The sequence below is a fragment of the Aythya fuligula genome, chromosome 4 (assembly GCF_009819795.1).
Source record: "Aythya fuligula isolate bAytFul2 chromosome 4, bAytFul2.pri, whole genome shotgun sequence".
Taxonomy (NCBI): Eukaryota; Metazoa; Chordata; class Aves; order Anseriformes; family Anatidae; genus Aythya; species Aythya fuligula.
Window position 1 is genome coordinate 43,934,354 of NC_045562.1, and position 144,179 is coordinate 44,078,532.

At 36.9% G+C, this 144,179-nt stretch overlaps 1 protein-coding gene across 5 annotated transcripts; it reads left to right on the top strand.

The window, feature by feature from the left end:
• Window positions 1-7,188: 7,188 nt before the first annotated feature.
• PRDM5 (PR/SET domain 5) lies at window positions 7,189-92,111 on the top strand. 5 transcript variants are annotated; one of them, XM_032187058.1, is made up of 17 exons: window positions 7,189-7,360; window positions 11,737-11,820; window positions 22,650-22,772; window positions 31,551-31,734; window positions 33,431-33,605; window positions 34,745-34,837; window positions 35,099-35,220; window positions 38,933-39,012; window positions 43,755-43,839; window positions 45,134-45,291; window positions 51,837-51,930; window positions 58,451-58,611; window positions 60,308-60,401; window positions 69,538-69,576; window positions 73,554-73,639; window positions 86,774-86,878; window positions 91,769-92,111. In XM_032187058.1, the coding sequence occupies exons 1-17, from the start codon at window positions 7,268-7,270 to the stop codon at window positions 91,931-91,933; spliced, it is 1,941 nt and encodes a 646-aa protein (XP_032042949.1). In that variant the 5' UTR covers window positions 7,189-7,267; the 3' UTR covers window positions 91,934-92,111. The 5 variants fall into 5 exon arrangements, with proteins under 5 accessions (XP_032042949.1, XP_032042952.1, XP_032042953.1 ...); XM_032187061.1 differs by lacking the exon at window positions 45,134-45,291 and adding an exon at window positions 50,258-50,349; XM_032187062.1 differs by lacking the exon at window positions 86,774-86,878.
• Window positions 92,112-144,179: the final 52,068 nt, after the last annotated feature.

Here is a 144,179-nt window from a genome sequence, read left to right on the forward strand (position 1 = left end):
TTCCTTGGGTGGGGGGAATATGGTACCATGCTTCTGGAATGATGTTGCAACAAGTATTAGAACTCCAGACAAGTAACTCCTGCAATTATTTTGTTTGTCACAACACATGGATTTCTTCCATGGAATTTAATTTGGGATGTAGCAGCTTCCATGACTGTGGGAGAGCTTTCTCATGAAAATACATTACAGGGAAGTTATGTAAGTGGTTCCTGACACTATCAGACTTCAAATCTGGAGGTTGTTGGATGCCCCAGTGTTCTTCCTTGATGCTGAATGTAGGTCTAAACATGTAACTACAGAGTAACATAGAAGCAGTGGCTCAACATGTTTGGTTTCTCTCTGTGCTAGACTGTGGATGAGTTGTAGGTCACTGTTTGCATTTGGGGGTAGAGTTGGGGGGTCTGTGGTGAAAGGTGTGCTTTTTCAACTGTTCAGCACTGTGTAGGCTGTGGATATGCCCTAGAATAGGCCATATGAAGCTTTATAGCACCATGTTAACCTAACCATAATTAACTTGATGAAGGGACAAGCAATTCAGGAACTAAAAAGTAGAGCAATGGGGAAGCACCAAGTACGAAGGGCATTCCCTATTTGGTCAACTCAAAGTACATGACCTACTATATAAATTGTAAGCGTACCTTTATTTAAGAACTAAGATTACAACAAATGATGGAATTTTGGGGTCCCTCGCTACAAGAAGGACATGGAGGTGCTTGAGTGAGCCCAGAGAAGGGCAATGAAGCTGGTGAGGGATCTGGAGAAGAAATCTTACGAGGAGAGGCTGAGGGAGCTGGGCTTGTTCCTCCTGGAGAAGAGGAGGCTCAGGGGCGACCTTATCGCTCTCTATAGGTACCTCAAAGGAGGCTGTAGCGAGGTGGGGGTTGGTCTGTTCTCCCATGTGCCTGGTGACAGGATGAGGGGGAATGGGCTAAAGTTGTGCCAGGGAGGTTTAGGTTGGATGTTAGGAAGAACTTCTTTACTGAAAGGGTTGTGAGGCATTGGAATGGGCTGCCCAGGGAAGTGGTGGAGTCACCATCCTTGGAGGTCTTTAAAAGGCGTTTAGATGTAGAGTTTAGTGATGTGGTTTAGTGGAGGACTTGTTAGTGTTAGGTCAGAGGTTGGACTCGGTGATCTTGGAGGTCTCTTCCAACCTAGATGATTCTGTGATTCTGTAATTTAAACTTACAAGAATTAGCATTCCTTTATGTTTATAACAGCTCAAGTTGAATATTATGCCTTTAATGTAACTTTGTGTTTCATTACTCACTCTTACAAGGTGCAGGTTAGAATCAAAAATGCTTCCTATTTTTCAATACATTACTTCAGAATGGATTGTTTTTAATTGAGGTATATTCCTCAGATTTTTTGGTCCCCAACAATTCATTTGTCTTATTCAGTTGAAATGAATACTAAAACTATCAAAGCATTCTTCTTAAAAGAATTAGGCCAATAAAAATGGAACCCAGCTGTCCCCTTGTATTTCTTTCCATATTTTTTGCAATTATATTTTGTAAATAGCAACTGAAGTGTTCAGAGCTAGTTTAAAAATGCAAAACAAAAATGGTTATGCTAATAATACTCTGAAAGAAAACAACTGTGTACATGAATTAATTAAAACTAATGAATCAAAGCAGAAACACTGCAAGTTATAATAGCAACTGGGAAAGTTGGAACTTACTTAGGGAGTAAGTCTTACTTCCCTAAGACTTTTCCAAAAGTCCTGTGCTGGCATGATAGAAGTTTGGGGGGAGAGGGGGAGGGAAGGGTAGTGAACACCCCAAAACCATCCAATCAAGCTTGTTCAGTGGCTGCTGCAAAGTCCTCTTTTCTGATCTTTAAACCTCTTAGCTCGGTTAATTGAAATGTGCTTTATTTATCTAAAATATGGAATACACTCACTACATTGCCAGGGTACTTCTGAAGATTACAATCGAATGTTACATGCAGTGGAACCAAAAACATGTGAAGTTCATCCACTTTCATGCTTGTTCATGGAGGAACGTTGAGATTGCAAGGAAGGGACTCACTGAGCTTGCCTACACCTGATTGGTATTAGGATTTCACACTGGAAGAAAGTCATTTTTAATAACTTCTATATGACTTTGTGCTGTTACTTCAGCAGTGCTTTTTAAATAAACTGGATTAATTCCAGTTCACAATACTAGGTAAAAACCTGTGTGTTTTATATTCAAACTCTAATCTCCACTGGAATCTCTTCATTGTCCTTTTCCCAGGACTCTGGCTAAAGAGAGAACTGGGATTTGAAATCTCATGGGACCCTACTGAGTATGCTTATTCTTATTATATGAACAAATAACTTCATCTTGCGTACATATCAAAGCTGCTTTCTTTCTATTCTTGGAATATCATCTACTGCTGTCTAGCCCAGCTGTGGTAGATCAACTTCCTTGAGCAATAATGGTGTTGTCATTAATACGGGCTAAGGACTTCTGCACAAATAACTTCTGTTTGCTCTGGGTGAGTGTGGTTTCTGCATGTGACTCTCGTCCGAGTTGTGCACACAAACCAATTTTCTCAGGCATTGTTCTAGAACACGAGTGCTACCCATCAGCACAGTTAAGCCACCTAGGCAGCACTGAATAGCCTTGGCAATGAAGTTGGTTATGTCCCTGAGCTCAAACATTCCTGGATTGATTGTCACCCTCAATTGCACCTGTTTTAGTGCAAATGCAAAAAAAAAATAATTTGAAAACAGTCAAGAATTGCCTTGGTAGATGTTTATGCAGGAGTTGGAAACTTGAAGATAGCAAATCATTGAGTGTGGTGATTTGTAACTGTAAATAGACAACACTTTGACATAGTGCAGCAAATATTTGGTGTCTTTCAGAAGAAATCAATAGGTCAATGTGGATTGCTGTGCATAAACGTAAACTGTTGATATGAGATTTTTAGGAGGTGCACACAAAGGCTTACTTAGCTTCTTAAAATAAAAAAAGGCCTGGACAATGGGTTGACAGAAGTTCCCCCCCCCCCCCCTATACTTTGCTCATTAGAGCCTTCACTGAGACAGTAGATAACTATCTGTTCCATGCCATCTGGCAGCTGTTTGTGTGGAGTTGGTCATTTTGGAGATGACTTTGCTATGCCAGCAAGAAAACTCCTTTTGTTGTTGTATGCTGCATCCTCAGCTGAAATACGTTCATTACAGAATGACAGCATGCACCAAGTACAAAGCAGTAATACTGAAACTTAGAGGTTCTACATGTTCCACTCTTGCCTAACAGTCAACATACACTCAGCATGATATGATGCCTTTCATCTTTGTTCTGACTGATCTGATTGCTTTGGGTCTCTGAGATACCACTCTTCTTGCAGCTGCAGATAGGATGAATTAAAAGAGCTGTTAGCATGTCTGCTTAAGTAGCATTGTCAGTTAAACCGCTGTATTGGACTTTCGGAGGGCTGACTTTGAACTGCTCAGGACACTGGTTGGTGGAGTCCCTTGGGAGGCGGTTCTGAAGGGCAGAGGGGTCCAGGAAGGCTGGGCGATCTTCAAGAGGGAAGTCTTCATGGCGCAGGAACGGTCTGTACCCACGTGCCCAAAGACGAGCTGGTGGGGAAGAAGACCGGCCTGGCTCAACAGAGAATTGTGGCTTGATCTTAGGAGGAAAAAGAGGGTTTATAAGCTTTGGAAAAGTGGGCAGGCCACTAAGGAGGACTTTAAAGAAGTAGCGAGGCTGTGCAGGGACAAAATTAGGAAGGCCAAAGCTCATCTGGAGCTCAATCTGGCTACTGCCGTTAAAGATAACAAAAAATGTTTCTATAAATACATCAACACAAAAAGGAGGACTAAGGAGAATCTCCATCCTTTACTGGATGCGGGGGGAAACTTAGTTACAAGAGATGAGGAAAAGGCGGAGGTGCTCAATGCCTTCTTTGCCTCAGTCTTTAGCGGCAATACCGGTTGTTCTCTGGATACTCAGTACCCTGAGCTGGTGGAAGGGGATGGAGAACAGGATGTGGCCCTCATTATCCATGAAGAACTGGTTGGTGACCTGCTACGGCACTTAGATGTGCACAAGTCGATGGGGCTGGATGGGATCCACCCAAGGGTACTGAGGGAACTGGCAGAGGAGCTGGCCAAGCCACTGTCCATCATTTATCAACAGTCCTGGCTATCGGGGGAGGTCCCAATCGACTGGCGGCTAGCAAACGTGACGCCCATCTACAAGAAGGGCCGGAGGGCAGACCCGGGAAACTACAGGCCTGTCAGTTTGACCTCAGTGCCAGGAAAGCTCATGGAGCAGATCCTCCTGAGAGTCATCATGCAGCACTTGCAGGGGAAGCAGGCAATCAGGCCCAGTCAGCATGGGTTTATGAAAGGCAGGTCATGCCTGACGAACCTGATCTCCTTCTATGACAGAGTGACGCGCTGGGTGGATGAGGGAAAGGCTGTGGATGTGGTCTACCTTGACTTCAGCAAGGCTTTTGACACTGTTTCCCACAGCATTCTCCTCAAGAAACTGGCTGCTCTTGGCTTGGACTGGCGCACGCTTCGTTGGGTTAGAAACTGGCTGGATAGCTGGGCCCAAAGAGTCGTGGTGAATGGAGCCAAGTCCAGTTGGAGGCCAGTCACTAGTGGCGTCCCCCAGGGCTCGGTGCTGGGGCCGGTCCTCTTTAATATCTTCATTGATGATCTGGACGAGGGCATCGAGTGCACCCTCAGTAAGTTCGCAGATGACACCAAGTTAGGTGCTTGTGTCGATCTGCTTGAGGGTAGGAAAGCTCTGCAGGAGGATCTGGATAGGCTGCACCGATGGGCTGAGGTCAACTGCATGAAGTTTAACAAGGCCAAGTGCCGGGTCCTGCACCTGGGGCGCAATAACCCCAAGCAGAGCTACAGACTGGGAGAGGAATGGTTGGAGAGCTGCCAGGCAGAGAAGGACCTGGGAGTGATGGTTGACAGTCGGCTGAATATGAGCCAGCAGTGTGCTCAGGTGGCCAAGAAGGCCAACGGCATCCTGGCTTGTATTAGGAACAGCGTGACCAGCAGGGCTAGGGAGGTGATCGTCCCCCTGTACTCAGCTCTGGTGAGGCCGCACCTCGAGTACTGTGTTCAGTTTTGGGCCCCTCGCTACAAGAAGGACATCGAGGTGCTTGAGCGGGTGCAGAGAAGGGCGACGAAGCTGGTGAGGGGCCTGGAGAACAAGTCCTACGAGGAGCGGCTGAGGGAGCTGGGCTTGTTCAGCCTGGAGAAGAGGAGGCTCAGGGGTGACCTTATCGCTCTTTTTAGGTACCTCAAGGGAGGCTGTAGTGAGGTGGGGGTTGGCCTGTTCTCCCACGTGCCTGGTGACAGGACGAGGGGGAATGGGTTTAAGTTGAGCCAGGGGAGTTTTAGGTTAGATGTTAGGAAGAACTTCTTCACTGAAAGGGTTGTGAGGCATTGGAACAGGCTGCCCAGGGAAGTGGTGGAGTCACCATCCCTGGAAGTCTTCAAAAGACGTTTAGATGTAGAGCTTAGGGATATGGTTTAGTGGAGGGCTGTTAGCGTTAGGTTGGAGGTTGGACTCGATGACCTTGAGGTCTCTTCCAACCTAGGAAATTCTGTGATTCTGTGATTCTGTTCTATGCTCAGGAAGGCTGACTCTATCCTCTGCAGTGCCCCTTGTATGAACCAGAAAAGACAAAACCAATAGCACTATTTATAACACCTTACGGTCAACATGGCTGACTAATTAAATTTAGAAAAATCTGTAATGGTGTCTGGGCAGTTGTGAACATCCAATTAATCTGACAACACCCATTATGCTATGAAAAGAGAAACTGGTGTGTGTTTTGCCCAATCTTTCCTATTCTGTTTAAACTGAAGGAGATACAACTAGCTGCATTTCATGTTAAAATAATTATGGGTGAAGTTTCTAAATGAGAATAGTCTTGCTTACTTCAAGAACTTAAATGTAAATGATGTAAATGGACTGCAAAGTCTGCTATAGTATTTCTGTGACCTTTTTAAGGTGAAATATGACGTGCTTTCAAGCTCTTTCTTTTGAGAAGAGATACTGAGGATTTCATAGAGTGAAAATTAATTTTAAAAATATTCATAGCCTTTGAAAAAGGTCTAACACAATAAAAATGATGTTAGCCTTTTAATCTTACATGTACTAAGATTGGCCTCAACTAAAGAAGGCATTTTATAAAATGTTAAGTATATTTAGCTACGCATATGGAAGCTTTGGGACTCAATCTTAAGCTTAGTTAAGTTTTGCTATTACTCTTAAAACTGAAATAGTAGGCCTAGGTAACTTATTTTGTATCTGTTCAGTATAGTTGTTTTTGAGGTATTACAGTTCTTATTTTCATGGCTGTAGAATTTGATGGCCTGGACTCTGTTAATTTAGAAAGCCTAGGTTTTAAAGTTTTGTGTTTGATTGCTGTTTTAATTCTGAATGCTATTTGGGACCGTGTTTGAGTTTCCCTTCCTGTTGAAGTTGGGGCCTCCTCTAATTTACCAAAGCAGTTGCTCATGTACTGAATGACACCATATCATACATCACTGTACGTATCTGTGTATGCAGATGTGTGGCTGAGGATACACATAACAAAGGTAGTTTTTTTTAAAGCCATATATCTACGATATGATGCTCTGTATGTACTAAACACAAAATGGCAGAGTTGTGCATGTATATAGGGAAACCAGGAAGTAATCAGAAGGAGCCTTGTATAAGGACAGCCCTGTTTCTCCTTTTTTCCACTTTTCCCTACTGTCTGCCTACGGACTGAGAAGTTTTGCTATTGCAGAAACCCACTTAATCCAGAAGGACACATGCTTCTGTACTGATGTTTATTGTCATCTTGTCATTAAAACTCTGTGCATTTTTTCATTCCTTCCTGCTGCTACCACCACAAGATTTCTGCTGTGCTTTGCTGGCGACTAGAAACTTTAACAACTGCGCCTCTGTGCATCTGATAATGTCTCTGGACGAACACCAAGCCTAACCCCGCCTGAGGAGCTCCCTCGACGGCGCGAAGCCCCCCAGGGCTGCCGCCAACGGTCCCCAACCGCCACTAACGGTCCCCAACGGCCGCTGCCCCTCGGGCGCGCGCGCCCCCTGCCGCCGCCCGGCGGGTGCGGGTGCCGGTGCCGGCTCCTCCCCTCGTCCTGCTCGGGAGCCGGGCGAGCCCCGCACCCAGCCCCTCGTCCTGCCCCCTCCCCCGGTGCGATGGAAGTCCCCGGGAGCCCTCCTTCTCCTCCTCCTCCTCCTCCTCCTCCTCGCCGCTAGCCGGCGGCGGCCCGGCCCGGTGCAAAATGCTGGGCATGTACGTGCCGGATAGGTTTGCCCTGAAGTCGTCCCAAGTGCAGGACGGGATGGGGCTCTACACGGCCCGCAGGGTCAGAAAGGTGGGTGATCGCCGGCACGGCACGGCCCGGAGCCCTGCCACGTATCGCGGCGGGGCCGTGCCGCGCTCAGCCCCGCTCCGCTTCCGCCCCGGCCCAGCCCGGCCCGCGGAAGGGGAGCAGGGCGCCCCGCGGGGGTACCCCGCTGTGTTACTCCCCTCGGGGTTTGCTCGGAGAGCCCCCGGCCCTAGGGCTCGGCGGGGCGGGCGGTGCAGGGCAGCAGTGCGGGCCCGCCGGGGGTGCGGTCCTGCTGATCCAGCCGCACCGCGCTCATCTCCCGAGCGGGCCCTGCCCCGCGGTGCCGCCTGCCTGCGGTGAAAAACTCTTCGGATTGTTTGAAACCACAATTAAAACTGCTCAGGTGGCTTGCTCCAACAACTTCTTCCAACCGCTAGAGGCATACCTAAAGTTACAAACCCTGCAGTAGCGTGCCCTCCCAGTTATGTGTGTTTCACTTTACATCTTTTTCCAGGTTTTGCTTCTCACAGGGTTGGCAGGGCTGCCTGATTTTTCTGTGCTATTGTCCACAGGGCTTAGGCACCTTGGGGAAGGAGTGCCTAATCTCTAAGCTGTTCAAAAGGATTAATAGAGGGCAGAGGGTCCAAGCTTTTTATCAGTTAACTTATTTATTTATTTATTTATTCGTTGATGTTCTGAACATTCATTTTGAAACCTTTGGGAATTCACACAGGAAGGAAAATTGTACACTGCTGTCATGTATCAATCCCTGGACTCTGAAATAGAATTAACTTTACGGTGAAACTTACTGAAATTGACACCTGTGTGTCAATATCAATGCTGAAGGTCTGAGTCCCCTTCCTTTACACTGTTGTACATTGAACCATTAGATCTACATGCCAGGGAAAACAGCTTTTCCTTGCCAGAATTGCTCCATGTTGCTTTTGAATTCTTTCTGTACGGGCAAGGTATATGCTGTCAGAGCTCTGCCTGCATAGCTGTGCCAGTGTGAGCTCCTCATAGAGGATATCCTAACAAAACTGAAATGTTGCAAGTGGGACATGTTACATGTAGAACATGGGAGGAAAAGGTGGAGGCAGTTACAGTAAGATCTGTCTGTGTTTCAGGAGTATGTCATGACAGTGTCTGTTATAGACTTGGTTTTTGTTTGGCGTTGAATTCTCTGTGCTGGTAGCACCAACAGTTGTGGTATGCGAAGCCCTGATTAAAAGTCTATGCCTGACAGACAGGCAGACTTCCTTCAGTAGGATGAGGAAACCAGCTTCTGAGTTGTCCTTTGGAAACCAGGCACTGCTTGGAACAGGTATTCTTAAAAATAGTTGAAGACCTAAGCACAGTGTGTGGCCGTAGCTGCTCACAGAACAGCAGATGTGTAAACAACACAAATGATGCATTGGATATAACCAGACCATGTGTTACCCTTTTCCCATGGAAAGAAAAATCTGAAGTGCTCTCAATGTTTCTTCCTTTCCAGTAGTGAGGCAGCATTACTACACTTTGTTTATAATACAGAGTAACTAATAGCTGTCAAATTGTTAAGTAATACCTTGGAGCTCTGGGATTGGATGGAGATGTTGAATATGGCACTAATTGTGAAATAATATCTGTGTTCCTGAGTAGCAAATACTGCATCATTTTCTTTCTGTTGTTATCACACAACTGCAGTTGTCTTAACTGGAAGTCAAATAAATTTCAGATGATCTTATAATCAGAAAATGCCATGTTTTCAATCTGTTGTCTGTAGTTACAAAAGGTCGAAACTTTCTGTTCTGTTACATTAACAAAAGCTGTAATTCTCTTGTATTTTTTTTTCTCCAACAGCTTGCCAATGGCTACAGAACCAGTGTCTTAAGACTCTTGGTATAGTCATGAGAGAGAGCTACTACCTTTCTTAGTATTCTGCTGAGTCTGGAACAAGATTAGTCACTGATGCTTGTTCAGCAGCAGCTGTTGGAAGCAGCTTTTTGACATTTGAATGATGTGCCTTTCATATCTTCAGTCATTTCTATGGTTGACTTTAGTCTGTGCTGTAAGTTTTGAATTTGAGAAGAAATCTATGTTTTTGCTCTCTCTATATTTATATGACATCATATTAATTAGCTAGGACTAATGAAAATACACAAGTGAAAAAAAATAATCTTAAAGGCTGAATTAATAATTACACTTATCTTCACAGACTTTTGTGTTACAAGACACCAGATTTTGCTGTGTCTCGTTTCTGCTTTTTGTCCAAATTTGAGAAGCTATAAAAAGTGCTTAGTAGTTTGAATCACCTCCGGTTCATGTTACATTTACTTTACATTACTGGTGGGCATCTTGCCTTTTGCTTTCTCTATTGTTTTGAGCTTCTACAAGGGCTTAAGCATATTGCAGGAGCGGTTTTATTAGTTTGGAGTAGTTGACCTAAGAATGACGTGTGGTATTTCTTGTTTTGAGTAAGCTTGCCCTATTAAGCTGTTGCTGTGTTTCACCCCAGAGGTGACGTGTTGTTCAGTGGTGGGTAAAATTAATCCTGTAGGTACTTCATATGTATGTAGGCATCCTTTGGATTGTGAGGATGAACGTATTACTGAGGTGGGGGTTGTGGAAAGTTCCAAAGTACTTAAGGAATAAATTCATCTTTTTTTGCCCACTTAAGTAGTGCTGTTCTGCTGCTGAAGAGAGTGTAGGAGACTAGCTGTTTCAGGTTCCTTATTCGTTAGGTCTTTTAATTATTTCTCTGTTAAACTTACAGAGATTTTTTCTTTTTCTTTCTATAGAACTAATCTAGGTTATAGTCAAACAAGCTTCTTTCATCTTGATCCTTGCTATGAGTGATGGGGGGTTCTGCAGCTACAACCATGTCCGACCTCAGAGTCCAGCAGCTGTAGTGAGCTAGTTTCTTGTTGCACCAAAACTACGTGGTGCTTTGTAAGTGAATGGGAAAAAGCAATTCAGCTTGGTGTGAGAAGTCTCTTGAAAGTGCCTACCTTATGTTTGCTGAGGCTAGAAAGGACCATACATCTCCAGAACAGAATTCCTCTGCCACCATCTTCCTCCTTTGTAAAATGATGAAAGTTGGTATGGAGATCAGTGAGAAGTGAAGGAGTTGAAGCCACACAGTGCTAATTTTTACTCTCACTGCCTATGTCTGTATCTCCATTGGTGCTCTGGGCTCCAGTCATTGTCTGGTGTTCTTGTCTTTTTATCTCCTTATTCTCCTGGTCCTTCAAATGGAATATTTGTTGAGCACATTTTAATATAATACTCCTCTAGTCTGTTTCCTTGTTATTATGAAATGTCAATTTTCTTTTCTGTTGTCTGTTACTTCCTCAAATTTCATTTTAAATATATTATATATATATATTTAATTTATTTACTTGGTTGAGGGAACATCCTGTAAGTTTTCCGTTCCACCTTTTCCACCTTTTTTCTCACCACTGTACCTGTAAGCAATGAAGGAGAAGGAAAAATATGTAGCAGGCTGTTCCTGGGATCATGGAATGTGTCAGGGGGAAGGGGCTTCTGGACAAGATCAATCCTTTTGTTAGCCTTAATGTTGTATTTTTAAAGAAACTCCAAAGTTACTTTTTATTGTATGATTATAACCTGTAATGCCTTAAAGTATATAACATTTTTTTTTATCTTAATATTGCATAAAGGAACATTGTGTTCTGCATTCCAATTTATATGGTTTATCAGTGCAAATAAGAACAAGGGGAAAAACGGCTAGGCCTATGCCAGGTGGAAGTCCTAGTTGCAGAATTTACCCTGCTGCTGGCATGAAATCTGTAAAGGGAGGGAGAAAAAACAACAACTTTTAGAAGAACATAGCAATGGATGGTTTCACGATGTGTATTATGACTAGCAGGTGGCATAATATTTTAATTTTTTTTGAAGGCTTGAATTAATTCATAGACACGTGCATATTCCCTCATTTTTTAGACAAGTCCCTCTGTATGTTCAAAACTTCAAAGTTATTTAGTGTTTTGATTTGTGGCACTTCAAAAAGTAGTGTTGCAAATAATCCTGCAAATAAATCTAATGTAAACTTTGTGTTTGCCAAATACTTTGGACTTAATGGGATGTATATTGCAAGGTACTTCCTGAGAATCTTATAAGAAATGTAAGAAATTTGACTTGTAAACATGACCCTTATTTAAAATCAAGAAAAATGCTGTATGCCAAATGGAAAATTAGCATGTACAGGAAAGGTATGGTTTTAAGAGATTTTCTAAGCTATAAAAAGAATGGGAATGACCTTTTTGGCCGATAGTGGGCTTCCAAAGCAAAACTGTCCTTTTCCACATGAAACTGAAATTGAGACCTCTGCTGGAGTTTGGAATTCAGATATTTTTTTTTTTTTTTTTATTATTAATATATCCCCTCCTGATTCATTATCTTTTATATTCATTCCATAGGGTGAAAAATTTGGCCCCTTTGCAGGGGAGAAGCGAATGCCTCAGGAACTGGATGAGGACACAGACTGCAGGCTTATGTGGGAAGTGAGTAGTCTACAATGAGGACATCACACCTAGCAAAAAGTGCTCCTGGGATTATATTTTCATTGTAACATTTATGTTTGTTTTTGTTAAGGCTTAAAGATACTGTAGCTAGAGTATCTTATTGATGATATTAGAGTACACTTTTTGTATAGGGATATTGACAGGGAAATTACTTCTTTTAAAGGATAAAGAAATAACAAATGATAATTTCTAATCAATGAAATATGAAACATAAAAATGTAACAGCATTGGAAAATTGTTGAAAATTGTGAGAGTTAAAAATGATGAAAGTAATTTGCATATAGGATTGTATATTACTGAGGTTCTGGCTTATGTTTGCTAACATGTCAGGTCATATAAAGCATTCACTGCTGTGATGCTTGTGCTAGCATTTGGCAATTGTAAGATAAGTGAAGTTTTTGTATTGTACTAACATTTGTAATTCAATGTGTAGTTACGAGATCTTTAGCAAAATAAAAACCTGGTGCTATGGGTAGATGAAAGTACAGGGGGTTTCAGGGCTCTTCTAAAACACACTAAATCTTGTAATGAGGTCCTTAACGTTTGTGTCATAGCTGTGTTTGCCTGTAGCAAAATTCTGTCTGGGTTTACCGGCTGAGGACTTCACACTTTGACTGAAAAATACTTGAAATAACATTTCAAACTTGCTGTAAGCACCTGCTTTTCAGTGCTTCTGTTCCATCTTTGTAATCTGTGATTTCTGCTCTAGTTCTTTGAATAGAATTCATTTATTTCTTTTTTTCACCCAAGCAATTTCCATTGAAAGCAAATTTAGTCCTCTTCTACTCTGAGAAAGGGACTCATTTTCAAGTTTCTCATATTTTTGTGGTATATTTTTTCTGTTGTGTGGCACTGTACAAAAAACACACAGGTTTGTCATCTGTATTAAAGCACTATACATACATTTATGATGTATGTTTATTCCATATATTTATATTCCAAAACAAATATTTGGAAAAAATAACCCTTTAGCATTAATATTGCTGAGCTCCTTCTAAGGAGAGCATGGTACTGATACGGTATTAGAGCTATAAATACATTCTACACAGTGGAACAATGTGTGAAAATGCTAAAAGCCAACCTTGCTAAACAATTTCTATCCAGCGGTAGAGTGGAAAAATACTCCTTGATGAGTATTAACTCAAGTCTTTGAATCTCTATGCCTTTATTTTTCCATTTCCCCTGGAATCACCCTATTTTTTTGTCTCTTTTATTGTTGTTGTCTTTTTTAATTTGGAGATGTGTCCAAAAAAACTATTTCCAAAGAGATGGTGTAGATAGTTCTTTCCCCTGAGTCCTTTGGTTATGTACTCAGAGCAGCTGTTTTCATCTTGTTTGTTCTCAGCTGAAAACAAAACAATACCAAGTACTTTTGTTATGAATGATTACCAAATACAGTACATGTTAATATACCCTGCCCTGTCTTACTTGCCTTTTCGTGATGTTTCTGCAAGATAGTTTAAATTAATAAAATACTTGAGCTAGAACAAGGTTTTTAGAAGGGATGGTGAGTGGATTATAGGTGTGAGAAGGCCTTTAATTTAGGTTGGTTAGCAAGCCATATGATTTTCCAGATGCCTCATTGCTGATGATTAAATAAGATTTATCTATTTCTATATGACAGAAAATAAAAGGGAAATGCATGTATTTATTGATGACACTAATATGACCCCTTCGACAGCAAACCAGAAAATGAGATTTTTATGAGCTGTTCTAAAACCTTTTCATAATATCTTATTGTAACCTAGTTTTGAGAACCTTGAAAAGATTCCTGCATACCAAATTTTATGACTTCCTGAATGTTTGAACCTAAGTTGTTCATGTTTACTGAAGTTGATCTGAACATGAGCTTTATAATATAATTTAAATCATGCTGAGAGTAGTCTTAAGTTGAAAATTGAGACCAGGAATGCAGAAAGTAAAAAGTAAAACAGTCCAAATAAATGGTTATTCCAGAGACTGTGGGAGGCAGTCATAGCAACCAGCCAAATTTGTGTGTAGTCAGCTGTACCAAATATATTAAAAATAATTAATATGATGACTATTGGATGAAGGCACAGTCAGCCCTGAACTCACAGTCTGACTGCAATCAAAAAAAAAAAAAAAAAAAAGCATTTTCAGGGAGGACACCTTTAGAAAGAAGGCTAAATAGTAGAAGCTTTTCAATAGGTCAAGTAAAAATGGACATCAGTGGAGAGTTTTTTTTTTTTTTTCTCTGTATGTGATGCCTATGTTCTTAGTTTCAACTTTGTGGAACAGTTTTCTGCAAGGAAGCTTACCACATGAATTTCTAGTTGCATAGACTAGTGGTCTGTAATGTGGTCTATTTTGAAGAAGCTCTTCCTATTTCTGTAAGACCAGCATTGTGAATTGGCATCTGTAAGATGTCACATTGACACAGAAATGTGCATGTGTTTAGGGACATGGTTTAGTGGTAAATTTGGCAACGATGGGTTGATGATGGGACCTGATGATCTTAGAGGTCTTTTGTAACCTAAATGATTCTCTGATTCTATGTTATGTTTTCATTTGGTCTTTGGGAAAACATGGAACCAAAAAAGAATTTATCAGGTCCAGTGATTTCGTTAAATACAGTTCTGAGAACATTGGGGTTTGTGTTTTAAATTAAATATAGCACTGTGCTACTGGTCTGCCTGCAAATTGCATAGTTCTGAAGAAATCAAAGGTTTACAGTTTCTCATTCAACAGACTCCAGGTTGGGGAGGGGTCTGAAACTCAGGAGTATTGCATCTAGATGTTTATCATTAACAACAAAAATCATGTTTTCAGCTAAACAAAAAAAAAAAATAGAATGCAGAAAAGAGAACTTTTCTTTACATGGTTATTTGAACGAACATACATTTTTTAAATTTATAAATGTTTAGAAAATGGTTTACAGAAAGCAGGCAGTGTGTTTACTGCCTTCAGCAAAGGCGACCATCTGCTTATTTTTGGTAATTTTTTTCTTCTCTTGCCAGGTGTGCATGGTAAAATGTTTGCGTTTGCAGTTGTGAACATTTTAAAGTAGTATACGTGGCACCTTGAATGTTTTTTAAAAATTTGGAGGCAATTGCAGCATAAAAAGATGGAGTGCATCATGTGGATGGGCATTACAGGCATCTTAGGTGTTACTTAGAAGTTGGTAGGACTCCATCTGGTAACTTATCCAATGATTAGGGGCTCTTTTTTTTTTTTTTTTTTTTTTTTTTTTTTTACTAATACTTGTATAGCAATGTGAAATTTGTTATTGTGGCATATTTAGTGATGTGCTGGTTGATATTGAGGTAAAACCCCCCTGTGCAGTAGCAGTGAATGTCAGGTATTTCATCTTACTGTGAAGATATTTTATAGAGTCATTGAATAACTTGAGTTGGAAGGGACCCACAAAGAGGATCACTGAGTCCAACTCCTGGGTCTGCACAGGACCACCCCAAAATCAAACCCTATGTTCAAGAGCATCGTCCAAAGGGTTCCTGAACTCTAGCAGGCTTGGTGCTGTGACCACGTCCCTGCGGAGCCTGTCCCAGTGCCCAACCACCCTCTAGGTGCAGACCCGTTCCCTAACCCCCAGCCTGACCCTTCCCTGTCCCAGCTCCATGCCGTTCCCTCGGGTCCTGTCGCTGTCCCCAGAGAGCAGAGCTCAGCGCCTGCCCCTCCGCTCCCCTCGTGAGGGAGCTGCAGGCTGCCATGAGGCCTCCCCTCAGCCTGCTCTGCTCTGGGCTGAACAAACCAAGGGATCTCAGCCACTCCTCATACATCTTCAGATCTCCAGAGCCTTCACCATCTTTGTAGCCCTCCTTTGGATGTTCTCTAATAGTTTTGTGTCCTTTTTATGCTGTGGTGCCCAAAACTGCACACATTGCTTGAAGTGAGGCCGCACCAGCACAAAGCAGAGCAGGACAATGATTTCACTTGACTGGCTAGCAGTCATGCTTGATGTAGCCCAGGAATATTTGACTTAGTTCAGTGACACCTTGTGTGTTAATTCTCAAGAAGATAATTCTGTGTGTGTGCTTTGTATATGTATAAATGTTTTAGGTGGTGGGTGACCAAATAGGTTCATGCCAAAATTCATCTAAGCTTAAATATGAAGTGAATTGCCACTTAATTATTTGGCCTGGGAAATTAAAGGTGACTGTGTTGTGGTTTGGCTCTGGCAGGCAGCTGAATGCCACCCAGCTGCTCACTCGCTCTCCCTAGGTGGGCTGGAGGAGAGAATTGGAAAGGTAACAGTGCAAGAACTCACGGGTTGAGATAAAGACAGTTCACTAGGTAAAGCAGAAGTCGTGTATGTAAGCAAAGCAAAACCAAGAATTTATTCACCCCTTCCATTCAGCCACTGACAGGAAAATAAGGCTCATCATGAGTATCAGTTTCTTGGGAAGACAAGTCCCATCACTCTGAACGTCCCCTTCTTCCTCCTTGTTTCCCCCAGCTTTTATTACTGAGCATGGTGTCATTTGGCATGGGACGTCTCTTTGGTCAGTGTAGGCTGTTTGTCCTGGCTCTGTTCCCTCTCAGCTCCCTGTGCACCCCTAACCTCCTTGCTGGCAGGGCAGCATGAGAAGCTGAAAAGTCCTTGGCTCTGTGTAAGCACTATTCTGTTGGTGTGCTATCACTACTATTTTCATCAAAAATCCAAAACACAGCATTGTGTGAGCCTCTGCAAAGACAATTAACTCTGTCTCAACCAAACTCATGACACTGCATGTGTGGTGACATCACTCCCTAAATAAATAAATAGAAACTCCAACTGATCTCCATTGGTTACAGAAACTACAGGAACGTCTTGGCCACAGTGGCCAAAAGTGCCTCAGAACCAGATAGGTGCTAGGCCAGCATGGTCTGAACTACAGCAGCAGACCTCAACTTCTGTGGATATGCCCCTTAATTTAGAGGAAGTAGGGATAATGTCCCATGTCCTGTTTAAATACAAAAACAACAACAAAAAAGTGTGATATCATCTATTGGTGACTAGGCTTTTGAGGTCTATTCGTAGCTCTTTCACTGATTTCTCTTGTTGACAGTAAGCACATCATATAATCCTTGTAAGTCTTTGTTGATTTATGAAGATGACTGAGTCCTGTATTATTTAGGGGTGGTCTCACGAGACTTAAGAGCATTTTTAGTTTGGTACTCTTAGAAAACCAATTAAAAAAAACAAAAAAACAACAATAACAACCAAACAAAACAAAACAAAAAACTACTGGGCTTGAGTTCAGGCCTTGTTAAAATAGTTTTAAAATCATTTCTGGATTGGTCACTGTAGCTTGAGGACCCTAAGGAACGCATCTCAAACTAACTGGATGTTTTTTATTATTGAAAATTTGAGTTAAAGCTAACTGTATAGAAACTGGGCAAATAACATTAAAACATGGAATTATTCATATAGGCAGGTGGCAGGTTCAAATGTTACAATTTTTTAAAGAAAAGTATGTTCACTAGTATTATAGGATTGGTCCTACTTCACTGAATTTTTCAGTCCTGTAAAAATGTTTTGCTTCTATTTTAAATGTTTTATAACTATTTATGGAAGACTAAAAATATTTAGATGTATGGGGAAAATGCAGTAAGTTGCTTGCAGATACTTTAAGAAAAGCTTCCTTAAAGCATTTTCTACTTCAGTTTGTAGTATACAAAAGTGTTTTCCATTTCCTCCCTTAGAAAGATATCCTCCATTTTCCAACGATTTCCTGCCATCAGTAGTTGTGGTAGGCAGGTTGTCCTGAAGATTCTTGGAGTGGTTCACTGACTAGAAAGGAATCCCCAGGGAGCAGACTGAAAGTTTTGTGGCAGAATGAATCCTGTGTACTTTTCCAGGTCTCATGTGGAGTAAGTGGTAAGACTGTGTGTGAATCCTTGTAAAAGAGGGTTCTGTGAGATAAAGAAGGTTAAGAAACCTTAGTTTATTCAATATGGGAGTTTGCTGGTCATGCTCCAGAAAGCTACTTTCTGAGTCCTGGTTCTGTGGGGTAAAGAGCTAAATTAGTAGTAGTATCTTTAAGTTTCTTGAGGAGCATGTAAGCAGGCTGACACTGTCTTCCGTTTTTCTTCTCTTGCTGTTTTAGCTAGTGCAACTGCCAGGGCTGGGGGGAGATACTGAAACTACACAGTAAGTTTTTCATGTTTTCCAGTGTCACCAATTGGGGATGTAGGAGGGAAAATTCCTTATTGCTGTGGCTAGTAGAACCAAGTTGGCTTTTAGTACAACATCTGTCTTAGTGACAGCCATCTTTGATCCTGTCTTCTTCGAGGTCTAAACAGATTTACAGGTAGAGCCATGTGAAAGCATTTTTGATTGCATTTGTTGATGTATCTTCTAATTAAGTTGATTTTCTTGTTTGATAATCACAACACAAGGCAGAAGTATGACTGAGCAGGCTGTTACTGGAGAGAGCATCCTTTAGGACATATTCCAAACTTCATTTCAATTCATTAATAGTTCAACTTGGGTGATATTTAGGTACTCTTTTCAGTTTGAGGAATATATTTGCAAAGCAAACAGACTAGCTCTTGTTTGTTGTTGTTCTTGTTTTTATTTTTTTTTTTAAAAAAGAAGATATTGATAAAGTTTGAAATTTCTTACCATGGTGCTCAAAGACACATCTAGGAAACTCACCCATTCACCCAACCAGTGAAAAAAGAATGGTAGATGTTTAGTCCATGTTAAGTATGGTATTTTGACTGTTTTTCTTGTCTTTTCTTCCTCACATCTGTGTATTTAATGCAGCATTATTTCTTTATGAGGTGGAAAAAAGCAATAGGAAGTATAGCAAGTTTTCAAGGAATTTATTGTATTCTTATATCAATAGTTTCCTTATGTGTTAAGTCTTTGCTTTGTGTTTGATATTTCTTCATGAATTGGCAGAGAATAAGAAAGCACAACTGAGATGATTGTGTATCACTGAAGTCAATATAAATTATCGTTACATAATTTAAGGATCAAACAAATGAAGAAAACTGGATGAAAAGGGAGGTAATGTAACGTATGTTTTTTATAATAGGGTCTTGATTCCGTTTCTAATCCAAGACAAGATATGATGGAAACCTTTACAGGATTTGCATAGTGGGCCTCTCTAACCCAGTTTTTGGGTCGCTTTAGCTAAATCACAAAGCCATTAACTTGACTTTAGTTGCTCACAGATGTTAATCTTCACTGCAAACTATTTTCACTCAGAAAATGTGAGGTTCTGCTCTGTGGTTATTTAGAACTGAGTGATTATTGCAGTATAATAGATGCAGAACTTCTGTAAGGCTTTGGGAAGGAGAGCTGTTTCGGAGGTAAATGCATCACTAACGTGTCTTTTTTGCATGAAGTTTGGTTTTGCTTTTATGATTTACAGTCATTCTGCTCAAGTTCCTGGTGGAACAACAGTTACAGCAATGAGCAGGTATTAATTCTCAGTGGAATTGTCAAAGAATCACAGAATGGCTGAGGCTGGAAGGGACCTCTGGAGTTTATCTGGTCCAACCCCCTTGCTCAGGAAGGGCTACCTAACTCTGGTTGTCAAAGACCATGTCTAGGTAGCTCTTGAGCATCTCTTTCCAAGGATGGAGACTCCACTGCCTCTCTGTGCAAAGTATTCCAGTGCTTAGTGTTATATAATATTATTTGCAAGTGCATTTAAATATATAAGTTTGACACTTTTTACTCTGGTTAATTGGTGTGTTTGAAAGTAAAACAACTTTTAAAGTTCAAAATATTGGCATCTTTTCATGATATGTCCCTTTTAAGATAAGTGTCTTTGGAAGAATAGTATTACATTTTGAAGACTTATTTGTTTGGAGAACTACAGCAGTTTTCTCGTTTTGTTTTGTTTTCTTTAATCTGAGAACAACATGCTGTCACCAGCTCTCATGCTAATGGAATACAGTTTTTGTTTCTAATGGTATCTTTAAAGTTTAGGTAATTTAATCAGTCATACTGAAGGAATATGATATTGCAACCATTAGAAATAAATACAACAAGAATGTGGGCAATTTAAATATAAAGCCACGACGACAATCTAATTTTGATCTTGCACAGCTGAAATCACCAGCTCTTAGAAAATACCTACTCTGGACACTTCTTGTTGACAGATGAAAATATGTTCCTTATTTATATAAGTCATGTGGAATTTGTGTGACTCTATGACCTTTTTTCATGTGTCTCTATCTTTTATATCAGATTTAAATGATTTAAAACAATACCAGCAAGCCTCTAGCAAAGTGGCAGCTATGTTGTTTCAGCAGTATTTCTTTCTGTTTTAAGGGCAAAGAGTGACTTAGAAATAGTAACCTAATTTTAACTATTATTTTCACGTTGTCAGCGTAAGCTGGAATTTTGTCACAGTCATAAAAATTCTATGGATCTATAATGATACCCAAAAGCCTCTGTTAAGAAGATGATGTGCAATTCTTTCTTCAAAATGGTGGCTAGCAGGGAAAAATTGCTTGATCTAGTGTTAAAACTATCAGTAAGTATTATTTGGGGAGGTGGGTTCTACTACTACTGAAGTTCTGGAGTGGAAACAATGGGATGACTCATTAGTTAAAGCTGTCACATTTACATCTGCCTTCAGTTCTGCAGGGCAGTTCTTTAAAGTGTCTTCTTCACTTAGTGAGCAAAACCTGAGCATGTTTGTTTCCCAGGCTAAACAATTTACAGCCCTTCACCTATGTAGTATGTTTATTTGTTATTACTGAAATCATCTCCTATTCTGATACAGTTTCGGCTAAGCATAATTTAAAACTGACCAACTGTTCACTGAGGCTACGTATTTATATGCCCTTTGGATGGGCATATATGAAGGATGCTCAAGTGAGCTGTAGAACAAGATATATGGGATAGATTGATGCAATTATATTGATCCTTGTTCTGAAGATAGTTCTCAGGAAGTGTTGGGAGTATGGGGGAAACACCAAAAAAAAAAAAAAAAAAACAACCAACCCTCAAACTTCCAAGACTTGAAAGGGAAGCAAGTAATACAGTTTTTAAAAAGTGCTTTATAAGTTTCTGGGACATTTAGGATTGGTGTGGGACAGATATGTTAGAAGCAAATTTAACAATAGCAAAACCATATTTGCTGGATTTGGAATTTGGAAGAAAAGATGCGTTTGGTGATAAAAGGGTAAAGAACATCTAGTGATGGAGTGGTGGGATTGGAATGGAGACAGAATTGATAATTCAAGGTTGGGCTTGTAAGTTGCTTGAACATTTGCTAATTTCATAGAAGGGGGAAGCTGCAAACAAATGAAAGTTGAGTTCAGATTTAGACATACTCTGTAATTGTTTGCAGTTAAGATTGAGATTTCTCTGGAGATGTGAGACTAGGCAGAAAGAGTTGGATTTAGGATTTAGCAGTAAAAGGTGAAAAGGATCTGCTAGAGAAAGAACATAATGAGCAAAGGACAAGGTAGTCTAGAAGAAGATCACAGAGCCATAGAATGGCTTTGGTTGGAAGGGACCTTAAATATCATCTAGTTCAAAGTCCCCTGCTGGGGCAGGGATGCCACCCACTAGACCAGGTTGCCCAAGTCCCATCCAACCTGGCCTTGAACAATTCCAGGGATGGAGCATCCACAGCTTCTCTGGGCAATCTGTTCCAGTGCCTCATCACTCTTTTAAGTGAAGAATTTCTTCCTAACGTCTAATCTAGATCTCTCCTTTTAGTTCAAAGTTCCCTGTGGTCCTATCACTATTTGCCTGTGTAAAAAGTTGTTCTCCATCTTTTTTATAAGCCCTTTCATGTATTGAAAAGACACAGTGATGTCTCCCAGAGCCTTCGCTTCTCCAGGTTGAACAGCCCCAGCTCTCACAGCCTTTCTTCACAGCAGAGGTGCTCCAGCCCTCTGATAATCCTTATGGCCCTCCTCTGGACCAGCTCTAACAGATTCACATTGGTCTTGTGCTGGGCGGTCCAGACCTAAATGCAGTGCTCCAAGTTGGGTGGAGGAGGAACAATTCCCTCCCTTGACCTGCTGGCATGCCTCTGTTGATGAAGCCCAGGATGCAGTTGGCCTTCTGGGCTGTAAGCATGCACTGCTGGCTCATATTGAGCTTTTTGTCCACCAGAACTCCCGAGTCTTTCTCTGCAGGGCTGCTCTCAATGAGTTTTTCTTCCAGTCTGTGCTCATGTCCAGTGTTGCCCCGATCCAGGTGCAGCACCTTTCACTTGGGCTTATTGAACCTCATTAGGTTCTTGTGAGCCCACTTCTCAAGCTTGTCCAGGACTTGGAGGCAGGTAAGTTTATAACCTTAATCTGTAGGAAAGTCATCAGTGACAGGCTGAATGACGGGAAGTATGAGAATAATTAGATATACTGGGGGAGTAAAATGCTGGTGTCAGAACATGTAAAGGAGAAGAACCCTGAAGGGAAATCTGGAGAAGGGATGATAGGATTTGAATGGGAAAGGACTTCTCAGATTTTCTCACTTTCTGGCAAGATAGTAAACAGAGGTGGACTTAACAAAACGAAGTGGGAAGAAAGAACATGAGCGAAGTGATCATACTGTCAGATGAGTGAGACCCAGGAGTCAGTCATAAAGCAGAGAGGTTTGTTTAGTAGAGGAAAGGCTAAGAAAAGAGACTGGGAACTCAAAGGAAACTGACCCCAGTTGCTGGATTTGAGATGCTTATGTATTTTTAGGTGGATAAATGCACTTATATAAAAAAACATGAATGTGCAGCACAGCTGTGAGTACCTGTTGAAAGCAAGATGATCTTGCTGACACCAGCATACTTTAATGTTTTACTTGTTAGTATATGTTCAGTAGATATGCTAGATGGTAAGTTTTAATTCTGTGTTGATTTTTTTGAATGTTTCAGGTTCGTGGCAGTAAAGGTGAAGTCCTTTACATCCTGGATGCAAGCAATCCACGCCATTCTAACTGGCTGCGTTTTGTCCATGAGGCTCCGTCACAAGAACAAAAGAATCTGGCAGCCATCCAGGTAGATTTGGTGAATTCCTACCATTTGCTTCCTGTGACTAATTTGTGAATTTGATCTCCTATTTGATCTTTGTCTCTTGCAATAAAATTGTAAGATCTGAGAAACATAGCCATGCTGCTTTCCTTTTCCTACATTTTTATTTTTAAAGAAGTGAGCACTCGTGCTTAAATATGGTACTATAAAAACAAGATTGAAAGACTGGCAAGACAGTTATTGGTTAGAACCTGGTGTTCTTTGAAAGATTTGTATTAATTGACTGAGATGGAATTGCACTGAGTAACTTACACAAACTATTTCTCCTGGTTTGTAGTAAAACAAACAGTTTACATTTAGAAGAAAAAATGACATCCAGTCATTCATTCACTATGCTAACAGAAGTTTAAATTTCTCACTAGACCCTTACTCAGTCAAATTAAGCTTTTGCCTGAATACAGTTTTTTGTCATGGTGGGATTTAAAAATATTAACTGTGTAGGTATATACTTGACTGAATCGAGATGACTGGTTTAGAGGCCTACTTGTGTTTCATGCTGAACTCAGGTATGGACTTAGGAAAGTAGTCATGATTTTACTTTATAGTTTAAAATTTAACAGAACAGTGTGACAAGTTTGAAAGCAAGCATGGTGCTTAAATTATTCCTGTAAAAAACAGAGAATTGAAGGATCTAATTATCTGATAGGATGATCATACAGTGCTTAATGATAAATTAATAAAAAAAGATTTTTCTTTTTCTAATCTTGGCTGCAGATCTGAATTTATCCAACTCATTTTTACACTTTTATATTTGTCATTTGCAGCATTCTGTGGTAATGAGTTCCGCTGTTTTAATTACATATTATGTGAAACATGCTTCTGTTTTTCTTTTAGCAACTTCTTAATTTCACTTGATTCCCTTTAGTCCTTGTGTGACAGTGAATAGTCACTTTGTTCAGTATTCTATGCCATTCTTGATTTTATAGAACCCTATTATATCTGTTCCTTCTTATTTGACAGCTCTTTTCTTAAGCTGAGGAGTCTTAGTTTGTTTAATCTCTCATTTTTGGAAGCATTTTGTGACTTTGCAGAATGGTAGCAAAGACAGACATATTTTTCTAGTTATAGATACTGTCCTTTTAGAGATTATAAAAGAAATGAACTATCTGCATATTTTTTCAACAGTTCAGTAAAATAATTTCTAGTCCCATATATGCAAGAATTACATAGCTGTGTTATTTTTTTCTCAAAATATGCATTTGCCAAAAAAAAAGCTGTTTCAGGTTAATGCAAGCTATTTGTTAATGTATCCAAATCTCCATTTATTTATTTATTAGTGTTATGAAGGGGAAGCATTAGGAAGATAGTAAAAGGGTAAATGCTAGTTAACATTTCTTAAAATTATTTCTCTGCTTTTTCATATTGAAATGACTTTTTTTTTCTAGGATTTTCCTGCAGATCCTTGAAAAAAAAAAAAGAACTAAACAGTTTATTTTGAGGTCTAACAAAAATATTATAAGATGTTTCTCTCTGTTGAAAAGTAGAGTTTAAACAATGTTTACTTCTCTTTGCTGAGAAGAGAAATGTTTTCTTGAAAAAAAGTAGTTAGTGAAGATCCAGCCTGTAGTTCTGTAGAAGGTGCATACTGATGGCTGTCAACACTGGTAATTTCAGTTTCTGTGTTGATGACTTGTTGGCTCCTTAAATCTCGTATTCGCCAGAGGGGCTGTTTGCTAAGTAGGATTTTAAGCAAGCACTGTCCACTGCTTTGAAATACCCTTGTATACCTCGTTTTTGCCTCCCTCTTCATGTCCAAGTTGCGCGCCTTTCTGTGACTTTCATTCTACTGTTGTACTACATCTGTTCTGCCTAGCACTTACTCCTTTATCACAGTAGTTGAATGCTACTATTATCAGTGGCATCATGTTGGTAAATCTGACTGGATATCTGCCTTCACTTGATTTGGCCTCCTACTTTCCGAAGCTCTAGTTTTACCGAATGCTGGTCTATGGTGTACATGTGCAGCTTTATTCCAGGTAATCTCATGTGAAATTGAAAATTCAAGAATGATCTCCGTAGAAACCAGAGATCTACTTCTGTCTTCCAGACCAACCAGTTTCTCTCCAAATAAAAATCTTCACCAGTCTCTGGTGCGCCATCAAATATTGATGGATGAATGTGACTGCAATTTTGCTGCTGGTGTTGTTTCTTTGGACCTTGTTGCTGATCCTGTCTTAGGTCAGTGTGGACAGCTTTATCATCAGCTTATCCTGTTGGCCTCTATTCTGTCATCTTTTTGTGATCTCTTCTGATCTTTACATCTAGGCTACAGTTTAATTTAAAGTAACATAGGAAAGAATGTTCACTATTCATCCATGCAGCAAATACTCATCAGCCTTGACCAAATGACTGTTTCGTTGTGCTTTTCCATGATGCCTGTGACAAGTCAATGGTTAATTTAGTATAACCATTGCCTGTACAACTCTCTCTTTATATTTTTCCTTCAGTTGTTGTCTTTCTGTTATATCAAGGCTTTACAGATGAAGATCTTTCAAATGATTTGTTGTCCTGCTTATAGAATTAAATTTGCAAGGTCCTCCTCATCCATGGTCGTCAGTTCTAGGCATTAGTCAAATAGATGTTATCATGAGTGAATAGGCAGTGTGATAACAAATTACAGTCAATGTTGACAAATGCAAAGTAAGGTTCACAAGAGGGAGCAGTGTGAACAAGTAATGTTCGTTATTACTTTTAAATAAAACACTCAGTAAAATGACCTGAATTTTTGAATAAAAGTCTTAATAGAATGTCACATCCAGTGCATACCAGTGGTTTTTTGTTAGTGAAAATGATTCTTTATTTAAAGAAATAAAAACAGACTATTATGTTGGATTGCATAATGCTATATCTTGTTTAGTATGTGTTTGGTGCTTTTTGCATGCCTTTTTAAAGGATCGTGCTGGAGTTACAAGATGACTTAAAAAGAAAAAATGTGCCAAGAGTATTAAAGTCCTATAAAAACTTCCACAAAAAAACATGTGGAAAAGTTGAGAGTAGGAAAAAGAATAAACATCAGTATATACAAAGTGATGAAAAGTATTGCGGAGGCAAATTTATGAATGCAAACAAAAATTTTTAAAATTATCTCATTATTTTTAAAGGACCGTCGATAATCAGCTGATAATATAACTTGTGCATTCTCTGTGGGTGACCTTGAAATTATGTGTGTGTATGTACATATGTATTTAATTACACACAATGTGAATAGGTATTACTTGTATTGAATAAAGCTAAAGATGCACATATTTCTTTTCAGGGTTTGGTTTCCCTTTAGTAGATGGAGGTGCAAATCCCAAAGCTCTGCTATTCCTTCAGGCAAGAAAAAAAAAAAAGCCAACAAATCCTTCAGAATTTTGCTTCCACATTCCTTGTCGTTATGATAGGCAGATTTAAGGCTACTTGTTTCAGTAATACTTTGCTTTATGAAATCAGTAGGCAAAATGATACTGGAGTATTTCCAGTAATAGTATCCTTTAATTTGCATTGGGAGTTGCCTGCTTGCCACAAGGATGATGAAATTATGTTTTAAAAAGAGGAAAAACTTGTAAGTTACACGTATAAAGTTGCTTTAGCTTTATTATAATTTTGTGGCTGCAAAAAAAAAGTTACATTGCTGAACAAATACCTAAGATAATTAAAAGATGAATAGAATTCAAACTACAGATCACTATATCAAACAAAATCCTAATCCTAAACCAACTGAATGATCATGCATTATATAATTAAGTAGAGTATGTCTGCATAGTTTTAGAAAACTAACTCAAAAGAGTAAATAGAATACTTAGAGATGGCTAGAGACTGTGTTCTAACCAGCACATTATAATTACCGTTACGAAACACAAAATTCTTCTGGACACTTTTATTTTGTGAAGACTTCCTATGAGCTTGTTTGGAATTTTAAAAAAAACATCTGATTTTTCACTCTCAGTTTTTCTGCTTACTCTTTAAGGTAAAGTTGTACTACTGAATCTTGCAAATTAACAGTGATTAAAAATATTTGACCAATGTTTATGATACTAACCTGTAAAACGTGGAAAATAAACGTTGTGTGCTTCACAGTTGCCCTTTTAAAATTTTCTAAGAGACTTTGTATGAACTAGGAAAAAAAAAAAAAAAGGTGAATGGAAGCCAAATGATTCCTTCATTTTTTTTTTTTTTTCTCACTGCTGCTAATTTCCACTATTTCTGTTTCTCACTATTTTTATTTCTGGTTTCCAAATACTCCAACAGGAGATTTTTGGTCGACTGTGAGAATGCTTTCTAATCTGATTGTTTCACTCCAGTAGTGATAACCATTGTAATCTCATGTCGAAAATGAAGTGATCAGCTCACTGTTTGCTGCCTAGTGCTTGGTATTTAGTTTAAAGGAAAATGAAGTGGATGCATGTGCCTCAGTAAACCACATCCTGGGGTTGACTGGAAAATATGATTAGCTCATTGTAGGTTAATTGTATACAATGATCACATTTAGACCTTGCACTAAATGCTTCCTGTGGTGAAAAGACAACATAGAGGGCCTGGGAATTATTTGAATGGTTTTTTTTTTTTTTTTTTTCCTTTCCTGTAATGCAATGCTTTCTTACTAAAACCCTAGTTCTGGTAAGAGCTTTTGGTGGTATTGTGGGGTGCATGCTGGTCTCTGAGTTCTGTCACAGCTCAAGGGTGGAGCTGTGATGTCTGGGTGTTCTTTGACTTGGAACACACAGCAAGTATTTTTAACAACTGTTGTGTAAGTAGTGCCAATGTGTGACTGCTGGAAAAGAACGGAGAGGTTGGAGGGTAGCAGCATATGTACCATTTGTTTTTCTCAGCATTTTGCAGTTGAATTGATATGTACCATTTGTTTTTCTCAGCATTTTGCGGTTGAATTGCTGCAGGGTTCTCTAACTTATTTCAAGTAGTAATTGAATGAGTTAATCCTCTGTTATGTTTAAAGTAGCTTTAGGATTACAACTTTTGCATTAAGAAAAACTGTATGAATTCTAATCTATTTTGCCCTGGGCTATTCTTACCTATTTGCTTATAAACATGACTTGTTATATGGAGTAAAAATGCATTGTAATTATCATAATCAAAGGGAAATGGTTCCTGTCAAAAATTCTGCAGTTTTCTTTTTTCAGTTTTTAGAGTGGTAGAGTATTATATTTTCAATATTCTTCTATCCAGAATGTATGCACTTATCTGTTTGTCAGTTGTAATTTTATTAAACACTCTCTGCTGGAGATTACTATGCAAAAAAGGTCCTGTTGTTGTTAACATGAAAACTGTTTTATAAACAGAATTGCAGACAGCTAGAGCTTTAAATTCAAATATTATTTCATTAGCAAGCAGGCACTGAGATGGTCTGATGTAGCTCAGAAAACCATGAGCTAGAATAATGATTAGCAAAAACTAATGCAAAGAAGGATATTTACTGTGAAGTGATAGAGTGGTTTAAATCATGTTTCACAAGTGTGACAGAGGACTATTAGTATGTGAGAGACAACGCTATAATAAGTGTAGTAAAACCAGACTATCCAAAAGCAAGAGCGAGAGAAGATGCAAGGAAAGCAAGGACAAACTGTTTTGTGAGCGCCTGAAATTCATTTTGAGTATTACAGAGGAATGATTAATTTGTTATGCAATGTAAGAAGTAAAATGAACATAGTTGTTGGCTTCCCCTATGCTCAGTGGGGAGAACTCAAAAGTCTGCTTGATTCTTAATTTTTTCTTTTTCCAACAACAACAACATTCTGATTCCAGGGTGATAGGTGTTTATCTGCTCTTGAGTACACACTATCCCTGTTCAGATACTGTTGCTGAAGTGAGATGATCCTTTCCATGTACTCCACATCTGGAGTCATGTGTCCAGTTCTGGGCCTGTTATTCTGAGAGACACCTTGCTCCTGCAGAGAGTCCAGTCAAGGGCCACAAAGGTGATGAAGGGACTTGGAGGCTCAGGGGGGATCTTATCTATGTGTGCAAATACCTGAAGGGAAGGTGCAAGGAAGATGGAGCCAGACTCTTCAGTGTTGCCTTGTGACAGGACAAGAGACAGTGGGCACAAACTGAAACACATAAGGTTTCCTCCAACCTTCAAGAAACTTTTTTTTTTTTTTTATTCTTACTGGCACAGTTTGCCTAGAGAGGTTGTGGGTTCTCCTGTCTCTCTTGGAGATCTTGAGAAGCTATGGTGCTGGCCAAGCCTCTCTAGGTGTCCCTACTTGTGCAGATGTTATTCTGATTGTGTCTTTCCTGGCACGGCATGCCCTTTTTGAACTTTCCTATGTCTGGGCTTGTGGCTTTGCCTTCCTCTGCCACCCTCCCTAAGGAATCACCTCCACACGTTTCCTGGTGTGGAGTTTCTGCCCTCACAGACCTTGCCTAGTGCTTTGGCAAGTGGGAAACCTTGGAGCTGCAGGCAAAGATCAAGGAAAAAGGAGCATGTTTGTTTGGAGAGCTACCAAAGGAGAACTGGCAGAACACGTAGGCTGAAGAGGTTCCTTGCTGCCAGAAAGTGGGGTGTGGAGAGAAGCCAGCTAATGCTGCTTTAAGAGCAGTGGTTGTGGGCATTTCGTAAAGATAATGAAGGTTTGGGTTGGAGTCAGCTGATCAAGCCCCGGAGAATGGAGAGGCTTCATTCTCACTTGGGTAGTACAAGCCTATTTACTTCCTCCTCCTCCTGTATTTTCAGTTTTCATGAGTGATTGTGATCTGCTTTGGATGAAACAGTAGGATGGGGCTGTCAGTGTTTGTTGGTCCATATTGCTTGCCAGCCTTCTCTGTTACAAAGCCCTCCTCTGTTACGAAGCATACGTATTCTTAGTAAATGTGAGGTTCATTAAAATTATTTGAAGGATGTTTTACTACTTTCACTATGTCTTCTGTGTATGTGTGCATGTAGATAAATGCACTTCATGCAGGTGCTGCTGGTGGGGAGGGAGAGATTTAAATTCCTTTGTCTGTGGTTTCTGGAGAACTCCCATTGCAGCCTGAGGAGATACTACAGTGGAGGTATATCTGTTTTAATTAGCACTAAGAATACCAGACAATTAGCATAGCTGGAAAACCTGAACAAATTAGCTTTGGAGGAGGAATGAGCTTGAGTTGTGTGTTAGATTGGGTTGGTATTAAAACTCTTTTCAGTATGAATGCAATCCAGGTTACTGAGGCATTGAAAGTCCTTAGTACTTCTTTCATTATTATTATTATTGACCAAAAGTACACAAATGGGATAGAATCAGGAGGATGCCTTTTGACATGAATAGCCCTAAAATACATCCCAGATGCACACTGGGGAGTTGTGGAAAAGGTGAGAATGCAGCAGTACTGAGGTGAGCTTGGTTGTTGGGATTCATGCACTTGGTCTAGGTGACGAGAATCGTTAGTTCTGGTTGCTGCACTCCCAGATTGTACCATCTTGTGGTGCAAGGTATGTCCTGTATGATCTAAGTGAAAGGAGCACCATTTGGTTCTTTAATTAGTAAACTTTTTACCTGGGATACATGCATTTTTTTTGTAAGCCTGTAATAGATGTGGGCTGCACAATCTGTTTTAAAAAAAAAAATGCCCAGTTTTGGTTTCAAATGCTGTTGGTGAGATTAGAAATAAAAAGAAAAGTGGTTTGTCCTAGAAGGAAGCAGCAGCTACAAGACTATTGAATTAAATAGGTTTAATTGTTGTGTGACAATAACTTTTTTAATGTCTAACAGACCTTCTAAACAGGATAAATACTAAATCCCTGTTGATAGTTTAAATTAATCTTATTATATTACAAAAATTAAAAATCATTATCTTGTCCATGCGCTATGAAGCTTGGTACAAAATATATGGCTAGAAGTACTGTTAAAAAGATTCAGTTAACTTCTCTGGATGTTAATCAGATAAGCTTTAAGATTTATGATACAACTTGGAAGTCTTTGTTACATAAACATGTGTCTCCATTTGGTGTTTTGGGGAGCAACCAAAGCAACTTGTTCAAATAGAGGAGAAAAAAAAAAAAAAAAAAAGCAGCTTCATAATAGCAGTTTAGGAGGGAGACTGCTGTTTTTGTTACAGCTTCTACTCTGACCTGCCTTGGTAACTTTCATTTAACATTATCAAAATTGTTAGCTTATGTATCTGTTTGGAAACTTCTTTAGTTATTGTGGAGAAGGTTTTGGACCTTGTTATTATGTAGTTTGATCTTCAGCAGAATCTGAGCTGGATCCTTGGCCTTCTGTGATTAAACCACTTGATCAAAACTCTGTTAGTTTAAAAGTGCTTTTAATAGACCTGCCTGCTAACTTAATAGTGAGGGTAACTGATGAGGGTTGAGTCTGTTGATGAAGAGAGCTGGGAATCCAAAAAATGTTAATAATCAGTACGAAAACCTGTTACTGAAAGCTGGATTATAACTCACGCAGCCAATAGATGAGAGAGCTGAAGCTTATTGGTTATTTAAATTTCATTGTTTTTCTAATAATCGTATGTTGCATTTTCAAACTCTGAAGTTCTTGTCAGGCAGAGTGTGGCAAGAGAAGAGGACTTTAACACCTTTACTTTGGTCTAGGCTGAAGTGCAGATTGGAAGAGCCTCCTAGGTGAGGTGAGACTTATTTCCAGAATACAAAGGCACTTTATCCATGCATTGGCTCTTCCATCTTCGTGCCTCCTGGGGAATGGAGCTAACCCTTCTATAGTTTAGGGCTAGTATCAGGGTCCGACTTGTCTCTAAATTTTACTTTTGACACAGTTGTTCATTGCTTCTACTTGTGGTTTACAACAGGAAGGGGAAAATATTTTCTATCTGGCCGTGGACGATATTGAAACAGACACAGAACTTCTGATTGGTTACTTGGACAGTGACATGGAAGAAGAGGAGGAGGAAGAGGAAGAAATAACTGTTATCCAGGAAGATGAAGACACTGGCAGCAATAAAGAAGTGCAACCAGCTGGTGAAAAGAATGCAGGTGAACAATATGTGGCAAATAGTCTAACTTGAGTGCTTAAAAGTAGAATCATAAGATCATTGAATAGTTTGGTTTGGAAGGGACCCTTAAAGATCATCTAGTCCAAGCCCCCTTCCTTGGGCAGGGAAATCTTTTGCTAGATCAGGTTGCCCAAAGCCCAACCTGGCAAAAACATGGCAATGTTTCCTGGAATGGGGCATCCACAACTTCTTTGAGCAACCTGTTCCAGTGCCTCACCACCCTCATAGTCAATAATTTCTTCCTTATATCTAATGTAAACCTGGCCTCTTTCAGTTCAAAATCACTCCCCTTGTCCTATCACTTACTTTACCCCTGTAAAAAGCCTTTTCCATGTTCCTTATAAGCCTTACTTAAGTATCAAAAGGCTGCAATGAGGTCTCCCCAGAGCCTTCTCTTCTCCAAGCTAAACAGCCCCCAGCTTTCTTAGCCTTTCTTCAAAGAAGTGCTCCTCTGACCTGTAGGCCACACTTCTTTTAATGCAGCTCAGGATACAATTAACTTTCTGAGCTGTAAGCACACGCTGCTGGCTTACAAACAAATTTTCATCCACCGGTTGTCCTGTGTTGTCTCCTCATGGCTGCTCTCAATCCATTCGTCCCCTGCAAGTAACAAGGAAGAAAGACAACACTAACTGTATGGGACTGGGGAACTGGAAGGCTCCCCAGGTTTACTCTGAACTCTTGTATGATTTTTATCTTATTTTGGGTTGGGTTGGGATTCTTTGCCTAATATGGGGAAGCCAGTCCTCTGAGTTACTGCGAGCAGTGAAAAGGTGAACACAGATTTCATGACAAGTTATGATTAATTTTTTGAACTAAAAGAGTTCATCTCACTTAACTGCAGCCTTATAAAAGGTAGGTTTACAATCTAAGCAAGAGAGAGAGGTTTCCTGTGTAATAAACCTAGAGAAATAAATCTTTCCCTAAAGGAGTTCAGCTGATCCTGCGGTAAGATGTCTAAGAAGGGGTAGGTGACTTGAGCTGCCTGTTGAATTCTCAGCATGTGTATGGATAGTAGAGACAACCTGTGTAACCTGCTTAGACTAACAGCCTAAGTCACACCTAATGCTTTGTATCTATTTTCAGTTATGTTGAGTATAGTCTTGTGAAGATAGACTGTCTATTTGGAAGGAGAAATAGTAGTACATCTGTCACCACTACTGAGATGGCAGTAAAATTCAGTAATTTCTTAGAAAAATTACTTTTCCCACACCTGTGAGAGAAGATGTAAGACCATTATCTGGAAGAGAAAGGTAGTTTATCTGAAGTCTTCCTCTTTGCTTTAAATGGTATTTGCTTATAATAGATTTTTGTCTCACATCCCTGTTCAAAGTGAGTCTAGAATCACTAAATCAGAGAAGTATGTCTGCACTTTATCTGAGCAGTCTAGAGGGATTCTAGTCTCTGCCCCGACAGCATTTCAGAACCTGCCTAACAGCAAGAGAATGAGCTGGTATTAGATCTTTATTGTGTAATATGAAGTTTGTAAACCTCGGTTGAAGAGAACAAGATTGCACGGGCATACATGTGTGAAAATTCCACATTGAGAGAAAATAACCTCTTATGAATTTCATGATGCCATTTTGCATAGTCTGTTTTTGGCAGAGTGTCTCTTAAAGTAACCAAAATATTCCCTGAAAACGATTACTTTTCTGTTTTCTCTTCCAACCATGCAGATACCCTCACCTGTAAAGAGGACCATGCATGTCCAAACTGTGAATCCAGTTTTGCAAGCCAGGAGATTCTAGCTGAACATCTCCAGACATTGCACCAAAAACCCAGTGAGGAAAAGGAATTTAAGTGCCGAAACTGTGGAAAGAAATTCCCTGTTAAACAAGCTCTACAAAGACAGTGAGTAGAAAAAAGAGTGTTTTTCAGGGATCATCTTATTCAATCATTTATAACTGTTGGCTTAATCCCAATTTAGGCTTTATTTTTTTCTACCTATTTCTGTCCTCACTCTTTTCTTATTAATTTCTTGTATTTGTTGAACACTTCAATTTGAATAAGAAGGTGTCACTAATTTTTAATCTCTCAGAATTACATACTGTAGGTCAGATTAAAGCTACTGGTTGGTGCAAAACCCATGATCTCCATCAGTGGACTCGCAGTTTAGGAGATTAAACTTTTTAACTGGGGGTGTCATTACAGAATTAGACTAAGATTTGGAAAAAGCAAATGATATTTGGAAGGACAGAGAAAGGAAAAGCAGTGCTTTGTGTTGGTTTAATTAAATAGTTGGATGGCAAAAAACAATACAAAACAAAAGAACCCGTAGCAGATGGGAGACTTAAGTGCATCTTTTTTACTCTGTCCTTGGGTAGTGTAAATATGCAAATTGTCACTGAAGTCATATTCCTCACATTATACTTTTGTACAAATATATAACCCTTTTTTCTTTTGTTATCTATATATATTTTTGCTTGTGACTAAGTAGATATATTGCTTTTTATTGTAGGTAGTACACTGGTTGCCAAAGTATCTAATTATAGATAGTACATTTAATCTAACTCTTTCATATCAGGAGACTCATATTATACAATGCGATTAATACTGCTCTTGTAAAGAACTGCTGATGTTTCTTACGTCTGAATAGTGTTAATGTATCTTAAACTGGCAGTTATGTATGAGCTCTGTGTCCTTTCATCGAAATACATAGCAGAAAAATATTTGGTGGAGGTAATCAAATATTTTCTATTGAACATTCTGTAGTGGAGTTGAATTTGTGTAGTATGGCTAGTTAAGTAAATCTTTTCATCATGCAAAGTAAAATTAATGTATCTGAGGATACAGCAGTATGACCTGAACTCTTGCTGTTCATGTATCTGATGAGTCCCACTAAATTCCAGGAGACTTCACATATTAAATAGATTACTCATATACTTAAATGTTTGTAGTTTGATCTACAAGTAGTTTGTAGTTTCTGGCTACTGCAATTCTGTAAATTGTAGAATGTCCCACTCATTTTTATTTTATTTTTTTTTCTTTAGTGTACTTCAGTGCACAGAGAACATCAACCCAGGAGACTCTTCAAGAAGCTTTCAGTGCTCTGTTTGCAATACTTCCTTCAGCTCAGAATCGAGGTTTTGTGTCTGAGTTACTGGACTGCTGTCGTATCATTGCTGGCCTCCCTTTGCATGTTAGCTTTCAAGCTTGTTAGTGTATGTGAATCCTAACAGTGAAAGAAGTCAAATGCTTTCATTCTTATTTGCTGTAAGTAATGCATGAGGTGGCCTTGGAACTCTGCAGTGCAGCATGTGTTAAGCTCAAAGTACTTGCTGTGTGTCTGGTTTCTGCAGATACTGCTTCATGTGTTGTTTTTCTTTGCTGGTTATCCCGTATAGTTACGAACAGCACAAGGAGGCATGCAGAGGGGATGCCAGATTCATATGCAAGGCAGATGGTTGCGGGAAGAGGTTCAAGAGTAAGGATGCCCTGAAAAAACATAAAGAAAATGTTCACAGTGGTAAGAAACAGTTTAATGATTTGGTGTTTGTTTGTTTGTTTTTTTCTCCAACACCTCTAACATGTTCCTAGCCTTAAATATGCAAATCAGAGTAAACATTGTCTTTTGGTTTCTTTTTTAATGGATTCATTTGTACCAAAAAGAAAATTAAGTAGTAACTAATTGCAAGGGTAAGTATTCCTCCTCCCCTAGGGAGAAATTACTGTATACCAGATGAATCATTAGTCTTTTGCAGAAAATGCAATAGGAATCTGAGGAAGTTTAAACTAGGCAAATCAGAGATAAAGCAAAACAATTCGGTAGTGAGGAAAATCAACCACTGGCACAAACGGCTGCAGGAAGTGGTGAGTTCTTGATCTTTTGGTATTTTTGGGATACAATGGGATGTCTTTCTGGAAGACATGCTTCACAAATGATTAGGCTTGATGAGGGTATTGCAGGAAATTCTATAGCCTCTGTTGTGCAGGAAGCCAGATCAGACAATTCACTAGTCCATTTAGGCCCTAGAGTTTTTATATCTGTGCACTGTGAATCAATAGTTTTCAATCAAACTTCACTCTGTTTTCATGAAAGGGCAAAATGCTTCTCTCAGGTCCACAATGCAGATCTCAGTTCTGTCATTCTGCTCTCTCTGCATGTCCCCTCTCAATGTCAATGGCAGATCAGTATGTGTGGGGACAGCAGAATACCAGAGTGCAAAGAAAACAGTCTTTAGTTGATGAGAACACTGAGATGCTTTGTAAGATTTTCAGTACATGAAATCTTTCTTCTGCCAAACTCTTACAACATACAGAAATCTTTCCATAACAATTTTTATAAAAGATTATCTTTCTTTTTTTGGTATCAGTAAGATTATTTTTTTCTCAGCCATGTACATTGTTATGTTTAGGCTCAACTTTGGTCAGTTATGTGTAGGTATACAAATTCCACACTTAGTCTCTTGTATGACCACTCCAGGCATGACTGAGGTTATATGTCTGAAGGATATTTTTGTTCTCCCTACACACTGAGCAGAGCTTTTATTTTGTCACTTGGAAGTCATAGAAATCACAACTGGTGTCAGCGCAGGAAGAGCCTTCTAATGTTGAGGGACAATTTTTCAGTTCCTTTATGCCTTGCAATACGTGGAGGCAAGGAACAGTAGAAGGGATTGCTACATGTGTAGTCCATTATGCAAAGTTATGAAAAGAGGCATAGGTATTCACTATCACCTTCCTTGCCTCTGGGAGACTCTTGTTAATGCTTTTGTAAGTTAAGGTACTAAGTTTATTCCAGTATTTATATGTGTATCAATACATGTCAATACTTACCACAAGTTTTATAATAGCAAATACAGATGTGAGATGCAGTACGTACATATTACTATAAATTTAAGTATTGAACTGATTGACAGGGTACATTGTAGTGGAAAATGTACCTTGTATTATGCTTTCACAGTCTGCTCACTACACATGGGCAGCTTTCTTCATTATCATCTTTCAGTTCTCTGATCCATTGTGATAGTATGACCTAAGCTGGGTGTACTGATTTTACATTCAAAGTCTTTGAAATCCTGTATGTTCTTAAAGCCTGCTATTAGATTCTTTTATTTCTTTGTACGAAATGTTCATTGGAAATAAAATTCTTTATTTGGAAATAAAACTGTGGGCAATAAAATGGTCTAGAAATGAATAACATTCTTTACAAATTCCTCCATTAACAGCAGGCTATGGTATATCAACATGAGATATGCTGCCTTTATTTTCTAGCTTAGTTGCTTTAGTTTTATCCTGATCAATCATCAACAGAATGGAAACACTGAAGACTAAGACACATTTTGCTAGTCCCAAAGGGCTAAGAAATGCTAGTGTTTCTAGTTACAGTCCCCATAGGTCATTTTTGATTACGTGTCATTTCAACACATTTTAGCCAAATGTTATGTATATAGCTTCATTCAATTTTTTTTAAGTCATTTTATTTTAATGATATAAATAGTAAATGTCTTGTTATCAGTCTCATTTGAAAGATGATACTTTTGCAGGAGAAATTACAGTTACTAAAGCAGCATGAAACATTCTTTCTGGAATTGCAGTGCTTGCATTTGTGCACAGTCTTGGCATCAATGGATGGAAAAAATACCAATTAGGAACATGTGTTACGATTGCAATTAATCAAAAGACCCAATTTACCTCTTATGTTAGTAAACCAAAGGAGTAAATTATCTGCTCATATCATGTGCCAACTAACAAGATGCAGTAAAACATGGCATGAGTTCTTAAGTGAACCTAGGAAGAACGGATCTGTTGTTCAGGACAATTCCTAGTATCCTGGGTGATTTTTCCTTTAGAAGTCTCAGGAACCACTCAGCAGTTTCCTTTCAATTATGTTTGTAAGTGAGAATTTGGTGCAGACTGATTTGCAGCCACAGACAGCAGGTGTGGTTGCCTTGTTTTACGTCATGCACAGAAGATATGAGGGCACCTTCTTGAGGCATCTGTTTGGTGAGGGCTCTCAAGACCAGCTGTATTAGCCATCTTTATTTGACCATTTTGTCGATGTGTATGCCTTAACGTGTAGTCTAGAGTAGCGCTTGGGATCTTACAGATCACCGGTTTAGTACTAAAATAGATAAAATAGGAGAGCGATTGTCATTATAGTTATATAAGTTCAGTATTTTGGAAGGGAAGACAAAAGTAAGGCCAGGATTAATTTTTTCTTCTTGAAGATTACTCCCAAGTAATAATCTGGAAAAACAAAGAATCAACATCATTAATTCTTTAGGACAGCAGGAACAGGAAAGATATACAATGCTGAGAGTGAAAAATTGAGCTGGAAACCATCAATAGGTTTGTTCAGGATCCATAATTTGTCTCTGAATAAACAGTGCTTGCCTCTCTTTGGTTCGGATTCCATTCTTTTTAGTGTTCAATGTAATGTGAACATTTTTTACGTAAGCTATGAAATACATGTATCTCGCATAGGCATGTAACTATAAACAAAAAATTAGGTTTGTGGTGGCTTTACCTTGTGATAGTTTTGTGGGTTATTAAAATTAATTTCAAATGACAAATAATAGACAAGTCCGATTAAATGCTTTGTCACTTCTTAAAGCAACTGCGAAAAAGGTAGAAAAATGTATCTGGTAGAGGATCTGTAGGTTGGTTTGTAATTTACATTATAGACTAGATTTGAATTTGTGATCTAATACACATTGCCTATCTTGTTCAGTTAAAGACCATTAAGGCTATGTTAGTAGAATGCTTAATGCTTTCTGAATAGAGAAAAATGGGAAATGGTTGTTTGGGATCTTTTTTGTCATTGCTGCAGTAACTTCTTTCAGGAGTGTTTCTGTTAAAGCTATAGTATAAATTTTTAGAAGATGTTGGTTGAATTGACTTCTGGAAGAATTCAAGTGTTCAGTTATAAAATGAATTATTCTTAGTTGTGAATTGTGCTCTTCATATTTGATTGGTTAACGTGTGATAATATCTATATCAAGATTTGTTTTTTTCTATATTGTTCTAGTTTTCTTGCTTTACATTCCATTAGTAACTGGCTTGTTGGACACCCACAGAGAACTCCTGATACTGAATACTTTCAAGATGGGATACAAATGTAAAAATCTTATGTCAATGAAATGACCTGTGAAAAGTCACAAACTCAGTAGAAATATTTAGGTTCTTTCTTAGCACTTCCTTTTTAAGATGTTGGCGGTATTTTGTTTTTGTTTCAGGAAATTCTAGGAAGAAGCTGATGTGTTCAGTGTGCAATAAGAAATGTTCCTCAGCAACAAATCTCCAAGAGCATCGAAAGGTCAGTGAGATGAAGGCTAACCCACAGCAGGCTTTGATTTCACTAAGATGTAAGACTGTGGTGCCTAAGTAACTTGAAAGGTGCTGTAATGCAAACCTTTGACTAATCTCTGCCATAGTTACAAAACCAATTTGTTTTGTTTTGGGTATTTATTTTTGTAATCACAATTGGTTGCACTAAAAATCTTTCTAATGTTGTAGTGGATCCTTTACCAAGTGGAAAAAAAATGGTTGTGCTTGTTTCATTTGTGCTTTCCAATGTTAAGTCAAAGATGCATGCTGTTCTTTAGCATTCTTAAACACTATAAATGTAAAAGTATGTAACCTAACTAAGGTGCACATAGGCGTTAAAAAGCAACAAAAAGCAGTCAATCTTTCTTATTACCTTGTTGACATAACAGTAAGATTGTTACTTGTAATTTAGTTCTGAGGTAGGAAAAAAAGTAAATTTGTAATGCTTTTTTGTTTTGTATATAATTTATTACTAGAACAGGAAGGGTTAACACTTCTAAAAGCATCTATTAGAAATAAGGGGTTCATACAGAAATACAGATGGACTATGAATATGAGATTCTGAATCCATTATACCCAAAGGAAGTCCCTGCAAGATTAATTTGATAAATCACTAAAACCCAGGAGATCCTGTTTTTCCAAAAAGCTACATTGTATTGTTTATCAGATTAACTGTAAGTCTTTAATAATGCCCTGGTTATAACCTGAATCCTTTGAGGATATAGATGATATCAATTAAAATATGTTGTTGCAAAGGAAATGATGGGGCCCCTCTTTTCTCCCCTTCCCCCCCCCCCCCCCCCCCCCCCCCCAACCACTTGTCTTACATTAATACACCCTGCATTTCTTGGCTAATGGGGCTGTAATTTGTTCCTCCTCAGACCAAACTGTGGTATACCTTGCCACATGCTATTACTGATTTTACACGTCAGTGCACCTTATCAAAGGTTCCTGAAAATGTAAAATATCATGGTTTTGCATGTCCATTTTATGAAAACATGTTTCTTCATAGTGTAGATGCTCTGATACAAGCTAATAAGCTTTTCAAATCGCATGGATAGTAGGCCAGTTGTGTGCTTACTCATCTTAAGAATCACCATGAAGATTTTTTGTGTAAAACTTTCTTTCCTCTTCTTGATTGGCTCCTGTTTTAAGATATACAGAAAACAGATATTCCAGATTCACACATCTCCATCACGCAGTGAAAGAAATTGCTTGTAAGACTCATGTCTTCTATTATTTGAACTACTTTGCTTTTGTACGAAGTGGGGGGAAATCCATCAGCAACATCGCCAAAGATAGTCAAGTAAGAAAACAATAATACATATAACAAGGAGGAAACAGATTTCTTTTCACTCATTTCCTGTCAGCATAAAGAACTAAAACTAGGAAATAGAAAGGTAAAGTAAAACAGAAAATAAGCCTGAAAACTGGAAGAGAGTACTGACAGAGAAAGAAGGTAAAGATGATGACTACATGAGAGATTGAGATCTGTTTACTGTGTGAAGACAGTCATTCAGATCGCTATATTTCACATCATTGTTGATTTAAACTTATTTTATCTTTCTGCATTTTCCAGATTGTTTGTCTTAAATGTCTAAAGATAAGCCCTTTCTTTGTCATTCACAATTAAAGTTCATTGTCATCATCTTCTGTCCCTTAATCATAGCTTCTTGTTTTCCAGACTGTTGCTTGTGCTGTGCTAATTTTCAGTGACTTCACTTTTTTTCTTTATCAAAATACAGTTAAGGAAATGTTGAGCTGTGAAAGAGACCCCAGGAGATTTTCATGCCCGTTTCATTCCTATTTGGTAGAGTGGAGTAAGCATGTACCTATCATCCTAGGTATGCACCATCTCAACTCCTAAAGAGTTCCCCTGAAGAAAATTCTATGACCTCCATAGGTATCTTTTTGTATTCTGATTTTGAAATGTGCTCATTAGTCTAGTGTTGTTTTTTTCTTATGTCTTACTTATATCTAATTCTTTATTGCAAATTGGGTTAATTATTCTTTGTCTTATCCCAGAGAATGCCAAGAAAAGTTCATCACCATCTTCTTTGTAGCAGATCAGCACACTGCAAAATTGTTATGAACATCCTTTGTCTTTTCTGAATTGTATAAACACAATTATCTTAACCTTTCTTCGTGCACCTGTTTTCCCAAACTATTTAATTTTTTGAAGGCATTTTCTTCCTGTTGATTTTTTCCTTTTTACCTTCATGCTTGCTGAAGTCAGCTGCCCAAACAAGCAGAGCCATGATGCTTAGTTGAGACCTTAATAGTCCCAAGTAGAGGAGAGTGATCTGGGGACCGTGTTTTTTAACAGCAGAATCAAATTTATTATTCATACTTTGTTTGGAATTCATTATTATTCTCTGTAGTGGTCCTACTAGTTTCTTTGATTTATCCATCCTAGATACAGAGTGGTTTTTGAGCTTCTTTCACTGTGTGGAAATCATTTTGCATTCTGTTTTTGTACTCGTTAGGCATTACGATTCTACCGGGAACAGTGTCATCAACTTTTTTTTTTTACTTTATATTCTGAATATATTTATATTTATACTCCCAAATTACGTATGCTAATACAGTCCTTATCCTGCACGATGCTTACAAATCTTCAACAACAGTTATGGTGTTACTATGTTCCTGCTTATTATTGTAGTCATCAGTATCTTTTTATTCTCCCATCTGTCTATATTCACCTGTTTTCTTTATCTTGTCCTCTAATTGTAAAGTGACAGCCTTCCACCTTGTAGTTATTATAGTTGGGCTGTAACATTATATGGTAATGAAAAATAAATTAAAATAAAAAATACCAGCAACCACAACTCAGCAAATGCAATACAGGTGCTTACAGAACACTGGGTGAAGGAAATGTCTTAAAACAACGGCCTGTATGAAATGCAGGATTACTTCTCTGGTAAGACTTGTTTGTGCTGTTGCCTTTCTGGATTTCTTTGCAGACTTCTTAGAAGAATCTGTAAGATTCCATTAAGAGACATGCTGCAATGTGATCTGCCAGAGAGAAAATTACAGAGCTGAGGAAGAGCATACTGATCTGCTTGAAGAGATTTTATGAAGAAAACTTGATTCATTCTTAACTTATGGTCCTTTCTGCCTTATAGAGGGGGACTTCATGCAAAATCATGCTGAGGAGAATCACTCTGATGTGTTAAATAGTAGACTTAAGAATACCTTACAAGTTATTTCAAGGAACTGTGGCAGGGGGATTCTGATATTACTCGATTGCAGAGCTTACATGTAAACTTCATTCAGCAATCTAAGTCAAAGTCCAGATCACTTTGGAAAGGGTAGAGTAGTAGATTGTTTGTGTATATAAGAGAAATTAACCTGAAATGCAGCTGGGTAAACAGGATATTTCAAATGAATGATCTTTACTTGTGCTTAACACCTGGTTCTGGCTAAGTATTTGGTTAAGCATCACTGTCCAGAGTATGCAAACTTACAGAGATTGCAGGAAATGGCATAACCGCTCTTTAGAGCAAGGTGAATGTTTTAGCAAACTAAAGTTAGTTTGGGAGTAGCAGAATAAAAAGCAGCAGAATAAAAACATGGTGAAGCAGCATTCTTACGGAGAATCTCTATTTTTTTCTTTTGTTTTAAGTGGAGGTCTTAGTTGATCTTTTTTACTATGCTGTCCACAAATGTTTTTCATTAGAGTGTTGCACTGAACCTTTAATATTTGTTATTTTTAGCTGCTAGATTCTCCTACAGAAAGTTTGTGGAGCTCCCCAGAAACGTTTCATGAAATGTGATCTGTGCCAGGAAGTTTTGCTGTCTAAGACTGTAGTTCCAAAAGGCTAAAAAGTATGTTTAGTTGTGCTGTGACCAGGTCAAGGTGAGGCTGCTGAAAGCAAGTGTAACACAGGGGAAGGTGAATGATAACCTGGACAGGGTTTGCCATTGTAAAAAGTACTTGTGCTGCGTGAGTTGCCTCTGTTCAACAGATTAAATAACAAAAATGGTGAAGTCATTTCTTTTATCAGTATAATTACTCTGACTTTGATTTTTTTTTTTTTAAATAATTTGTTTTTTTTTCTCATGTTCTATAGCTGATGGTAGATATTGCCAACAAAAAGGGTACCTGGTTGTTAGCCATGTATGCAAATATCCTTCATGCATGCCTTATGTGTATGTGCTATGTCTGAGAGTGGAAATGTACTGAATTGAATGAAACTAAGACCTGCTAAATTCTACATAAATGTGTCCTTAAATGGTTTGGTGGAGCACAATCATTTTAAAACCACACCTGTATTTAATCAGATTCTCTTTTCTATGAGTAGAGATAAATCCTAATAGAGTGATGGTATTTGTATTTTGAAATTATTACAGTAGTTATGAAGTAGTTTTGTGTTGTTATTTTTACTTGTGGCAGATTTACTAGAAGGAAATGTTCTCAAAAGGTATTCTGCATCTGATTTTTAAGCTTTCACATTAATCATTTTAAATGGATTGGTTATTATGATTTTGCATAGCCTTTGTTTCTGAATAAATTTTAGTGATTTAAAAAAAAATGATCATGAATACTATTTTTTAGAGATACTGTTGTTCATTGGGGGACTAGCAAAGGGGATATCACAATATCTGTAGGTATTAGTGTAGTTGATGGCTAAGAAATAGTTATGGTCTGTTAGAGAATTTCTGTACATGTAAGATGTGCGATCTTGTTTGAGACAGGTATTTAATTATCATTAAATGCTCATTTTGCAGGTTCATGAGACCTTTGAGTGTCAGGAATGTGACAAGAAATTTATTTCAGCTAACCAGCTAAAACGCCATATGATAACTCATTCAGGTAACATACAAAATAACACAAACCTATATATAATGTGTTACATATTTAGTGTATATTCAGTTTTACCTGAATTGCTTTCTTATAGAAGGTTTAACAAATTAGTTCTGTGTTGTCCTTGGTTGTTCAGGCAGGTCGTAGATTGCAAGGAAACCATCTAAGTTATTGTTTCGAAGGCTTTCAAAAATCCAAGTGTAATGTAGTGTTCTTACACCTGTTGCTGCTTTGTCAAGCTATTTTCTCATGCTAGTTGGCTATATGATGTCAGTTAGCTGGGATAGGGCAAAAGATTGTTGCTTGGCTTATAGAGGAGGTGAAGAACTAGTGAGTGGCATTTTATGTTGAAAAGAAGAGGATGGGAGCTGAGGTATGCTGTCAGGCAGAGATCTGTGATGAAAGGGGAAACATTCATATATATTTATTTATATATATTTAGTGGGCTCATGTATGCACAGAGCTCTCAGTCAGAGGAAAATAGCTCATACCCCACACCATTTCGTAGCCCACACACAAAAGTTTCATTGTGCCTGTTTTCTGCCAGAACAGGTCGCTGTGAGCAGGGAGCTGCCTGTCCATAGGCTTTGCAGTAGAACACAAATTGGCTCTGCCAGGATTTCTGATCACTGCAATCTAGTGAATTTATATCTTTCACCAGTGATTAGAAACATCAACCAATACAATGGAAACACAAATGTTGTTCTGTCAAATACATTAACATTTTAAAAATGCAGGTTTTTACAGCTGCAGAGGCTTGTAATTGAACTGTTTTCTTGGTATCAGTCCACACCAAAAGCTCATTTCTTGTAACATAATCTATATCTCAGAGGTTCTTAGCTTGCTTTTGACATTTTTGGATGAGCATTAATGTTGCAGTCACCAGTCAAAGCATAAAGGCCTTTTTCATAGCAATTTTTGGTTTTGAAAGCTAATATGTATATTGTTAATTAAGTTTTAAAACATTTAAACTGTCATGCCCTCTTTCACATTTGTAATCTGGAAACAGGGTTTTCCTCTTTGAAGTCATTCTCCTTTGATTTAAGCTAATTAATCAGAATTTAGTTTTAGCAATGATTATTGCAAAGAATGTGCCAATTTCTTGAGATACACCATGGCTCATCTTTTGTGAAGTGACATAACTGTCTAACATAAAGGGCATTAGTTGTCTTTCTAATTGGTTTAATCTTAATTGGGTTGACTTAATTGCAAAAATCTCTCTGAGGAGATGACTGTCTCTGCCTTTCATCTTCTCCCCCTGTATAAAACAGGAGATTAAATGTCCCCCACTCATTTTCTACAGAAAAACGCCCCTACACCTGCGAGGTTTGCAATAAGTCCTTCAAACGACTTGATCAAGTGACTGCACACAAAATAATACACAGTGAAGATAAACCTTATAAATGCAAGCTTTGTGGAAAGGGATTTGCCCACAGAAATGTTTACAAGAATCACAAGAAGGTAAAGCACTCTGCTGTTGTTGTTTACAGGTCTGCCAGCCTCAGATTTACAGATTTTTTTTTCTTTAAATGGTTGAACATTAAGCTCTGGCATGCTTATAAACATGGGATTAAAGTATTGGAAAATGTATTTTTTTAGTGATTGTTGTTATAAGCAAAATCTCAAGATAATAATTGTGTTTAGAACAAAATAAGTGAAATAAGAAGGAAATCACACTTGCTTGATTAAAAGCATCAAATAAATTCCCATTTTGACTTCTGTTTTTTGTTGGTTTTGTTTTATTATTTTTTTAACATTAGTATCTCAAGTTAAATTTTAAACTGATCTAAAATCTCTTCAATTTTATTTTTTAAAATACCACATTTGAATAAAACTGTAGTCCTGTTGCAGTCATTCCTAGTTGTTAGACTTATCAGTAGATGCTTACCAAGCTATACTGGATTTGCACTGAGTAGTGTTCGCACATTAAAACAGCATCAGAAGAAACATTACCTGAGAAATAGGCTCCTGAAGGGATGCTCTGCTTCTGTTGATTTAAACTCAAATCTACTTGACCTAATTTTCATAATGCTTGTCATTAATTTTAACATGGGTTTATATTTAATGGCAAAGCTGTATCCACAATGGCTGTATCAGAATTATAAGACAGAAGAAAATCTCTATTTTTGTGCCCAATATTTGGCAGTATTTTATTTTTATTTTTATTTTTTACTTTTCCCTTTTCTTTCCCCGTTTTGATGAAGCTGATACACCCACACTTACAAGTCTTTTGCAGTTTGGCTCATGTTATATGCCATCTGGGAATTTGGCACAGGATCTTTGCACTACCTCTTGCACTTTCAGCAATAAATCATATTAGAGTAATAATAATGCCTCTCATAGGGTAAATGGTGATGACTCTCTAAAACAGAAAACAAGCAGAAATCTGCTGAAAGACAAGATTCACTCCCATATATGTTGTGGTTACATCTTGTGTTTTAGACTTTAATGGGGCAGAATCTCACAAATTGGATATATTCTAAGAAAATATATAGAAAACTGGACAGATACTTCCGTATCTTAAGTAAATAGTTTTTATGTGTTTCCCATGTTAATTTGCAGCTGATGACTGATAGGGAATTTTGGCTGTGGGTGGACTTTGGGATAAGTATGAATAATGAGCAAACACTTTGACCCAATTCATTGTTCAAAACAGCAGCACCACTAACATAAGCAAGGATTGCATAAAAGAATGCCATAGAATTGGTTCTTGTGTCTGCCAAGGATTAGAGACTCCACATAATAGGAGAAACATTAAAATTTAGACAGTGTTAGCAAGTATCTAATTTTGACAGAATTCTTTAAAGCATGTTGGAATACTTATTTTCTGAACCTGTTTGTACATAGTCCTATAATGAGAAAAACTTATTTGTGTCTTTACATAAAGTTTACCCAAACAGTTGTGCATATTCACCCACCTACATTTAGGTTTCTAATTTCACTTGCTAAATGAAGGGATAAGACTGAGAGACAGGACTTGATGTAGATCTCCGGAATTGCTTTTCTGAAACACCTGTGTTTCTACTGAGTATAGAAGTTTTAAAGATACTGATTAGCAGAACAAGGTATCTAGGTTTGGCCTTAGCTGTCCCTAAAATCTTCAGTCCAGTAACATATCTTTAACAAAGGTAAACAAGGAGAGGTGGTAGATAATAGAGGGAAATATAAATATGTATACACAAAAAAAATTGTAAGGTGTAAGCCAAGCATACATTAGTTTGTGATGCCAAAATAGTTTTAAGTGCCATTATTTTGGCAGGGCTGTAATACTATGGAGGAAGAGAACGAGAGTTCTGTTGCTTGGTCACAGAAATAATGAACCGGTAAGAGTAGAAATGTAAACTTTTATTTCTCATACTTTTGCATATTTGTTCTACTCAGGTTTTTAATGAGTCTTCAGGTGTGTACTCCCTTAAGACCACACTCTAGGTTTCATTTTCTTCTGAAGCAAGAAAAATTGACCTCAGTTATACTTGAAATTATAAGTGCTTTTTTTGTGTTATTCCTTTATGGAAGCTACTTGATCTGTTTGTTTTCTTTTTTTTGTTGGAAATATCAGAATAAAAATGACATTTGGCTCTCACAACAGATGCTTTAAAATATTTCTCAGATGTAAGTGAATGGTCATTTCAAAGGTACAGAAGGAGATTAGTTCCTTACATTTCGCTGGAAGATAGACAGTGGTTTTGCTATGAGCACATCCACTCTGTTTAGTGTTTAGTGGAGCGCTGGGATGTGAACCCTAACTTAGTACTCATTACACCCTTGTAGGCACAGATCTGAGAGGCAGGAGCCGTTAGTCTTTTTGTGGTATCACTCTGATGGACTGCTGCTGCACACAAGCACTACGCTGCTCTGTGTAGGTGCATGTGAAGCTTGCTCTGTCACTTGCTTGGAGATAGTGTTATGCAGTGTGGAAAGAGCTCAAATGTCTTGAAAAAGCTCAGACTAAATCACTGAGTGGTCATGGGAAGAATATGATTCCATTTTTTGTGACAAAGTGTAAGGATTAAAGTTGTGTTATTGCAGTGGAAAATTCCACTAACGTTGCATATTCAAAAGTAGTTGCGCAGGCGTAACAGTGGGAGGGTATGTTAAGATAAGCAAGTAGGAGAAAGAGAATGCTATCTGAAATTAAGAGATGAGCACAGTATTATGTTGTGTTACAGATAAAAGTAGTCACTTTTCATTTAGGACAGACTGGATGAATGTGAATATTCTGTGCCATGTAATGCAGGTTACTTCTATACAGGACAATGCGAAGTTTTCACTCCATCTGCTACTTTGCTATGTATAGAGGATGAGTTTAGAGAATAAAATATGAGGAAATGACAGTGAGCAGAAGTAGGTCACCAGACATGGGATTTTAAAGGGTTTATGGTTAATCCAGTGATATTTGGTCCTGGGGAGCATAATGATTTAAAACAATTGTGTTCCTTCATCTTCTCTGCTGGGAATGGGTAGCCTTGGGCTGGGTTTGAACTTCCACAGATGCTACTGTAGGAAAGGCTGCCATGAGATATTCCTTAAAAGCCCATCCTTAGTGGCTTTGATTATATGACTGTCCAAAAAGTGCACTGAATTCTTCTGAAAATGGCCATCTGCAAATCTTAAAGGGTTGGAGGTGCAGGCTTTTTGTGGAATGATGACTTCATTTTGTATGGTTTCTGATGACAGATGCCAGTGCCCATACTGTATCCAAATGAGCCTAATCCAGCATCTATAGTTTCTGTACCTTTCAAAATACTGCAATCAGTGGTATCCAACAGAAAATAAGGAAATTAGAAAAGAATTGTTTACTTGACTGTAAAGTATTTAAGGGGATATAAACATGGAAAACAACTTAAACAAGTGTATTTAATTTTTGTAATCAAATAGAATCATAAGTTGTGTTTTTCTACATAGTGAATATGCAAGTAGAGGGAAATGTATATAATATAGAAGGAGTTTTTGGTTTTGTAGTGTTGTTTATGGTCCTACTGGCATTTTAACAGTGGAAATGTTGATTCAGCAATTTGGATCTCCTCTAGAGGAGACAACAGTAAAAACATCCGTTTTGTGTTTGTGCTTTATTTTCTGTTCTCCAGCATGCTGGGAATGTCTGGTGAAGAAGTAGCACAGCATAAAGTAATGGTATTTTTTTAGTCTAGATAGAATCTTTCTCTTTGGACTGTGATTATAAAGAGTTGCAGTACTGCATCCAAACGTTTAATGCATTTCAAGGCTTAGCTTGCTACTGATGTACAGAAAAAGCTATGGATAGTTTAGAAAACTGTCTAAAGCTTCTATTTAGTGGTAGAACATCAGGTCACTGAAGCTAATTGCAATGTTAGCAATATGTACTGCTTATATTCTACTCTATTTCAGGTTGTAAAATGAGACTATAACTTACATCGTTTAGTTTGACCACCACCTTTTTCTGAATTCTAATGCTGCAGACTTCCATACTGGATGTTTCATCATATTTGAATGGAAGGCGATTATAGAACTCTCTCTCATGAGAGCAACTGCAGTCCATTTTTCCATATGCAAATCCAGAGCAGTCTAGTGCATTTTGCAAGATGCTGCTGGGACCCCTATCCAAAAATAAAATCAGTTATTTAATTGTATGAGCATAGTCTATTGCTTTGTACTGCTGTGTACTTACATGTAGCTAAAAAACAAAGCCTAATTTATGTGTGCACTGTGTACCTGCTACCAGATATGTACATGTATCCTATTATATAACAGATTGTTTGGCTATTTAATACATTATGTCTCTTCTAGCAGCTTTTAGTAAACTTGTTAGCTATTTTTTAATATTTAATGTAAGCTTGACAAATGTACTGGCCCACTTTTGGGATTTGGAGTTCCTGTAGTATAAGTGTGCTGCTCATAGTTGATCCCAGGCTTGCATAACTAAGTGAAGAGGTTAGACAATGGCGTTGACACATGCATCTCAAAGTGCGTGTGCCTTGACAGCTGACATTTTTCTGTCCCTTCTGTGACTGAATGGAAGCTTTCTCTTTTCTGGAACCTATTAGTAGGACATAGGAGGACTGTATTAGAACTAATGTGTTTGTTTGTGGGGATACCTTTGCTCATTAAGATTTTCATGGCTTTTTGTAACACACACAGCTTGTTTCTGGGCTTTTCACAGATGGGGCAGATGAGATGGGATATCTGTGTACCCTTGCATGTGGGTATGACTAGTTAGACATTTGTAGTGAAGTTCAGAAATGTAGGTGAATTCTTGTATTTTGGTCAGAAGCGTAGAACTGGCAAGAGGATGCTAAGAAGGAATTATATGCAAGTGACTGTGCTCTTCAGAACTATCACTCAAGTGTTCTAAAACAGGGCATTTTTAAAGTAAATGACATGAAATTTGCGCTCGTGAAAGGTGCCAGATTGACAGCCCTAGAGACTGAACCCTTCTATTTATCCACAGAACAGGTACAGCACAGACAGCAGCACTGCGAGCTTCCCCACAGTGTCTCGTCAATATGTCTCAACCCTGTTCTGGAGGAACCACCTATTGAGGTGAGAGGGTAGTTCAGTCTCTTCATGTCCTGTCAATCCTTGGCCTGACTGCTGAGGTTGCCAAGCAGGTTGTCAGCTAATGCAAACTGTGATGTAAACCTCTAGCAGCTGGATTCAGCAGATTTTATATGACTTGTAATATATTCCACGTGTTTGACAGTGCTCCGCTTGCATTTTTGCTTTAAGTGACGTAGGCTTGGGGTCAAAGAACTCACTTTGAGTCCAAAACCTCCGTATAACATTGCAAGTACTCTAATGTTTGGCACTGTTATTTACATGTACATGAGAGGACGTTTGTGTTAAAAATCAGTCTTGTTTTGAGGCTGTGAATTTACATGTAAGTTACTACACTGGCTCCCCATAGTCCTTTTTTTCCTCCCCATTTTAAGGGATAGCTATAAATGTCATAGGGTATTAGGAAGTTTTCTTCCAAAAGCAGAAATGGATCATATGCACATGTACTATGCTAGTATTTACCACTACCCTACAAAATTAATTAATTCTTCTGTTTTCGTACATACTACAGAATGTTTACTGTCCATCCCTTTTTCCCCTTGGCACATGAGTTTCCATTTAAGGTTTTTGCAAGCTAATACCATGTTCAGACACTGATGCTTTAAAAATGTGCTTTCCTTTACAAAAAAAATAGTAGGAAATTGGGTAGATAAATTGTATAGATTACTTTACTATCTATAGTGGGATAGCACTCAATATCACTAGGAAATGTGGAGAGGAAAAGGGAAATTTACAACAGTAGGATGAAGCTGGATGTTTCCCAAGCTCAAGAAAAGAAACATGCTTCTGCAACTCTGCAGTTTGTGAGATTCATCCAAACTTAGCCTTTTATTTTATTTATGGTTTTGAAGGCTGTTTCTATTTTTCTCTTTTTGAAGGCTATTGAGACTGTTTCTTAGCTATGGTGAAATTTTATTACAACAAACAAAAATCTCAGTTTTGATGCTTCTGTGTGTTTTTTGGTTCTTTTAAAATATGAAGTTCAAACAAGGATATGCAAGAGTAGTCTCATGATTTGAGAAATTTTCTTTGCCAAATTTTAGACTACTATCTTCAGATAATCAGATTCATTTTAATGTTAACATTAACTGAAAAAAAATCAGGATTTTGTGCACACCTCTTTAAGGTTTTTATTTGTATTAGTGAGTATGTAAGGCCAGTGTTAGTGCTGACAAAGAAATAAACTGATCTTGTAGTTTTTCTCCTGGTTATTCTGTGTATTTGTTTCTATTTACATGCATGTGTCTTATAACACTTCTGAGGACCGGGTTGGTACACTAATTCAGTAGCTGCTATGCTGACTTCTAGGATTCAAGATGATGGCAGAATGATTGTTTTAATTCCCTGTCCCCTGATACTTTAACTTGTTATTATATCCCCTCCTGAATCCAGTCTGGAAAATTAGCTATAATTACTGTAATGACAGCTAATTGATTTCCCTGAGCCTCTAACATGTTGTCTTTCATCTGCAGACCCATTCTGAAGAGAGACCATTCCAATGTGAGGAATGCAAAGCTTTGTTCCGAACCCCATTCTCTCTACAAAGGCATCTGCTAATCCATAACAGTAAGTACTAAGTCAGAGAGGAAAAAGAACTTCCTCGCTTCTCATAGTTGACTGAGAAAAACAGATGTATGGCACCTTGCTCTAATATACAGCTTGCTATGTTAAATTAGTCTTAAAATTGAACTCTGACCCTGGGAGTTAGAAAATACAGAGCCAAATTCAAACCTTGCCTTTGAATGCACTTACATGCAAATCCAAATGCACTGTAGAAAATGTGTCCATGCTTTGAGATCTGATGATATTTCTTTCTGCGCTAAATGTCATAGTAGTACTTACATTTTAAGAAAGGAGAAATGGAAGTAAAGATAAGTAGGTGGCTTGCTCAGCTTTTGTAGGTAATCCATTTCAGAGAGACTGAGACTGAGATTGTCTCTTCTGTGCCAGTCCAGGCTTCACTATAAGGTAATGTTTCCTGCCCGTAGCATATAACTAGCAGCCCAGAAGAATTCCATGGCCGTTTTCCCTCATGAGTAATGTGTTCTTGGCAGTCTGTACTGTTTTTTAAATGACTGTTTAAAGATTTATTTTTATGGAGTTTTCTACATCTAATGTTTACAGAGCCCTAAGCTGCCACTCAACTATGTGATTGTCAGCAGTTTAGATTTTAGAAAAATATTCATGATTGAAAATTATTGTAGCTTAGATGGCAGTGCTTTGGTATGAGGAATATTTAGATTGGTATAATTTAAAAGGTAGGCTTTCCTCTCTTAATCCAGTATAACAGTGTTTATGGTAGATGAATTATTAGACTGGAGTGCTTGGCTTCTTCTTTTATAATTATCTTCTAAACCTACCACAATTTCACAAAGCACCGAATTTTGTAAAATCTTTATCCAATGTAAAACATTAGAAATGTTACAGAGGGAGGAGGGAGTTTGAAAATGTTCAGTAACATATGTATTCCTAAGTTCTATGCAGTGATAGGTGGATATGTTTGCAGGCTATCCAAAAGCAGTATTTTACAGTGTCCAGAATTTTCTGCACTGATAAAAGGTAAAAGTCCCTATAAAAACATGCTTTACCTGTCACTCCCCTTCCCCCCTCCCCCCAAGGAGTGTGGGAGCTCAGGAAATTTGAGGTCTTTGAATCGGACGTGATTTGTGGCTTTAGGTGTTTCTGAACCACCACCATTTAAGCAAATACAAGTATTTCAGCCTGTGACCTAATCAGTCCTTCCTTGGTGCAACAGCAGTCTTGTTGAGGAGCAAAGGTTTTTAAAGTTAATAACTTCTTCTGCCTTATTAGGTAAAACTGTCTCCAAAATAAGTCAAAACATTAAAGTAGTAATGTTTGGTATGTTTATTTATCACAGGGAAGATTGTCTCTTCTTGTTTTTTGCAAAACAAACAAACAAAAAAAACACAACAACAACAAAAAGCAACAGACCTTCTTACCAAGTAGTCCTTAATGCAACAGAGCATGGGCCAAAACCTTTATGGTCATACTGCATCTCTATCATCCTTTTATAAAAGAAATGTTGATAGACCAATAAGCAAAATTAAAAGTGAAAGTTATGACTAGAAGAATCTAGTTCTAGTTCAGTTCAAGGCTGTGATTAAAAAAAAAAAAAAAAAAAAAATAGGTCAGCTAGTCCAAGAACTTGTGTTCCAGGTGAAGAAATATAGAACTCTTCTCCTGATGACATAACTCTGAAATTGACAGGTTATGTTGGTATGAAATGAAGCAGATTTATAGGCATTGTCCAGCTACATTTGGGAGATAGTGCCTCTCATAGCACTGAAACATACCTTTCTTTAGAAAGGAGAGAAAAAAAAACCCTCTCTAGATGTGTTTGGCTGGCTTTACTGATCTGTGCTGTAGGAAACAAAAACTTGTTTGTGAAGCTTGAAATCTCTAGGAAAAAATGAAGTTGAGCCTGCACGATACATTCCTTTTAAATTCAGTATCCCATTGTTTTAGAAGGAGGCATGCTGAAGAATGATATGGAATGCCTTAAATGTTATTTTACAAACTTAATTTTCTATAAGTATATTTCATAAAGTTCATTTTTCAGGCATACCTGTCTTGAAATTTGCAAGACACAAGACATCACGCATATAATTTTCCAAACTCAAGATTAAATATACCGGTTCATGAGGCCATAAGAGATCTGGCTGACAGTAATGAGAAACTCAAAGCAGTTTATTGGGTCATTCGGTTTTCTGGAGCTGTGGAGGCACACATGAAGGGGAATTTATCTGTTGAGAAAGACATCATCCTTTTTATGTATTTGTTTTCTAGTGTAAAAATCTATGTGCAGAACATTTGATAGTAAGAGAAATAATAATTAGTTCATTTTACAGGGCTTGGTGGAAGTGGATATTGAACATTGCACTTTTCAAATAAAGCACAAGTAGCCCTGTTTTTCATTTTTTTGTTTTGTTTTGTTTTTTGTCATAAAGAGAGCACATCAGTGGAGTAGAAAAAAACAGTCCAAGGAAAGACATTCACGTTATGATATGTACTTCTGAGGAAAAATGCTGTAGGATATATTATGTCAGGACTCTGCTTCCATATTTAGAGGCATTTGCAGGTACTGATATCATAGTTTCATGTTAAGCACTACTTAAAAGTTTTCCTCCTTCAGTGGTTTCAAGAACTGAAGTCAATGATGTACTTTGTTGTTTGTTTCCACTTTCTAGAGTGCCTAAGTCTGAAGAGAATATGTGTATTTTTTTGTTAATGTTCTATTTTGTAACATCTTAATCTAGCACAGTGCAAACCTATTGACTGAAAATGCAGAAAGAAAATACTTTCTTCATTTCTTATACATAGATATTCAAAATTATTTGCTACCTTTAATAATATTTTTATCTACCAAAGGCAGTGGAAAGACTTTGGTTTTTGGCAGTGACAATTCTTGAGCAACCAGCATGCTCTTACGTTTACTGTACGAAATCTCTCTTTTTATCACAACATGAGATACCATGAAATAAATTGCGTAGCTCTGTTTTTTGCTGCAGTTTTTTACAAGAGGATTTTCAAAGCTGCTCAGGGAATTTTGATGCTCATGTCTTGTTGTGACTGATTTATACTTTTGCTTTATGCCATTTAGGAACCTTTTGAAACTCTTTGCAGCTAGTATTCTTTATGAAGTTTTCATGTGTCTTTGTTTATGGTTTGAAAAAGAGAAGGAAAAAGGCCAAAGACTGCTAAACGAGCCAACTGTGAGTGGGGATAGTGTTCTGATGGCTCTTCTATAGTGAGGTATATAGTTTGTGATTAAAAAAGGAAGTTGAGGAGAAACAATGATAATTTGCCTTTATCTAGTACAATGTTTGAAGAATAAATAATAATAATAATAATAAAAAAAACAACAACAACAACAAAAACACTACTTTTAGTCTTCCCATCACTTTGTTGAAAAATTTTTCAAAACTGACACCAGGATTTGGCTGACAGAGCTGTGTATAGTGGAAGATTGTTATAGTGTGTACACAGGAGAGACTAGTTAGTTCTGACTGCCTGGCTTTGGAGGACTTTTATTTGAAAAAATGGTTGATCTTTTAATACTGTATTATTTTTTGTTGTTGTTTGAAAGTTATTTTATCATAATAGAAGTGCAGTACTGAAAATTACAGGAAAGGTTACAAATAGAACTGTAAAATAAAAATGTTGAATCCTCGTGAGACTCAACAAATGTCAAATCTTGTCATAAATCATGATGGTAAGTGTATGGACATCATACAAATATTTTTTACTTTAGAAAACATGGTAATTTGTTCAAATGGTTTGGTATTGCTTCCTTTTTTTTCCCGATTTGTTTTCAGGAGCTAAGTTATTAAAAGAGAGACAAAGAAACATATAGGCAACTAAATGAATTCAATAAGTGTATAAGTTCTTATGAGAAGTAAATTTCAACAGAAGTTACTTGAATATTTTCCCTTTGTTGAAATGAAATGATGTTACTTAGTAAAAATAGCAATGACTTCACTTGGTTAGCAGGGCAGTCTCGTGTTCCCAAGACGACTCGCTTTGTTAGCAGTGTGGTCTCATGTTCCCAAGATGAGAACAGAAGAGACTCAATAGGCAGTTAGAAGCAGCATAAGTGTTAATCCTCCACATAAAGGCATATATCCTTGTTGACCTTGAATTTTTTTCTGAATAGCTAGACTGGAAGTATTTTTAGGGTAAGACAACATATACTCTTATACCTTTTTAGCATTTTCTTGCGTTATCCAAGACAAATCTGCCTTTGTTTCCAAACTGAAAAAAGAATGAGCAGTTTAGGGGCTGGGGAGAAGACAACTGTGGCTGATTTACGGGGGAGGGACGCAGCTTATCTGGGCTTTGAAATGTCTGCGGGTACTTGCGGCACCACTGTTTATAAGCTTCGCTTGTCATAGAATCATAGAATATCCGAGTTGGAAGGGACCCATGAGGATCATTAAGTCCAACTTCCTAGGTCCCCAGAAGACCACAAAAAAAAAAAAAAAAAGGCTCGTGTGTCTGAGAACGTTATATAAATGCTTCTTGAACTCTGGTAGGCTTCCATGACTGCTTCCTTGGGGAGCCTGTCCCAGTGCCCAACCACCCTCTTGTTTAAAAACTTTTTCCTGATATCCGGCCTGACCCTCCTGTCACACTTTCAAACCATTCCCTCAGGTTCTATCGATGGTCAGCAAAGAGAAGAGCTCAGCACCTGACTCTCAGCTCCCCCTTGTGAGGAAGTTGTAGACCACAATAAGGTCTTCTGTCAGTCCCCTCCAGGCTGCACAATCCAAGTGACTTCAGCCGCTCTTCATGCATCTAGGCCTTTCACCCTTTGTTGCCCACCTTTGGACACTCTAAGTTTTGTGTCTTACATGTATACTGTGGTGCCCAGAACTGCACACAGTAATCAAGGTGTGGCCACACCAACGCAGAGTAGAGCAGGACAAGCACTTCCCTTTCCCAACTAGCAATGCTGTGCTTGATGCACCCCAGGATATGTTTGGTCCTCCTGTCCACAACGCGTGGTTCATGCCCAGCTTTCTGTCAATCAAAACCCCCACATCCCTTTCTGCAGGGCTGTTCTCCATTTTCTCATCCCCCAGTCTGTATGTATAATCAGGGTTGCCCCTTCCCAGGTGCAGGATCTGGCACTTCCTCTTGTTAAACTTCATATTGTTGGTGATTGTCTAGCTCTCTAATTTGTTCAGATCTTCCTGCAAGGCCCTACCACCCTCGATGGGGTCAACAGCTCCACCCAGTTTGGTATTGTCCATGAGCTTGCTCAAAAAACCTTCAATTCCTTCATCCAAATAGTTCATGAAAACACTGAAGAGAAATGGTTCTAAAATGGAGCCCTGTATATGTATTACTTATATGTTACTTATGTGTATAATAATATGCACTCACTTATGTTATCAAGAAAAAACATTTTCCAATGCCTTGGCATCAAATGGGCTTTAATATGCAGCATACTGAAATCAATTTCCATTCATATTGGCCTTTGGACTTGCACCAAGACTAGGATTATTTTAGCCTTTTGTTGAGTCACATCAAGGAAATACATTACCTCTATATGTATATTGTTGCTACTAGAAAAAGTAGCTTTTGCATATAAAGACTGTGTCTTACTCAAATGTAACAGGAGGTTGCAGCTCAGACATTTGTCCTGAAAAATAAGAAGTGGATGATAGTCCTGAAATTATGGTGGTCTTCTTTTGTAATGCACTTGTTGCTAGGAAAACTTTTTTTTCAGATATAGGCACGTGATTTCCAGTTTAGGCTGTGGTTCTGGAAGTAACCTTAAGCACCACTGATTTCTGAATGAATGTTGCAGATGTTTATTAAGATGTATTCTTAATCAAGAATTTAACAAATAAAAAGAGGACATTCTCTTCTGCATTTACAATAGCAATAAAAAGAAGGTTTTTGCAATGATTTCTCTGCAGGATCACATATCTTGTTTCTTTTCTGAAAACATGAACATGGATTTTCACAATATGATGTTTCTTCCACTCTCTGAGATCTTTAGTTGAATTTTGAAACTCTTAGTAATATTAATTATGTCTCTGTAATAAGCTTTAACCATATTACTATAGTTCGAACAGCAACTATAACACTTAAAATTTTCATCTTTGTCATATGAGTTTCTTTTTATTGATGTGAATGAGAGGTTAGTCAAAGCATGTTTTTTTTTTTTTTGTTTGTTTGTTTTTTGAGAAGTCTCTTAAATTCAGGAAATCTTGTAATATGTAAGCTTCAAAAAATGAAATCTTGTTTTTTGTTACCATAAGAAGAGTCTGTTATTGGAGGTACTGATAAAACCTGTGGTCCTTTTCACAGATAGCCATTTTGCCTTTGGCTATAGAGCTTAATCTCACATTTCTGGCTATGTTATTGCCAAAACTACCTTCTGCTTTCTTAATTTCCCAGTGACATTATTATCTGATTTGGTATTCCTTCTTTTTCTGTTCTTAGAATCTAGCTCTTCAATTATCTTTGCTGCTTTTATTCATTTTTATGAAACAATACAATTTGTGTATTTCCATAAAAAGTTGGTATCTTTAAACCTTGTTTTCTTCTTTATAAGGTGAGAGGACCTTCAAGTGTGATCATTGTGATGCTACTTTCAAAAGAAAGGACACTTTAAATGTTCATATTCAAGTTGTACATGATGGACATAAGAAATACAAGTGTGATCTCTGTGACAAAGCTTTTGTGACGCCCTCAGTCCTGAAAAGTCATAAAAAAGTGAGTAGAATAAATTCTTTCATATTTACTCCTTGTGTATCCTTAAGATTGTGGCTAAACACAAAATGCCTAGATGCTTCTGCGTTGCTGACTTCTCAGTATAAAGCTGTGTTGATGCTTAATACCCTAAAGTGCTTAATACAGTAGTGGTGTTATTGGTGGTATCCAGAATATGCAAGAAGGCATTAATTGTTAGGAATCAATTAGTAGCTGTCTGTCTGGTATCCCCCATTGCTGCCGTTAGATATGTAAGTGTTTTCTAAAGAACCCTATCCTAATCAAGGTGGATTTAACATTCATATCACTGATGTAAGGGAATGAAAATTATGTAACTCCATCCAGTATTTTATTTACTGGATGGAGTTACATAATATAATAAATAATATATCTTATTTACTTTTTCTTCAGCTGCAGCATGATATGTATCATGTGAAATAAGGTTTTTATAATCTAATGAAGAACTTTACAGAATTAAGAATGTTCTATGTCTTTCATTAAAAGAAAAATAAAACAAACAATTATTTCCCTATCTAAAAAGAATTGTGTGCAAAGCTAGAAATCCAGATTGTTAGCTGGACATATAATTTAGTTTATTTTTGTTCCTATCCCATTTAAATTAACAATCATAAATGAAGTAATCCAAAATACTCCACTATAAGATTATTCACAGTTATAAGGAAGAATTATTCAATAACCTGAGAAATCTTCAGAACTTGGAGTTGAAAGTAGTGTGGAAAATGAGAACCCATTCATGTAACTTATTTCAAGGTGGTCTTGCTGTTGATCACACAGTGTAGATGGGAATTTTTTTTTTCCTGTTTGAAATAATATATTTTTTTAAAGGCACTCTAGCCGTAAAAGTTTGATTTCAAAAGACTATCTCAACTTTTGATTTAGTTAGTGACAATTACAATTACAATATTCTTCTCATGATCAATTCTGTAAATATAGTCTGCTTCTAATATTTATTAGGAACAAGACAAGGACCAATACACAATTTGTATTGACGGAAATCAGTGAGAACTTGTGGTTTGGAGGATTGCTGTCTCTCATATTTTGGGTAAACTGATGTCTGTGATTCATTCATATGAGACAATGTCAGAAATAATTTACACAAATCTCCATAGAAACAATTTGAAGCTCCAGTTCAAGTTCTGAGTGGGAAAATTGTACTAGTTGAGATAAAACTCTTTAACTACACTTAATAATGAAATAAAATTCTGAGACAGTATAAACTTTTAAACAGTATTTCCATTTATTTGGGTTACTCTTGCTGGGTAATCAAATTATTTTCTGCTTTAGACACCACTGTCAGAGAAATAAAACTAAAAATCGGGTGGCTTACTCTTTTAATCATGAAACTAGACAAAGGTGAATCAGGCTTTTGTAATAGTGACTATATGGGAAATTGTAAACTTGCAAACTGGAAAAAAAACAAAAAAACAGAAAAAAAAACTTTGCCATTAATATGAGATTAGTTTAGAAATTCTAGAAGAAAATTGAAAGAACACTTTAATACCTGAGAATCTCTGCCTGATGTGATGGAATAAAATACAAAACGGTTGTTGGAGAGAATAGTGGTTGTTGTCAAGTACAATTAAACTGTTCGTATTTCTCTTATTTCAAGGCTATGTTATTTCTCTTACTTTAAGGCTATGTTGAGATTTTCATTCTTGTCTTTGCTTGCCCCTTTCAGACTCACACAGGAGAAAAAGAGAAAATTTGCCCATATTGTGGACAGAAGTTTGCAAGCAATGGAACACTGAGAGTTCATATTCGAAGCCATACAGGTACCGTGATATTTCTTATAATCAACAGGGAAAAAAAATATCTAACTGTATTCCAAGGTATCTCTAAATTTGTCTACAAATGCTCTGTCTAGCTACAAAAAGAGATACAAATTTATAGGTAGGCTTAACACACTTTTCAGATGTTTTACCTGCTTAATGTATTAAACCAGATTCTATTTTGAACTGTAATTAGGTATGAATATATATGTATATGTGAGTATTTACATGAACATACACTGTGAGTTCATTCAAGTCTGTGGTTTCTAAGATGTTTTAAAACTCTAATCTCATGTTATTGTAACTTCTGACCTTATCATGGCCCAGACATTACCCAAATTAGAATGTTCTACCTTGGGTGCATTCTAATGTAAATAATTCAAAATGTATTTTCTGTTGCAACATCCAAATCATTCTGCTGTTCTCTTAGTATTTCTAGGTCTGAGTTATGTAACAGAGTCTGTATTGCCACCCTGATTGCACTACTTTTTCCCTACTATTCGTTACATATGTGCTTCTGTAAAATCACTGAAAATAAATTAGTCATGTTGTCATTTAGATAGGTTTCATTTTCTGAGCTTGTGTTTTCTTTTCAAATAAATGGCAGGTAACTGAAAGGGGTTTCTTTGTGATGATTTGTTTCCAACATAAAATGGTATCGATCTCCTTTTGGCAGCCAAAGCATCAGTTTACAAAGAGTCTTCCTGTGACGTTTCATTCACTCCACATAAGCAAATTTGGTTTGTGGGGAGATGATAGAATTGGGGTTTCTAATCATTTGGCTTTCCTCTATGTTTGGCAAGTCTTAATCACTTCAGTCTATTAGGACTGCCTGTTGAGATTACAGGTCTTTACTAGTTTGAAATATTTTACAGTTTTAGATTTGACTGCCCCAGCTAATAGCAAATTTCACAGTCCTGTTGTCAGGATAAATGGCCAAACTTTAGCTCCTCTTCTTTGCTAAGTTCCATGTTTGGAATCTTTTCTCCTCATAGCAGTTGTTTAATATGTGCATATAAGCTTGTGTATAAATGTTCTGTGCAGGTAGTTAGCATGTAGTGTGATCATAGGCACAAAAGACACTGAAGGTCCAAGCTGCTAAGACACAATCACAATACAACAGTTCTCTTCTGTGCATTCCTCCTCTTTATTTTTGTTCTTTCTCCACCTACATCTCCATCTTCTCAACCCTTTCAAACTCCTTCCTGCACAATCTCACCTGCTATGTCTTTCTCTTCAGTCTTCTGTCCCCTAAGATGGAATTTGCTCTTTTTTTGTCACTTTCTCAAGATGCAGAGGAGGGAAAAAAAACAAAACAAAAATCTCACTCATGGAGCATGTCGTATGAAGACTGAGAGAATCCTTGGGGAAATGTGCCTGTTGGAAGGACCAACCTGTTCCTAACCTGGGCTGTACTTTAAAGAAATGCATAGGTGGGAGTACAAAGAAAGCAATTTGATAGTGTTAGTTACTCAGCACAGCAATACAGACTTCTGGGTCTATGACTGCCTACTTTTTTATTGTGTTAACTTTTTTCAGAAGATTATTTTGTTTATGGATATTTCTTTACCTTCACCTTACCATCTCATGAGGATACTATGTTATTCTTTAATCTTCTATTTTTGCATACTAGACTTCCATGAAAAATTAGGATTGTTATAGATTTTCCAATGCTTAAGGGAATATCAAAATGTTACTCTAATTCTGCAATAAAATCTCTGGATTCACATTCCAATGTGTTTTGCAGGCAAGTCTGCTTTATTGCCTTTAGTAGTGGGGTGTTTTTTTTTTTTTTTTTTTTTTTTTTTTTTTTTTTTACTTCATGGGCCTTTTTCTGAAACTACATCAATTTGCACAGTGCAGAGAGGCCTTAGTTTTTCAAGCTGATAGTGCAGATGGCTTTTGGGAAAATGTTTTATAGCTGTCTGAGTGAAAATGCTTTTCACACATGTGCTGCTACCAGTTGCATTTAATGTTTCAGCTCTCTCAAGCTGGTTTTCCCAAAAATAGGAAAGGCGAATGAGGTGAGTTCTGTGAAACCACACACCAGAGACCTCTAACCTTGAGGGCAGAGACTTGCAACATTTTTAGCCATTATTATGCAAGAAATAGTACAATGGCATTTTGAATTTACTTCAAGTAGAAAGGCACTGAAGTTTTCCAGTACGTTTGTAAATTGAATATGGCTGGAGAAAGTGCCTGGCCAGGAGATGGTACAGGCTGGAGTTAACAGAATGAACAGAATGTGCACTGTGAAAAGAGCTTATGAAAGAATCTCACTGCAGAAGGAAATTTTCAAGGCTTCTTTATTCAACAATCTTGCAGTACCCTTTTTAAAGATAGTTACAAATTCGGAAAGAATGTCTTATTAAATACATTTATAATGGTCTGTGTGATAAACTTTGATCCTTCCAGTTGCTATGGTGATGTCGATGTTTTTGATGGAAGGATTTGTGATTTGCAAATCACAAATCTGCAAATTTTTTTTTTTGGGGGGGGGAATGTCATTCTCTTACAGTTCCTGACTGTTTCTTGATTATCCCAATGAAAGGTGGGAAAATGGGGACAGACAGAAGTGACTTCTTTGTGGTTAAAAAATTTGCTAAGTTACATGGTGCAATACCTTATACTAGGTTTAGAGAGAAAATGCATAATTAGATTGTTAGATTTATGTTGCATTTCAGGAGGGATGGTTTTGACTTGTGCTGTGACTACAGACTTCAGCTAAGTTGTTCAAGATCATAATACATGCAGACCAACCACCAGAGGAAATTGCTGTTCAGTGTGGAAAAGCTGAGCTGTATTCAGTGGGCCTGATTAAGAATGGGCACAACTTTCTGAGGGTTAGTTTGCATCATTTCAAGAGAAAGTAAGGGTAGTTGATGAAGGGAATCCATGTTATTTGGAAATAGTACAAAAAGCTGAGTGCTGATTTGATGCCTTTTAAAGTTCACTGTGTTGTGAAAGTCCTTAAACTTTTCAAGTGTTTTCTGAGAAATCTTGAGTTCATCAAACAGTGGAGCCACGAACTTGCATTATTTAGTGATAGATGTTTGGTTTTGAAATGTCGCAGTGTTGAATACTTCGTGCTCTTGATATTGAATAAATTCAGTGGTTTTGAATTAATCAGTTTAAAAATGTGGCCACCTTTTCTCTTTTTTTTTTTTTTTTTTGGTCAGACTTTAAAGTATCATTTCTAATTCTGAGCTAGAAGTGAACCAAGCAACAACTGTCCATTTGCAAGAGTTGATTCATGTTTTGAATAAGCCTTCAGCTGTGACCAAATTTTCAGTGCAACTAAATGGTACACCATAAGCATAAATATTGCAGGAAACTTCATGTTTTAAGAGATTAGGTTTCAGGTCCTGGTGCAGATGTTTGTGTTAGTGTATTTGCTGTGCATGTGGTCGGCTAGCCTTTATTAGCTACTTTGTATAAGAGGCTTTGCTCTGTATTTACAAAATAAGGCCCTGCAGAGTACTTTTGCAAAGAATTGTGCATCGATTTTTATCTTTTTTTTTTTATTATTATTATTATTTATATGTCCTTTATAAAAGCTAAGATTCTTGTGTATCCTATTTGTTCTGCTTTGGACATGTAATTTTGATATGCTTAATATTTCATATACAAAAAGAAGCTTTTATTCAATATGCAGCACATGTTCTTAAATACTGCTACTCACGGATGCATGCATGCTTCTTCAATAAGCAGTTTTATTCCCTCTTTTATCTTAGAATAAGACTCTGTAAATGAGCCCTAACAATACTTGGCCTTTTGCAGAAACTGAGCTGGTTTGGGGTGAGTGAACATGTCTGCATGTGCATGTATAAGAGGGAAGGGGTTGATGTTTGCATCTGAACCTAGTATATTGCTCTGTAATTCATCATCTGGGGTTCTAGCCTTAGAATGACAGAGACAGCTCTCTGTAGGTCAGCTGAAACACTATAGCACATTCTCCCTCTGCTGTATCCTGTTGGTTTACGACTTCTTAGGGTCAGAGGGAGCTGAGGTTAATTCAGCAAAAGAATCCTCTGACTGCGATATAAATTCCTTGGCTTGTTCATAAATTGTAAAAGAAGTTCTATGGACTGTTTCTTGGGATTGAAGACTGTGGGCCAAGAGGTTAATTACTTGCCTAAAGTTTCAAGCAGCTTTCAGTGTTAACGCTTACTGGCTGTGGTTTGTGCAGCTTTGCAGTTGACTTATGCATAGGTATTTAAAACTATTAATTGATGTCTTGTGTGTACGTTTGTGTGTGTGTACATATATAATTGTTTTGCCTATGTAATATGTATACATGTTTTTTTATCTGCCTGATACCGGTCTTGTTTCTTTTGTAATTATTTGTATCATAATCCCTTCCATCTTTGGTATGTATCACATCAAGTTGTGGAACAATGAATGTTGGGATGAAGTAGTTCATATTTGCACATTCTTTTATTTTTGCGAAAAGGAAAGTGAGTCTGTTTTAAATGTAACTCTGTCCTTTCCATGCAATCTTTTTCCTACTTCATTACACAGGTATTGGTGAGGTACCACTGATGCTCATGCATGTCATTCAGAAAATGCTTGTGCATACAGACATAGATTAAAACTCAAGGACATGTAACTTTGTTTTGTGTCTATCACATTTAGACAATCTGATAAAAAGACTATAAAATAACTATAACTTCACAGGTCTTAAATGTTTTCTGAAAGGGTTTATGTTTTTATTCTACGCCATTTTACAGCCATTACTTAATGTGCCATTCTTTAATGTTATGCTCTCTGTTATGTGGAAAAGAAGCTTTCCTTTTAAGGAAGAGTTGAGAATGTTCTTTGGAAATTTACTTCCATATCCATGAACTTAAGATGATACTGTGAAATTACGTTAAACAAACAAACAAAAATCATTCAGACCATCAGCTTCCATATCATTTGTGTCAACATAGCTAGGCTTACGTTTTTCAGTTTCCATTTCCACAACTAAGTACTGTTTTGTAAGCTCATGAAAATATTTTATCATACTTGTCCCCTGTAACTTTAGGTGCTGATTACCTTCTTAAAACGTGTCTTCCTCTGCATTGAGAGCCTGATATAATAGTCCTGGCTTTGCCATTGTAGTCACACTTGTGCAATTTGATTAATTAGGCATTTGAACATATTTAAAATCATATTTAAAGTACAACTGTAAAAAACCTAGTTCCAAATTTTGCACTCGTGTCAAAATTCCTGAGTAACCAAACCAAATATTAATCGTGAAGTTAAAAATCAAAATCTGTGCTTATTAACAATAGCTCAATCATCTATGAAATTAAAATACATGAAAATAGTCAAAGGAAGTAATGAATTCAAGGAAGGAATGAATTCAAGTGATTCCTGCTTATTGCTGTGTAATACATGCCTCCAAAATTGTAGTAGGTATGCAGATGACTGTTCATTAGCGTACATAAGATATGTTTACAAATAATCATTCTAGAAAATGATCTGGTCTTTTGTATGTATACATTTATTACCTCTTTATATACTTACTGCCTCTAAATAATTTATATTAAATAAAAAAGATAAAAGGGAAGCTTTGAGGAACTTCCTATCATATCACGATGAAGTATGTGAAAAAATGTATCTGTATCTAGTCAGAGAACAGCTTGCAAATGACTGCAGATAGATTGTTTCTATTTGATAACTTCTAGATGATCACTCTTTTATCTACCGAATTTAAAAAGGAGCTTGCATAAGACCTCAAAGGTGAGGATTCTGCATTTCTAAGCCTTTCAGTTTATACATCATTGTCATATTTATCTCCAGACAACAGTTAAATCTTTAAAAGTACCTGTGAAGTTTCATGCAACTGTCAGCTTCTTGTTGTCTGCTCCCATGAATGGATAAATGTTCTTATAATGGATAGATTATTTGAATGCTAGTGACATCTTTAGATAAATTACACCACATAACTGATTGATTAATATATATACTTTAAAAGATTTGGTTGACCTTAAGTCATAGATGTTAATGCTCCATTCATAGGGAAGGCAAATTGCTTAATTCCAGTGACAGATGCAAAGAATCAAATTGCTTTATTTTTTAAATTAAGCCTGTGGAGTTTTTATTTGTGACTAAAATTCTTAATATCAATATGCAACTGGTAAGACTGTATTACCTCTGTAGGTAATACAGGTATAGTTAGGAGTAAAGATAATAACTTTTGTATTTGATAAAGTTGTTTACTAGTCTTTATGATTTGTTCTGTTACGAATAGCTAAAACCTCAAGTATATGATAATCATGATAGGCCAGACAAATATTTTGACTGCAGGTCTAACTACTGCTAATCTGAATTCTGAGTAAAACTAAAACTTCTAAAGAAATCTTCTCAACTGTGAAAATATTGCTTCTCTGTCTCAAAGAATAAAAAGTACTTATGAGAGAGTATTGAAAGACAACATTTGTTAAAGCAATCTGGTTTTATTTTAAAAAGAATAGCATTAAGTTTGTTGTTGTTTTCTCCTTATTAAACGTGACCATAGCTAGTGACTGGAAAATGCATTTGGTTGAATCACATAAAAGAAATTCTAGTTCTCCCTTGTGTCTATGAAGTGCACAAGTATTGGATATTGGTTAGGAAGCATTCAGAAGTACACAGGCTTTAGTGTTATTAATCATCAGAGAAGAAAAACAGAAATATTTGATCTCATCTTCAGAGTCTGCCAAGTTTGAATGTCATTTAAAATGAAGAATGTGAAGAAATAGCTCTAATTGACCTGTACCTGAGTACTGATTTCTGTTTATCTCAGGCAATAATTGTAGTCTGCACAGGACTATTCTCATACCAATCAGAGAATCCTATCCCCTTCTTTATCTGGTTGACTTTGAGCGTAGAATTACAGGTGTATTTGGTGTTTCTGGGTCTTGTCTCAGCTGACATCCACAAGTATTTTATCTTTCAAATCGTGAAGTTATTTAGTTCTTGGCATGAGAAAGCTATGCGTGTGTAGGTGCTTTCGTACTTTTAAAAGACTTATTTTGAGTGTTAAGTTTAATGGCTGAAAGTCAGGCAGGCCAGAGTTTTGTGTAGGCCAGATCACTGTGTTTGTCTAGTCCAGATTAGTGGTTTGGCTTGTAAAGAGAACAGCTAGCTGCTGCAGTCAGCCAAACTTCTTCATTACTGCACCATTATTTTCCATTCCTAATATCTCTGGTTAAAATTATAAAAATTCCTTAAGAGAACTTAAGCATTAAAAGACCTTAATGCTTAAGGGTATTAAATACTTTTTGAAAATGCTGCTCTGTATCTAGAAAACAGCCACCTCTCTACAAGAGGAAATTTATTACTCTGAGGAAGTGTTTGTCTTCTCAAAGGTCAATTTGACATGCTGTGCAGCACAAAGGTGATTAAATTTACTGAATATTTTCTTAAAGTGTAGATATTTAATCTTCTTTCAATAACTAGTTTTCTGGCATTTTCTGCTTCAAGATCTGTCAAAGTCATTTGTTTTTTTGAGTTTGTATGTAACTTAGTCTTAATTCCTAATGAAGTTAATTTCATTTAGAAGAAATTCAGTTCTGTGTATTTTAGGTTTCTTTGTCTCTGTGCATGTACATATTTGTATAATACATTTAACTGAACTTCTATACAGTTAAGGACACAAAACTCCTTTTCTTTGATGGGAACTCCATATACAGAGCACCAGCGGCTGAGGATAGATGTGTAAAGTTGTCAAGTGCTCTATGTGAACAGATAATGTTCCAAAGCATATGTCACAGATTATAATTTTGTTATATCCGTTAACCTTTTGCCCATCCTTACTTGCTGTTGAATGCTGTCATCACCCTAGATTATCCCTGACTAAAAAAGCACTCTTGCAATTCCTTTTCGGGGCTGCCCTGTTGATCACCTGGCACGGAGTGTTGCATGTGTGATCCAGATGGCCCCTTTGCCTCCAAATTCCTCCCCAGGTGAGCTGTCTTTATTCCACCAGAGCTGTGTGGTGGTGGATTCACCTTTCTTCCTCTCTCCCCTGCCCCAATCTTGTTAGGTGTTATACTTTAGCGTAAGTGTTCTAAACACAGACTTTTTAGAATAATACAGAGATGACTTTTTAGAATAATACAGAGATGACTTTTTAGAATAATACAGAGATGACTTTTTAGAATAATACAGAGATTATTTTTTTATAAATTGTTTTGTAATCCTTACAGTTCAATGTCTGAAAAAAAGCCGTACTTAGAAGATTATAAATGGCCTGGGAAAGATTCTGAGGGACAACGATATTGCCATAATTATCTATTTGCTTTTTAAGGAAAACGATTGCTTTTAAGTTTCATACATACATGTGGTCTGATGTTCAGTGCAGTCTTTTCCTGATGTTAGTGAATGTTGACCTAGACCAGTGGTGCTGAATACCCCAACTAATTCAGCAAAGAAGTATTAGTGCTTAAAAAAAAAAAAAAGAAAAAGGAAAACATTTGATAATTTCACTGTCTAATGCAAATTCTTTATCCCTCAATACAATAGTTCCAATAAAGTCAGAAAGCAAGAAAGTGTGTACAGGAAGGGAAGTGTAAACAATTGAAAATTTCGTACGAGTGACCAAGCAAGCCATGGTCATGGGGACAGTAAATATGACTCAAAATTACAAAATTAAACAGAATGAAATAAAAGTAATGGCCATATAAGATTTGAAACAGCTCTGTGAGACTGCTTCCAAAACTCAATGTAACAGTTCATTAAATGCATACTTTTGCATGCTGTTGACTACCTTGTTTGTGCCTCTGTCTCATTCATTGGTCTCTTCTGACTTTTGTTAAACTCTCTTCAAATTAGGACTATTTCTCCATTGCATGTCTGTGAAATACAGTAACCTTTTCTCATTTGATAGGAAGGTGTTTATCTCCTGTAAAATACATATTTTGATGATCTTAGTCAAGGTCATTGTTTCAAAGTAATAACTTTTTTTTCTTCCATCAGGTTTCCACCTGATTTTATAATTAGCTTTTTTTGTGGCTAAATTAACTACAGGGACTGCAAACTGTATTGTGGAAATGGCAACATATAGGACTAATTTGCATTATTTTGTCTTAAAGTCTTTAAATGTATAGCTTTAGCTACTAAAAACTAATAATGAGTGTTTGGTTTTGTTTCTTAATTGCTTTGCTCTCAGAGGTGTCTGAGTTTGGGAAATCTGGGTGCTCAACTTACTGTAAGTATTGCCTTATTGCGCCTTTGATTACAAATGTCTCATAGGAAAGTGTCCACCTCAGGTTGAATTGGAATGGAAGAATCTGGTCTTTAGAATTAACATTTTATGCTCTATTAAGGTCCAATAAGTATTAGGATCTCAAACTAGAGATATATACACTTGAGAGAAAAAAAAGATACCAATTCTATCATGACATTTTTTCAGATCAAAATCCCATATGGTTTTCCATCATGGAATTGTTTTTCATAATCCTTGTATTAGGGTTACATTTATTTTTATTATGTTAAAAGCTTTGTTTTTAGTCATACAAAATCTGGAAGTAGAATGTCTAGACTTTGAATTACATTAAATCCACTGCAATTTATCTAAGGATTATTTATTTGGGGTTATTTGTGCAGAAGTGCCATTAATGTGTTGAGCAGTTTGTTCTTGGACAGCAGGGATGTGACAGTCAGCTGTAACTTGAGGGTAATAAAAATGTTTATTAGGACATGTTGATTGGACAAGATGCATTTAATATGTCTACTGGATTTTGATGTTGTAGTAAAGTTAGTGTTTAAATGTCTTAGTGAAGACTGTATATCATAGTCTCACTGTGGTTTTACGGCAGAGTTGTGAACAATAGCATAGAAGGTAAGCCTTTTTTAAAGATACTTTCCAAATATGAAGTGTCAGAAACAAGGCTTAGTCATGTATCTGTGAATTAAGACTTTTTTCCACATTACCCATATTTTTTAATAAGTAAAATAATAAAAAAAAAAAATCTTGGTGAAATAACACTAATTTTGAAAACTTTCATTCCAATTGTCTCCAGTAAAAAGACATAATATTCAAAAAGTGGTGCAATGGTATACTTCAGTAGGATATCCTTGGAAGGATTTATTATTGCTTCCAAACATGAAGATGTTTCTATATTTTACATATAAATATATGTAAAAATATATATGTGTATGTTACAAAAATATAGTAAGAATAGTAAAATATAGTATGCATGTATACTAGTGCAAATAGTATAACTGTTAATCAATATCTTTTAGCATCAGTAACTTCACCTTAGGTGCACCCCCTTCTTAGATGATTTCATCTGTGGAGCTGCTTGAAACTGGTCTTTTTCAGGTATAACATATTGGTATGAAGTCATACTGTTGCCATCTACTGGCATCTGCTGAAAGCTCTTAAGACTGTACTCATCAGGTATAATGATCTCCGTGGTTAATTTCTGAAGGACGCTGTTTATCTGTTTACTGAGTTTCAGACAAACTCAAAACCATCCCTTGGAAGCAAAATACTTTCTTTTTAGAGAGACTTGAGTATGGACAGAGAGAGGGAGGAAAGGTGTAACTCCTGCCTGTAAACACTCATCTACTTACAAACTGCTGAGAGCTTTAGCTTCTACATTCAAAAGCCTTAAAACATAAAAATGTCTGCTGAATTAATTAAATATTTGAGCACTGACAACTGCTGGAGTGCTTGAAGGACAAAGGTGTGGATTAAAGACATAAAGGGTCATGAGATAGAGTGTTATATTTCAAACTATTCAGTGAAAACACAGCTATGACATGGTGATTGTTCCTGTTTAAAAAAAAAAAAAAGAAAAAAAAAGATAAAAGCCAAATTCACATAATTGTGCTTACTGAGAGATGGCAGAGTACAAAGGGAAAAATATTTAAATTTTGCACATATGTTACTACTGAGTTGCTGTCATTGGGTTGTCTAAACAGTAAGAAAAAAGAATAGAATATTCTACTGAAGAGATTTTGTATCCCCTTATTACATCTTCTAATCTCTGCTGTCCTCAAGTCTCTGCACACCCTGTGACTATATGGAGATTTTATGTACTGCATTGGCTATTGGTTGATCAGCCTTAAAGTATTTGGAATTGGTCCTTCTAAAGAGCTATTACTGTATGCTGTCTTCATTACATACCTTTTGTGAACCTTTGACAACTTGTTCACAAGAAGGAAAACATCCTGTATCTTCCCTCTGAGTAATCATGTAGGAACACCTCATGCAGAGAAAAGATGAAGAAAAACAATAAAATTCTCTGAGTCAAGATTAATATCCCTGTCAGAAGGGACTGTGGGTTTTAAATGTTAATCTCTGTTGCTGCCACTCTCTTAAACTAAGATTGTTGGCTTATCAGTGAAATATTATTATTTTTTTAATTGTGAAATATAATTTATCTTACCTTTTTTTCTGGGATTGAGTGTTTGTGTTTTTAAGTGTTCACAAGATACTTGAACTATGCTAATTCTCTCTGTATATGCAAAGGTTCTCTGTGCATTGACATGTCAGATGGAGCTTTATTTCATCTGTATTTTATACAGGCTTGTTACACCTTCAGCATTATGATTTTTGGGTAAAAAATTTGAATTTGTTAGTAGAAAAGTAGTTATGGTAACTTGATCGGTTAAATTGTGTTTTTGTATTTGAAATGTCCTGCAATTTGCCCTTAAAGCTTTGTATATAGGGAAGAGGGGATGATAGAGTGAGATTCCAGTACATAAACTAAAGAGTTAAAAATTGAAACACCATTGGGGAATTACAAAGCCTGAGCACTTATTGCAAATTATCAAACTAGTTTTAATTGTGTGAATCCGAATAGTTTGTTATTTATATTACATTGGGCTTGGTAAAATTAGCCAAATAAATGCTAAATGACACCAGTTTAATGAACTGTTAAACTAAATACATTTAAGATATGGGATGCTGCAAGGGAGATGCTAAGAGCCTTCTACTTTCATTTCAATTACAAATTGTGACAGAAAAATGTCAGAAACTTTCATAGAAAAATATTAAGTAGCTTTTAATGCAGTTCAGATGTCGCATTAAAAAAGAGTGAGTTTTATGTTTAATCTGGATTCCAACCCCCAGACTGTAACGGAATCATAGATTGGGTTGGGTTGGAAGGGACCTTAAAGATCATCTAATTCCACCCCCCCCCACCCCCTGACGTGGGCAGGGACACCTTCCACTATACCAGGTTGATCAAAGCACCGTCTAATCTGACCTTAAACACTCCCAAGAATGGGGGCATCCACAACTTTTCTGGGCAACCTGTTCCAGTGCCTTACCACCCTTAGAGTCGAGAATTGCTTCTGAATATCTAATCTAAACCTATCCTCTCTTAGTTTAAAACCCTTGTCCTACCACTACACTCCCTGACAAAGAGTCTCTCCCTGTCTTTCTTGTATGCCCCCTTTATGTACTGGAAGGTCACTGTAAGGTCTCCCTGAAGCCTTCTCTTCTCTAGGCTGAACAACCCCAACTCCTTCAGCTTGTCGTCACAGGAGAGGTATTCCAGCCCTTTGATCATCCTTGTGGTCCTTATCTGGGCTCTCCCCAACAAGTCCATGTCTTTCTCATATTGTGGGCCCCAGAGCTGACTGCAGTGCTCTAGGTAGGGTTTCATGAGAGCAGAGGAAGGGAATCATCTCCCTTGACCTGTTGGCCATGGTTCTTTTGATGCAGCCCAGAATATGGTTGGCCTTCTGGGCAAGTGCACATTGCCGGCTCATGTTGAGTTTCTTGTCATCGACTATCCAGGTCTTTTCCTCAGAGCTGCTCTCAATCCATTCTCCGCCCAGCCTATGTTTGTGTTTGGGATTCCCAAAAAAAAAACAGTAGGTTTTTGCTTCTGTTTCTGTTTCTTTCTTTCCTTGTTTGTTTGTGTCATTTTTTGTTTTAAGTCTCTCCCTGAATATTCGTATCTTGCTAGGACAAAAATGAGCACGGAAAAGTAATACTTTGAACTAGTCCTGCAAAGTGCCCTCATGGGCCTTTTTTTTTTTTTTTTTTTTTTTTTTTGGGGGGGGGGTGATTTTCCAGATTCTTAGAACTCTTTTTGTTTGAAATGAGTGTGAAGACAAGAGCAGAAAAAAAAAGTACCTAATTTTGTCAAATAACCATGCTGGAAGACCATCGTGAACTGAGGACATACATGTATTTCTGGATTCTTATGCTTTTCTTGTTTTCAGGTGAGCGTCCTTACCAGTGTCCTTACTGTGACAAAGCTTTCAGCAAGAACGATGGATTGAAGATGCATATTCGCACCCACACAAGGGTAAGTGTAGCTTAATTGCTTTTGTGGATACTTTTGAATTGTCAAATGAATCACATATGAGGAAAAGTGAATACCTCCTGTTTACACAGAGATTAGGGTATACCAACTGAGTTATTTTATACTTACTGAAATAAAAAGCAAAGATTTAAGTCATTAACTATTAAATTCTGACTCCCTTCTGTATTCCGTGTTTTATGCTAAAATAATAGTAGTATGAACTTTCTTCCTGTAACCTGTGATAGTGTATAAGTACAAATGAATGTCTATGATTTGTTTCCTGAGAAAACAATAGTAACGAGGCTTCACCATGCTTTAAACTTCAATATTCAGTGCTTTGATTCTTACTGTCTCCTTAAAATCCAGTCACTGTGAGCTTTTAGAGAACTTTCCTCGTGCATGACAAACATTAAACTGGAAAGAACTTGGTGATTTAACTGAAGGAAAAATAAAAGACAAATTGCATATGTTTCTGAGATTATTCTTTAACCTCAAGTCTAATTTATCATAAAGGTTCCCTGCTTTAGGGACGACACTTGTCACTTCATTGACATTTACTAGAGGACAAAGGCGAAATCTCAGCCCCACTCAGCCTTTCATTCCTTTCTAGATGGAGAGCTACCTTCAAACAGCCAACTGTGAATTCCCTTATTAAAGGGTGATCTCCAGGTGAAATTAGACAGGTCTAAGCATTCTGTATGCAACCTGCGTTTGACCACCCCTTCCACCATAAGAAAACAAACAAAAAATTAAGAAGTAAATCCTAGCCTTTGCTGGTAATTCCCTGGGAGATGTTACTGCTTACAAAGGTTAAGGCATCATGGAGGCCAAACCCAGCAAGTTCTTCGTTAGGATATGGGGAGGGTGAAAGTGAAGTTAGTGGTCCCCATAGGCAAACCTGCACACAGAATAGCTTTTTGAGTGCATAAAGGTAAGATCAAAGTTGTTTGTTTAATTTTCTAGCCATTTTACCCAGGCCTTGAGGGCATTAGCTGGAGGTCCTGTATGAAGTGGTAGCTCATGTACCACAAACTTTAGTTCAGAAGTAATCATTACTTTGTGCAAAGCTTCATGGTGTTGTATTGGGAACAGCTTAGTCCCATGTTATTAGTTGTTTCTGCCTCTTTCCAGCTGCTAAATCACTTTAAGAAGTGCTATAATTTTTTTTTTTTCTGTTATTGCTGTCCCATATTACTGTTTCTTCACCAGGAGAAATTTCATTGCTATATATGTTCTATATGGCTGTGAATGTGAGGAAGAGTAAACAAAACCTGCTATGTAGTAATACAAAGCTTATTTTTTCCTGATTTGTCTTAGTGTGAGTAAAAACAACAAAAAATCCCATGTAGAAAGAAAATAGAGGGGGAAAAAAGCGTAAGAATAGGCCATTAGAGCCCTTAATGATGCATCTCCATTGAGTATAGTGTTTTACAACAGATGATGATTTCTTCCAAAATACGTGATTGTGAGTGAAGCTAGAGAACTTTACAAACATTATCTTCAGTGCTTAAAAATGGTAAATTAACTGAGAGAGTTTACTTAGAGCAGAAGTGCAAATCCTACTGTCTTAGGAAATACACTGCTTCTTCAGCGTGCAGTATTTCTTGATAATTCTATATTTTCCCTGATAGTTGTTTTTATCGGTTTTAGTTAACCACATGGTGCAATAATAAAGCACTCAGATGTATTACATTTACAATCAAAAATAAAGGGAGGGGGGAGTATTTCAAAGTAGAGATATTTTAATTTTGTTGAATGAAGCACTTAGAGTTGTTCTTCAGCTGAGTATAATTTTGTGGTATGTTTGTTGCTCTACATTGTGCTTGAAGCATAATTATATCTTGGAGAATTTGCTTTTTTCTTGTCGGCTTTTGGCTGCTCACTTCTACCTCTTCTATATAATTTGTTGCTTACATATATTCCCATATGTGATCAACTTTGGCCACCCTTTTATTTATATACATATTTATATACATATAAATTTTATATATATATATATATATATATATATAAAATTTATATGTATATATGTATATAAAATTTATATGTATATAAAATTTATATATATATATAAATAAACAATCTTTGAGATTTGCCACCTGGTTGCAAAATGCTTTCATCAAATTGGACAGGAAGGCAAATTGAGGACTTACGTTGATATGAGAATAGGAGGAAAAATAAAATTATTAAAGTACTACTTATGAATGATAGAAAAACAATTGAACCAATGCTTATTGTTTAGGTAATGGGAAAAGAGAAGAGTCAGGAAACCAGCTTTTATGGAGTGGATATTTGTTGTTAATTTATGTAGGTTTTATAATTAGGGACAGACATTTTATTACACAAAGGCAATAAAATCTGAGTTAAAATGTATCAGAGTGTACTGTAACAGTATTTAGTCAAAATATCTGTACAGAAAAAAAAAGTGTTTTCTGTACAGCTCAGTTCATGACAAACATGATATAAGTGTTTCCATGTACTAGAACTATAGTGGTCATCTAGGTATGAACAGTTCTTATTTCAATTTTCTTTTAATTTTTCTAAGCACTGTAAATCTTTACAGTTATGCTACGTGATTTAAAATATGGAGGCACAACATGATTTTTTTAGACCTTGGTTTGTGGTTTTGCTTCTTTTTGCTGTCATGCTGCTTATATGCTGCTCCTACATGAGTATGCTACTCCCAAATAAGCTTCTCTGTGAAGCTCATTTACATATAAATGACATTTTATATTAATTTATCCCCAAATAAATGTTTTTCACTTTGCAGTAATAAGGCCTAATATTGAGAATGTTAATATTACTAGCTCATTTTAATAACCTAAGCCTGTTGCTATAATCTTGCTTGTCCCAAATTTTCCTCTTCTTCACCCTTCAATGCCACGTTGAATATGTAAATAGAACTGGATAGCTAAAAAGATTAAAATCCTAGTAGGAGGGAAAAAAAGTTAATTAGTATTATTAACAAAAGCGATATAAGAAAAAAACAAAGCTTATTACGAACTTTCACAGATTTTGAAGTCAGAAGGAATGGCTATGTTGAGTCTGTTCTGCAAAATGTTGTCCATACTGTAGGATAATAAGCTGTGCTTTAATTGCTCAGATAAGTAAATATTAGTACAGGTACAAAGGAATAAATATACATTTTAGGTGGTGTGATTCAGACAAATGAAAGAGAGCAGAGTGTGGTGAAAGGAGGTTGGGTACTTGGAAGGAATAAGAAGGGAGAGGGGGAGAGAAATTACTGAAAGGTAAATTGTAAAGAGACCAGTACTTACAAGACTTGTTATGGCAAAAAGATGAAGATTCATTTAATGTTTGTAGTATGTTGATGGTTGTCAGGACTGCAGCTGTTGGCCTTCAAGATCTATAGAAGAAGTGCTGAAAAACTTAAATAATCGATTCTGGAGTGCTTGGTGTTGTTTATGCATAATTTTTGAGATTTGCAATGGATTGAGAAGAGGAAAAAAAAATAGAATCCAGAAAAATGTTATATACAAAGCACACACAAAAAAATAGAGCAATCCCCTTAAGTAAAAAGCTGTTTTATACGTACATTATATAGTAGTTTTGTAATAGCAAGATACGTGCCTTGAGGTTTCTCTGTATGCAGGGATTTGTTCAAAGTTCAAAACTGTGCAGTCTGAAATGCAGAGCTCTGCTATGTACTGCCTGTGTTCTCTCCTTTTTTTTTTTTTCTCTCCTTTCATTCCTTTTCATTTTTCTCTGTGGAGTATATGCTACCTGCTAGAGAAGGAGGTGGGAATTCTCCTGTAGTCTTGGCCTTTTGGTTATGTTCTCCCTTCACTCAAGTTTTGTGTATGTGATCATCAAGACGTGCAGAGATTAAGATGGCTTACTTTATTACATAAAAATATGTTAGGCTATCAACCTTGCAATGATGACCTGGACTGCCAGTTTTGAGCATTTTAGATCTTTAACTAAGAGAAATAGCTGAAATGAAAATTCTGAGCTATTGACGTGTAAGCCTTTTTTGGAGTGCACCCAGTCATACTGTAACATCTCTCAGGTTCTCAGGGTGGTTGTGGTGTAGTTCTTCATTTTGGAAATCAGAGGCTACGTCTATGGTAATGAGTAATACAGTGCAGTACTAGATGTGTACAGTGAAACAGCTGTGGCTGAAGACCTCGTGTTTGTGTTGTATGTGTCTCAAGGATTTTACTGTGGGTTACGTGTAGTCTGGTCCTGTGAACTGAATGTACAATGGCACTCCCTGGTATGCATCTTCTGGTTTATTTTTTCCCAAAATTAATTCAGGTCATGCATTCTAAAATATTTTGGAAATGTGCACCAAAGGGCAGTAAGAGAGGACATCTGGGAGATGTGCTTCAAAAGCAAACACCTGATCTGCACGTGAAGACTGAAGTAGATTTTTTTCTAACTGTACTGTGTAAGAACTTTTACAGTGAAGGATTATACTTGTGCACTAATAGCTTGAAACTCCTCAGTATGGTATTAATTCACTATAACTTGTTCCATGATCCTAAGCCATTTAAACACAGGCTAAACTAAAGATTAGGTAATTAAAAATGGACCGTGTTTGCCAATGTTTACTTCTATCAATTCTAAGAGCAAGAAACGCCATGAAGTCAGACTTGAAATTTCTCTTTAGGGGTGTTTTTTTTTGTTTGTTTGTTTGTTTTTTCAAGACAAAAGATCATACAGATAATGGCTATTCCTTTTTTTAATCCTTTTATTTTGAAATTTATTCTTGCATACCTTCTGAAAAATGTCTGAATAAAAAATAAACTTTATACATTCTGAAGGTGTTTTTGTATCAACTAAACCTAGCAATGTGAAATTAGCATGATCCATAGCATTCTTCTTCAAGAGCTATTCTTGTAGATATCTTGGAAAAAAAAAAAAAGTCTTTTGATCAGAAAAATTGTAAAGTAGCTTAAATGTAATAATATGACATTCAACAAGGAAAATGTCATTGTAGAGATTAAATCTAGATATATTTTACCAGTGGGATTAAATGCCAAACTTGATCCTGTGGATCAGGGAAGGCTGCTGGAAAAATCGTTGTAGAAAGTTGATTAAGGTCTGACAGCTGCTAAACATAGTACAGCCTGGGTGGCCACAGGTGTCAGCTCAAACTCTGGAGTAAACAGGAGGTAAGCCGAAACCCCTATTAATAATGGAAGGAGAAAATAGCAACCACTTAATATTAAAATTTCACCTGAGTGCTGATTTGCTTTTATAGAAGTAGATGTGTTTGTTTTGTTTATTGTATTCTTAAGAAGAAGAAATATTACAGCCTAAGAAAATGTAAATGAGGAACTAATTGAACTTATTAATTAAATGAATTTACAGGCCATATCAGCTTCCAACCTGTGCCCCAAGTAAACTTTAGATTTTCCCTAAGGCTTTATTCAGTGCTTGACGAAATATTTTATAGTTTGAGCTCTAACAATTACATTGCAGTATTTTCTCCATGTTTATGTTTGGAAATAATAGGTGCCCAGAATTACTGTTATGTCAAATTGATTTTTTCAGCAACTCTGAAAATGTAGCTTTATTGCATTGTTTCAGTTGAATAAATTGCAGTGATGGAAAAAAGTAGAGGCCATTCCCAAATGCTTTTTCATCACTTGGATAGGATATTTTATATTTATACTTCGAAGGTGTAAGTGATATATGCCACTTTTATAGCTTGTTTAAAAAACTGATTTTTGATGGGTGGAAGGCTACTAGCTGTAAAGCTCAAATAATACATTTCTGGGTTAATACTTCAAAATTAGAGAAATTACAATGTATTGTGCATTTATTTGATGCATAGGTACCTGCTGTTTAAAAAGTGATATTGTTCATCACTTTTGATATACGTTTAAAAAAGCTCCTACTGTTCAGAGATTATATTAGAGCAAGTCAGGTGATAAACATGTCTTTTTGTAATTCTGTAACTAACTTTACTTGGCTATACTTGTAATGCTTAGCCAGTACTCTCTGTCACTAAAGCAAACACACACATTAGATGGAACTGATCAATAGATTGCAGTTGATGCTGTGTAGCTTCTGAAGACTTAGAATCAAGAAATATCCTGAGATGGAAGTGACCCACAAGGATCATCAAGTCCAGCACCTCACTCAATCATTCTATATATATGATCCTACGATTTTGAAGTCAATTGAATTCCTAAATCCCATAGTTAATATCAGTGGTGACCGAGAGAATTAATCTGACTGAAGCTTGTACATGTATAAATATGTCTGCATAAGCTGCAGTCATGTGAGTGGCTTCAGTGTAAAAATGTCCTTTTAAACCAAGCCCTCAAGGTCTGAATACAGTATGTACAAGAGTTAGCTAACCTTGAGTTAATTTTGAGTTTTGTTAATGAATTCTATGGGAATTGGTATAAGTCATGATGAGTAAGGAAATTAGACAGCATCCTGTTGAGTTCATCTCTTCAAGTCAGTGTTTGAGCTTGCTGCTGGCATAGTACAAGAAGCAGACCCTCCTTGTACTGGTCCTGGGTTAAATGGTCTCTCGAAGGCACGTATTTTTAACTTTACACAACCTCCTCTATTCTTCTCTTAAAACAGAAGACTGTAAAAACAAAATTTAAAAAATGCAAGAAGAATATTCATGATTGTTAATTTCACTTTTGTATTTCTTAGGAGGTTTAAAGAAGTCATGTGTTCTAGACACAGCATACCATGCTATTGCCAAAAAAAAAAAAAAAAAAAGCCTTGGGTACTAAATAGTCTCCTATGAACAAGACTGTATAATGAAATAATATATGAGGTGTTGATTGCATTTTGATTTTTTTTCAATATTAGATTTTCTCTATATTTCCCCATTGGTGACACATGAGTGAGTTCCCAAACATCTGTCTGCCTGAGGATGATGACTTTGCCAGTACTGTGGTTTCCTTTGCATGTGAAATCTCTGCTTGTGTACAGAATATAGGTTTGAATCCCACTGCACATATATTTTCACACTTCTTTTTTATGTGATGTTGACTGATGATCTTCTTTTCCTGGTAGAGGGAAAACATATCATTTGTATTGATATTGTTCTTCTTCCAAGAGCAGATCAACATCTGTTCAGTTCTCATCATGGCTGATTAAATAGACCCTCCACTAAATCTTAGGGCAAAAATTATTTCTGCAGTTTAAAACAAAACAAACAAAGGAAAACTTTACAATTGATTGTAGGTAGCAAATAGGCAGAACTACTTTGGAAAGCAAGAAGTTAATGGTGTAGTAGAGTTCTACTAAATGCACATGACTAGGGCTTTTGAAGAAATGCACCTTTTTACTTCTGACAGACGTTCCAATGCAGATGCATGTTTTTATGTTCACTACAGATGTTCTTACAAGAATATCATATTTTTTGAAAACCCAAAACGGAAGTAATACAGAATTTTTTGAACAAAACCACTTCTAATAAAAGTAACTTTTTCCACTTAAATTTGCCAAAATTATTTCACTATTGTTTCAACAGGAAGATTTCTGTACTTTCTGTAGCCACTGGAAATATTTTTGAAAGGATTTTACTTTTCAGCTGAGGAAGTGTGTATTTCTAAAGTGATTTATTAAGTCTAACTTTCTCTTACTTATTGGGCTTTAAACATTATCAGATTCAAAGCCCTACTACTTCTGTAGAGTTATAAATTTTCATCAGCCTTTGTCTTCCTGTGTCAACATTACTTCAGTAATTCAATTCAATTTTGATAGTTTAAGTAGGCCTCTGTCTGTGGGAGAGCCACTTGCTTTAAGTTCCAAAACCCCTCCAATTACTAAGAGAATGTCTTGTTAGTTCTTTCACATTTTTCACACTTAAATACAAAACTAGACTACATTAACTCGCACCATCTGTGATCTTAAGTGACTTAACCTCTCTTCTCAATGGGGGTTGTGTTGCCAGTAGTGATGACCTAGCAGAAAGTGTCAGTGATGTTTTTTTCCTGACATCAATCAGCTTAATGCTTGTTTTAGGGCTGAAATGTAACTAAACGTCAGCTATATAAGCCACCCTTGCTTCAGTAGGCACTTTACTGTCTTTTGTACTGTGCTATTTCTTAATACCCTGCCCTTCAATTGAGATGAAAGCTGGTCTTTATAAAATTGAGTGATATATTACATGTCACCACTTCATTGATAGCAAAATTACCCATCACTCTTCTTCAATATAGAAAAAAAAAAAAGTGTATATTGACACTGGAATTTGCAGAGGCTCAAAGGTCTGTTAACACAGCTGCTGTCTAACAGGTCTTCTTATAAAGAACTACCCGCTTGGCCTGGCCCTCAGCATGATCTGACGCTGTGTCTTGGGGGGTTTCCAGATGAAGCAGAAGGATCCATCAGGTTCTCCGGGACTTCTACTGCTTACTTACATTGCCGTTCTGATTTACTTTTGGTACAAGTTTGCAGTTACCAAGGCTGCAAGGTAGTCTGTGGGTTGGCTACAATGCATCATGACACCTGTGTAGGCTGTCGCAGGTTGGACTCTCCTTCCAGGCCCCTGACACCATGCTTTTCAGGCTGTTGTTTTCCTTTGTCTTCAGTTCACCTTCAGGTGGGACAATCAACTGAATGGTACCTGTTCTTGTCACTATCTTTGATAAATGGCATGTCCAACTGTCCAAAGAGCTCGAGTGTAGTTTGAGGGGCACATCAACATTAATAATTAGTAATGAATAAAACAAAGGGTTACTAAAGTTAGCAAAAGTTTTAAAACATGAAAAGAAATGGGTGTATGTGAAATATACAGCTGTCAAACTTTTCAGCATGTAGAAAATTTAGATTGACTAAGTTGATAGTCATGTGACACTTAGCATTGTCAGTTTATCTTACCCTAAGATACTTGTAATTCTATGGATGCTTAGATATATGAGCATGATCTACAAGAAGAAATGAGCAATATTTGAAATTCTGACAGAAGTCAGAAATAAATCTGCTGAATTCAGGAGGATATTAAAAAAGTGGACATAGATTTAGATAGCTCTGGTATTTTAAGTATGCTCTGTACGTCAATTAAACTAAAAAAAAAAAAAGGTGCTAAAAAGGATTATTGAGTAACATTTCTGTAGTCAACAAGTTCACTTTGAGTAATATAAATCTGTGTTCACTGTAGTAAATTAATCAAAAAAGTAAAGGATGAGGTTTCCTCATTATGCGTTCAATTTTAACTTGCTCCTGTCACCTTGGAAAGAGTTATTGGAACTGTTCTTAACTCTTATTTGTCTGATCTTGAGCTATATTTTTTTTGGAAATACTACTGTCTAGATGGTGTTTTTTCTTGTCACGGCTGATGAACTCAAAAGTGGTAGTTCCAGATTGAAATTTAAAAGGTTACTTGGAGATGCTCATGCTGAAGTCATTCATGTTTTTACCTTGCAATCAGTTTTACCAGATTTACACAAACAACCACGTGCTAATGCTAAGTTAATATACGTAACATATTTATATAGCTTTAAAGGGAGATACAGTCAACTACAGCAGCAGTTAGCAGTTCAAAAATTCTGCATTTAAGTATTTCCATCTGCTGTGGTAGAAGGATACTCTGTGCACATGTTCTATCAATCTGTTAAAGGTAGCATCTAGTGGCCTTGAGAATTGGTCTTGCTCTGATTTCTTTCTAATGCAAAGCACTATTTACATAGTATTCAAGATAGTCATTTATGATTCATGTAGCTGAAGGCGGAGAAGGTGTGCACTGGAGAGAAGGCACTCTTCCCACAGTTGTTAAAATGTTGAATTTCTCCTTTTAATTTAATGAAGTAAAAATCAATGGAGATGCATACGTCCACATTAGTATGCCAGTTTTATAGTGAACCACCTTCCGGAATGGCAAGACTCATTGAGGCTCTCCTTTCCATTCTTTCCTTTCTTTGTTAAGAGGCAGAAAGGTTATAAATCCTGATCTACATATTTCTATTTGTACCTGGTATACTTAAAAATTTAATACTAAATCACTGCAGTATCAGCTACATCCTGTCTTTCTCGCTCTTCCTGCTCCCTTTCCCATTTATATCATCAATAAAAGAAAACACATGTAATCCTTTGGCTTTGCTGCCACCATAACCATGGTCTGGCAGATGCTTTTGAACACAGGGTAGATTTATAGTACTGGCAGTTGCTAACTCCTCTGAAGTCAAACTTCATATAATCTTCCCAATGACCTCCTGTTTTGTTGACAGTTAGCAGGTTTTTCCCTTTGCTCGAGGTTTTAAATTTGTCCAACTTCTAATCTCATCATTGTCCCTATTGTCCTTATGTGATGGCATTTCCATTCCTTCGGGCTTGTTGCTGTATTTAACTTTTTTTTTTTTTTTCCTGTGTAGATGTAGAGCAAAGTGGTTATGCTAAGCTAGCATCATCTTTTCCATGCTACAAATGCTGCCTTTTCCAAGCATTAGTATTGTGCATTGGAAATTTGGTGTGAAGTAAAAAAGGGGGAGGGGTGCAAAGAAGAAGTACAGAATGTTTTATTTTGAATAAACCAGTCTGAGAACGATGTCGTCTTTGAAACCAGTAAAACGTTCTCTGGAGAGAAATTTAAGGCCAAGTTTTTTCTCTGGACAGCACTGTTTTATTTTTGTTTTTGTTTTGTTTCAGTTTTTAACTGAAATGTACACAAACAGGAATGAAGAGCAGCTTAATGAAGAGGGGGGTTGATGCAAATCAGAATTGTGTCTGCTGAAATCAGTGGAATATACAGATGTAAGGGATCTAAAATTAGATCAAAGACTGCTTTGGATATGTTTCATGCACTGCATATGTGAATTTGAATGTAAATGTCAAGGGAATAGTTAGATAAGCCCTTTTTTTGCAGTAAAGAATAATACAAATCATACTACTAGATAAGTATAACGTCAGGGAAGATATTCCAGCCCAGGTTTGTGACTTTAGCTTCCCAGAGTTCATAATGGCTATCTTTCCTGAAAGGAACCTAACCATTCCTGAAGTCTGTTTAACTCTGAAATGAGTAAGATAATCATAATCGAGTTAACTCTTCATTTACCTTTAGAACAACATGATAAAAAGGAAGCAAGTATACCTGGTACCGTTTGCAATAGTGGATGTTTACATAGGTGTTTAAAGATGTGTATGTCATATACTTTACATTTTTTGCGGAACAACCTAAACAGAGACAGGCTGTTTTCAGAGAACTTGCAGAAAATGTGGTTTATGTTGACCACAATGCAAAACCAATTAAGTGTGTGTTGCGGAAACCTGCTTTTTATATGACTTGTCCATACATTTCCTTAAAAATTATGGGCCTGCTCCATGAAGTCTTTCGTCAGTCCAACAAAATTTCCCAAGACAAAGTTTTTTGTGTATATGATCTTTTTTCTTTCTTCTCTTTTCTTCTTCAAGATCAGCTCAGTTCTTTTTAAAGTAATATATTATGTTTTAGTCTATAATGAAGAGTTAAGGAAATTACTAAATTAAAATAATGATGAAAAAACACAAAGAGGATTAGCATGTAAGGAGAGTCTTAGAAAGAAAAGTTTATTAGTGGCCTCTGTTGACTATGTTGATGGTACTCAGCTGGGCATCATGTACTCAGGTTGTGTCAGCAGATATTTGTCTTCCATCATGCTGAAATGTACTTTACATGATATATATAAAATTGAAATTCTTAAAGAAGTACTTTTCCCTGTGTGCACAGCTTATGATGTGGTTTTGATGAGCTAGAGGATTCAGCCACAGCAAGTTGAGTCGTTTTGGTGATAGTGCCTTTTCTAGGAAACTTCATGGGAAGGCACTCTATCATGACTTGCAACAGGAAGAGCTGAGATCTCTGTGAAGAGCTGCCTTAATGAGAGAGCTCGGGACGTACTCAGAACAGCACTGATTGACAGTCTGGTATATTACTTGTACAGTTGATGAGTACCTGGCAAGACTAAGCAATGTATGGAGATCTGATTGTCCCCTCTATACTCAGAATAAGAATTCAATGACAAGAGAATTTCTTCACTTTGTAGCTTCAAAATCTAACCTCAGTAGCTCCTTCCCACTTACCTTTGGAAAACACAGCATCTCCCAAAAGACTATATAAGATTAATGCTTATTATTTTTTAATTCATGTAGTTAGCATTTTTATTGCCTATTGATTTTTTAGTCTTTGTTTTCAATTTAACCTAGCAAAAAATTTCTTAGTGTTTACTTTGTAGTCTAAAACACCCATCTTTAGAATACAAGCAATATATAATTAGAGAGCACAGAAAAAAAAGTATTAGGAAAGTGTAAGCAGTATAATTGTTTGACTGAAAAAAGGTGCCTCTGGAGCTTCAAAATCTTCAGTGGGACAATGTGTAGTATCATAATGGTAAACTTTACATTTAATTAATTGTTTTAAATGTTGTTTTCCATGTAACTTTAGTGGAATAAAGGAGGAATTATGCCTTATATGTAGGTTTCTATGATTAAGGAAGAACTTTGAAAAAGAAAATCTATATAAGATCTATATAAGAAATCTATAAAATCGTATTCTGTATAAGTGGTATTCTGTACATAATTCTAATTATTTATATGAGGTCAGTGAGCTTGCAACTTTTATAACATCATGTGTTACAGTAGCTGCTAACCAATAGTTCTAATAAAAATACAGATGGCTTAGTTGCCATCTGCACTTTTGAGATTCTGCAATGAATATGTGATTAACCTTCTGTCACCACTTTTCAAAATATTTTTTTTCTTCTCCACAACAAGCTTTTCTAGCTTTTCTTTTACCCCCACTCCCTCCCCTCCCCTCCCCTCCCCGTGTTTGGAAACCTGGTAACAAACATGAGGTTTTTATAGACATCTTACTTGTCTTTATGCTTTAAGCTTTTGTGGAGGATGAAGGAAAATACATTGGAATTTTATGTTTTTGTACCTTTCACATTATGAAAAACAGACTTCCAAAATGGCTGGATTTGAAAGACTGGAACAGATAATTAATTCATAAGTGGGTGTTGAAGTGGAAACTGTCAGGCCACAGCTTTCCCAGCTTTCACTTAATCATTTGAAAATCGTTTTGTGTTGTTTTCACTGACTGTAATCCCGTAGAGAGAATATAAAACTTGCACCATCCAGCATGGAATTCCACTCCTTTAATGACTTGGGCTCTGTGTTGACTCACTTTCACTCACTTTCACTTGCTGTTGTCATTTCATACAGGAAAAGCCATACCAATGTTCTGAGTGTAACAAGGCTTTCAGTCAAAAGCGAGGCCTAGATGAGCACATGAGAACCCACACCGGAGAGAAGCCATTTCAGTGTGATGTGAGTTGACCCATCCCTTTGTCTTCTTGACTTACATGCAGGAGCAAGACTTAATTTCAATGAGAAATGGCCTCGTACACATTGGCTGTGGCATAAAGTTACACCTTTGGTTGCCTACCTAATGAGAGACCACTCAGGCAATTTTATGTACCCTCTGCAGTTGCCAAGAGTATAGTGTACACTTCTATTTTATGGTTTTGGATCCCGTAAGAGTTATTTTCACCATTCTTAATGCAATTTAGATGTTGCAAGTTACAAATTCATGCTATTTGGTTCCCCCTTAATTGTATGACAGGTTAATAGTTGGAGATTAGCTTATACAGGAAAAGTTATTAAATTCATTACATGGAATCTGGATACTTTTGATGTTTTTCAATAACACAAATATGAATTCAGAATTTCTGGGTTTTGTCTAATGAATTTTGGTGTGATATTTTCAACATCTGTTCATATGTTTTCGTTACAATGAAGAAATCCTGAATGCTGTGTATGCTCGCAATGCTGAAATGCGGAATATCGTATTACAGTTCATAGATCACCATCAAGTACCTTTTGATTGGTATGCCCAATCCTGTATGTAGTGTATCTTACAGCTTTTAGAGGGGATGTTACAGCTTTTAGAGGGGATGTATGGGGAGGTGGAATGTACAGAAATCATTGTGAAAGAATCTCATTCAGAATTATCAAATTACAGTATTATCAAATTGTACTATTTGCTCAAGGATTTAGCAAGGGCACTAGCACAGGGCATAGAATTATTATAGGTGCTTCATTTTGTGATTCTAGCTCTTACTGAATTAGTCACAAGGGAACCACCAGTTTTCAGTTATATAGTAGGTGGCTCAGTTTAAAGAGTTGTAAATTTGTTCACAAATTTCTGAAATGAAATATAAAATTAGAATAACCACTTGTCATGAAAGTCACAAGGCTCTATTAATTGATCTGGCTTTCAATGAAGTACTCTGGCAACATTTCATTGAGAATAAAATTCACTTAATGAAAAATTTCAAATACAATAGTAGCAGTTTTGCTAATGTCTACAAGATGGGAGATTTTTTGCATTCTTTTGGGATAATCTCATCCTGGCTATAGTACCTTAAGGATTTCTGTAATTACAAATCATTGTTAGTCACATTTTCAGCTTTCAGATTGCTGTGATGTTTATCAACTGTTGGTTAGCTTGCAGTGTAAAAGCAACTTTTCCCACATGGAGGATCCAAGACTGTTCTTGGATTCACAATATACTTTTTGAGACCAGTCAGAGGGTGTGTGTGTGAGTGCCCGTGCTATATTTTCTTATTTTTTTTAATTTCTTTAATTTAATATAGGAACTGCATGAAAATGCACTTTCCTGCTCCAACTAACTGGATAGAACTTTTGTTTTCCCAAATCACAGTGTATCTTGAAAAAGCTGTAACCTGTGCTTAGTCCTAGTCCTCCTCTGAGAATTTTTATGTAGCTGCTATTTATTGGAGATTTTTTTATACTTTAAATTACTGTCATTTTTTGCTGAAATTACTCTTCAGCACTAAGCTTTGGCCAGTTGCACACCACAGAGATTGCTGACTTTTCAGGGCTGTGGCATACACAGCAGATGCCATTTACTATTTATACAACATTAAGTTGCCCAAAACTCTACAGTGCTCTTCTGCTTAATGCATACTTGGATAACATTGGAAAAAGTTTTTTTTCTTCAATAGTTACTCCTGTTTCATTTGGACTCTAATTCTGATAATGCTAGGGACATAGTAAATATCACCCGGAGCAGACTGTTCCTCCAGAGCTGTCTTGCACAATGCATGTTGCCAGATGTTTCTACAGAAGCTACAGGAAAACCAGTAGTGGACAGTTTTTTTTTGTTTTTTTTTTTTTGTTTTTTTTTTAAAAAAAAAAAAAAGTTACCAATGGGAGACATTTATTCCTGGCTCCCTAGCAATAAAGATTGCTCTTTACACTAGAATATTCCTCCTAACAAGACTTTTTTTATCTTGCTAAATGTAGTTGTTCTCATTATTTTATTTATCATGACTTGAGTGGTAATTTATGGCAACAAGTTCTACAAATTCTTAACTGTGTAGAGAGGTTTTGGGAAGGGAGAGCATGTCAGGTTACTGCATGGTCTCTTTGGTTCTTTAATTAACAGAAAGGTTTAATAGCTATTCCATGCATTATTTTTTGTACATCTACCATGTCCCTTCTTAGTCAACTGCTCTGGTTCAGATAGGTTAATTCTGGCCAAGTTATTTGCAGGACAACTTCCCATGTCTATAATTGTATTTGGTAGTATTTTCTGGATTTTTCCCCTTATTTCCACTGCATGTTTTAAGGGGCAAAGGCATAATACTGATGTATACTTACTCATTATAGTAATTGCAAAAGTCTGTAAGTCTAATGCTCGCCTACTCAGAATACCTCAAAGGTGAAAAACAGGCTGTTTTATTCAGTAATTAGCATATTCCTATATGTAATCATATATGTAGCCACACTGAAAAACAAAAGTCTTTCAGAGAACTGAGGTTTTTTTTGGTCTTGTTTCCCACCTGGCATTAGCAGCAGTCATAGGAAGTATTCAGTTCTTTCTTTTAAATAATGTGTTGATATTTGCTGTCAGAATTTTATGTGTTTACTACTAGTACAGTTAACATTTACAAACAGGAACTGCCTTCAGTGCCAAAGAACTGAAGAAAGAAAAGCTTTGGCTATTGAAAAAAAATATATATTCAATGGGCTCAAGAATAGGCTTCACTTGACACCCCACCTCTCCCCACCCAATAAAAACTATTACATACCAGTTTGTTTTAGACTACATTTCTGCTTTAAATAGAAATTTCTTCCAGAGTGAGAAATAACTCCTACCTTATCTTCCTCTCTCCCTCCCCTCTCTTAGGCATATGTAACAGACATTACAAAACAGAATTATGATACATGTAAAAGTAATCCATATAGCCTGCTCAATGGAAGTGCTACACTTTATTTCTGTGGCCATTTCTTATATTATCAGTCATCAAAAATATTTTTAGAGCTTACATTTAATGAATCAAAGCCCTCACATCCCACTGATAGTAGTGATAATTTAATATTCCTATTTTAATGTGAAACTTCTAGTATATTTTGCATAGGAAAATGAAATAACTGAAATGTGGAAATATGAAACGTATATTTCCCAGTATGTTTGATTTCTGTCCTCTGAAAACCAGTCTGGTTTTTAGTGGAAGGCTGGCTGAACTTCAGTTGCCTCAGAGACAAGAGATTCTCCGGGGGCAGAAGGGTCAGGTACTGCCTATCCTGGTTTATTTCCAGTATAGTATTTCCCAGCACTCTGCCTTTAGTTGACCCTACACTTACTTTCAAATGTCAGTCATCCCCTCTGCTCAGTTAAAACTGATCGTTTTGACCAGATTGATTAGAGTTCCAGTGCAAGTAAGCAGGAATGGCTGTAAATCTATAAAATGTCAGTCTTGCTTGTAAAACTTAAATGCAAAGCAAACTCCTAAAAACAAGATTGCAAGAGTACAGCACAAGGACTGGCTTCATCCTCTTGACACCTTCCCCTCAGATATTTATTCATGTTGATGAGATCAAAAATCTCTAAAGCTGATTGGCCTAATGCATCAGAAAAAAAGTTTTAGGCAATGTTTGCCCTGTTCCTCAGTCCCTTTTGCTATTGAAAACAGCTGGAGGAAGGTTAATATTGGTCTGACTGGCTCCTAGATTGGTTCTTTTTGTTTTACAGTCTTATGTTGTAACATTTCCATCCTATTCAATGTTTAAATTCTCTGTCTGCTATGGAGTGTTTCTGTAAGCTGCCTGTCCTCTCTTTATTAAAAATAATATGCAGTAATTGATGTAAGTTTTAAATTTATTGTAAGTTACCTAAGTGGAGGCTGGATTTGACATCTTGAATTCTATTTGTAATAGTAATCACATAGCTTTTTATAATTTTGAGGTGTATATAAGATGCACAGAACAAATACAACTTATATGTGTGTATATCCGTGATTGACTTCCTGACTTCCAGGAAATGTATGTTTACAAATACATGTCACTTTTACCATGTTTAAACTTGTGGGCAAGTGTGATGATAACGATTAGGTATATGAGTTCACTTGTGTGTATTTGTAGAAGAGAAATAGAAAATGGTGCTTGACAAAAGCAGTATTAAGACCCAGCCAATGAATGCTGCAAGTAACATTCACCATCATGTAACAAAAGAGTGACTGTTGCTTGGGGCTGAAAGAGGTAATTATATGTTTAGGGAAAAAACTTAGAGAGTTACAGTAGTTGTACAAAAGTTCTCAGTGTTACATCGTGTCATAAATTCAAAGTGTTCCATTGCAACAGCACATACAGTGTTCTTGTCTGGGGAAAAATTAGTTTGGGTACAAAACTTGCCTGTGGCTGTTGCCCTTTTTATGGTCATTGTATGGTTTTGCCTTAGCTGGCATAAAATACATATGCTGCAGGTCAAGACTATCCGTTTGTACAGTCAGTTGTTCTATTTGTCTGTCTTGCTTTTAAAAGGATCTGGTAGTCGCCCAGCAATTTCACTACCGTCTTAATACCCATGCAATTTTAAAACTTCATTTTCCAGCAGAGAGGTTCTGCTGGATTCTCTCAAGTTTCCTCTGCATGGGGAAACTTGAATTTGTTTTGTTTGATTCCAAACAAAAATGTGTCTGTGGTATCACTGTTAACATACAACATTGAAAATACCAGACAGAGTAAAATGTTCTTTAAAATGTTCTATGAAGGAGTATTCTTCTGAAGACTAGCTCATTTACTGTTGCAGGTACATGTGGCTGTAGGATCAGCGATGTAAAATATGGAGCATTATACATTCTTCTAAGTTTTAAGAACACTGTTGTCTTTGTCTTGTCTTCTCTGGCCTAGGTTTGTGATCTGTCCTTCAGCCTGAAGAAAATGCTGATCCGACATAAGCTGACTCACAACCCCAATCGACCGATGGCAGAATGCCAGCTTTGCCACAAGAAGTTTACAAGAAATGACTACCTCAAAGTGCACATGGAAAATGTCCATGGTGAAACTGACAGCTAATTATGGCGTGTGTGAGAAGAATGGATCTCATGTTCCAAAATGTTCCACTTGCACGTGTACAAACTCCAGACCTCTCACCTGACTACTAAGCATAGTCAGGAGAAACAACTTTAATGTGTTCACATGCTATTTTTCTCATTTTTTGTTTTTATCCTACTAGCTTACTAAAAAAAAATAATACATTCACATGCAGTAAAACATTATTTTGAAATAAATTTAAGATGCAAGAACTTCAGGAAGATTTTATCCTAGTTAAGAAAAAAAAAAAAAAAAGCTTTAAATAAACTTTACTTTCTAAGTTTCCAAGGTTGTAATTGAGATATTGGTGGCATTACCTGGAAATCCTGGACATCTGAAACTGAATCACTTTGTCTCCAACTCTTATTTCTGTATTTAAGCTTCAACACTCCATTAAAAATCTTCAACTGGAAACCATGCAGAATTTGTCATTGTGATTGATTTTTGATTGTATCCAGGCATATTTTATTCAGAACTTAATGCTACATTTTATTGTAACATGACTTTGTCTCATTTTCTTTATAGCTTTCTCATTACTAGATGAAACTGATTAACTCGAATTGGTTCCTGAGATACTGTAATGTACGGGTATGGAAACTATGGAAATCTGTCAGCTTAGGTATTTCTGTGTGAGCATTCAGGAAAATTTGCTACTTCTGGTTGCATGAAACACAACAGAAGTAGAAACTTTGAGCAATTTAGTGTAACTACTATGTTTGCATTCATCATTGTGACTGGGAAGGCAAGTGTTTCTGAAAGACAACCTGACAGACTGTCTTGAGCAGCTACAGTTGTCTAGTTATCTACAAGGACAGTAAAAGTGTAACTTCAGAGGTGATTGCATGTGAAATTCCTGAGATATCAGCACTTAATATTAAGACCATGTAATTAGTGAACGGTTCGCATTCATTTTGGATTAGCCAATGCTTTATAAAATGAATTTGTGTTGGGATATCTTGGTACCAGTTTTTATGGGAAAAGAGTTCAACTTTTCTGAACTGCAGTGGGGACAATTGAAAGGATCTGCATGACCCTTTATTTCACTTCTCAAATCTGTGTATCACAATAAATTTTCTACTCAGAAGAGCAGAAGCTTACAATAGAAAATGTTGCTTTATTTAGTCTTTAACACTTCATTCATTCCCTGCTAATAGTTTGCATTCCATCCTTCTACATGGACATCTCTATCGTCGTGTTCAGTTTTGAGACCCAACACTGGGTCCCAATAGTAATGTGTTCCCAGATGAAAACTTTTCTACAAAAAATAAGCAGAACATGTTTTGTGTTTCAGAACCCAAAGAAGACACACAACTAATAGGGACAATTCTAAATACAGGATTTATAGACTGTTCATATCCAGCGTCCTTTCATTTTGGAAGTCTGTGACACCCCATGACATCTAACAGGTTTTCCTTGTAAATGGAAAAGACACTTGTAATTGTGGAATTACAGGTTACTTTTCTTGTGAATTACAGTATCCTTTTCTTAGGGAAAACAGGTCACTTGTAGCAGTTATAATAAAATTGATCAGGAAACTGTCACTGTATTCAACAGGAGAAAAACCTTCAAAATTATGTCTTTCTGTTTATTTCAGGAGTTCTTGGCTCAAGTTATGTATGACCAGTTAGGTTTTAATGAGCCAACAGCAAGGTTTCTGCAGGTAGAGGCATATCTTGTGTTTCATGCAGTTGGAGGTAATATGATCTCAATTCATAGTGGTGAACTATTTAATTGAGTTTACATGCAATGCAGACTTACCATTAGACAATATATTTATTTCTTTTATATTTCTTTTCTTTTTTATATTTCTTTTATATTTCAATATAAAGGCCGTACCTATCTTAAATAAACAACAACAACAAAAAGCACAACCCTTTCTCCTTTGAGTAAAAATTTTCATAGGTAGCTTCCACTTGGAAAAGATAGAGAACATTCCTTTCAGGTGATTTGGAGAAATGAGAAACTGAAACCTTGGTCTAAAGGAAATTCTTGCTTTTTGTGTGTGTGTGTGTGTTAGTATGTTTGTTTTGCTTTATTGACCCCAATGGAAAAAAAAAAAAGTTAAGATATTGAGTTTTCCATGTTAAGTTGCACAATGCAGACAGACATGAAGAGCTAGAGATATTTTTGAAATAATGTGTAGTCACTGCAATTTTAGAAGGCTGTGATTTTTTTCCCGATATTGTATAATTTTATGCAGATCACAACATTCAATTTGTTCTCTTTATTTTTCCATTGCAGTTAACTGTTCTTGGAGAGAACTCCATCTATAGTGTTAGGAACAGCAGGAAACTCATGTTCCTTTTGCTTTCCATGCTGATCAGATGTACAGCCAACAGCTGATACAAATTGCTAATATGATATTATTAGCAAACACAAAAGATATTTATAATTGTCAGCCTGATTTTCAAGGATTAGATGGATCCTTTGGTTCACACTAGCAAGTTATAATTAAAAATCAGGAAAAAAAAAAGGAAATAGGTTAAGTTAACAAAGGTATACTAGGCATTTAATGTTACTATATTTGAATGTAATGACATAGTGCAGTCAAAGCATTTTGAATGTTCTGCAAGTAGATTTGTGATGTTGTTATAAGAAAGTTTCTGGTGTATGTTTTAAATTGCGATGTTTAATGTTCTGCATTTGGGTAAATATGTACCAATATTATTACTCTTCAAAGACCTCTGACTGGAATTTATTTTAACTTATAAAGAACTAGTCATATCTGGCAGAGCTGATGCTGTAACTTGCAATTATGTAAATTATTCTCACGGTCTGAAGAAATTACCTCATAAAACTATTGTGCTGTGAGTTGTTTATGACTGTTAGATTCACCAGCTGAAGCTCCATTTCAAAACAAAACAAAACAACAACAACAAAAAAAACATAACAACCACCTCCCTATTTTCTCTGCCTCCTTTCCTGCTTTTCACCAGTGGTTTTAGCAAGTGCACAAGATTAAGGGAAGAAATTACAGGAGTATTCCAAATGAGGAAAATAATTTCAATCTACTGAGAAGACATTTTTCCTTTATGAGGGCTGGGAAAAGTAAAGGAACTTTGAGTCCATACCTGAAGGTTATGTATTTATTTATTTACTTCTTTGTTTTGAGTTAAAAGAGGGCAGAAGTGTCTCTTGGTACTATCTTGTCACAGCAGCTTACAGGTCTTTCATTGTGTTGAATGATTTCAACTCTAGTTGAAATCCAGTAGCCCAGCCTGGGGTTTAAATTCTGGTTTATAAAAAATGGCTTCTGAGCAAGTGTAATCTGAGATCTGTTGATCTTTTGTGCCTGGTTTAGATACCTTTCACAAATGGACAAAGGTGTGCAGACTTCTCCGTTCACATCCTAAAGAGGTAGGAAACCTTGAAATAGCTCCCTATCTGAGACAAATACAATAAAAATACTATCATCTGTTGCTCCAACAGTGATTGGTAGTGCTGTAGATAGGTGTAATTCTCTCTAATAGAAGATGAACTTTTGACTGTGTAATGTTGATAATGGTTTGCCATGAAGCCAGTGCTAGTAGGCTAGCACTAACTCAGAATATGATAACAGTTTTGGGTGTAGAGCTGTATTCATAGAACATGCTTGAATTCCGTCAACTTATTTTTGTCTTTTGTGCATACTGTGGCACATCAAGAAGATCGAGTAATTTAAGGATACACAGTAACAGCTGGAAGGTGGTCACTGTTGAACAGTTTACTTGACTTGGAAAATTATTTGCTAAAAATTAAAGCTCAGACTGCCAGTCTTAATTTTATTTAACAATTTTCTTTGAGTGTATTTTATCTCCCATCCTCATTCCATTGTAAGCTGCTACTGGATCTGTAATAGCCTGTGAACAAGAACAGAGAGCATAGTAGCAGTCTTAGTACATACAGAGGATTCGCTGATAAGCTGCATCACTTTCATCATGCCATATTTGTTATGACCAAGTAGCATGTATCTCTGAGCTTTCTAACTTCAGCTACGTCTTGTGTTACAACAGGAGTGTGATCAGATGCTGTGCATGACAGGCAAATTGTCATCATCCTCTGGTGATGAAAGAAACCATGAGGAAATGACCACCGATGTCGCAAATGGGGGAGAGGACAGGGAGTTGAGGACCCATTTATGTCTCTGAACTCCAGTTGAGGTAGGCAAAAAAAAATATCTTGGATCTCCATCACTGCTTGTGTTCTGGACCTGGTCACCTCAGGAAAATCTAGATAGAAATATAGAGGAACAGGGACAAAAATATAACGTGTTTCACTTACTGGTAGAACTGTATGTGATTATATGTTTTGATGCTCCTTTTGAAAGTGATGGCAAGGACTTTGTAGTTTAAACAAAAAACCTCTGATCTGAGTGTGTGGCAGGAGTGGGCAAGAAGTGCGTTATCAAGAGGTATGTTCATTTTAAAGTGCAGCTTTCACCATGTTTATTGAATTTTGGTTAACTGAGTCATTCATCCTGCCCTGACTGTACAATGATCTGTTGTAACTAGAGTCAACTCAGTGCAGAGAGGGTTATCATTGCTATCAGTCTTTGTGTGTCCTAAGTGGAATTGGATTTTGAGAAACGGCTTATGCAGTATATTTTAGAAATGTACTTGGGATGTGCTGTACATGCAAACTGAAACTGTTGGAATTCAAGTAAATAATTCATATTTGTACCACTCTTCTGCTATATACTGCTGAAATGTCAGATGTGATGTTTTTGAAGGAAACACAACATCTTGATATTAGTCCACCAGATCGTGAGGTCCTTCCAACAATTAACCCAAATAAAACTTAGAATTGGACATTATCTTTCAATTTTAATAAAGAGAAAACTAGTAAGAGTTGCCACCTAGGTTGTTGAAACAGTGCTATTTCACAACTGTTTGTCACAGGCAGGTATGTATGCATACACGTAACTGTTAAATAGGGCAGATATATAAAAGACAGTCTGGCATGAAAAGGTGAGATCACAGGTTTCTAGTGCTTTGAAGCCTGATTCTGTGTGTGCTCCTTGAAGTCAGTGAAGTTTAAGTCCTGGAATTTAACTGCATTCTTAACGATTATCTTAACAGGATATCCTGCTAAGCAACAACTGAGTTCTGTAAAATACAAGTATAGATGGAAAGCAGTTGCTCTTTGAGTCAACAGAGACATTTGAGTGCATGTGAGAAATGAGTTGAAATCTCTGTCTTTAAAAATAAAGCACATTACATTTAGCTGAAAAGAAATGTAAATATAGCTATGGATTCTCAGATCTTTGCACTTTCTGGAACAATCATGAGGCCCAGAATAGTGGGTGTTTGAGGAACTCTAAAGAGTATGGCTATTATATTTTAGGATCTGCTTCTTGACTGCCGCTTGGACAAACTGATGCGTTTCTCTGTTTTCCTCTTTCTCTATTATCAAGTCTTTCTTCCTAATTTGGCTCTAAGCTCTCCAACACAAATATATCTCTTTTCTGTTTATATAGGCATTTACAGTTCCCTTTGATTAGTTACTGTACTGAAAATAGTAATAAAAGGAACACTTCTTGAAAATTACTGACAAGGTAGTAGATCATTCTGAGGAAACGGGTGTTTGAGGGCTGTGAGTTTACAGTGGCTACAAATAACCAGAAAACCTCCTGCTTTTAATTTGCCACTCCTTTAGTTTAAGAAAAAAAATATCAGAAAAACAATCAGACAAAACTGATTTGAGATCTGAGGACTAGTATGTAGTACGTGGTATCAGTTCTATGTAAGATTAGTATCGCATGAGAAATACACATGTATCACAATTGGGCTGTGGTATGACCAAATACATGTCTAGTTCTGATGGTTCAGCTGTTGAGCAATACGCTAAACTTAAGGATGTCATTGATCATTTTATTCATAAACTTTAGCTGTAAACTACGTCATAAAATGAAACTGCCTCTTGGTGTGTTTTTGCAGCAACTAGCATCAGGTAGATCTAGCAAGCAATAAACTGAATAATTGTTTCATGTTTTTCTGCTTCCATTTGTTGCATATGGTAATGCATCCATGTTGTTTGCTGAACAATAATTGAAGCAAATTTGTTTTCATTTCTGTTTTTCTTTGAGAAGAACGTTCTGATAAAAAAGGGGACCATTAATAAAAGTTGTTTTTTTTTAATCCCAGTGTAAGGAAAAGACTCTAAGCTCTTAAATCCACAAGTTCATTTCCAGTTTGACAGCTGTTCAAACAAAACTGGAAGTGTATACTACAGCAGGTAATGTTTTGCTGCTGGATTAGATAGACCTTCACTGCAGCATTATCCAAATTAAGTCTTTAGTACCAATATTTTGGTCATTTTCTGTGTCATGTCTTGCACTTCAAAATATTATTTAACAAATTATATGTGCCAAGTTCAAGGTAGGTCATAAACCCACTTAGCATTGAAGTTATTTTAAAAAAAATTCATCTCTGTTTCACAGAAGTTTCAAGACCAGGCAGTCCATTTGCTTTTATGTGTATATATATGATGTCTTTTCTAACAGGTCATTTATACTTCAATAAAACTCAGAAGGGTTATTCTCTACATCATCTACATCTGTATGCACTTCGTTCAGTTTCATAGTAAGTGGACTGGCGATTGAGTCTGTTGAGATGAAATAATAAGTGATGACTTAAAAACTGGAAAAATAGTAAAAATTTGAGATTAAATTGAAATTCAGAAAAGACACCCTTTGAGAAGAAAAATAAAATTGTGATTAGAGATTGCTTTATTACTTTTTCTTCCTTCTTCTCCATCACTTAGAACAAAATTCTAAAAGGTCCTTTGAATAATAAAACTGTTTGAAAATTTCTATTTAAATTCAATTTAGCAAATGTAAAAGGAGGATGAAATATTAATTCAAGTAAATCTTCATTAATTTTTGCAAAAAGATGAGACACATCTTTTGTTTGTTTGTTTTTTGGAGCTTGCTGTTACTAGCCAGGGCTACTTGCTTTCCTTCTAGTTTTGAGGACAGAGTTTAGTTTGTAGAAACTAAATCTCTTTAGATGACATTAGCAGTTTATGTAGAGGAAATCTGCTGTTGTTTTGATTTTACAGTAAAGAATAACTTTTTGAATTGCTCAGATGTTTTGGATAAAGAGTCCCAAGACCTGTGCTTTCATACCTTTGTGTGCAGTTTGAGCAGCCTTGAATCATGCAAGAACCCCTTCTGTGAAATGTCTTCCTATACTTTTGTTTTCCAAAATCACTGTGCATGTCTGAGGGAATAACCTGTGGTTGTTTTTAGTGATGTGATTTAAGAGTCTTTCTCAAATAGGTCCAATATAAAGTTTCTTTTGCCTGGAGGGTAGTTGTAAGTTATGCCAAGCTGGTGAGGTTATCCCTTTCTAAAACATCTCCTCGCACAAGTCCAGGATATTTGTGTAGTTTGACAAGACTAAATTTAGCTCTTTAGTACAGAGGAAGATGAACAAGCTCTTTCTTGGAGCTGTAAAGGAGGTCAGCTACACTAACCTAAAAAACAAAGCTGCTGTCCAGCCCCTTACAGCGCAGCAAGGCTGGCTGGAAAGCAGTGACTTCTTTATTTTTTCTCTTTGCTTTGAATCTTTTTATCAGGTTAGTAATAACAGTAAAATAAATAAGATCTGAATATGGCCTCAGAATTCAAATGAGGATTAGAATAGAAAAAAGCTATGAAATTCATTATTTGGAGTTTTATTTTTGTTTTTCTGATTCTACAAATAAGTCTGTGGAAAGCAGGATTTCTGTGTCACTGCAGAAGTCTGCAGGCTATTCACCTTATCACTGGAGAGGTGGCAAAGGGGTTGCCTGCTGGTTAAGAGTTAGCTGTTCTCAGTTGGAGAAATCACTGTGATTGGTATGCAGGCCTAATGGTTTATTTTTAAACTTAGAGTTAACAGCCCATTGTTTCAGAAAGAAAATTGCTGTTTCTTTCCCCAATATAAATTAGTGCATTTGTTTTTCATACCAAAATGGTAGCTTGCTGCTGCTGTGTATTACACTGACAATATAAGTTATCTAAACTTTCAACTACAGTTGTCCTTTTTTTTTTTAATTGATAAGTCTTACAAAGAATCATTCTACTTACATTTAAATCTAGTAGCTACCAGTTATGTGCATGCTTGCAATGCATTGTGAACAAGGTTCTACTTTCTGACTCATTTATTAGTGTAATGCCTTCATCCTTTAGGGTTATCTCATTGTTTTTTGCCTTTGTTTTTTTTTTTTTTTGTTTTGTTTTTTTTTTTATAAAAGTCTAACAATATAAGCCAGTATTTTCCCAAGCACATAGCTTTTCATCCAAATTAAAATGTCATCAATTAGCAAAAATATAGCTCTTAGCCAATAAACACCTAGTTTCCAGTTAAATGCTATAAAACAATATTTTTCTAGAAATAGAAAATTAATAATCAGATTCAAGATTCATTAGTCAAGACTGTAAATTGTTACTCCAGAGCATAGTACTAATCATTGTAAGTTCCTAGGAAGGTGAATAAATGCATTAAATCTCAGAAAACTTAGCGTGTCTTCCCTAGCAGACTTCTTTTGTAGTTGTGGGTAGCTTCCTCTGTAAATAAAAAAAGCCCAGTCAGTAGTCAACTTTGTAATTGTGAGTTTTCTATAGCTAATTTTGCTGTTTCCTAAATTTAAGTCCAGTGAGGTCTGCTCAGGATATGGCCTGCTCTCAAGTCCACAGGAAATGATTCTTTTTAGCTGTAGTTCTGCATCAATAAAGGATAAATACTTAGATGTTTGGTTCAAAAGACATTTTCAGAAAGATAAAAACAACTTAAGAAGATGTTCACTCCAAAAGAATTTAGAGTTGTATATATGCAGTGCACTGAAAATGGCTTTGGCATTTGTCTTTGCTTTTTCTAAAAGCAAATCTGGGCTGCATAAAGTGACATTTTGCCACCTCTTTTACCACTCGGTAAATTCCTCATGAGACGTTTTGAGAAGATTCGGGCATAAAGAACAACATTTTCTAGAAACCAAGCAAAGTAGATCACAGATGAATCCTTGGGTCTTTATTGCTTTTCAGATTTACCATAGGTGAATCCACAGTTGCTGTAGGTTTTGGCAACCTGTTCACAGACACATGGAAAGCTTTAATCTGAAGATTAAACTTTAACTTCTTTACTGAAAGGATTGTGAGGCATTGGAACAGGCTGCCCAGGGAAGTGGTGGAGTCACCATCCCTGGAAGTCTTCAAAAGACGTTTAGATGTAGAGCTTAGGGATATGGTTTAGTGGAGACTGCTAGCGTTAGGTCAGAGGTTGGACTCGATGATCTTGAGGTCTCTTCCAACCTAGAAATTCTGTGATTCTGTGAAACTGAAAATGTTTTCTTGTTCTCAACTCATACTTTCTTTATTTTATTTTTTGGGGGGAGGGGAGGGAGGAGAAGGCAACTTGATTTATACTGATTAAAAAAAAAAAAGAAAAAAGAAATGGCTATAGCTAATACATACACAAGAATGGTTTTTTGGGGTTCACTGTTTAAAGTAGGCACAAACAGTATGTTTAAATTAAGATGTTCTTGTATGTATGCATGAATGTGCATAAACAGAACAAAATGTGCACACAGTAGGAAGGGGATGTCATAAATATGACTAAAGTTTTACACGATGACGAAACAAGACAAATTGGGTCTACCTTTATATGTGAAAGGATGAAAACCTGGTCTGCATATGAGAGAACTGTCTTTTTCTGCCTTCTGTCTGTGAGAGAAAAACTGACAGTACTAAGGAGGCCCTTCATTGATAAGGTTCATAGAACAACCTGATAATGAACAGGATATGGCTTCCATGTCCACAAACTAACAGAAGCATCCCTCTGTACGAGAAGACTTCTTCAAAGAGTGAGAAACCTTTGTGCTTAAAAGTACGTACCTGCCCAGCTTACACTGATTTTACTAATATTTCCTTGCATCACAATTTTCAGTACAAGACTATGTATGAGATTGGTGGCAAAAAATTAAAGGCAAATATGATGTAGAGGTAATTTATAAGTTGGGTGGCAACTTAGCATATGCCCTTTGCAACTTGGATAGTCGTAATTAGAGATTTGTATTTGTATTGACCCTGTGGCAGGGATTCCTAAAGTAGCTATGTACTAATGGAGAAGGGTGAGAAGTGAAAATAAATTGTTCATCTCCTAGATAATACTAACATTAGCAGAGGAGTTGCAGTGGGTAGGTTTCTCTTATGTATAATTTTGTTGCTTGGGTAGTGTGGAAAGGAGGATTTAAAGTAGAGAATCCCTAATCAAGTGTGTGTTTACCTGCTTTGAAATGAAGGGCCTCATCATTCTTGATACTGATTTTTATACTGACTTTATACCGACTACATGAGCCAATTTCCCTCCTGCAATTTGCACTGTAGGTTCTGCTGGGTAGAAGAATGTCTACGAGTAAGTCCGTTTATGGCTGTAGCCCAAATACTTGAATGTCTTTTGAAGATTAGTTTTAGGCTTCCAAGTCAGGACAATTTTGTCCTGTCCTGTCAGCAAAGGGTATGAGATACTGTATGTGAGAAATGAAACTCTCCTGTTGCAGCTTTATTTGAGTTGAGCTAGCTGTTGTACAAACTGGTCATATCACCGCCAAGTTGAGGATGCTGGCTTCCTCTGTGTGTTTTTAAAGTCATTATATCATTGGCAGCGATTAATGACTTTCCAGCTGAAACCAGTGAACAAATATGAATGACTGAATTGTGGTCATTTTGATTATCTGTGGAACCAATGCAGGCCAGTTTCAGAACAAATGAAGAATTGTTTGAACGTGGTTAATAGGATTCATATTTTCACCATATGGCAAGGTTTTATGTCTAAGTAAATGCAATCAGGAATTTAAATGCAATTATGAATTTAATTTCCTTTAGTAAGCGGTCAAATTCTCTTTTAAAAAACAAAAACAACAACAACAAAAGACCAACCAACCAACACCAAAACACACAAAAACGACATGTATTTCAGAACATCAAGGTCTTGTGCAAGATATGATATTGTCTAGCTTCTCTTTATTTTTTTGGCTATGTGTATATCTTTTTTACATTCACCACTTTACTTATTCTTCTGCCCTCTTGTGGATTTTAAATGTATTAAATACTATAGATTTATATTATGTAGGTTTTAAAGCTACAGATCTTTGTAATGATCTTATGACTGATTTGCATTATCTAGGAAAAGATAGGTATGAATGTTCTACAATTTTGCTGTGTCTTCTTAGTGCATTTGACTAAAAGAACTGTTCTGCATACCCACTCGTTTCAGGATTTTTTTAGTTCTGGTTTTTAAGTTTAATATTTTATTTTTTTTTTGGTACAAACTGGCATAGCTACCATATCTTCTACATTTTGTTCTCATTTTTTATCCCCCTACTGTCACACAATTGGTCTTCAAACATGACTGTCTCAGGAAACCATGAAATGAGAAATAATGACAAGGCATATGAAATATGAAATTTACTCAAAGCTTTGGGAACTTTTTCTAAGGTCATAGGGTGAATGGATCAGAGCCTTCTACAGCATAATGGTTTTCCAATACTACCTATAATTTCTGTCCAAAATGATGTTCTATCCAAATTGTTGCTGTGTATGCAGATCTAGTAAATTGCTTCAAAGCTCGAGTCCAAGGTTCACTTCCTGTGCTGAATACATCCAGGAGCATTAGTGTATGTAAACCTATAGTAAATAGTGCATGAAAATGGAAATCCAAGACCAGATACTCAAAACACTGCATACAGTTGGTGTTTTTCTAAGTTACTCAAATTATCTGTCACTTTCATTGTGGTTTTGGGTTTTAAGCCAGGGTAGTTTTGATTTTTGCTACAGAACTAAGATAAAGATGTATGGTATGTTCATAGTGTTTAGCTGGAAACTGAAAAACTCAGCTAATGAAAAATGACCCATCAGTATCATTGTGGCAATATATAATGGACAACACAAAATAATTTAGATAACCTCTTCATATATCTTGTGAAATACAACAGTTGAATGATAAGAAAGGGAAAATAAATAAATAACATGGGGTCAGAATAGAGAACTAAAGTTTTCACTAAGTGTGGAAAGTGAATTTTCAGATAAATATGTAAAATAAGTTTCCTAGAAGGAGCTGGTAGTCTAGCACTGAAGTGCATTCTGGAGGATAATATAAAAATTTAATAATAAAACAGAGGTAAAGACAAAAGCCTCGTCTAGACCTGCATTTTTCCTCTTTAGTGTTCTACCACTGTTGCTGTCAGCAGTGCAACTAGAACAGCAGCTAGTGGTATGAGCAAGTTGTCACTGAAAACAGCTTGCATCAATTGCGCTATTTTATTGGAATCCTGTTGTCTTCAGGATGCACAGGCTTCTGGCCTACTGGAAAACTTCAACATGTTTCTAGTAGAAGCCATGAAAATTTGAGCAAAAGGGAACCCTAGAGATTTCCCTAGGCCACCATGGGGTCAGAGTGGGAGACCACAGGGGTTGCTTTGTCTGTGTTTCACTTTTGGGTAGTGGCACTTGCCACTGGTTCTCCCAGGCTCACACTGTCCAAGGTGCTGATGGCACCTGGGAGACATCGGACAGCCTCTGCACCGGAGAATCAGGGACCTGCCTTCTGGGAGCAGTGAGACGTCAGTGAGACCTTTCTTTTTTGCTCTGCACAACAGCGCAGGTAAGAAATTGTCAGGGCCTATCTTGCTTTCTAACCAACATTGTAATGCCAATATTGTAATAATCTCTATTCAGAGGTGGTGTATAGCCATCACAAAAGTACAACTATTTGCATTTAGGTGTGAGTATACCCATTATTTTAACATTATTCTTCTGTGCTTTCATTTGCATCATTTGCATGATGTTGCGGAATATTTGTTCTGTTTTTGAGAAAGTAGAAAAAATATTGTAAGCCTCTGGAAATTTACTTCTTGTGGGTAACTGAGCTTTTATTATGTAGTGTTGTTGCCAGTTGTAGATATGGTTCCTAATGTCTGTATTTCTCTGGTCAAAAATGGTGTTTGTTTTATTTTGTTTTATTTTGTTTTTATTTTTATTTTATTTTATTTTATTGTCTGTGGTCATTTTTATGTCCACAGGTGACAGCAGTGACTTAAGGGTGAGAAAAGAAAGTATGTTAGAATGTAGTTTTTCTGCAATAAAAATAATGCTTTTCAACTGAGGTTGTGTATATAAGAGTGAAAATATGTGAATATGTGGGCACTTACCAGCTTCCTTTTTTAATTGTATCATGGACAAGTGCTATCCATGCAGAATTATTACTGGTTGGTCCAGTAATTATGAGACACTTCTAATTACCCACTATAGTATTTTCATGATTCTGGTCTTGGTAACCAAAACAGCAAAAAAGTAAGAAGATCATAGTGTAAGTATTTGCTGAGTGCTTCAGATGATCAGAAAGGCAGGAAGTGTGGAAGGGAAAGCATAATTCTCATGTAAGTGTGATAGTGTTCCTCATGGCATCTTCTGAAATGGGTCCCGTGCTTTTAAGGAGATGGATTCTAAAAACAGCTATCTAGAGGCCAAACATGATTTCAGATGCTGTACCATTTATCTGGGTAGGAGAGAGAAAATAGTATTTTAAAAAAACTGATGTTGTGGGTTCACAAATTCTGAGTAGAAGCTCTCAGAAAGATAACAGCTATCATAAGATGTGTAAAAAGTCCTGAAGGCTGTCAAGGCTTGACTGAAAATATTTGTTTAATTATGTTGTGTTGATGTTGTTGTTTTTTTTTTTTTAAAGTACATTCACCTCTACGCATAAAACAACCACATAAGAATTGAACACTGTTTTGATGATTAAGACTTAGTTATAATGGTAAGTTTGTTTTTTATTATGTTTTATCCTGCTCTGCTGCTCTTTAGTATATGTATGGGGATTTTGTACTTACTACCTAACATATACAGGGATATGTGTTCAGCAGGACTCTAAGAAAGCATTTAAATACGTCTGACTTCTGTGAGGGTCCAGAGAACTTGGATGCATTTAGAAAATAAAGAGGTGTTCAAACACCATCCTAATAAGGAAAGTAAGGATGTGAGGAACTGAAATTGAAGGCTTTTTTTTTTTTTTTTTTTTTTTTTACATACTTGTTCTTGCTAAGTAACATTTTACTTTGTAAATACCTTGGGGTTTTTATAAAGTGCTACTTTGAATTAGTGAGAAAAACTTTTCCACATATTTTAGTCCTGACAACAAATTCCCTTATTCTGCCAACATAACATTCTCATTTTGCTGAAGAAAGCTTAAAGTCTGTTGCTCTTTTTTTTGCTTCTCAACTTGCAATTCTACTAAATCTTTCAGTCATTTCTCTTTACATCTTTATTTTCAGCACATTTAGGTAATCTGTAGGGTTTTAAGTTGTTTTAGCTTGGGTCCATTGTGAGACATTAATATATTTTTGACAAGGTACATGGTGTGGAACGTTTTGGTCTGTAACACCAATAAAAACAGATGGAGGAGCAGAGCCGTGTGTGACGTAAGGCACGCAAAAATGTGGATCTCACCAATTAATCATGGCATACTGCTGACAAATAAGTGACAGTAATTGATGCAACCCTTTGAGAGGCAATCTGGAACTACTGCAGCCTGGGAAAGCTCATTCATTTCTTTTCCTTTGCTGAGTTAGTGGTGAATAACAACCCTTTTTAATTGCTGCCCAGTGTTGCTTTATAAGGTAACACTGTCACTGACAAGCCAGGAAGTAAGAGTCTAGCAGTTACTGCTGTCTAGCTAGATTTTGTCTGTGTTCTGTTTCTGAAAACTATTGATGTTTCCTATTTGGTGTATTGGCCACCAAAGGGCTGACGTAGATAAGTGTAAAATGCATTTGAGTATCTGAATGTGTTGTGTTAGGTTTTCTGCTTGTCAGATTTGTACAGGTTTCAGCTCATCAGTTTAATTATCAAAATGTTTTAGTTATGTATATTCATCTCACACTGTTAGGCCATAGTGTCAGGAATTCTACAGTGCCCAGCAGATTTCAGCAGTAAAATGTACTCTGAGTAAGATCTAACTTGCACACCATGCTTTGTTTTAGGTGAACTTGTCTGACTCAGAGTAAAGCCAGAAGGTCTTATGGCTGTAAGAAAATGTTTAGCTGTTTTAATAGGCAGTATGCCAGACCAAGGCAACATATATTCAAACCACTGTCTGCTGCTATGGTCTCCTTTGCAGAGCTTTTTTTTTTTTTTTTTTTTTTTTTTTTTTTTTTTTTTGGCATCATGGGGAGAAACCGGGGCTAAGACCAGAATATTAGAACAAAGAGATATTTCTGCCGAATTTTCTCTCCAGTAGGCAGTGGTTGCTTCCATCGCATTGAACAAAATTTCCTTCTAGAGCGACAATAGCCTGCCTTGGTTATTACTGGAGTGAGGCCAGGGAATTTCACTTCAATGCAATAATATTTTTACAGCAAAAGAGCTGCTGAATGGGGTCTGCTATAGGACTATCATATTTGCTGGCAGGGCCACCTCCATCATGATTTAGATCTGCTGCCGTTTCCTTGTAACTATCAGGCAGGGCAAGATAATATTCAAATCCACTTTATTATTGCATATACTCTCTGATGGCTTCCTTTTTGATTTTCTTACCTCTTTTTGGGTGTAGAAGAACAAGTGTCCCCAGCTCTGAGAAAAGGAGGAGGTAGCCAGAGGGGCGGCATAAACAACCATGCGGGAAGTAGTGTGAATAGGAAGACCATTGAGGATGTCCAGCTCCTTGCTCTGTGTTTCATTAAGCAGAAGTGCATTCAATCAGGTGACGACGTGGGATAAAGCAACCGGCTTAATGACAGACCACTGTAGTCTATAGGAATAATCATACTATAACAGCAGTTTTCTTGTGCAATTCTGCTGGCATTTTAAGAAGGAATATTTCCTCCTATTTTACAAATGTGAGAATTGCTGATAATCCAAACACTTCCATTTTCTGTCAAATAGAACAGGATCTACAGATACTTACGACTACCATGAACCAAGCTGACTGCATCTGATTTGCCCAGCCTCTGTATTGATTCTGCAACAGAGCAGAATGGAAGTCTAGACATTGATGTAAGGAGGGAAACAGAGGAAAGATACTAAGGACTCGTGTGTTTCTTTACACTAGACTCCCTAGCAGTGGCACTGGCTATTTGGATCTTCCTTGCACTGCAGTTCCTCTGTGGTCCCAAATGACTGATGTGAAGAGCTGCAGAGAACTGGAAATGCTGCATGGAGCTGAGAAATGTGGATGTACTCACTTGCATGTGAAATGACCTGGGAGGAGAGGCAGCTCCCACATAGTCAGAGGGACTGCACCTACCTGTTGTCTAATTCTTCGTAGTCCCACAGTGCATCAGAGGATAATGCATATTTCACATGGGGGTAAATGAATATGTACTGAAAGGCTGCCTATACTGTCCTGATTGGTTTTGGGCCTGTCACCAGGCTTGTGGCCAAGCCACAGAGCTACTGAAATCACAGCACAGAAACACACTGCTGGACCCTTGGCAAGTTGGCAACATCTATGAAAACGTTCTATGGACTCATCCACTCCAACAAGTTCTTTTCAGGTGATGTATCATTCTCCTTTTGTGCAACATGGACTTCAGTAATAAATGTCCATTCCTGAAAATAATTCATGATTTTGTGCTGACACTGCCATCAATCCTTAAGCAGTACCATCTGTGTCCAGTCTGAAGGTTTTCAAAACATAGGTATGCCAAGAAAAGGGTAGTCACGAGGGCTTTATTCAGCGTTTAAAATGTTAAATCATTCTACTGAATAGTGTGCTTACAGTATTGACATACCCCAAAATAAGCCTGTAGCTAAAGCAGAGATGTACGGAGTTTCACATCTGGGAGTGCCTATGGAGATGGCTTGTTCAAAGCAACATTGTGGGGGCTGGTCAATTGTAATTCCCACCTGGTTTATGTATGAAATGTAGATGGTCTCTTTTGGACATATTCCAGACTTTTCTGGATTTAACTTCAGTTTGCCAGAGAGCATTATAAATATATCAGGTTTTATTAAGCCCTTTTAGCATGCATCATATCATCTAGGCACGATATTGAGTGAACCATGCTTTATTTTTCTGTGCAACTCATTGTCCAGCCTTTCCTTCTGGAAACACTCTAAATGATGCTTTACTTCCTTTTGTGAAATCTCCATCTCCTGATTTGTTTGGCTTCCCCCCCCCCCCCCCGGTCATGCTGTTCTTTTTTTCCCCTCTTTATTTTTGCTTCTCTCTCTCTCTCTTTTTTTTTTTTTTTTTTTTTTTTTCTCTCTCCATCTTCTGAGTTTCTAAGTGCTTTAGGCACTGGTGACTGAGCACCAGATTTTTTTTTTTTTTTTTTTCTTTTTACTGCAATTTGGCCATATTTGTTTTCTGTAACACAAATTTACCTCAAATGACAACACAAATTCAGAGGAAACTGATGGCAATGTAAAGTAAATCTTTAATGGGATTTTGCTTGTTTATCAGTTAGGTACAAATCTCTTTATCTCTGAATACAGAAAAATAAGTATTAAATATGTATTAAAAAAAAAAGTCTTGAGTGTAATTCCAAGAATTTCTCGGTAGTGGTTGTATAAAAAGCTCTTATTCTATCCTACTGTGGAAGCTTTCTTTTCAGGTATACATACAAAATGCTTGCTCTGACTAGGCTTTGCTTTTTTTTTTTTTTTTTTTCCGTCTCTTGTCCCTACTGTTGTGCCTCCTCATATGAGATGTATGTGTACACAGTTTTGCCACAAAAATATCCAGTGAAAGACCTGAATCTGCATAGCTCAGCTATCTTTATTGTTTCATCTGTTTGACTCTCTAATGCAGCTTTAATAATTTTATACAACTGTTTTAAGTGAAAGACCCATCCAACCATTCCAACTCATCTTAATGAAGTTTAATCCAGTCTGCCACCTATTGACAAGATCCTTTTGACTCCATGTTTGATTTTGGAGTTAGTAGAAATAAAGGTGTACAGTAAAAGAGTGTCTTTTCCTCTCCTTGTGGCTCAGGTAATCTGCACCATTTCCCACTGCTTGCTGTGTTACCTGCCCAAAATTGCTAAATTATTTTTTTTTCATAGCTTTTGCGGTCTGGTAGCACAAATGCCTCAAGTATTCGTGTAGTTGTACCTGGAGGGAGAGCAGCAGTAATTCACAATTCTGTGGTACATGTGACTTGCTCTCTTAGTAGAAGTATGTACACCTTTGTGTGTGAAGAAGTCTGAAGTAAGCCTAGGCTATAAGAAGCTAGGCTATGGAAAAGCAATTTTTGTGGAACTTCAGGTAGATTTCCATAGTTTTGTGTATAAACTGGTGCGAGAATTTCTCAGAGATGGGGAGTAAGGAGATGAGACTCAGAAGGAACTCATCATTTCATCTCAGTTGGGGTGGTTTTGCATGTGAAATAGAGGGAACTGGTATTTTGGCTGTTGCAAAAGTCCTTGCAAATACTAGCAGCGTTTCACTAGAAAATTTTGCTATTGTGTTCTCAGTTTCACTGAGCCTTTTTGTATTTTAGTAAAATTCTTAGAGAGGTTTAGGTATGATGCAAAATTTGTTTCCCTAGTTTTTCCCCTCTTTGCCTTTTCCCTTCAGGTTATTACTGCTGTTACACATCAACTTCTCAACCCTTCTTTTCCTGGCTGGCTTTCTTTGTGTTTAGATCTTTCTCCAAGAAATCTGGAAAGATGCACTCATCTATTTTCCTTCCAAGCAGAAGAACAAAAGCGCAAAATGAGTGGTGTATTCCCTGCTGATTTCACAACTTGAACCAATATTTTTCACAGTGTTTATAGAAGCCTTTCTCCAGAGACACCTGCCAGATCTTGATCCCTGCTCGAAGCCTCACTGCTGTGGCTATGCACTGCTGTGGATTACTGGGATAAGAAGTGACCTCGGAAAATGTGACTGCAAGTGGTAAAAGCCAGGATGTTTTTCTGTAGAGTAAAGTTAACACTTCCTTTGCATCTGGGTTTGTTATGAGTAACCATACGTGGTTCAAGGTTCTTAGAAAACTGTTTTCTGGTATCTTTGACATACCTTATAATGTATTTCAAGCTTTGACAAAATGTGGCTGGCACAGTGTCATGAATGCTATAGCTATTTGACTGAGCAGCTAAAGAACTGTTCTTTTTAAATTGAGTTTTTCTAACATTTTCAGAGCTGCATGAATAGGGGCAATCAGCATAGTTAGGTTTGCTCAGAAGAACACTTGAGTCTGCGTGCTTGTGACTCTGGCAAGCCGTGGGACTTGGAATACAAGTACTGAGATCTGTAGTTCACTACTTCGTTTTTAGTTGTCTAATATTTCTGTATTTCAGTAAAAGCTGGGGTAGACCCACAAGTGTTGATGACAGAGGGAGATGTTCTGGCAGAGGATTAGATGTCATGTCTCTCTCTCACCTACCTTGAGGAACTAAAAGGAGCCCTTTGCATGGCAGACCCTGTGTAGGTTGCAGCCAGTGGCAATGCTTTCTTAACACGGTTAATGCCTGAGGAAACTAGCAAAGACAATAGCCAAGATTAAATGTAGCGTATTTATTGGAAGTATTTGTTTGTAATATTATGGTTTACTTGGAAAAAAAAAAAAAAAAAAAAGATCCTACCTGTTTATTGCAGATTCTTTATTGATTATATCTGCTGGTTGTTTTTCCAGTTTGCATAAACGCTGCTTTTCTAGGTGTTGGTCTGCACGTGAGGGCAATGGGTGGATTTTTGTGCGTATTTTCCTGTTCAGTAAAGTTAACACTTAGTCAGTAAATTCATTCTGAAAACCTTGTTTTCAACTTGGGATAGTGGTTGGATGTTACATATACCACATAATAGTCAGCCTTTTCCTGTCCATTTCTACTTGATGTGTGACCCTATGTAGAATGTGACTTTTCTTAATATAGCAGTCATTACTATGATAAAATACTTTGATTTGGGAAAAAATAATAATTCCTGAGTGATTTGTGAACTTAAAACACATTGAATTCCTATTAGAAATGTTACTCTACGAATTACAATTTTATTTGAGGTTATTACTACATTTACTGTGATCTTCTGCTTGACCTTAAGTCACAGCCTGGGCTCATGGTTTGATTTTTACCGTTTTGCACCTACAGGTTACTCCTAGCTGGTGAGCTACAGTTTAGATCAGTAGTTCAGAAGAGGATGAAAAATACTATTTCTAGTATCTATGGCTGATAAGTGAGGAATGAAATAATGAATTGTCCTGGCCATGCTCTGAAGTCTGTGGTAAAGCTAAAATTTGAAATTGTGTGTTCTGACTCAGCTATCAGATACAACTCCTTGCCTGGGTGTTCAGATGTACAAAACCATTTTTTATATACTGAGTAGTTTGAATGTCACGTAACAAAGCGAGTTCTCTTCTTGTTTTGACATGAACAACTGAGATTTCCTCTTTTGCCCACAGACTTCATTAACTATGTGGCTTTTTTAATCACCAGGCACTCACCCAAAATAGCCTACACATTGTTCGAGTGTCCTTACTGGTAGGAAGCATGACCTTCTCTCTGATACTGGGCCACCAAAAAAGAATGTAGTAAATTTTAACGTGATTGTAACTTAGCCAGCATTTACATAAAAGAAAACAATGATCTTCTTGTTATGGAGATCATTAATGAAACATCAGCAGTGGTCTGCAAATGCTACCACGTTGTGATCCAGCTGAAAAAACAGCCTTGTGTAACTTGAGTACATTGCATAACACAGGAAGTGGAAAAACAAACTAAATTTTCAAGGGCTGTTTGCATTTTAACTAGAGCTGAATGAAAAGTCTACAGTGAATAACTTTTTGAGTAATTTAACTATTGTATCCTCTGAAGGTATATCTATGAGGCTGAATAAATCCTTCCTCGCCTGTTCAATGTTGCTATTTGTGGTGGCATTTTTCAGCGTGTTAATCTAACATATGAAATTCAAATAGCATAGAATTTCAGATACATCACATGGCACTGTTTCTGTTTCCTGTTGGGTAAGGGTATGAGTGCTCTGCAGGCAGGATTTGTAAGTAATTCAAAATTCATCTTCCTTGCTTAGTCAGGCATGTAACTTTGAAATTTACCAATTAGCCTTCTGAAAGATAAATGCAGTAAAACATGTGCTCTGGTGGGTGAACTTGTGTTCAAATAATTCATGGAAGCATAATAATTTATAGAATTTTCTTGACATTATTTATCTAAGTATAGTTCAATACGTTTTGATGCATGTATCTTCCAGACAAACATTTCTCTCAGGTTGTATTCTTCAGTTACATCTCACTGTAGAAAGGCAAAGTTGGAGAACTCAGCAAAATTTCAGGAGGTGACAGTCAATCAAGAAACTCTTTGACTATTTCTTACAAGGTCTGCCATTTTCAAAGATGAAAATTTCCCATGAGGATCAAGTATGGAAATAATCTGAATCTAGTTTTTGACGTCACAAAAATGTTTGTTAACAGCATTAAAAGACTTTCCCTGATATTCAAACTTCCCAGATCAGAGGTTTCTTTAGGATGAGTGGAAGCCTCTCTCGTTAGGATGAGGAAGTACAGCCTATGGAAGTTTTTTGCTACATAGTTTTTCAAGGAAATTGCATCCAGGCAAAAAGGGTAGAAACCAAATGTAAAGATGGAAAAATCAGGAAAATTAACTCCAAAATGAAACTGTCCGCTTTTGTTATGTGTTTAATGTGTTAATGTTAATTTATTTTTTATTTTAATTAGTTTATTTTATTTATGTTAATTTAATTTAATTAATTACTTTAACGTGTTAATTGAATGTGTTTTGTTATGTGTTATGTGTTTTGTTCTGTGTATAAACAAACATATGCACAGAGTTCAAAAGAAGTATATTGACTTCTTGTTAGCTGAAGATCTGTTTCTCTGACCTAGCTGAAGGGACACAGATATTACTGACCAAAAAAGGGTTGTTCAGCAATGACTAGTAAATTGAGATTGACTCACTTGTGAATTAATAATAGATAGAACAGCCACACTGTAAATTGCATTTTGTCTTTTATTAGTAGGAGAGGAGAGTAGGAAAGGGTGCTGTGCTGGCTTATTTTTGTAAATAGCATGGAGCTGTGAACTTTTAAATTTCTTCTATGTACTGAACTCAACAGAATTGCAAGGCATACTCTCATTATAGTTTCCTTTGTTATTATTAAAATTAATAGCCATCTGGTGAGCATCAGCTTCAATATAAAAAATGATGTTCTTTAGTTTGGTCAGCCTTCAGTGGATAAGTGAGAGGCACGAAGGATCTGCATTTTCTCAGGCGTTACTTGGCATTGGATATTTTCTGCCACCAGGATCTAAGGGTAATGGATGAGAAAGCACTTCACAATGGATATAATTACCATATTCCATGGGGCTGAAGTAACATTTGCAGCCCACGTTATCTGTTCAAACTCTGTAATACTAAATATGCATTAAGTATTATGGTTTATTTGATCAACAGAACTCTCCCACCTCCCCTGTCCCTGCTCCCCAAGCCACAGATGGAGCAGTGGCTTTTCAATTGAGTGAGGACACCACAGGATTTATGGCTGCCTGGGGATTATTCTTTGGATTTTGGGTTAACTTAAAATTGGGCTATGTTTTTATAATTATTTTTTCCTTTATTTTATTTTCCCCATGTGAAAAAAAATCTGTTTTTGATATATATTATTACCCATGTATTTAAAATAAGTGACAATATGCAAACTGTGTTTCAAATGGTGCAAGACTGGCCAATTTCCAAGCTGGGTTAGATTTATAGGATAACAATATATTGTATTGTTTTGTGCCAAATTCTTGGACTGATGTGACACTTAGTTAATTTTAACTCACACATACAGACCCCTACCTATATTTCTATCTATAAAATTTTATGAAATACAGCAAGCGGCTGAAAGATGCATGTTTTTAAAGAGCTGATTGTTTAAGGGAAAATATTCTGTGTGCCTTCTACTACCTTATTTGTTCTTTGTATTTCAGTGAAGTCTTGAGGACCTCATCTGTTGTGATAGGTGTACACGCATGAGAAAAAAGTGGTCTTTACCCCAGCTGCCCTGCAGCCAGGTAAAAAGGAAGAAACTGGAGTTGGATACACAGAACTAGAGAAAGCATTGTGGGTGCTTTGTAATATTTTGTTGTTGTTGTTGATTCTTTTTTTTTTTTTTTTTTTTTTTTTTTTTACCTTTTCAACATACTTGTGAAAATAAATTTTCCTGTGCTTGTTGCTTCATTGCTTATGTCTCTCTTGAGTTACAGTTCACTCCTTGTGACATTAATGCTTCTGTTTATATGAAGTAAACAAGGTGTAATGAATTAAAGGTTTAATAAACTTATGTGGGAAACCAGACAGGACAGCTATGGAACCTTTGTGAAAATCTGACCAAGTTCAGGCCAAAGGTTTGTTTTCTGACATTTCTTTTACCATGATGTGGCTGGGAAAATTTCTAAATTAAATATATTTCAAGTATACCAAGAGATAAGCATATGCCTTTAAATTTTATTCTTTCTGTACCCATCTACCAATATAAAGTATGCTTTTTTTTTTCCAAAGATCCCATCATAATAAGCTATTTCTGAGTTCATTCAGATTTCCAGTATAATCTGAGGTGAAATTCATGTGGAATATGAAGAAATTAAGATTTTGTTAACAATGAATAAACAATATTTCTGCTTTCTGTAAAAGTAATATCTTAAGGGTACTGCTTTTGATAAATACCTGTCAGAGTTTACACCATAATCTCAGACATAACCTGATTATATCCATGTTTTGGAGAAGCAAGTTTCAACATTACTTCTTGCTCAAGTGTGGTTGTATGAGTCTGGGCAAGTCATAATTGAATGTGTTTGTGGCAAAAATGATTTTGTTACTAATTATCTTGGAGATTGTTTGATTGCATGTGTGCAAAATGTATATCCTACATATTTATGGGTGGATCTAGTGAACAAAGGTTATTTAAAATGTGGGTTCAATTCCACAAAATAAAAGTGGTAAATAGAAGAGAAAGTTTAAAGAAAATAAAAAGACTAATAAAGGCAGAAAATGTGGATTTTTTTTTTTTTTAATTCCATATAGGTTGGGTGTTTTTGTTTTATTTTTGTTTTATTTTGTTTAAAAGGAACTGTATTAGATTTGCTGTGATTCTCTGGTGGTGTACTGAAGCTGTGTTTAATTGCTTCATAAACCTGGAAGGATGTTAGCAACAGAATTCCAGAGATGAGTAGAGTTTTGTAACTCTTTCATTGCTGATGGCACCTTACTCTTGACAAGACTGATCTTTTGTCTTGTGCTTGCACCCTGCAGGGTCCATGTGTTTGTCTTGTAACTTCCCAGGCTTCTTGCAGGCTGATTTGTATGCCACAAATTCACACCTATTCTTTTTATTCAGGATTTCAGAGAGTGGAGCTCACATGCTAAATTTGAGAAATTTGGCTTAAGTTTTGTCCTCTGGTATTTCTATTTTGCAGAGCCTGCAATAGAGGAGTTTGTTACAACCTAGGGCGTGTCATTCCGGGAAGGGAGGGAAGCAGATGCCTCACTATTTTGAAGTGGCTGTCCAGGGATAACCCTGGAAAAACTGGTTTTATAACCCATGGCTCTGAAGCCTGGAGTGGCAAAGAAATGACCGCAGAGTTTGTTTATGAACCTTGTGCTTCTGGCACTCCAGCAAAGATGTGTCTTAAAAGTCCGACAGGTCAGAGATAATTTTCAGTAAAAAAACTTGCATTGTTTTTGGATTGCACTCACTCCCTTCTATTTGTTTTTCATGTCTACTCCTCTGATCATTCTCATGTTTCTCTATTTGCAAAGCTGAACAACAAAAGAAAAAAAAAAAAACACCACACAACTGTTTGCCACACTAGGAAGTAACAGTTTAGAAATACAAAAATTAAAAATGGCTGCATTGTTTGTATTTCCTCTCAATTAAAATGTGATATTTTCATAAGTACAAAAAATTATTTTTAAAATATATATATTTTTTAAGAAAACAAAGGTATTTTCAGTGAAAAATATCGTTTGAGAACTGTCAACTACTGGATGTCTTATATCTTCAAGTTCAGTGGGATTGCTTTGGAAGCATGTATAATCTAGAACTTTGAATAATTTACTGTAACTACTTTATTCTGTGATCAGAGTCAGGCTGCAGTAATTGAAGCTGAAGCAGCTTAGCCACTAGAACTGAATAAGACAATAGGGGTGAATGTACTTCAGCAGAGTATAAGGGTTTGATCAAAGTTTTGTGTGTTATCAGAAGTAATTCCCTGTTGTAACAGGAGATTGCCTGCTGATATGCATGTTTTGAACAGATACCAAAGCCTATTTTCTATTATTTTTGCAGGAGGATGAACTTCTGTTCAACAGCCCATCCTTTAATAGAAGTAAGATCAAAGCAATGTCAAGCAAATGTTGCTAATCCTTTTGAATTAGTGGTGCAAGTTCATGAGGTCACTTGTAAAAGTGATGTAATATGCAGAAAACCTCTAAAAACTGAACATATGTTATATGTAAAGTAAGAAACAAAGTAAACTGGAACACTGAAATGGGACTTAGTGACATGCGTTCTGTATCCACATCAAAGGTCTGGATGGAAGGCACTAGAGACAAGGACACAGAGCTGGTAATGTCTCTATTTTTCTGGCTGCAGCATTGTACATAAATGCACATTGTGTTGCAACAGTCTGAGCTTGTACTTCCTAGTTCAGGCTTCAGAAGGATTGCCAATAGTAGCACAGTTGCAAAGACTTGGATATATTTTGCTTGTTAGTTTGTTTACCTCCATGACCAAATATATTACATTTGTGGATATGGTAATACCATTTAATGAAGTCCAATGTATTAAATACCAGTTGAAAAAATATGAAATATCTTTTTTACAAAACAGTTTTTTGTATGTGTTGTGAAACAAGGGAGAAGAAAGATCCCGGTCAAATACTCAAAGAAGCTTAGGGAATTATGATAGCTAAACAACTACAATACTTTTAGGAGCTAAGCTAATCACAGCTTCAGTCACAAATCATTTTGTAATCCTTTCAACTATAATCTCATGGCATAGTGGGACTCAATCTTACTTGTCACTGCTTTTTTTGTTGGAGCAGCAGTATAAAAATATTAAGTGAAGAAGGGGGTTCTGGAGTTCAGACTCCTTTTTTGAGGTGTTGCACTGTATTTAATACTGAACAAACAATTAAAAGATCGATGCTATGTCAGTTAAGAAATTACCTATGTTTAATGAATTAAAGAACAGTGAGAAGGGGACAGAAAAAATAGGAACATGGAGTTAAGCCGGTTCCCTAGTTGGAATCATTATGTATTCTTACCAGGACTTACTAACTAGTCATATTGCTAAGGGGAAAAAAAAAAAGTCATTACTGATCTGTTTCTGTTTTGTGTTTAAGTACTGGATAGTAGTGACAGTAAGCTTGCATTTAAGGCATGTCTCAAAACTGTGCTAATGTGCCTCACTATTTGGAAGTTAAGAGGAATGTTTGCTGTCTAGCTAAAGATACTATTTTGGTCTAGCAGGTTTAGTGTGTGAAAATTTGGTATTAAGAGATGCAGTTTTAAATTATGAGGAATACCTAAGAAATGTATGTTTGGAAAGCAGGGCTTTTCACTCATCAGATGTCTCTAAATTTATCCACTGCTTGGGAAGCCCACTGGAATTAGGTGACAAAGGAACCAGTATCATTAAGCTTTAGAGTAGGGTGCAGACACTGGTATAGGGTGATTGCAGGTCCTGCAACCTTCGTGCAGAGTGCGCAGCATTCCCCCCTCTAATCAGAAGCAGATACTCCCTTCCCAGCTGTCCCCTGTACTCATGTTCACATTCTGACATTAGAAGCGTGGGCCAGGCAGTGAAAACCTCATTTCCCATAATATCTTCAAGGAAATCCATGGGATTATCACCACCTGTTACCACTGTGCAACGCTCAGATGCTGTTCCACTTTGCAAGGTGAGATAGAAAGTGAATGACAATTGCAAGAGTGGATGGCTGCAAAAGAGAGCTTCACAGGTAGGTTTTTCTGCCTCAGGATCAGTGTCTGGACATCTTGGGACTCTACGCTTCAGTCCAGCTTCCATGGTCTCCTTCTGATGCTTGCTTTCCCTGTTTATTTTCCTGCTTCATCTTTTTATGACTTTTCTGGTCTCTTGGTACCTCACTAATGCTTTTTGCTCCCTTGCTTTCAAATTGTTTCCATTAAAAAAAAAAATCCCTGAATTTATTGTAACAGATCTGAACATGCAGCCTCTAATGCTGGTGAGACATACGCTGTGGGTGGGATCCAGTTGCCTATATTGTGCCCTTGAGGATGCCCCAGGGCAGCCCACTTGGCCTGCGTTTGCCCAGAAGGGCACGTTATTTCCTGGAGGTCCTGTCTTGTTTGTCAGCCTCCTGGAGACATTTTCACATGCCCTAAGGCAGCCAAAATGCCACCAGACGCCTATGTTTACACAACTGAATCTCACCCACAGTGAAACGCTGCAGTCTGTGCAAAAAGGTTGAGAGAAAGTTTCCTGATGACATTTTTTTGACAGAAAATTTGGGTTTTATTTATTCCTTTGTGCGATATATGCCTTTTCTGTGGGCAGAATTCCCGGTGAAGACTTGATGGTTCAGCTCGCTCTGCACATGCACCCTGTCAGAAGGGAAAGAAACATTTTCTAACCAGTTTCATAGCAGCCTCAGCTTACATTGGCGACTCCTGTGAATTATTGACTCCTGTGAATTATTGCCGCTTAGGAAGCCTTGCATTACAATGCTATAATGTGCTGTTTGGAGCATCGTTTCCACTGTTTGTGAATCCTAATTTGGGCAGAAAAATGGAATAGGGACAGTTAGCAGAATAATAAGTAATAGCAGGGATGTTTGTCTTCCTATCATAACTATATATTGTTATATCGGTTCATCTGGAAACTGAATGCTTTTTTTTTTTTTTTTTTTCTTTTCCCCGTAGTGATCTTGGAGCAAGTAACACAAAGGTAAAGAAGACTTAAATGTTTTAAAACAAAAGAGAATATATTGCTTGAAGAATATGCAATCACTGTTCTGGCCCCCTTCCTTTTTGTTCTCTGCCTTGCCTTACACAGCCTTTGTGGATAATGCATAAGGATTTATTTAGAAATGCAGCCCTCACTTCTGTGATCATCTCCACATGGGGGCAGAGGTCCATCTGTCGATCATTTTGCTGGGTGGGGTATTAATTTTGAAAAGAGCTGGGTAAAAGACAGCTTACATGTTTTTGATATTTCTTCATGTGGTTATGGTGGCTTTTGCTGCCCTCCTGTCTTCGAGGAGGGGATTTTCAGAAATGCTCCATTGGCCAAAGTCTGTTCCAATTATAGGCATTAGGAAGACTCTCCTGGGTGCGATGCAAGTTGAGAAAGGACAATCATAATCATTCTTAAAAAAAAAATAAAATCTCATCAGACATAATTTTGCAGACAGCAGGTAGAACAGTTGAAATGGAACACACAGTGTGCAGGCTGCCTGGCAGTAGCTGTGAAGAAAACACGTGCCTGTATCCTTCACTGAGAAATGTAGTCATTGGTGTGCATTGACCAAGAGCTTGACAGTTTTTGTTGCTGGGCAAAAAAAGAGCAAAAAAGGAAACCAAGTACAGAACATATGCTGAGAACATAAGTCTTATAAGCAGATGACGGTTATTCTTTGATTTGTTATTTATCTACAGCTATTCTTAATTTCAATATTCTGTTGTCATTATATCCTAGTTGTGATCCATCTCATTACAATTTATTCCACAGCATGCTTAAACAGCATGTTACATGGTTGAAAATTATTGATGTAATTTATACAATATATCAGTAAAGGATGTCGTTGGGGAAAGATCACCTAGGTGAACTGGAAAGGATAAAGTACATAAGAGATCTGAAAGTGTATTTTGTTTCCTCTCAGACGTCTTGTATTGGCTATGACATTGATTGTAGCTCTTCTGTTTGCCTGGAGGGCACACTAGCAATATTTTACCTGTAGCATAAAAGGTAATATGGATGTAATATGTGTAAGTAGTGCATGTCCCCAGGGAGAAGTTTAAAAGAGAGGAAGTAGGCATCCTTGAAGTACTCATGTTTTTAGTTGAAATGGACAGGATTTGTGTCCATCTTTTATATCAGTGCACTTTAGTATTGCAAGCCTTTTGAATGATGTCAGTCCCAAGCAGAATATTTTTAAGAACTGCTACGAGATGTTATAAGGGCCATTCAATGCTATCAGATGCTTTTCTGGCAACCTATGATATGACAGTTGAAGAATGTTCAGACATTCAGGCCTCAGGCATTAACTGTATTATTCTTTGAACACAGCTTTTAACACCTGATTTATGAAATCCATTTGACCTTTCTATGTATTTATAGAAATCTGGTAGTGCAGTCTGACAGCCATGGCTTTTTGCTACCTTTTGTAATTTACAGTTAGGTAAGCTATTTGCTGGAAGTCCCTGATCTGTTTGATTTGATTCTTGTTTAATCATTTTGGGGATTAGTGCAATTAGATGAGTTTTTGAATTGGCTTGGACAGGGCCGATATTGAATTTCTTCTATAGCTATTCTAGTATCAGCATTATTTGGTGTTTACAGTTTTATAAAGTTGATCAAAAAGAAAAATAAGAAAAAAAAAAGGGCCTCATGTCAATGATAGTTCCTCTTTAATGTGATATTACATTTCATATCTGTTGTCTATCCTCTCTACATACATAACAATATACATCTCAGCTGTTTCATTCATGTTATTTTGTTAGTAAAATGGTATATTTATCGGTCTATATAAGTAAGTTTCTTAGTACAAGGATAAAGAGGGAAGGAGTTTGGGGCTTACAGATGTTTTTATTAATGAAGTAATGAAGTTACTCTTCCAGTATTTATTTATTTTTTTGTCTGCTTCCTTGAAAGGGAGGAAGAAGTGATGTTGAATTTCAGATTTGCTCTGTCACATTTATCTCGCAAAAAGTTTCTGCATTTGACTGGAATTTGCTGTGACAAATGTGAATAAAAGAAGAAGAGATAATTACTACTTCTCAGTAGTGAAAAATGCAATTGCAGAGTCAGTGCTACTGGCTAAATAAGCTAAAAGAGAGCCAAAAATTTGTTACTGCTGCAGAGTCTGGTTCTGGATGCCAAAATCAAATATGATCTTTCCCATTGGTATTCTGGTATAGTATTCTAATCCAGCCTAATTTCAGTGAAAACTGTGGCCTTTAGATTTATTTTGGTATATAATCTACATTTCCTGCTAAGCAAGGTTCCTGAGGAAGGTTGTGAGGTCCCAGTCAGAGGATGTTGTTCCCAAGTCCCAGGCTGGTTTTCTGCTTACAAAAGTGAACAAGATATGCTCTGGCACCCAGATCATTTTTCACTGAGCTTTATGGAAGTAATCATATGCTACCTCTGCCAGGAAAAAAAAATAAAATAAATCCATAATCCACATTTGACCACCCCTAGCAAAAGCGGCCCCAGCTATAGGTCCTTGCTTAGGTTTAATAAGCCTTTTGTATCTATCCAAAGCCTGGAGCTGTTTAATGCAAAAGCTGTCAGGATTATTTTCACCATAGCGTGGCTAAGTTAGAAGTGGAAGATCCTAGTTTTACATCGATCTCCTGGAGAGCTTGCTTTGGGGAGTCCCTGGAATACCAGCTGGGATTTAAATCTTCCTTGTTTTGGTGACAACTCTGTCTGTTATCGGTGGAAACGGTCTCTGGGAATGGTTCCTCCATGCAACAGGGATGTGTTTTTTTTTTCTTTTTCCCCTGTGGTTAATTGCATTAAACTGAATTAAGTATTAAAGCAGAGTTCAACAAGGAAACACACACCTCTTAAAAAGGAACAGAACATTCACTCTTATTTATACCAATCTGCTCTGAGAACTCCTACTAAATGTTAAATAACTATTATCTTAGAACTAAGCATCTAACAACTTTTTTTGAGTTGTGGACACAGAGCATATTTGTGATCAGATTGTTGTGACAGGTGTGACTTGCAAGGTGGTGTAGCGATCAACATTTGGGGAAAGTGATTTTTATGTTCTTTGACCCTGAACAAATTTGCATACTTACAGGGACCGTAGACCTACTGGTGCTGACAACAGATGGCTCAGAATGTTCTCAGAGGAGAGCGTGAAGTGAAAAGGGAGATAGATAATTGCTGCGATCATGCTGTTGGCCTGGAAGTCCAGAGTTGTTACTGGCTGTGAAATGATGCAAAGAAGTTATTTGACCACAATGGACATGTAGTAGTAACAAGGTGAAGCTCTTGCCTTTTTCACAGAACTGATAGTGTTTTCAGTATTTCACTCTAAACCATTTGCTTAGGAGTGAAAGCAAAATCAGAGAGTCCTTTGGTATCCAGTAAAAATGTTATTAATTCAGCTATTTAGCTGGGGTTGAACAAGCCATGCAAATCTGAAAAGGAATGTCTTGTGCATCACTTGTTTATGCTTAAAGTTTGTGCTTCCTCCCATTTGGCTTGGTGATTTTGCTGAATGTATTTAAGAAAGAAATATAAATGGTGTACTAGTGGAAGCATTTCCAGATGGTTCTGCGTTACAAGAGGGAATATACTCTGTGGGATATTTGTGAGAGGGTTATATGCCTATGTACAGAAATAAAGAGTATCCCTGTGGCTTGAAAGTACATTTAGCGTAGGCACTCACAGTAATCCACAGTATACAGCTGAAGGAGTGGAAGGCACTATGAAAGTGATGCTTCTTCATTGTTGCATATCTTCACTGCAAGTGCCTTCCTCCAAATAAAATTTGCAAGGAGACAGGAGATGTGGAGTGACAGTGCACTAAGGAATGCACTGCCATCTTTCAAGTCACATGGCAAGACTTCTGCAGCAGAATTGATCTGTTTTGCTTCTAATCTTATATAGGTAGAGCTGGGAAACACATACAAAGGGTATCAGAGAATAGAGCATCAAAAGAAAATTGTGATGTGTTGGCTTTACTAGCTTCCTCCAGGGTATTTGACAGAATCCATAGCTTCATATCTCATTGCACATGTTTAAATAAATATTAAAGACAAGCATTTTTCCTAAGATATGCTAGGGTACAACAGAAAGAATGTTAATGTTTTTGCCCCTGGCAAAAGCATTTAATGGCTGTAGTAATCATCTCCAATTATTTGTTACAGTGTCATGACTTTTTGGCTATTGTTTATCTAATAGCATTTAAACAGAAGCTTATCTGTGATAAGTTTTTACATTTTTATAGGTTGAAGTCTGTATGCGTTTAACATACATGCAAATTAATTTAGAAAATGGGGGCAAGACACAGATCAAAACTGGCTGTAAACTGCTGCAGACTTCACAACAGGGAGTTGGGCTTACATGGGTTTTAGTACTTCAGATTCCTTCCCAATCCTTTTATTTCTGATATAGCAATTGCCTGCAAAAATAGATCTTATTTCCCCATGCTAAGAAAGACCTAAGTGTTCCCTTTCTTTGAGAACATCCAAATTCCCTTAGGCAAACACCCAGGAATGTGTAATTATTTAATAAAAAAAAAAAAAAAAAAAAAGCGCTACTAGGGTAATCCTGCATTCATAACCAATTCCAGAAAATATAGAGACAAATATGAAATATCCTCTCAGTGTAAAAATTTGGTCTCTAGGTAGATGTTTGCACTTGATAGATATTTGCATATGTACATATTTGGTAGATAAGCATTTGATTTGCACCTCAGATGTATACGTACTACTAAAAGGTAGGTACTTTTCCATCTTGTCTTGCAGCATTTACTGCTCTGTGGAGGTGACAAACGTATAAATCTCACAGATTTCTCAGGAAGAGAATTCTCAGATACTTTTGTCCATCCTCAAGGAAAAAAAAAAAAAGGTATTCTCATTCCTTTGTTGCTCATCCTGTAAATGGAAATGTTTCTTGGGTAAGTTTACATTTTTTATTGAAAATGCTGTGGGCCTTGTTCTGTGATATAGTTGCCTCCCTTCTGCCAGTAAATCCCAGAACCATTGCTAAATGTTTTCAGAAGTAAACCTCATGTCTTATCCTTGCACCTTTCCCTCTGGAGGTCAAATGTTTGTAGGATGGTAGGATGGGTCTTTAGGCAGGGAATAAGGGATGCCATATTCACAGCTGTGCAAATATCCTGTGCCCATGTGTGAAGGACGCTTCAAACAGTGCACCCAGGATGTGCCAGAGTTGGTTCAAGATGGACCAAAAATAGATCACACTACTCCAGAGGACTGCCAGCCTGGGCAAATATCTATATTATCCTATCAAATATTATCCTAATGCGGATACAGCTGGTTATTGATCTTAATGTGGCCCAATTCTTAAGGTCAGTCAGTGAAATCCAAAAATGTAGGATGCAATTAGAATCATTTTTGTTGTTCTATTTTCATCCCATCATTTGCACTTTCTACTTCTGGTTGAAACAGCAGACAAAGAGCTCAACCTTTATGGAGAAATCTGCCATTAAAGGTTTTGTTAATGATCTGATATAAACAAATCTGTTAAAAATTGCTAATTAATTTATAAACAAGGAAGTATTAACAGAGGCAAAAATCAGGGAGAAGTTTAAAATAGCTAGATTGCCATCTTGTATATTGTTTGAAGAATGGACTAGCTATGCTCTCCCTCGGTCTTGTTTGCCTACTCAGGTTTTGAGGGAGGGTTGTTTTTTAAGTAAATTTATCCATGACCTGGAGAAGCCTTGGTGGAAGATTCTAAGATCATCCAAAGAGTTATTCAGACCCCAGGGCAATGTTTGTTCTATCTCTAAAAAAAGCCAAGATTTGGGATTATAGCATAGTCCCTGCCATAAATGTAGTGCTTCCTCTCTTTAAAACCATCAAATTAGGTCATACCACTGTTCTGTTCCTTCAACAAACTTTACAACTGAAACCCTTCCAGAAGGCAAAAAATTAAATTTCCTGCCTGAGAAGTACTGGGAGAGAAAATCTGCCTTGATTTCTGTTTCTCTTCAGAAGTCCTACCATTGGATACAAAAATGCCAATTGCACTTTAGTTGGTAATATTTGCAATGTGAACTATTAAATGAAAGATTTAATTCATCAGCTAATGGTAGTAAATCTTTTGATATTATATGCATTACTTTAGAAACAATTTTGTAAATCAAATTAAAAAGAAAAATTGCTTTGATTATTAGAAATGCATCTGCAATAACTCTGTAAGCAGTTCAGCCATATTATAACTCCAGACACATTCCTGTTGCCTGATTGTTCCCTGTGTAACAGTGTTTGTTGTCTGACATAAGAAGCAAGCTTTATGAGAATGAAAGACTCGTCTTCTGTATGTAAAGCAATGGCCAAACTTGAAGCACTACAGTGATTTTGTAATTAGTGGCAAACCTTAAGAAATTTTATGTAATGAAATGCATAAAGATTCTAGTGGGTTGTTTTTAATTTATTTGAAATTCTGAGGTCTGCATTTTTTGTATTGTTTTTTTTTTTTTTTTTTTTTTTTTTTTTTTTTTTTTGTAAGTAGCATGCTATAAAACAGTGTAATTAAAAAACAAAACAAAACAACAAAATAAAACAGATTAACCAGCTGTGGACAGTGTTTGGCAGAACAAAATTTTTGAGTTTAACTGTTGAAAAAACTCCATTATGGAGTTCTGGACTTTTACCATAGAAGAATGAAGTAGAAATTGGATATGAAAAAAATGACTTCATATCTTTTCAAGACTAGTGCTTTTAATTTATATGCTATCTGAAATTATTTTGTTTGGGGGAATAAAACAGTAATATATGATCGAAGAACTCAGCTTTTTGACTCTCACTTTGTACTGGAATTCTAATTATTGGATATGTACCTAATTGCTCCACTCTGTGAGCTACATGTCATGAAGATGATGTTCTTGTTCCAGCAAGTTTTCAGCTTGAAATAATACAGCAGAAATGGAGGTGCAAAGTAGCATCAAAGAACAAGTCAAAGAATGATAAAAAGGTTCCAATACTGAATCTGATATAGATTTGCAGCAAAGTAAAAAGTGCTTTTCCAAAGCTGAAAAAAAAAAATGCTAGATTTTCTAAAAATATTCCTTTAATTTTGATTTTGTGAAGCGGACTTATAAAGCAGACAAATTGATGTCCAGATCAATTAGTGACATAATAGCAGGCACAAGTGTGGAAGAAAAAGGCTATTTTGAGTGATATTCCTGAAATACAGCAGGTACTGTCATTTTCATATTTGGTAGTTATTAACATTTTTGAAGTTGCCAGAGCAACTGATCTATCTCTAATGTAATGCAGTATTTGGAATTATGGTGTGGTTTTGCTTTGTTTATTTGTTTTGTAATCCTGTTGTTTAGTGATGAACATTTGCACATTTCTTGGACTTCTTTCAATAATTTACTAGAAGGTACTTTGTATGTAGGCTGTGAAAGGCCCCAGAAATTTCCTAGTCTGGGTTTACTCAGACAAAGTGAAATAAACCTCCAATTCAAAGGTATGACAAACACTATTTCCATACTAGTACTGTACCTTCATCACATGTGACCTTACTGTTCGATGATTTGGCACAATGCCACAGCATAATTCAGTGATCCACAGAATATCATGATTCTTTCATGTGGAAAACAATAAAAAGCATATGTTATCAATTATACTTCACTATTTCCCTGAGAATTCAAGCACTAGAAATAAAAAACATTGTCTGAAGACTTTGAATTTCCATTAACCGGAAACAGTTGGCATAAATTATTTTTACTGAAATGGCTTACCAGCCCTGGATAATAAAGAAAAATAACATTGGCATTTCGTTGACTCTGTAGGTGCAAAATATGTCATGCTCAGAGGGAGCATAAAATTCCAGGTCGGGCAGTGGAATCATTTTATTGGATATTGTTTGTCTTGGAGAAGTCTGGAAGAATGCGTTTCCTACGATCTTAATTTCTACAGCATCTCTAAGTATCATGATGATTTGTGTGATAAAACAAATATACTGGATAAGGAATATCATGAGAAGCTACAGTAAAAGTAGGACATAAGAAGAGAGGCTTCTAGAATAATAAGACTTTTGGTGTCATTGCAGAAGTGTAAATTCTTGCACAGGTGCATTAATATGTTGCAGGGAATTGAAAGAGTAACCTTTCATTATCATTTCTCTGAGATCTCTAATTGGGACATAGTTTTTCAGTACCATCCAAGGTGAAAATTCTGAACTGTATTTCGTGACAGTCTCTTTTGAACTCTCTCTGAGGGAGATTCATTCTTCAGGTGTATGTGAGTGCCTGTGAAGGCACAAATTGGTCTTAAGGTTTCAGCTAAAGAATGCACATAAACACTTCAGAAATCAAAGCTGAGCTATTCAAAGAAACATTTTTACTAGCAATGTATTTCCAACGCATGGCTTGGTTGGACCTGAGTTTTAGAAATTTCACAGCTGCACATATTTTAGTGCCTTACTCTCTGAGTATTTTCACTGTGATTGACTGTACAAAAGTCAGTTACAGTGCAAGAGAGGGCTTTTGTTTCTTTGTTTCTTGATTCAAGACAATTACTCTACAGAATCAGGACTCATGCTAATGTGGCAACATTTCTGGTAAATTGCAATCAATTTTATATTACACTGTTTGTCTTAACTCCCAGGATTTATCTTTATTGCCTACTATCACATTTCGTAAGCGGCTTTTTTCCTATAGTTTCTGTAAAAGGAACAACTCTATAAAAGCCGCAGTGTTTACTCAGATAGAAACTTAAGCTTAACTGATAGTAACTCTCAGAAACCTAAACATAATGCATCTGGAATTACCATGGTAAAGTAAGAAGTCAATAAAATGCTTGTTAACCAGAAATGAAAATAGGAAAGTGAGTTAACTTTCAGACTTCTAAATTTTTTACATGACAAATAGACTGTTATCCATGTTAAATATGACTTAATCATTAGGGTTGCTTGTATAATTATATACCACTTAGCGTTAGGAGTTTATGTGCCTGTGGATTTGCAGGCACATTTTTAGGTTTATTAGGCAATAGTTATTACTTTCTATTTACATTCTAGAACTGGAATTGCATGAAACAGAGAATGGAAGTTAGCCTTCAAGCATGGTGTTAAGTCTCACTGGATGGGTTAGCAAAAGAGGTGAACAAATTAAGTGTGCAAGAATGGCTGAAGTTCAGCAACAAGAGTAGAACTGCAGAATTTTGAAAGCAGCAATGTGGAGGAAGGAGTCAACATTAGACTGAAGTCTTTTATCTGTGGATATATGACAACTGTAAAAGTAAGAAATTTGCTGTTGATTAATTAAAAAAAAAAAAAAAAGAAAAGGAAAAAGAAAAAAAAGGCGTTATGAGGTCAAAGAAGCCAATGAATCCTTGAAAACTCCAGGTGGACCTCTGTCGGCTTCTGTTAGCATTTGTTGACCAGCAAGGCTTCATTTTCCAAGTCTTTTGTACTGCAGTAGGAATCTTTGCTCTGTTAAAATATGCTATATTCTAAAGCTGTGAGAGTAACAGTAGTGTAGAGAAATGTAAGTGGACAAAAGAACAGTGTCCAATGTACTTGAGATGAACGATTACATTTGAAATGTTGTTGTCTTTGCAGAGGCTCTTGTAGGAGTTCTGTGGATGCAAGAAGAAAGATCTTATCTAGAAGTTTGATGAAAGATTAATGGTGTCCTGTATGCTGCTGAATTCCTTTAGAAACAGATGATTTTCAAGCCACTGTTCATGTTAGTTTAATGGAGTAGCCATTTTTCTGTGTCCTAGTAAAATACTGTGCCCATGATGGAGGGAGGTGGCACCAATGTACCCTGTGTTTTGAATTCAAGCAGAGCTACAAAGGTCTTTTGTCTTAGGGTCTCTGTGCACATCCCCTTCTAAGTATAAGACCAACTGCATAATCCTGGATGTATTTAGTGGTAGGAACCTGGACCTCTTCCTCAAAGCTCAAGGTCTATGAACCCACGTCCTGTTGTTGACCCTTGATGCTGGCTAAAAGTCTGGTCTGTTATCTCCAATGTGCTCTCTTCGAGAACAGGCCCTTGGTATCCAAATACACTTGTTTTGCCTGGTGTCATTTCCAGTAGCCTGTGGTTTGAATGGTGACAAAGCATCTCTTCTTCCTACTGATTTCTTCTGCAGCTTTATTCCCTTTTAATCTATGAAGAAGGTAAGAATACTGATCAGAACTTGGCAAAATTAGACTTCCAAGGCTGTGCCATAGTATGATTTTCATCCTTTAGTTATGGTTATGTGAAGGTGGGTGCATAGTTGCTCCCAACTCTTACATCTGAAGCAAATTCAGGCAGCACCCATCCGAATTATGATCCTGAGTTTCTTATACTTGCCTGCTTGCCCAAAGAGCTATTTCCATCTATTCCCAAGAAAAGAAGAGGCACAGGTAATTCACCTGGGAGCAACACTTCTCCACACAGTCCCTTATTTGGGTCTGTTGACCCCTATGCCCAGCTGGCTTACCAGGAAGGAGTATTGCCCTAATGTGCTTACATTTAACTGGGAAATCATGAAGGTCTAAAGACCCTCCATCTTCCTTCTTCTGAGAGATGAGTGACACTGGTCTGATGGGAAATAATGAATTTTCTCTGCTAAGGTATTTGGAGATAGAGAGTTTTCCTGAAGTTAACTACAAATTATACCTACCTTCTCTGTAATAGTCTTAGTTTCAGCATTGATGGCCCAATATAAAAATGTTTTAACTGACATAGCCAAATTTAGTATAGTTAAGCAAACCATATGTATTTGAAAAAAAGAGTTTATTGTTATAAAATAGCATAATATAGTTAAACTACCATATTTTTTCCAGGCATCTTTCATTAGAGAGACTGATGACTATTACTACAAATATCTCACAGAGTGTTCGATTATGCTGGAAGGAGGGTGAAAATGACATGCCAGAAGCTACGCAAGAGAGATGATGCACATTATTCTAATTTTATGAGGTTGTAGATCTTGGGAAAAGGAGAGATTTATAACGCCACTCCCTACAATAATTAAGAAAGTGTGTGTATGATTTATGTGTATGTAGTGGGAAGATGGGGTAATTTGCTGAAAATATCACAGAAAATAGAATCTCTGAATAAAAATGATCTGTGCGTTATGTGTTTTCTCAGGATACCTCAGAAGAACCCAAATATTCTATACTAGTCATGAGGTAAAAGTTCATTTTTCAAATTGAAAAATATCTTTCTGTGCTGCAGAACTCAGCCATCGTTTTCTCTTTCATTTCTCAGTGATTTGGTGCTAGCTAAAAATACATGTCATATTCAATGCCACAGAGTCTGAAAAACACCACTGATCAGCTGCCAACATAATGTTTTATAGATCTTGTCATCTTAATGTGAGCAGAAATTAGGTAGGGATTTTACTTTAAACTAAGTATAGGCCTGATTTATCAGGTCTTTTAAGTGTAGGCTTGTGGGTATTGCATAAATGTCAACTGCATATACAGATCTTGAGGTAGAGTTTGTTAAGGCAAGTTATTTAAAAAATATTTTTTTAAACTGTTGATACTATTTTTTGTAATTTTTTCTTCCCTTCATTTACAATTACAGATTCATTGTTCAGATGATTATGTGGAAAGTGAAATAGTGCAAGCTATTTGAAACAAATATGAAGTTTGCTTTCTTTGATATTTTACTTTGCACTCATTCCAAGAACACATAGGGGAAACAAGCCCTCATTAAGAATAAAATACTATTTCTAGGGAAAGTTGCAGATAAAATCTGGCTGGTTTCAAGAGAAGGAGCAGGGACAGTAAATTAATACTTTATGTTCTCTATGTGAGCTAATGTCAGACTTTGTTGCAGGAATTCTCATCTGGCAACTTTTTCAACAGAGAAGTAGGTCTTAAGTTTTCTTCTTAAGTAGTTTCCATTTTCTACAGCAAAATCTGGATTTTACTCTGGTCTTATTTCTTGTTGTTTTAGGCTAGCAAAATTCCACTAATGTTGAATAATATTATTTGTTTTAATACAGGATTTCATTAGAAAATTAAAAATGACACCATTGTGTCCCTTATATGTTCCATTGTTTGCATTCAGAGTGAACATCAAAAGTGCAGGTCTAATTTTTAGCTTCTTCCTGTACGGCATCAGTGGACTGCTTATTAATTTTGAGTCTAAATGTGAAAACTGGCTTCATTACCTTATTCAAAGTTCATTTATTTCGATGATTCTATTCTAATGGTGGAACACCCACTAATGGCAGTGACCTATTGCCTCTCATACATGTAATTATTGTTAATCTAATACTCTGTTCTTAAAGTGTGGGAGCAGCTAGCAATCTGGGCTCATGCAAAAGCGTTTGGATTTTATTTATTTATTTTTGGTCCCCAAAAGACATAAGGAAACAAAAAATATCAAAAAGGTTTTGTTTGCTAGCTTGGAACAAGAGAGCAGAGCAGAATTAAAACTGTGTGATATCTACATACAAATATGAAAATACAGCACCTGAAGAGTCAGTTCTTTCTAAAAGTATTTTAGTTTGTATGCAAATAATTTTACAATGTACTGTTTATCTTCTAGAGCAAAAATCTGTAGCTGGCGGATACAGATTATAGTAATGTAGCTTTTATTTTAATTCTAGTATGGTAATCTAATGCAAAAAAAGAAATGTGCTTTTGCAAGTTAATTTTTTATGTTCTTTTCTAAAGAAAGTAAACATCAGTAAATTTGTCTTAAATATGTGATGTGATACTGCCCAATTTTTAAGTATTTTTAAAGTATTTTTCTTATGGTTTTGCAGTGGAATTATTTTTTGTTCATTCAAAAAAGATGAAACCTTACGACTGTTTTACAGAAGTCTGCTGTTACTGAGGTCTGTGTTATTTATTTTGAATTAAGTGTTCTAATATTGTTCGCAGAGAAGAAAATATACTATGGAAAAACTAGCTCCAATGCTTGAAACACATTCCAGATCATGCAGACATACTGCTCTATCCATATTTTATGTGCCAGTCTGACCACTGGTGTAAGTTACCTTATGCTCATAAAGTGTTTATTCTATAGAAATTTTCCTTCTTTACTGTGAGTAGCTCCAAGGTCATCTCTTCCACTTTCCCCCAGATGTGGTCTTCTGCTGGGGATCAAAATCATTAAACTAAGTGTAGTCTAAAGATAGTATTTTTATGATGATACACTTACGTAGGTAGAGTTTTGCATTGTTTCTTGAGGCTTTTCATCCCCTGCTCCCCCTAATCTCAGTTTTTTACTCCAATTTTGTGCTGTCATAATGATATTGCTGGTCTTTTCCAGACAAACACAGATTCGTGCATCTGGTCATCTTTCTGGTTGCACATGGACAGTACTTACATAAAACCACTCTGGAGAGTGCATTTAAGATAGGCATGGGACTCTTACATGGAGTTTGCAGCTGAAGGGTTTTTAAATCATCTTTCTATTTCCAGGATTGCTGTACATATTTACAAAATGGTAGAAGCAGCACATTATTCAAAAGTAACATTTGTATAAAGCCATGTCAAATGCATGCATGTTCTGTGTTTCAGTATGGCAGAGAAAGAGCTTCTCTTCTCCAAGCCTCTGCAGTCCAGCTTTTCTCACAGTCATGTTGACTAAGGAAAGCCAGCAGTCAGAATTACTTTGCAGAAAGCAAACAAATTGCTATCAGTAAGAAGTTTTTGTTACAGGATCCCAGGACAGCCTTAGGACAAGAACAAGGCCTTCTGTGCTACTTGGAACAGGGATGCACGCACATGTGCATGCAGCTCTATGTAAGAAGCAAGGACACCAAGAACTAGTAAAGTACACATTTGGCTGCTTCTGTGAAATTGCACACAAGATTTTTGCTGCCAAGTAGTATTTTTTTTTCCTCTTTATGAATAAACTTCTAACTATTGCAGGTGGCAGACCCCATTTCTAAGTGTATCTTTGTGTGTGTCCTGAGACATCAGAGGGAAATATCTGAGGTGGGGGATGGAACTGAAAAGAGACTGGAATGCTGTGCAGGTATGGTGAGATTGTTATGTACAACTTCTCTGAGACAGAGAAAATACTAAGAAGGGTGAGGCCTGGGGGTTTGTCAGTGCTGCATGAATGTGCACTTGTGGGAAAGAAGGATGTCTCATTGAACAGTCACATCAAAACAAGTCTGTCTCATTTCTTTTTGTTTATTTATATACGAGTTAAAAGTATATTTATTTGGACAGCTTGAAATAAACTCTGTTTTCTAGCAGGAAAAGTACAGCTAAATCCTTGCATACTATGAATTGGCACCACTGCACTGAAATCAAGAAAGCTTGTTGATTTACATCAGCTGTTGCATATTAACTAGAAAAAAAAAAATAATGTAGTGTCCAGATCCAAAAATTTTCAAGTCAGTTTTTTAGCTAGTGTGTTTGTATGATAGAGATATACTGACAGGTATATTAGAAGAAAAAACTCATGATTTAAAATTAATTTACCGTGCCAGGTGTTTCTGATTGGCTTGTGTGTTGTACCACAGTAATCTTAAGTAATGCTTACTTCATATGTGCTAAAGATTTTATTATTCAGTATTGATTCTGTTTTGAGTAAGAATATTGCTTATGCCTAATTTTGTGTAGAGAAAGTGTAGGCTATATATAAACAATAATTGATTAAGCTGGGATACAGTCTGAATCTAACCATAATATTAATGATACAAGAAGATGCAAACTGCTAGAAACTAGTTTCACAGCTTTATAGGGTTACTCAAAAGGACAGAAGCATTGCACCAAATTGACTGACTGATGCAATGCCAAAGCTCTCAAAGGGCAGACCTTGAATTGCCTGGCACAAGACTGTTTTGGCCAGGAGTTCAGAGCAGCACAATTTGAGGAAATTATCTGTGAGAAGCAGTGCCCCCTCCCTGCACCACCAGTTCAGAACTCAGGGGAAACCAGAAGCTGTTGGCCTTGAACAAAATGGATGTAATTGGTCTCATCTTTGGAGGAATAACTGTTTTTTTTAGCATGTTTCCTCTTTAACTTGGCAAAGAGCAGTACGTTATGGTAAGACCTTGTAAGACCACTAGGCTGTCTGTGGGTTGTTGCCCATCTTTCATATGATCCAGCTTTTCCATCTTTGATACCACAAATTTTTTTCTTCACAAGATAACAGGGTTACAAATACGATCTATTTCTGCTATTGAAATGATTCAATATCCTCTCTCCAGAACAAGTTACCTCCTGAGCCAAGAATGCTTCAGTTTAGGTGCATGGAGCCAGGCACACACAGCTTAGAGATACATTTGCCAGGATTTGGCATTCATATTTCTGTCTGATTTGCCTCCAGTTGTACTTTTTCCTATTCTTACATTTGCATTTGAAATGTACTCTGGGTCTTTTGCCTGTATCCTACACCTTAGGCAGCTTTTTAATGGCCCTGAAAGGTATAAAAGGCTTCTTGGCATAACAGATCATACAAACTGTGCTGCCAGAACTGACCCACCAGTGACAGCTACACAGGAGGTCTTTGTGTCTTTACATGTTTAGCTATAACTTCAGAGCATCTTTGTTTCTCAGCCCCTAAGAGAAAGGAATGCGGGTTTACAATGTCTTGACACCCATTCCCTCTTCTGAAAGATTCCCAGGAGTAAAAGAAGTCAAGACAAGGAGGGGTTTGTGGGGAAAGTATGAAAAATGTTATGAAAGGATGGCAGCAGCACCATGTCGGAGAAGGTTTAATTTAAACATGCCGGTGAATTACAAATTGCAATTTCAACCTCTTTTTATTCCCCAGGGTGAAAAGGAGAGAACTAATTCTCTATTGAAACAAAAGCTTTAAGCATAATAATCTATATCTGAGAGTAGGCATTGGGTTGGAGAACATCACTCAGCCTTTTGGGCCAGTAACAGTCTGCTGTGGCCACATCTCTTATGGGTCATATAAAGCATATTGAAGATGGGATACTGGGAAAAAAAAAAAGGTCTCTCTTTCTAGAGACCTTGTAAACTGACAGTTAACTCTACTGTTCAACAGAAGTCCTTCTGACAGGTTGTTTAAGCTGAGCTCTTTTGTCCAACCATAGAATTGGTAGAGGATGACAGTTGTGGAGAGAATGAGTTTTGAGATACTCCACCATGTCAAGACTGTACAGAGTTTCACCCCAAAGACCTACTGCTGTCATCTCACAGAAGCAAACACACAAACAAAACCTAACTAATATACCTGGAAGCTTGGAAAATAGCTCATGATTACTAGTTATGCAAGAAAGAGGGCATTGGAATGGGTGTAAGAATTTTTGGTTAGATGGATTTTCAAACTTCAAGGAAAAAGTTGGGCTTGCATTTTGATTAAGGTTTATTCTTTTAACTCAGCAATGTCCTTGTTCCATGTTTATTTTGGCATGCAGCTAATTAGTAATATGACTCTTGTCTGTGAGAGTTTATATAAAGTATCCCACATTCTTTAGTACCCAAAACTCTGACTGGTTTTAATACAGGTTGGTGTTACTGTTGCAGTTCATGACTGAGCTTCATTTTGAGCATCTATATTTAGCTACATAAGGCACTGCTGAGGGAGAAGAATCTATCCAAATAACACATTTCAAAAGAATTCTGGTGGTGTGAAAGGCTGTGTTTATTGAATAAACACTGGTGGAGTAAATCAATGCTGGGTATAAAAATATGCAGTTCTTGTAAAGTATGTGTTACACTAAGCACAGATATGTTGCATCTCTATTCCATCTTTGTATCTTGAGTGTTACAATCATATATGCTAGTTGTTGTGCACTTAGAAACTGGGAAAAAAATCTATCAGGTATAACACAGGGTTTCGTGATCTTTTTAAACCAGCCATAAAAATCAGATGTACTTACAAATTTAAAGCAAAAGTATCTCTCAATCTTAAGATTTAATGGATTCTTAAAATACGTTAGCAACAATAAATTCTACTCCCTAGGTTCAAAATGCACTTAATTGTAGTCAGGAATGGCAGAACAACCCATGCTCATCATTGAATGATAAATGGGATGGATGTGAACTCCTGAAATGCACACCGGAGTGTGACAAAATGCACCTGCACCACTGTTAGATGAAAACAGGTGATGAAACACCTCTTTCTAAGATGAAACAGCTCTCTCTAAGAGCTGCATATGAAGATTCCATTTCTGAAATCAATGAGATGAGTAAATTTTTATAGTATGAGTTGTAATTTAAATCACTATAATTTGAATCAAATCATAGTCCTATGCCAACAGTGATATCATTAATACTGTCAGTTTTTTAGTCCTTATCTGTATAAAGTCTAAAGTGGCAAATTCAATTCAATGTTAGTTGTAAACAAATGAGGATAACCTGAAACAATTCACTGGAAGTTATATATATGTTGGAATATATCCTTTTATTTTGTGTGCCATAGAAACAGTAAACATAATTAGATCTATACTTTTCCACCCAAGTGACTTCTAGAAATAAAAATGCACTCAGACAATAACACGACATGATTTACTCCTTGTATAAAAAAAAAACCTACATGTTCCTCTATTTCCATCTCTCTGAATTTCAACTGCAGACTCAAAAATGCATGCTCAAACTGGTGCAAAATAAAGGTACAGATAATTGTGCAAATGGAAGTACTGCGCTCAAGAATGCAAATTTAAAAAATAGATATAATCTCCATCCTTTTTTTTGTCCTTTTGTATGTCATGTATTTTATGAAGATAAGAATCTTCAGATTATGAAGAGATTAATACTGATTAATATATCTCATTATGCCGTAGTTCAGTGCACACATAAAAAAAAAAAAAAAAAAAAAGAGCCGGAAGGGTCTGGTCAATATGATACAAACCACTGCTCTGTCTCCCCCACTACCTTATTTTCTTATATGTAACTTAGGTTTGTTTCTGGAAGATAAAATCTGGGTTTAATTACACCTATGGACAACCCATGCAAAATAAGAAACAGCAGGAAGGAGGGTACTTTGGGGAGCAAAATATTTGGGTGAGCTTCCTCTTGTATATTTGGAGAAGCACAGTACTTGGATTTCTCTGAAACATAAGCTGGCTTTTCTTCCTCTCCCCAGAGAACCCATTAGTAATTGGTGTGCAAAAGTAGTAATTATATTCAGGTGTTTAATCCACAGTATTTCATAGCACATGGCACTTCACTAGTACTTATGTTTTATCTTGGAAAAGTTATGTGAGAAATTAACTTAAACTGTGGGAGTCCTTGAACATACCTGCATCACTCTGAAAAATGTGTTTTCCAAAAGGACTGGGGGATGGTAAGCTGCCACTGAGTACCTATGGCCTGCATAGCTACCCTGGTCCTCAATCAGTGAGTGAAGCCCCCACTTACTGAGGAATGATTCAAGAAGTTGGGGAGCTGCACGTCTGCACATCCTCCTGCCCACATGGGGCCAAAATGACCCCTCAAGGCCAAAAGCAGACCAGCACAAAAACCTTCCTGACTCCTGAGGTATGTGGAAGATACTTGCGCTATGCCCCAAAATCTCTTTCACTTCAGCCAGAGCAAGGTTACTATGTCAGGCTGCCTCCTGCAATGATACAGGTTTGAACTGCCAGGTCTTCAGCCCTTTGTTTTGTCAGACGTTTGCCAGGGGAAAAATTATAAATAGTTTTCTCAGCCAGAGAACCTTGTGTTCTATGCAAATGAAAGCAAATTGTTCTGGTGTTAATCATCTCACTTGTCATTGAGCAAAATAAAGCTTTTGACGCTAATTCAGAAATTTCCATCCTATCAAAATGCAAGTTTTGTTGGGTCTGCTTACCTGTGCAGTGTTATTCTCGTACATACACACACATTAGCATTGCCTTAACTAAAGATCTGACAAACGTATCCTGATTTAGTGGAGGTCAGTGGAAAACAGTATTGAATCCAGACTTTCCTGGTTCACTTTGAAATAACTTGTTGGATGAATGTACCAAGATCATTTGTGGAAAACTGCCCTTGCACTATGTAACAGTGAGCTCTGCTTTTAGCTCTGTGAGTCTTGCCTGGCTCTGGTACAACCTCCCAGTCTACTACTTTTATTATCTTCAGTCTCTTTTCAATGCAGATGTTGCCTGTATTTTCTGAGGAATGAAACAAGCAATGCGGGGAAAAAGAAAAGGATGTTCTTTCTGGAGATTGTAGGGATTTACATCTACATTCTTCTTTCCTTTAAAGAAGCTCAAAGTGTTTTACTAGCTTCAGATAACAGTGGTTTGTATCTGTCACCCTACTTGTGATTATTTCATTGTTAGGGTTTGTATGTTTGGTAAGTAACACATGCTCATTCGTTTGATTAGCACCATGCTTTAATTTCATTTAATAAGTATATTTTGGAGTCAGGATGATCTTCATCAACCAAATAATTTAACTTTGCCATGTAGAATTAATTAAGTCGAAGACTGTCAAATGAAACATAAAAAATAATCAGTGGTTCTCATTAGGAGATAATAACAAGTGTTTTTTTGTTGTTTATCAGTTTTGTTTTGAGTTCAGTATCAAATTTATTTTTTAAGAACAGTTACATGTTGTGAACATTCATTTAAATGCATTTGATTTCATATGGCACCATGCAAATAAATAAAATCCTTAACCCTCTTTTGACAACCAATAATTAAGAGTGCAACCTAAATACTGAAAAAGAGATTTAGGAATAGGTGCCTAATTCAGGCATACATCGTGAGTTTGAAGAATTATGTATCACTTGAGAAATTAGCTGAGGCAGTCTCTGTTAGAAATTAATGATTATCTCCAAGAACTGATAGAGTCATGATACAATTTTGGGAGATTTGAGGCAAGACATTAAAGAAAATGCTTTTGAAAGGGAAGAAAAAGGAGGATCAAGGGAACTGTAGTTGTTGAAGAACTGACTACTATCTGTTTCCATTCAAGAATGTCCTACTTTGGAATCTAAATGTCACCCTGGTTATGTTCAGGACTTTTCTTGCTCTCTGCAAATCAAAATGCTACACCTGGCATTGCCCAGCACATTGTCTATGTGCCTGTGCTTTGGTAACAAAAACTTTATACGAAGGACTAGTGGAGTACGCTTAGGCACCAAGTCTGTGTAACTAATATAGATGTCAAATGGAACGGCATTTTAGGACAGGACCTAAGAATGTTTTTTAAATCAAGTTCTTTTCAGTGTTTTCATTAATGGCTCAGAGCATGGCCAGTGGAAAAGACTGGTGTAAGACTTTGTGGAAGAAGTCCAGATGGAAGGGATTTGAAACAGCTCGGAGTGTGAAAGCGAAGACTGGATAAATTGGTGAAATGGTCTTAAATACATGAAATTTAATGCACAAATGCAAATTATGACAGTGGGGATGAAGAAATCTCATATGCAAGTGTAAAAAAAGGCCATGTAAGCAGGCAATAATACTGTGGAAAAAAAAATTGAAAGATTTTAATGGGTTCAAAAATGAAGCAATGGTGTGATGCTGTTGCAAAAATAAAAAAAAAAAGATTTCATTCAGGAGTATGTTGGTAGACACATGGTCCGTCAGACTGTATGTACAACTGTGCTCAGTAATGGTAGAGACCTACTGGCAGTATGTTGTATAAGCACGTTTAAGGTAGAAAAGTTAGAGTGCAGAGGAGAGTGTCTGGGCAATAAGGGATTTAGAAAAAAATGGAGGCTTTTGTTTTGTTTTGCAGATAGAAGACTTGGTCCAATTTCTGTGGTTTGGAAGAAGATGGCTGTGAGAAGGATGGTACCGGCTGATTCAATGCATCCCCTAGGGATCAGGCAGGAAGTATTCGGTGAACATGCAGCAAAGACATTTTTGTGTCAGGAAGAGCTGATATCCCAAACCAGACAGCTATTCAAGGTGGTTATGGAGTCTTTTCCTTTGGAGATTTTTAAGAACACAGTGGGAAAAATATCTCCCGGAAATGCTGAGATGCATTTTCCCCAGACTGGGTAAGTTATTTGGTGCTTTCTTTCTGCACAAATGCCTGTTTTCTTCCAAGTCGGAGAAGAGTTTGCAGGAAAGCAGTTGGCATTCATAAGGAGTGCACTTGCTTCAAGGTATTGTCTCAGCCAAGGAGCCAAAATTTGGCTTGAATCATTTTAATGTAATACTCTTAAAGTGATGGTGCATATAGGTTGAAACATAGATCCGTGCTGAACTAGTACAGACATTGTGAAATGGAAAGTAGTTCTGCAAATGCAAAAAGTTGGCTATGCTTCAAATCAGGGAAATTCTTCCTGCTTGTATGTGCAGTTTCTACACAATGGCAGCATCATTTGCTTTCTGGATTTCCTTTGTGTTTCACATTTCCAGGTTTATGGTGAACATAAAGGTCATAATAAACTATTCAAGAAACATAAGCTTTGAGGGGTTAGAGATGTCATCGTTGCCTACAATTAAAGCCAAGAAATAGAAGTCTCACCCCTTCCAGCTTGTTATTGGGCAGTGTGCCCAATGAAGTAATTTTCCTTTGATTATGCAGCCAGTCCTGAACATATGAATAGATTTGATGACTGCATGCTCTATTTTTTTTTAAATTTTTATTTTTTTATTTTATGGTTTTTATTCTGACTAGAGGCTATACAGTATGTTATGCTACCCATCAGACTTGGCAACAGAGTCAAGCTTCAAGAACACTGTTCTTTCCTTGCCAACTTACTCAGCCTACAGTCACTCAGCCCACAACAGCTTGTCAGCTCTACTGAAAAGAGCCAAGTAAGACTTCACCATGTTTCTTTCCTGCTCCGCTGCAAAAGACAGTACATTTCTTGAATCAGATTGAGCAGAAGTTCTTGCAGTACATGGCCAAGAGCTTTGTTAATATCTCATGGGCTCAGAAGAGGCAGCCTGGTCCTGTTAACTGTTGAGTGCTGAAGAGGAGCCAGGAAGAAAACAATTCTTCCTCATAGTTATGGGAATGTTCTGTTCATAACGCATCGATGTTTTTATGAGCTCCAGCAAACTGTAAACACAGAGGGAAATATAATTTCCACCCCTATGCTGTGGTGAAGAGAAACAGCATGTCCTAAGTTCACAGAATGAAAGGCTACTGAACTGCACATGAGGAAAAAATACTGTTGGTATTAAAATCCTCCAAAGGCATCCATGTAACACATGGCATCATTATCTGATACAAGCTGAAAAGAATGCTCTTCAGAAACACTCTCAGGATAACACTTTGTGGGAAAGGTGCATTTCAAGATGAGTTTGCTGTCCATGTGCTCAGAGCAACAGAACAGAATTACCAGGAAGAGACCTGAGGTATAAACAGTAGAAGCAAACATGGCATCTGTGTCTAGGGAAACACCAACTACCTTATAGGTCTTCTCAACTCTGAGACTTATTAGTCTCAGTGTACCAGAAGAGACCGATAGGAAATTAGCTAATACAGGAATCCCACAGACTAATACCTGGTAATTTAGTTTGCTCACTCTTTTATACATTCTACACTGTTTAGCATTGGCATTTTTTAATACTTTAGTGGAAGAACCCAAATCATGCACCTTTTCCAGGTGATTTTTCTATTGTGCATTAGCATGACAAAGTACCCACTGTATCATTTTATGTAAGAAGACATCTCAGAATCCAGCATGCCAAATGAGTTAACAATACAGTCTGCATCTGGCTGTTCCAGTTGTGCTAGTGATGAACAGAAGAACAGGAAATGGGGAAAAAGCATGACAATAAAATTGTACCAGAATAAGAGTAGAATCGTCATAGAGACATAGACCATTGTTACAACTCTAAAATTAGGGATATAATCATAATAGAAACCTCACATTCTAACTTAATTTAGACTCTCCAAGAAGAATTGCAGATGCTTTCACCCCACAAAGCACATTGCCTTGACAAATACTCAGGAGTTGTTTGCCTGCTAACCATGACAACACGTGGCTGGTAAGGTTTTGTATTGTGGTCCAGCTACAGTGCAACTCTTCTCTCTTTCCCTCTCTCTCTCCCCCTTCCCTCCATCTCTATCTGTCTCTCTTTCTTTCCCTCCTCTCAGGCTTATTCCCACTGGGCGTTTCTTTCAAGTTCTGCTGCCAAACTTTTTGCTTCTCTCTTGCCAGGCATTCTGCTTGTATATTGCCAGAGCACTCTCTTTTTTCTTCTAAGCATTCACTTTTCTTTCTTCTCATTTTCTTTAGTCTTTCATCTTTCATTTGTAATGAAATCATTTTTTTCACCATCTTTTTTTTTTTTTTTTCTCCTGCTGCCATTTTGTGTAGCTGTTGCCTACAAGTTTCTGAGATTACAATTCCTGTTAGTGTATATGTGATGGTGCTTTTGGTCTAACACTTTGCTCCCCAATTACTCACTGTTTTGCCTGAAGTTGATTGCCTTTCACAGCAAACATCGATGCAGTCTATACTTCTAGGTAACTTGTATAAATCTCATGAAATAGAAACTCAAAGGACTTAGAGTCTGTAAAAACACATAGGTGTGAATTGATTTAAATGTTTTCAAACTGTGCAAAATTAAATCCTTGTCTTCCATGAACTTCACAAATTTTTGTATTTTGGTGGAGGAAAAAGAAAGATTTGAGGAGTGAAGTTTTCTGCAGTATTATATTCTGCTGCTTTTAACAAATGTATTGGGGACTTTGAAGTATTGTGTTAAGCTACATTTTAACACGAAGTATGGTATTATCAAAATGTCTCCTATCAGTTGTTGAAAACAACTTTCTTCATATTTGAGTAATGTTTTGTGTTATTCTATTTATCTAGGATGAGGAATAGCAGGAACACAAGAGGTTTTCCTGGGAATGCATCCAAGAAGTGCTGGTAGAGGCTTTCTAGTTAATCAGTTTGTCAAAAGCAGTACTTTTTCAACATGCAGCATTATTCACTTAATTTTTCATTAGGCCTTTTAATGTAAGTGCTATTAAAGCAAGCAGCTGTGATATGGAAATGTTTACATGTGCCAGATCACTTGAACAACCTAACTTTTCATCTGTGCAACAAGAAACTGAACTATATATCGTGAGCATCACTGAACATCAGCAGCGACAACACAGCCATGCAGAGCTCACTCCTTCCAGCACCACACACTCACTGCAGTCTCCCTTAAAATTTGTTCTCTGTTCATATATCATAAGTGAGTGTTACTCATAAAGGATTTGAAGTCCCCAAGCATATGTGTCCACTTCCACCATTAAAGTGGATTCAGGTGCTTGGCATGGCTGTCTCCAGGCAGACTTTCCTTAAATAATTGATAGCTGCCGTCCCATTGCCCCATAGTTGTGTATCTGGATGTACTCATGTTGCATTTATAGGGGTTTTGCATGAGTCGCTGGCTGACAGAACCCGTGGCAAGGATCTCACACTTTCTTTTATTAACATAACCTATTTTTGCATTCTCAGATGACAAATTATGCCAAATTAGCTTTCTTGCACCTACTATGATATGATGAGAAATTCGTACGTCAGCCACAGCTGTCCCAAAA

What these genes read in the sequence shown, in the direction of transcription:
- PRDM5 (XM_032187058.1), top strand. Translation starts at nt 7,268, where the DNA reads ATGCTGGGCATGTACGTGCCGGATAGGTTTGCCCTGAAGTCGTCCCAA. An exon ending in AAACAAGCTCTACAAAGACA is followed by an intron (nt 33,606 to 34,744) that starts GTGAGTAGAAAA and finishes TTTTTTCTTTAG; the next exon opens with TGTACTTCAGTGCACAGAGA. An exon ending in TCCTGAAAAGTCATAAAAAA is followed by an intron (nt 58,612 to 60,307) that starts GTGAGTAGAATA and finishes TGCCCCTTTCAG; the next exon opens with ACTCACACAGGAGAAAAAGA.